At 42.7% G+C, this 127,726-nt stretch overlaps 5 protein-coding genes across 6 annotated transcripts; all 5 read right to left on the reverse strand.

Annotated features, from left to right (window-relative positions):
- Positions 1–605: 605 nt before the first annotated feature.
- Positions 606–13,446, reverse strand: LOC135874871 (leukocyte elastase inhibitor-like). Its single transcript, XM_065399816.1, has 7 exons — positions 13,387–13,446; positions 11,946–12,122; positions 6,081–6,218; positions 4,622–4,739; positions 3,828–3,970; positions 2,365–2,532; positions 606–1,124 (listed from the first exon to the last, which is right to left on the reverse strand). The coding sequence occupies exons 2-7, from the start codon at positions 12,111–12,113 to the stop codon at positions 723–725; spliced, it is 1,137 nt and encodes a 378-aa protein (XP_065255888.1). The 5' UTR covers positions 12,114–12,122; positions 13,387–13,446; the 3' UTR covers positions 606–722.
- A 5,614-nt stretch (positions 13,447–19,060) lies between these two features.
- Positions 19,061–40,137, reverse strand: LOC135875130 (serpin B6-like). The gene is made up of 7 exons (XM_065400117.1): positions 40,032–40,137; positions 30,030–30,207; positions 27,235–27,372; positions 25,804–25,921; positions 25,426–25,568; positions 21,171–21,338; positions 19,061–20,473 (listed from the first exon to the last, which is right to left on the reverse strand). Exons 2-7 carry the CDS (start codon positions 30,195–30,197, stop codon positions 20,069–20,071), a joined length of 1,140 nt encoding a protein of 379 aa, XP_065256189.1. The 5' UTR covers positions 30,198–30,207; positions 40,032–40,137; the 3' UTR covers positions 19,061–20,068.
- Positions 40,138–43,887: 3,750 nt separating this feature from the next.
- LOC135874080 (serpin B10-like) lies at positions 43,888–54,729 on the reverse strand. The gene is made up of 8 exons (XM_065398782.1): positions 54,682–54,729; positions 53,623–53,799; positions 52,051–52,137; positions 50,576–50,713; positions 49,273–49,390; positions 48,523–48,665; positions 45,601–45,768; positions 43,888–44,292 (listed from the first exon to the last, which is right to left on the reverse strand). The coding sequence occupies exons 2-8, from the start codon at positions 53,788–53,790 to the stop codon at positions 43,888–43,890; spliced, it is 1,227 nt and encodes a 408-aa protein (XP_065254854.1). The 5' UTR covers positions 53,791–53,799; positions 54,682–54,729.
- A 2,938-nt stretch (positions 54,730–57,667) lies between these two features.
- Positions 57,668–75,608, reverse strand: LOC135874079 (serpin B10-like). Of its 2 annotated transcripts, none has more exons than XM_065398781.1 (8): positions 75,551–75,608; positions 71,648–71,825; positions 68,469–68,585; positions 64,021–64,155; positions 63,494–63,611; positions 62,344–62,486; positions 60,264–60,431; positions 57,668–58,927 (listed from the first exon to the last, which is right to left on the reverse strand). In XM_065398781.1, the coding sequence occupies exons 2-8, from the start codon at positions 71,813–71,815 to the stop codon at positions 58,523–58,525; spliced, it is 1,254 nt and encodes a 417-aa protein (XP_065254853.1). In that variant the 5' UTR covers positions 71,816–71,825; positions 75,551–75,608; the 3' UTR covers positions 57,668–58,522. The 2 variants fall into 2 exon arrangements, with proteins under 2 accessions (XP_065254853.1, XP_065254852.1); XM_065398780.1 differs by lacking the exon at positions 75,551–75,608 and adding an exon at positions 74,408–74,475.
- Positions 75,609–94,401: 18,793 nt separating this feature from the next.
- Positions 94,402–103,422, reverse strand: LOC135874636 (serpin B4-like). The gene is made up of 7 exons (XM_065399522.1): positions 103,255–103,422; positions 100,903–101,022; positions 100,115–100,258; positions 98,421–98,538; positions 97,487–97,629; positions 95,834–95,989; positions 94,402–94,806 (listed from the first exon to the last, which is right to left on the reverse strand). The coding sequence occupies exons 1-7, from the start codon at positions 103,420–103,422 to the stop codon at positions 94,402–94,404; spliced, it is 1,254 nt and encodes a 417-aa protein (XP_065255594.1).
- Positions 103,423–127,726: the final 24,304 nt, after the last annotated feature.

A 127,726-nucleotide genomic window follows, 5' to 3' on the forward strand; every position in this document is an offset into this window, starting at 1 on the left:
CATTTCCGGAGGCCGATCAGAGCACAGTAATGCAACACCATGTTCACACTGACGCTGGGGCGCTTCAGCCAAGGCGGAGCAAGCGTTATGCTTCTCGTGGAGGTGGATTACTCAGGAGCGCTCCAGCTGCAGAGTCCTGGCGCTCTAAGTGCCTTGTCAGTGTGGACGGGTTGTGAGTTAGGACACCTAGGGCTGCTTTAATGCGCTCTAACTTGCAAGTGTAGCCAAGTCCTAAGAAAGGAAAAGCCTTGCAAACTTATCATGCTGAGGAAGCACATTGAATTACTGGATCAAAGTCAGCAGAGAGGGGAATTACACCAAAGGGAAGTCACTGCCAGTTCACAGTAATATGGCAAAACCCACACAAGAGGGCATTTATACATTAGGGAATTTTCTGACTCAAGTAACCGTCTCAAAGAATCCCCAAAAGTACTACGTTCAATTCTGGTCCACCTTTATTAAAAGATCAACCGTGTTGAGCAACCAGACTTTGTCAGCCCTGCAAGTCATTGCATAAGGCAGATTTTACTGTACACAAACAGATATCAGTGCTAAGGAATTGGCAAAGAAGCCCAGGAAGGATCTTAGGTATCAATTTCTGAGTAGTCATTTTATTGTGAAATGCAGAATTACAATGAAAATTTGTAAGAACTTAATTACAGGTTCCCACTGGTTTAAATGGAAATAGGATCAGGTCCTCAGCTGTAGCTCTGTCTTCTCTTTTATGGAGAAGCATACCTGCCAAAGAAAAGTATGCTTTGTGTTGGGTTGTGACGGATGAAGAAAAGGAAAGGGTGATCAGCATTGAAATCCTCTTCCATAAGCATGCAGAACATAGCAATGCCAGCAGTGGCCGCTGCAGCTTCTGTGCCTTCTTCATTCACTTCTATGAAAGACTTGTGTACAATTTTAGATAGAAAGAGGTCTCGTGCGCCTGACATTCCAGACAAGTCAGCCTTGCCACTGTCAAATATATCCTGCAGGCCCAGACCTGATAAATCTGATTTAAGGTCATAGCTGTCTTCCAGCTTAAATTTAGGCAGATGCACATGAACATCAATGGGATGCATATTTTGTGGCTGTGTCCATTCCTGGAGCTTTTCTAAGGTGATTTGCTTCTCTAGCTGGAATTACAAGCACAGAGATCATTAAACTGCCTAGAGAGAGTCTGAAATACCACCAGTGTAAAAGTATTTCTCTTCCAAAAACATTTAAAATGCAATATTGAAAACACGGTCTATAATGATACATGTATACAAAGTAAAGTAAATATAGACATAAAAGGCCAGATTCTGATCTTTGCTACCCTTGTATAAACCCACAGTAATTCTATTACATTCAATGGAGTTACTGCAAATTTACACCCCAGTAACCAAGATCAGAATCTGACCCAAAGCATCCAACTTTAAAATCACAGAGTTTTACTTTTTGCTGCTTTGTGCAAAGGAGTTAAAGAAATACTGTACTAGTAACTTAAAAAAAAATCCTATCACTTCATCTAGCTACTTGGAAGTGTAAGTCACTAAAACTCATAATGAAAATAATTAACAATCAACAAGGGAGCTGCCTTCTTGACACTTCAGTAAAGATCATCAGCTTCACCGTTTGAAAGCACAGAAAATACGACATCCAAAGCAGCTAAAAGATAAACTGCACCATTTAAAGGAAAATACAGGTTAACTATTATCTGTAACCTATTTTTATTTCACTTTGTCAACTACCTCGTGGCTCAGTTCTGAGGATTAATTAATTGGTTAAAGTTTCTGCAGCACTTTGACAAAGTGAAGGCTGCTGTAAGTAACACTGGCTGCCAATGGATTTCAAAGGGACTGAACTGACCATCAGCAGAGTGTAAGGAAACTTCTGCCCTACTTCAGGCAACCCTCCTCCCTCCCGCCCCATGCCACCAGCAGGGAGAGGACTAGCATAGCCTTCACTACACCCACCCAACTTGAGAAGATCCCCCTACTCAGAACTGACGCTCTTGTGGATAGTTAGACAGGCTCCACGGCCAGATTCCTCCAACAGTGACACACAAAGCAGATGCACCGCACCCTGGAAACTGGCCCAATATAATTTTATTTGATCAGTAAAACTCCTACTACACGTCTAAAATAAATAACAATGAAAGTACTTAAGGACTATCAGAGGATGGTGATAACTGGAAACAGCAGGATTTTCCCCTTTTGTTATTAATTCTTTACTGTTCTATTAGTAGGCTGAACTGGTGAAGGCATAATGTTGAAGGTTACAATTTGTGGGCTTTTGAAGGGGTGAGGGGCAGACTGAAAACAAGGTTCTATATTACAGAGCAATTGTGAAATGCCATCCAAGCAGAAACTGAGACGAGTTTGTATAAATCACCTGCTGGAGTCCAGTGGAGTTATCGTCAATGTCATCAGGTAACAGGATGATCATGCTAAGTTCTTTTCCATCATAGGGAAGCTCTAGCACACGACATTTCAGTTCAGAGATGTACCCAAAAGGATAGTTCTCTTTCTGATACATCATTTGCACTGTCTTTTTTTCATTCTGAATGGTTTACAAAAAATAAAGAAAATTTTATAAATTAAAGTTAAAAATCAGATTTCCTTACCTATGTTATTAACAATACCTTAGATTAAAATTGACTTTTAAAATCTATATTCCTTTTCACTGTATGGTTTACTTCCTCTGCCCACATGGCAATGAAAATACTCACAGGTCAGATTCACTAATGCTTGATTTATTAACAATTCTTTGAAGACCCGGTGCTATGTAAATGCTAAGTATTATTATGTTCAGTTTTGCTTTTGGTTTCTCTTGCCTAGCATAATGCTTCCTTCTTCCACTGTAGAAACTAGCCCAGATTCTTCATTCAATTGTAACTCCTCTATGGTCCTCCAATAGCAAGAGGGGCCACAAACTATATCAACGGCCTGTGAGAAATATCCCCAGTGTAAAAGCTATTCCCTGGCACTGTAGAACTAAGAGATTTCTCTGCATGGTCTATGGTTGCCAACCCTCCAGGACTGTCCTGGAATCTCCAGGACTGTCCTGGAATCTCCAGGAATTCATCTTTAATGAAAGATTATGTCAAGTGAGGAAACCTTCAGGAACATGTCCAAGCAAAATTAGCAACCCTAGCATGGTTCCTCCCACAGTCCCTGGCATAAGGGGCATATATGACAAGGAAAGAAGCCTTGGCCAAAGTACAGGGTGATTCAGTTATTCTCAGCTAGCATAACTGCTTCCAGGGAGGCATTACAAGCATAATTTAAAGCTACGCTAAATTGTATTTGGGGAAAACAGACAGAGTATTGGAGGGGGCCAATGTACCTACATGCCATATTTTCCTCCACTCTTCCATTCCTGCAGAAAATGGACGAGCAGTGAAACACAGAATCTAGCCCACTGACTTCAGGAAAATGTTTATGTCAGTGTTTCTCAAACTTTCATATTGGTGACCCCTTTCACATAGCAAACCTCTGAGTGCGACCCCCCTTATAAATTAAAAACACTTTTTTTATATTTAACACTATTATAAATGCTGGAGGCAAAGCGGAGTTTGGGGATGGAGGCTGATAGCTCGTGATCCCCCATGTAATAACTTTGTTGACCCCCTCAGGGGTCACGACCCCCAGTTTGAGACCCCTGGTTTATATCCAAACAAAAAACTGTTTGAATAAATAAATAAATAAAAAAGAACGTGAAAATGTTTCTATTCATATTTGGGTTGTAATTTTTAAAAAAATTATAAAAACAGTAATTTGGGGCCTAAATTACCTGAGAGCATCCCTTTATAGATATTCTACAAGCAAAAAGATAACAGCATGCATCCATATTACCTTATTTAACCGAAACTGCTTTTGTTTCGTATCTGCTTCTTTAAATTTCTCAGCCCAATTTCCTTTGAAATAAATAGCATTCACCAACACTAGTTTGGTCATATTATTAACTGTGCCCTCAGACAACAGGTTGGGGATTTTACCTTCAAAGAAATAAAAAATCATTACAACGTTATTTTACACTATACATATTTACATTTAAAAAAATCCATTGTCTTAATTCAAGAAAAGATTTCTGATTTTCCCCCCGATACAAATATAGTATATTTAAGCACCATTCTCTTGTACTGTACTACATTATGCTGCATATCATAATAATAGTCCATATATAATAATGTCACAAAAGTGTAAACCCTTACAGCCTCAATTTTCAGAAATGCTTCAATTTTTGGGTGCTTAACTCAAGACAACCTAAAGGGGCCTGATTTTCAGAAAGTGGTGAGCATATGCTATTAGCAATAGGGCTTCTTTAGGGTACCTGCCACTGGGCACCCAAAATTTAGGACTACATGATTTAGAAATCTATAATAAGACCAAGATTTTCAAAACCAGATGCCTAAACTTAGGCAACTATTTTGGCAATTGTTGGCCTTAATGTATGAAAATGCACATTTCTTTTTAATTATCTAGCTGCCATAAACACTATGCTCATGCATTTTCTGGTTTTACCAGCCATGTGATTGGATATCCCATAACAAGATGGAACAATTCTAATGGCAGCAGAAAATGAGGACATATCCCTATTGAGTAGCCACAAAACGATGCCCTTTATTTAGCTAACCAAAATCTCTTACCTTCAGTCTGCTCTGCTACCCACTGGTTAATTTGTTTCCTTGCTTCATCTGGAGCAAGTAGAAAATCAACCGTAGCTAAATCAGCTCCATATAATTTCTGAGTCTTAGTCAAGAAGTCCTAGAATACATAGTCAGAAGGAATAGCTTTCATTGCACATAGATAATATCTTTATAGCTATGTTTGGAAGGATTAGACATTTTTCAGTACATGTTGGTAAACATCTATTTCATCCTACATATACAAACTGATGAAAAGACATTTCCAGCAATAATAATTGAAATTTACAGAGAGGCACGGTAAGAAAAATGCTGCTTGCCAGAGTTTGATTTAAGGATCTTTGATTTGTATATTTTGACATATGATGTTGACAATTTGTGTTTTAACTGTTCTATAGCTTAACTTTTTGAATCTCTATTGTCATTAAATCATTACTGTCTGACCTGCCAATTGTTAGAACCCCCCCATGATTTCCCACAACTAGAAATTTAAATAGATAAATATAAAGGATAAAATGCTTAAAAATATTATCTGCCAAAATTATAAAATAATAAAAATAAAATTCTGCCAAGCCTATTTAGAGCCTAGTGAAACAACACTAACTTAGGTCAGCTAAAGAATCTGTCTATCTCAAGGGTTGGGGGAACTGATCTTGCATTTTATTATTTTTGTTTCTGACAGATACAGGTGAACAACACTAATATTTCAATGCTCCCATCATGCATGAATATGAACTGATTGCTTATTACTGATGTTTCAGTGTTAGACTTTTTAAATTGGGTGACGTTCACCCCCGTGCAACAGGCCCATACAAACCTAAGCACTACTGAACTCCCACTGAGATTCAAAGTGGGACATAAGTGGCCATCAGACCTCATGTAGACTCTCTGCACAGGGGTGAATTTCACCTATGGAAGGTAAGTTGGTTTTAAAGTACATCAGGTGGTGTACCACTGATATAACTAGCGGGTGGGATTTTCAAAAATACCTCAGTGACATAGCAGCACAAGTCCCATTGAAAATCAATGGCAGTTAGGCACCTAACTGCCATTTGTGCCCTTAAAAATCTCCCTCTCCTTCCCCCCATATTTACAGATTTATCAGTTTGAGAGCCAAAGGCACAAATGGATATCAGACTGCTACTTCCCAAAACAGGGTGCTAAATTTGTAGCCAAAAATGGTTTGTCTTGTGGGTCCTTCAAACGACCTCACATTTTTTACCTCATAAATATACAAATAAAGTTATTCTGCTTGGAATCAATCAATAATGGCAGTTATGCCATTTACTAAATTAATTCCAAATTGTATTACGGTTTTATCTAAATCCTGTTCCAGTGGGAGTTTTGCCACTGACTTCAAGAGGGGCAGGACCAGGCCCTAACAGAAATGTGAAGTAACTGATGATTGAGTTTTGAAAAATTCTACAGGAATTCTGTCACATGAGCTTCTGCATGAACTTACTGCTAAAAAATTGTAGGTCGTCTCTCCATAAAGCCGACTGGCAAGCTTCAACAGATAGGAAGCTCCACTTCTGTTTATGTCAGAGGTCAGGGTCTGAAATCTTGAATGAAGTTCTTCAACAACATCAAAATGAAGGGTCTGGATTAAAAGAAATGATCAATTAATACAGAATACTTGGTAGTAAGTGTTTGAACAATCAGGCCCTTGGAGTCAGGAGGAAAACAAACAAACAGTGTTTGCCTTCTGATTGATTGTAAGCTATTTGAAAACTTCAGCTAGTGCAAAATCTAGTGTTGACTTACTGGCAACACAAATGCATCACCTGTGCTCCGTCACTTGCATGGTCTACTAGTTTGGGCACAATTCAAGCTGTTTATTTTAATCTATAATGTTTGGCAGCTCTCCCCCTATGCGCCATCCAGCCATAAAGATCTGTTGGGACACTGATATTAGTCCCCAGATATTAAATCTGTATGCAAGGTGCTACCAATAAAGGGACCTTCAGTTCTCAAATTCACTTCTCCTTTTGGTTTTGCTCCCTCAGAGCATATTGCAAGCTTTGGTGTTCAATTTTGTTTTATTACTGTGGCTGGCCCCAATTCTAGTGAAATCAATGGGAGTACTCAGCAGGGATTAACACTATTGAATATAAGCAAGGGTTGAAGAACTGAGCTCTTTGTGTTCAGCCTTTATCAAATTCCGCCTGTAAACAAGCTGCAAACTGCATTAACTAGTGCTGTGAAGATTTCCTGTAGGTTAAATTCTGGTTTTAGAGATGGGAGATTACAAAATTAGTATTTATTCATTTTAAAATACAAAAAACAATTCTGGATGGCAGCATTGGTACTAATTTCATGTGGGATTTATTGCTTAAGAGGGATTCAGTTATTCATGGTTTTCTTGGAATGGCACATGCAGTTGTAAAAGAGTATGTTTGAATTTACTCTGCTGGGGGTAACAATATATTTGTTTAAGAATATTGTCTCCTTTGTATTGTTGGCTTTAGGAGGGGCTCTTTTATGTTATGTTATGTTAGGCAGCACTGAGTTATCCATTAGAACAATAAAACTCTTTCATCACCACCTGTCAGACCTGAACTTTGTACAGAAACTAACTCCCATTCTATCATCTAAATTAAACTAACAGCCCAACCCAGGTTGAACCTTCCAGACCTTATTTGAACATGTGAGTAAGGTGAGCTTGATCTGATTTAGTGTGATTTTCTTTTATTTTTAATAGATAATATAAATGCTGCCACATATTATTGATGGCTGATAATTTAAAAATTAAATATGTTACCGTAGTGTCTCTTTAAAGGCATATTTTCTCTCTGAGTGATTCTCAGAGACAAATTATTCAACAGGATATATGCATTATGGAGAGATCTACCTGAATCTAGATGAGCCGATGAGAGCGTACCAAGGACCTTCAATGCACATAGAACTATTTGGACAAAGCTAAACTAAACCAGAGACCACGCGTAGGACATGGTCTAGGGACCTGATCCAAAGCCCATCGAACTCTATGGAAAGATTCCTATTGACTTCAATGGGCTTTGCATCAGGCCTAGGTGTCCTGGGAAGTTTCAATCTGCTTTGTATAGGTGAAAAGATGCAGTATTAAGGCACTATGAAATGGGTCCATGACCCACAGAAACAAATATCCACATGCAACTTAAAGTCTTTGGTAGCTATAACCTTTCCCACAAGTTTCTCTGCACCCCCCGATGATGGTTAATGTATTTTCACAAATATTAGAAAGTACTTTGAATTAGAACATAAGAGTATGGTAGATTAGCATGTTGAAACTTGTCTGAGTGTGTTTTTTTTAGCCCCTTTTCATGCTATTTCTGCTCTGAATAGGTTCAACCTGGGTTGGGCTGTTAGTTTAATTTAGATGATAGAATGGGAGTTAGTTTCTGTACAAAGTTCAGGTCTGACAGGTGGTGATGAAAGAGTTTTATTGTTCTAATGGATAACTCAGTGCTGCCTAACATAACATAACATAAAAGAGCCCCTCCTAAAGCCAACAATACAAAGGAGACAATATTCTTAAACAAATATATTGTTACCCCCAGCAGAGTAAATTCAAACATACTCTTTTACAACTGCATGTGCCATTCCAAGAAAACCATGAATAACTGAATCCCTCTTAAGCAATAAATCCCACATGAAATTAGTACCAATGCTGCCATCCAGAATTGTTTTTTGTATTTTAAAATGAATAAATACTAATTTTGAAATCTCCCATCTCTAAAACCAGAATTTAACCTACAGGAAATCTTCACAGCACTAGTTAATGCAGTTTGCAGCTTGTTTACAGGCGGAATTTGATAAAGGCTGAACACAAAGAGCTCAGTTCTTCAACCCTTGCTTATATTCAATAGTGTTAATCCCTGCTGAGTACTCCCATTGATTTCACTAGAATTGGGGCCAGCCACAGTAATAAAACAAAATTGAACACCAAAGCTTTTTTTTATTAAAAAATGTGGCTAATGTAAAGTTATGTGGAAGTGGCTGATTAAAGCCCATTGAACTCAAAGGGAGTCTTTCCATTGACTTCTGTGGGCTCTGGATCAGGGCCATCAGGCGCAAAATATAGCAAATACAGTGAAAACACAAAATACAGTAAGTGTTTAAAGTTAAGCATGTGCTTAAAGCCTTCAAAACTTAAGCACTTAAATGGTGTGCTGAAAAGGAAATAATTTCCAATTGGGGCCTTATTTAGAACATTAGGCATCTATTTTTGAAAATATTAGTCTGCAGATCTGCTGAATCTTACTATTGTGGCTGATCTCATTCAGATCATCTTTGATATGAGACTGATAATGACTTGACTCTAAATGAGAAGGTGGGTGAGAATATCTTTTATTGGACCAACTTCTGTTGGTGAAAGAGAGAAGCTTTCGAGATACCTTTCCCAGACCTGAAGAGCTCTGTGTATTCAGTGTCACAGCCAAATACAAGATTAAACAGGTAGTTTACCATCCTAGCCACTATGGATGTAGAAGCTCTCTACACCAACATTCCACACAAAGATGGACTACAAGCCATCAGGAATAGCATCCCTGATACCATCACGGCAAACCTGGTGGCTGAACTTTGCGACTTTGTCCTCACCCACAACTATTTCAGATTTGGGGACAATTTATACCTTAAGTCAGAGGGACTGCTATGGGTACCCGCATGGCCCCTCAGTATGCCAACATTTTTATGGCTGACTTAAAATAGCACTTCCTCAGCTCTCGTCCCCTTACACCACATTGATGACATCTTCATCATCTGGACCCATAGGAAGGAGGCCCTTGAGGAATTCCACCAAGATTTCAACGATTTCCACCCTACCATCAACCTCAGCCTGGACCAGCCCACACAAAGGTCCACTTCCTAGATACTACAGTGCTAATAAGCGATGGTCACATAAACACCACCCTATACCGGAAACCTACTGACCGCTATACTTACCAACATGCCTCCAGCTTTCATCCAGACCACATCACACGATCCACTGTCTACAGCCAAGCTCTAAGATACAACCGCATTTGCTCCGATCCCTCAGACAGAGACAAACACCTACAGAATTTCTATCAAGTGTTCTTAAAACTGCAATACCCACCTGGTGAAGTGAAGAAACAGATTGACAGAGCCAGAAGGGTACCGAGAAGTCACCTACTACAAGACAGAGCCAACAAAGAAAGTAACAGAACGCCAGTAGCCGTCACCTACAGCCCCCAACTAAAACCTCTCCACCGCATCATCAAGGATCTACAACCTGATCCTGAAGGACGATCCCTCACTCTCACAGACCTTGGGAGACAGGCCAGTCCTCGCTTACAGACAGACCCCCAACCTGAAGCAAATACTCACCAGCAACTACACTCCACACAACAAAAACACCAACCCAGGAACCAAACCCTGCTACAAACCCCGGTGCCAACTCTGTCCACATATCTATTCAAGGGACACCATCATAGGACCTAACCACGTCAGCCACGCCATCCGGGGTTCCTTCACCTGCACATCTACCAATGTGATATATGCCATCATGTGCCAGCAATGCCCCTTTGCCATGTACATTGGCCAAACCAGACAGTCTCTACGCAAAAGAATAAATGGACACAAAACTGACATCGGGAATCATAACATTCAAAAACCAGTAGAACACTTCAATCTCTGTGATCACTCAATAACAGACCTAAAAGTGGCAATTCTTCAACAAAAAAACTTCAAAAACAGACTCCAAGGTGAAGCTGCAGAACTGGAGTTAATTTGCAAACTGGATACTATCCGATTAGGCCTGAATAAAGAATGGGAGAGTTTGGGTCATTACAAAACCTAAACTTAATTTCCGCAATACTAATTTCTCCCTACTGTTACTCACACTTTCTTGTCACCTGTCTGTAACGGGCCACTTTCTTACCACTTCAAAAGTTATTTTTCCTCCCTTGGTATCCTGCTGTTAATTGATTTATCTTGTTAGACTGACCTTACACTTGGTAAAGCAACCCCCATCCTTTCATGTATTTATACCTGCTCCTGTATTTTTCACTTCATGCATCTGATGAAGTGGGTTCTAGCCCACGAAAGCTTATGCCAAAATAAATTTGTTAGTCTCTAAAGTGCCACAAGGACTCCTCGTTTCCCCCCCACATATTCTAAGGGGCCTTTCAAGGTGAAGCGTTCCGTTAATACCCCTGTAGTCATAGAATAAAAAGGGGGGCTAGTGTGTTGCAGATTGTTGTAATAAACCATAAATCCAGTGTCTTTATTAAGATCATGATTTTTGGTGTCTGGCAAAGTTATGAATTTAAGCTCCCAGGCTTGTCTTTGGAAGGTGTTGTGCAGGTTTCGTTTGAAGATGGGGACTGAGAGGTCAGGATTTATGGTTTATTACAACAATATGCCACTAACTCCCCCCCCCCTTTTTTTTTTGTCCTATGACTCCAGGGGTATTAACAAGCCACTTCACCTTGAATGGTCCCTTGAAAGATGTGTTAACTACTTATGCTAAACAATCTGTTCCAGCTTGTATTTAACTGTCACATGCTGAGTACCTTTCCGAGACCAGAAGGAGAGCTCTGTATAGCTCGAAAGCTTGTCTCTCTTGTCAATACAAGTTGGTCCAATAAAAGATATTATCTCACCTACCTTGTCTTTCTAATATCTTGGGACCAACATGGATACAACAACACTGCAAACAACATTAACTGTGACTGGATTGAAATAAGATTCACATCTGTTTTGTGTGTCTTGTGGGAGATAACAATCCCGTCATTTTACAAAATTCGTGATCTCATGCAAAGACGTTGTCATCATGCATTATCATAGTTATGACACTTTATATTTAAGGAGGGGGAGGTGGGTTGAGTTTTTGTTTTTTAACATGGCAGCAGTATGCGTAACATTATGCATTACAAAAATCACAGATCTCTTTGCCAGAGTCGCACAGGGGCTTTGGGCAAAATCTGAAACAGAGGCTCTCCTCCCTTCCAAAAAAAAAATGATCAGGGGCTGGGGGGAGTGGAGAGTGTGCCCACCCTGCACTCACCCCACAGCGATGACTCCTGTCCTGTGGGACTGGGCCTTGCTCCCCTCTCCAGGCATTGTGACCTGGCATACTCGGTTGCAACACCACTCAGTTTGTGGGCCCTTTCAAACTGGGGGCCTGGGGCAGCCCTGATCTTAGCATCAAAAGGCATGAAAACAAATTAAAAAATAATTTGGTTCCAGAGGTTTTGATCAAATTAATTAGTGATTAAATTAAGTGGGAAACAATAGGAAGGGTCACTGAATTCTTATATTTTTTCTCTTAAAACTTATTTTCTATAACATTAAAAATCTAAACAAGAGAGAAATTTTCACTGACCTTCAACAGCTGTCTCTCTGTGTTACCTTTAGCCCCTAAAAGGACCATGGCCAGTGCAGCAGAAATACTGACTGGCGAGAAGAAGATATTTCCTGTTGGGTTGGTTTCATTCAACTTTCTAAACAAATCGAGAGCAAAATGGGTGTTTGCATTAGTCAGTTTCTCCATGGTTAAAAGCTGAAAAATAAAATAAGTGCAATCAAAGCTCCAGGTAGTGATTTTTCAAAAACTAAATGCCCTGTGTTACGCAAAGCAAAGGTGAAACTAATAAAAGAGCATTTGTACCATATGGAACTCAGGAATATTAACTTCAATTTACCTTCCTCACACATTAACAAATTCACATAAATAGATATAACAGCTAGTAGACTGCTTACCCCAAACATTCTGGTTACACCAACCTTACAGATGTTATATAATAACCTTCAGTAGCCTCTTATTTCTAAATTTGGAACAAACAAAGGTTAAGGAGCGTGCAAGAATGGACACTATAGTCCTCTTACTCCAAATTTACAAACCAGACAGTCAAGACAACTGGTGGGCGACCTCCTCCTTGTTTTCCCACCAGCGGATTTATTAATTGTAATACACTAAGGCATCCAGTGGCTGGTGAAAGGTACTTAAATCTCCATCTCATCTGAGACCTGTTTCTGTTGAGCAGACCACACCAAATTAAGGTCCCAGTCCTCCAAAGACTTACACATCTGCTTAACTTCATGCACTGTGAGAACTCATCGAATTTACTGGGACTACTCAGTGTGTTTCATGTTTAGCATGTGCCTAAATAGTTGCAGGATCAGAGCCCAAGAATGGATCATATATGTACATGAGAGCTGGAGTTTTGAAATCAAAAGTGAAACGCAGAATCATGCCACTGCCCCCGCCATTAGGTATTTGCGACAGCACAGACAGTCTCTCTGGCCTTAGGGGGTTTGTCCACACACTGAAGTTGTGATGTTTAGCTGGTGCCGCTTTAAGTGTTGACACTCTTACGTCATTTAAACCTGACTTGCACCGGTTTTGCTTCTGCCCGCGAGTGAAAATCGAGGAGGCAAATCATAACTAAGGAAGGAGGAACAGCTGCATCCAGGGCTTTCCCTGGAAGGCTGCTGAGAACTTGTCATAGGCAGGCTATTGCGAAGCAGCTTCTTCTCCCTGGGGGCGGGTGGGAGAGGCTCAGCTGGTACTGTGGGCTTTTCTCTCCTGCAGGGCTGCCTCCGTGTCCCCTCTGGGCATGCAGTGAGGGGGAAGGAAGAACAGGCCGAGGCGCTCGGGACCAGCCCAAGCTGCACATTTCTAATTCACTGTAGGGGGACAGATTGCAGGCTTCTGCTCTGTCTCCAGCACATGACGCAGGGTCCTCCCCTTAGCCCCATTTCTTGGCGCCAATGAGCGTCCCCTGCTCTCGGACTGGGACAAATTCACCGCTGCTGTTTCTTACCCTGCAGCCGGCTGGGGATTCACTGGTTCCAGGCAGTAGGAGAGACACGTGAACTAGTGACTCAGCCCTGCGAGCTTACCCAGGTCAGGGGTGGGGAGCGTGTGCGTGGGCTGGGCTAGGCCGGGGACGAGCCTTAGGGGAGGGAAACGTACAGACGCTGCTCGGGGGAGGACCGGGGCCGCCAGCCCCACACCAGCTGGGTGCGCTGTGACTGCAGGGGGAGGGGCCACCTCTGCAGGAGGGATTGAGGCAGCAGGGGTGGGGAGAATGGATCGGGAGGGGAGGATGAAGGAAAGGTGGGGAATGGAGGAGGGGATGAACTAGCTACGGCTGGTCAGAAATACTGACTGGCGAGAAGAAGATATTTCCTGTTGGGCTGGTTTCATTCAACTTTCTAAACAGATCGAGAGCAAAATGGGTGTTTGCATCACTCAGTTTCTCCATGGTTACAAGCTGAAAAATAAAATAAGTGCAATCAAGGCTCCACGTAAAAACTACGATTTTCTCTGTAGTATCTAACTGCAGTGTGTGTCTTGAATTTTGTTCTCAGCCTTGCACTGTAAATACAGAGCTACTCCACTAGTTTGTATTTACACTGTGTAACTAAGCAAAATTTGGCTCAATGTCTTTATTGAAGACTGAACAGTTTCCAAACCAAAAAATTGCTGTACTGTGACCACAGTTTCCTCTCTCTCCAGTTGGGTTTAGAAAAGGCTGAAATTGGTTGTTACAGTACTACTTTGTGTTGTTATAGCTCCTTCCAAGGATTTCAAAATGCTTTACAAATAAGTAAACTAACTTTGTAACACAGAGATTATTTACAAATAGGTGAATGGGGTCGGAAACCGGTTAAGTAATTTTCCCAAGGTCTATATGTCTCAGATCTGACTTCTAGCCCCATATATTTACTGCAGTAGCTTTAAATAATTCCCCCACAAGGGGTTTGGCAACACCTATAGATGTGAAACAATGATAATACAATGAGGACAGATTGAAATAGCCCCTTAAAACAAATTACAAAATCTTTCATCACAGAGGGAAGGACTTTAAAATTTCCCTAAAAAGAGTTTCAAAAGGGAGGAATGTGCATGAGAACAACCACGCTGGGTCCACCCAATGGTCCATCGATCCCAATATCTTGTCTCTTGCCAGTGGTGAGTACCAGAGCTTCAGGGGAGAGTGTACAGAACAGGGCAATTTTGGGGAAATCTGCTGCTGTCTTCCCCTCCCAGCTTCTATCAGTCGGAGGTTTATTACCTTCCTCAGATGAATGAGACTGACAAGATTTGCAGAAAAGATCTCTCAGCCCCTTATCCTGATATACCAAGCTTTTGTTTTCCTCTGAAAAGGCAGAGAGAGGAGCCCTTGCTTGTGGGTTTTTATGAACTCTGCAGGAAACAGTATGCAGGCTGGAAAAAGGTGTACAGATCTAGACTGCTGGTATTATCCACGCTTCAAAGGTGTGGACAATTTTTTCTGCCTCTGGTGAGGTAGCAGGCTCCTCCAGAAACACCTTTTCAACCACTACCTTTTCTTTATGTTGCTGTTCTCTACTATGACGTGATATGGGGTCCAGTAACTCAGTCTACTATTGTTAATTTTTCTCTTTTTTGCTCAGTGGTAAGACTGTGTCCATAGTTATGCTATAGTAAACATTGTTCAAGTTAATTTAGTTTGTTTATCTGGTAGTTACGACATTGGACAAGTTCATGGGGCTACATGACTGAAAGGCAGAAAGTACTGGGCCCCTGGAGCTACCTGCCTTTTTTCAGCCGCAGTGCTGCCTTTGCCTCTCTGAGTGCACAGAATCACACTGGGTACTGCTGGCCGTGACATCATCAGGTAAAGAAAATACACTGCTAAAGCAACAACAAATGTTATCCAGGCCTTCGTGAGTCTAGCCTTACAGGAGAGACACCACTGATGTTCAGGTGACCATTTATTAGGTAATATCCCACGTTTGACATGAAGATGACAAGAGCACACTTCCCCTCTCTGTTGCAATCACAACCTCCAATTTTTAAAGTAGTTAGAATAATGGAATTGGAGACAATAGCTGCGTGTTTGCTGAACAGCCAGATGGGAAGTCTTCCCTTCTCTTCCAGTTGGTGAGATGAGCTCCAGGGACTGTGTAGTCAGCACAGTTGTTGAAGGGTTCTTCTGATTGGCTGCAGTGATATTTTAGTCAGCCCAAAGTAGGAAAGCAGAAGGCAAGTAGTGAAGCAGCCCAGCTTACTTGTTGGGTATAGGACAGCTGTCCTCAGAAAGGTAACTAAACCACCAGCTGAGGAGGCTCTTTTTTTAAGTGCTTAACTATGGTTATACGGAAGACTAACCAAGGACAGTTTACATTAAAAACAAAAAAATGCTCCCATGGAATTAATAAGATGCGTGCTTACCAGCCAATCATTGTGCTTGCACAGCATAGCCCATTTCCCCTCCCTGCACAGATCTTAAGACTTTTTCTTTCTTGAGGTTGTACAGTGCCTACCAATGGGGCTCCCATTCTGCTTGGAACCATTGAGTGTTGTCACAGTATAAATGGTAACCATGAGTGCAGACCTCACTCTCATAAATACTTAACTACTGGTCCAAAACAAATGCTACAGCTTGCAGTAGTGTCAGTTCAGTACAGTGTGTTAATAGTGTAGTTTTTGATTTAAAAGACACAAATGATGGATAAATCTCTCCAAATATTATTACCTAAAGAGGACAATATTTCCTTTACTTACCAGAGAGAGGAAATTCTCGCAAGAGGCCCAAAGTCTGCAATATACAGCTCCTTGACCCCTATGGAGAAATGTTCTTACAGAAGTCTAAAAAATGCCAAAACTTCATGTAAGCTTCAGACCAACCTATTGGCAACAATATTTCAAACAAATCTGTAGAACTAAACAAGTTTGTAGGATTTTCTGCTTTAAGAGATAAGATTGATATTCTTTTGGGGATGGGGGAGAAATCTCACTGCCAGCTTTCCCTTTCATTCAAGAGGTGTCACAGAATTTCGTAAATATTGAGCCCGTTATGCAGCTTATTCTTTTGTTCCTGTCTTAAGCTGTGTGTGGTGAATGATGTGCTGTTAATAGCTGCAGCATTCTACCCCAGAGATGGGTATACTTCAGTGATGGATTAAGTGATTACTAGGCAGTAGTCCCCCTTAAACTTGTCAGTTTTGTGTTTTATAAAAGATTACCTCGATATTTCCTAATCTTTCCCTCACTTACTATGGGGAACACCTAGAAAGACTGAGGTGAAGTTGGTTATCTTAAAGGTACAATGAAGGCACAATTGGCAAGTCTATGGCATCACTTCACCTACCACAGAAATGCAGTCACCTCTGAGCTGGAACAGATTTTCAGTATTGTATACCAGCACTAGTTTACACCAGAGACTGAAGAACGGGTTAATGTAGGGGGCTGTTAGGTTGCAGAATGCCTTATCCTAAGTTGGGATTTGGTCAGGACATGATTGTAAACAGCCCTTGCTCTTATTTTCACTGCCTAAGAACTTAACACTGAAGCATCTGACTCTGGGATTTTAAAATCCTAAAACTATGGAAGTAAAACAAAGAGTGCTGTTGCTTCTGAAGTTGTTACATGGAGCAACTTCTTAAATGTGAAAGAATTATAGGCCAAAAATCGTTACTGAGGGAAGCATGAGCAACTCTTCTGATGTCAGTTGTAGTGGTCCTGCTTATGCTACCTATGATTTTGGCTCCGTGGTGACAATGAGACACTGTGTGTCTAGGATATAGGGCACTGGGAGTCAAGAGACCTGGGTGGTATTCCCAGCTCTCCCAGTGACCGGCTGTGACTTTGAACAAGTCACTTTACTCCCCCTTCCCACACTTTTTCTGTCTTGAGCATTTTGTCTCCCCATACTAGACAACTTTGCCTTTCATCTAGGAGGTGTCAGAGAACTTCATAAATATTAATTGAGCCTGTAATGTAGCTAACTCTTTTGCTCCGCACTTAAGATGTGTGTGGTAAATCATGTGCTGTTAATAGCTGCAGCATTCTACCTCAGAGGTGGGTATGTTTCAGTGATTCCTAGGCAGTGGTCCCCCTTAAATTTGTCAGCTTTGTCTTTTATAAAAGATTACCTCAGTATTCCCTAAACTTTCCCTTACTTAATATGGGGAACACCTAGAATGCACCAAAGACTGAGATGAAGTTAATTATCGTAAAAGGTACAATTAGCAAGTCTATGGCATTACTTTACCTACCACAGAAATGCAGTCACCTCTGAACTGAAGCAGATTTTCAGTATTGCATAGGAGCGTTAGTTTAGAACAGACTGAAAAACTGGTTAATGTAGGTTGCAGAATGCCTTAACCCACGTTGGGATTTGGTCAGGACACCACTGCAAACAGCCCTTGCTTTTATTTTCTCTTTTCACTGTCTCAGAACCTGACACTGAAGCATGTGACTCTGGGATTTTAAAATCCCAAAACTATGGAAGTAAAGCAGCACTAGCCCTCTGTTTAATTTAGTCATATGGAGCAACTTAAATTCTGAGCTAACGTTAATTTTTTAGCACAGAATTTCTACTGCATTTGAGTAATGGATGACAACAGTATAAATGACGCTAACTGAAAGAGTCTCCCATTTCTTTCCTGCCAAGTGAAAGAATTATGGGCCAAAAATCATTGCTGATGGAAGCACAAGCAACTCATCTGAAGTCAGTTGTGGTATTCCTGCCACCAATGATTTTTGGCTCCGTGATGACAATGAGGCAGCGTGGATCTAAGATACAGGGCACTGGACTGGAAGTTAGGAAATGTGGGTGCTACTCCCAGCTCTGCCAGTGACCTGCTGTGACTTTAGACGAGTCACTTTACTTCCCCTTTCTTCTGTTTTGACTATTTTGTCTCCCTGTATTAGACATTTGTACAAACACAATAGGCCCCAGTAATGGTTGGAGCTGTAGGCACTACTGAAATACATATAATGAAATGTTTTAATAGTGAACTGCCTCAGCTGGTGGGAGGGTTTCCCTCAATTTCGCCAGAGTTAAGGAACTGCTGTGGTGCATGTCCACTGTCAGCTCCCAGGGCAGCTTAGAATGTCCTAGCTCTGCCCACAGGGACTGTTCCTTTTCACCTCCTTTAAAGTCAAGTCAGTGTTTCTACTTCCTTACAGTTTTGTGGATAATGCTGGACTCTGTTCCAGTGCCTGTAGGGGCAACGACTTTGAAGGGTAAGAATTTGTAGTTGGCAGAGGGAATGAAAACCTTGCATACAATCCAGGACTGGTATCTTATTGCAATTTATAATACAGTGAAAGGTTATTTTCAACAACGAGGTTTTCATTGACACTCATTCCTTACCTACTCAGACTTCACCCTACCAGGTTATGAGGTGCTGTTGACAAACCTAATTGAACACTGAAACTGAGTTAGCTGCAACACTCAGAACAACACTAAATTCTATGTTCCAAGTTAACCACCGTATTGCCTCTATTTACGTATGTTCTTGGCAGCCAAGTATTATAAAGGAGGCAATAAATACTGGACTTGATTGGAGGTGGGAGCCCTGCTAGTGCAGTCTTAGAATGGCAGAGCCTGTCCCTGCTAGTTATCGATGGCAAAATTCACACAATGTTTGTTTCAATCACACTCCAGCTGAAGAACTACACAATTAAAACCAAACAAAACTTGACCACACAGCACTTCACATCAGTTCCTTTATTGTTGGTTCAAGGAGCAGAAACAGCAATACCAAAATCACTGGATAAAGCCACTATGGCTGGACAGTTTATAGCATTATCAGTCTAAGCAAAAACGATATACAAACTGCTGAGTTACATATTGCCTTCGTAGTTTGTTACATTAGGATACAAATATGAGAGCTCTCACATTTAAGTTTCTGTATGTGTCCTGGAAGCTTTTTATTCTAATCTTTGCTATAGATAGAAAGGTCTGTCCTATTTCACAAGTGTTAAAAATATTAGTGTAACCCAGGTTAACTAGTGATAAGACACATGCAGAGTGAAATTCTGACCCCACTGAAGTCAATAAGAAGTTTTACCACTGACTTCAGTGGAGTTGACTTCATTCCTTGTCTTGAATAAGTACTTGCTCAATTATTCCCCAATGACAGTTGTGTTAGCATCATTCATAAAAATCTGTTAGATGGCTGCACAGCTAGACATGGAAGGAACCAGTCTGGAAAATGAGACAGGGAGAAGGGAAATTTGCAAAAAGCATTTGGAGGTCAGTCAGAAGTCAGTCTTCTTTCGTTTTCCTCTCCCTACGAGATCTTACCACCTGCTACTAAGAAACTCCAGTATGAGAACCAAATTTCTAGGGGAATATGTACAGAGATGGAGAGATGCATTAAGCAAGTAGTTATAGCTAAAGATGGACTCAAGGAACCCTGCATTTATTAAGGTATACAGGATTCAAGGGGTGCTTTACATGTAACTATGGCAAATGCCATTTTAAGTCTTAACACTTGGAAAAGATATTAAATGATCCTGTTATTTAAAAAACTGTTGCTTAAATTTGAATAGAGGACTACAAAAAGCTGTTTCAGGCACAAGAGAGAAGGGTGTTTAGGGTTGCACCATGTAATGTACAGCATCTATACAAAGCTTGTTGCTTAGAGTGCAAAAAAAAAAAAAAATCCCAAGATAGTAAAATGGAAATAACTTTACTGTGTTAATGGCTGCATTTTTTCTTTTTAGGGGGAACAAAATCTGCCATAGAACAGAATGTTGCCAGTTTTGTTGTGCCGGATAAAGAAGAGGAAAGGATGGTCAGCAGTGAACCGTGGTACAATCATTGCACATCGCATATTGATCACTGCTGCAGTAGCAGCTGCTGCCTCCGTGCCTTCTTCGTTTACCTCCACAAAGGACTTGTGAACAACCTCAGACAGAACTAGGTCATTGCTGGCTGACATTCCAGATAAATCCACCTTGTTTCCGTCAAATGCATCAGCCATTCCCATGCTCTTCAGAACAGGCTTCAGATCATAAGCTTGCTCCAACTTAAATCTGGGTAAACACACCTCCACTTCACTATTGTCCATCATTTCTGGATTTATCCACTCTATAAATTTCTCATAGGTAAGTTCTCTTTCCAGCTAAAAGAAAAAAGGTCAAAATTAAAGAGGAAGAAAAGCCAGGAATTTATACTAATGAAACAATGCCCGCTGTGTGTGTTTACACAGTAGGGATTAGCATCCTCCCCTGGTCTGGAGTGAATGCTACTGCTGTAGTCAGAAGCAAACAATAAATGGCATTCAGATACATTCTTATATCAGTACAGTCAAAAGGCCCTCTAATTAGGATCGGAGTCCCACTGTGCAATATGCAAGTACCGTCGCAAGCCCATCTTTCATGGTGACAAGTTAATGCTATTGCATGTTGTCATTAGTAATGAAGTACTTTGCAGAGGTGACTACTGTGGGAGAGGCATTACTATTTTGCCATCCCTTGCCAACCCAGTAACAATACAGCACAGAAAGGAAATCAGTAGCTCTTGAATGGAGCTCTCCAGGATCGTCTTCAATCCCCGGTGACCCCTCCTCTGGTCAAGAAGTCTCTCCTTTCACAACTTAACATTTCTCTAGACATCAGAGAGAGCTGGGCTTACTTGACAGTGACACATGGTATTCCCATCTCTTGGGGGACAGATGTAACGCCTCCTCAGCTCTCCTACCCTGTGCTAATACTGGTGAGTTCAGAGCTTGGGACTTGAATTCACAGATCTAATTGAGATTTAGTCAAATGCTCTTCTCTGGCAGGATTTGAGTTTTTTATTCAGTACAAATGGCTTACCTGTTCCAGGCCAGTGGAATTATCTTGGATTTTATCAGGAAGCAGGATGATCATACTAGTCTCATTATCAACATAAGGGAGGTCAAGGATTTTGGTCTGAAAGTCTACTATGTAGCTCATGTTAAATTTAGCTTTCTTGAACATCATCTGCACTGGTTTGGTCTCATGCTTTAAAAAAAAAATATATATATCAATGTCAACAAGTACTACAGAGCCAGCATATTGGTACTAAACCAGAAGAACTGGGATTCAAATCACATGGGAAATCTGAAATTAGGCTGGACAGAGCACTAGAAAATATTGTAGGGAAGGGTCCTACCATTGCCCTTTGGGGTGACAGGGAATGAACCAAAATTCTATCAGGCTTTTCCCATTTGTAATGCCCAGTCCTTTGAGATTTATTCTGAGAAAACCACATGTATATTAGTTGCTTAGTGTGTAGCTTCCTATCAACAAAATTGTTAAAACACTGGACTTCTGTGCCAAAAGAGTTTCATACCTGGATTCAAGCCTGTTAATTTACCGACATATTTTAATCTTTGCTTCAAATGGACAGGGAACATCTTCAGCAAAAATATTTTGTTATTTTTAGGCTACCGGTCCCTGGAATATAATCTCAAAAGAAATGTCAAATATTTTAGTGATGTTATTAAAATAATTAAATCCTAAAATTATAAAGCCACTAATGGTTTGAAATGACCATTTTGAAATCCTACCTATCTCCTACCATTTTTCTTATGGAGCACAAGCTAGTGAGGCTTTTTCATTATTTTCTTATCATTCAAGATGAGTAACAAGATGAGTAAATAAGAATTAGCCTGAAACTTTAAGGCCATTAATCCAACTTTTCCAAAGCTTCAATCTAAAAGGTTAGTAGGCAGGAGATTTCAAACTTCTGAATGCTAAATGGCAAATATGGCCAGCACTGCTATTGCCTGTTAATACAGAAAAGGAAAGGTTGAGTGGACAGGGGCACAAAGCCAGATTTTCTTAAGGATTTTGCCGGGTCTTAAGAAAGGAGCAGGCAGCAAAAACAAATCGTGATCCCGTGAGTAGATTAAATAGAGTGGCTATTAGTAGAAAAAGAGAGTGGATATTAGTGTGCTGGAAAGGCTGTTGGGAGTGTTCACGGTTGATACCATAGAGGAGCCGAAAAGCTCAGGTAGCATCTGGATTTCTGCATGCTTATCTGAACTCCATTTCTGACAGTTCTTTATGACTAATCAGCTTAAGCAGGCTGAACACAAGAGTGATTTTTTCAGTTTGTTCTGGAAGCACTGAGATTATAAGGCATAGGAATGCCCACAAAAGTGAATTCCATAGCTGTGGGTCATCTGCCCTCTTCCACTCGAGTTTTTGTGACTGACAGTTCTGTCGCTCCTAATGAATTCCTTTGAATTCCCTGTCGTGAAGAAAATGCAGTCCTCTGGTAGCTTAGGCCAGTTTCATAGACAGCTTTGAAGATTAGGGTCAAAACCTTAATATGACCCTGTATTCAATGGGGAGTCAGCATAATACTGATTTCCCGCCCACCCCCAAAGAAAAGGGAAAACTAAACAACTTCCACAAGTTAGGGCTCTTTCTGGGAATGGCCTGGTATGAAAGATTGGCACCAACTCCCCAGTAGGTCTAAGGCAAGGCAATAGCATTCTATCAAATGCTTCAGAGAGATCTGAGGCTTGGTCTACACTCACCCCCCAAATCGAACTAAGGTACGCAACTTCAGCTACGTGAATAACGTAGCTGAAGTTCAAAGTACCTTAGTTCGATCTTACCTCGGTCCACACGCGGCAGGCAGGCTCCCCCGTCGACTCCGCGGTACTCCTCTCGTCTAGCTGGAGTACCGCAGTCGACGGCGAGCACTTCCTGGTTCGACTTATCGCGTCCAGACAAGACGCGGTAAGTCGAACCCAGAACTTCGATTGCCAGCTGCCGAACTAGCGGCTGGGTGTAGACATACCCTAAGAGTGTGAATGTATGTCTCTTATCCATGGACAAGAGCAGGTCATCCATCAACACTACTTGTACTGTCTGTTACCTATCAAGATCCGAAGCCCAGATTTGGGGAGGACCACTATACAGATGGTAAGTAGGTGTATCCACTTGCATTTTCATTACGTTATTCACAAATGGGAAGGAAGTTAGACCCCCAAGCAGTAATTAGTAAAGTCTGTGGTTTCCACTCATGGCTTCTGGAGTGCTGGCCTGACAACATGTGTTGGGCTGGCCGATAAAATTCTCTCTCTAAAAGATGACGTTAAGAGATAGTAGGGCTTCCAGGCACTCCTGAATGTCTTTCACCATCCAGGAAGGGATGGTACAAGTCACACAGGGTGGTTCACATTTCATTCAGTTTCTTGGTATGCAAATGGGCTGAGCTCTTCAGAGTCACTTTACCAGTCCCTGTTTGTGCTATTTGTAGACAGCCTCATGAGGATGGATGAGCTTCTCCAAAAAGAAGGGCTGACCTATCGCCACAATCAGACTGTATTACGCCTTGGGGTAGAGTGGATGCACTTTAAGATGAGGAGATTTGCACACTGATGTGAGTAGCTAAAAAAAGGAACCTGATCTATTTTGTATATCAATTTAATGGTGGAATCCATTTTAAAGCAAAAGTGATGTTTTGTTCAAAGCTTGCTGTAAACTGAAGCGTTCCATGTGTAAAAGCATCTGAATGCACACATGTTCCCTTCTGCCTGTAGACAATAAGGACCCAATTCTTCTCACTTCTTTTTTATACTATACTATTGTACCCAGTGATGAGCTGCCAGAATGTTAATTACCGGTTCCCTACCGGATCTTCGGCGGCACGTCCTTCATTTGCTCCTGGAGTGCCGCCGAAGACCCAGAGCCAGTGAACGACCCGCCGCCTAAGTGCCGCCGCTGATCCAGTAGGGAACCGGTTATTAAGCACCACCCGGGAGTACAAGCCCAAGACCCCCCACCCTAACTGCCCCCCGGGGCCCTACCCCCTACCCAACTCACCCCTCTCCCTGTCCCCTGACTGCCCCGATCCCATCCACCACCACCCTGACAGACCCCTGGAACTCCCACGCCTACCCAACCCCCGCCCCCCCCGTTCCCTGTCCCCTGACCGCCCCCCGAGAACCTCCGCCCCCTCCAATCGCTCCCTGCCCCTTATCCAACCCCTCCTCTCAGCCCCGGCCCGGCCCCCTTACCGTGCTGCTCAGGGCAGCGTGTATCGATGCCGCGCGGCCTGCTGGAGCTCACAGCCCCACCCCCTTACCATGCCACTCAAAGCGGCAGGAGCTGCAGAGCTGCCCAGGAGCGGTCCAGAGCGCTGGCGCCGGGCTCTGCGAGAGGGGGGAAGGCGGGGGAGGGGCCAGCCGGGAGCTCAGGCGGGCCGGAGTTTGCCCACCCCTTTAACAACCGGTTCTAAAACGGCTTTAAATTTAACAACTGGTTCGCGCGAACCGGTGCAAACCGGCTCCAGTTCACCACTGATTGTACCCCTTGGAATCCCAGTCATGGACCAGGACCACACTGCGCTAGCAAGACGACCGACCCTGCTCCGACGAGCTTACAGTCTAAGTATAGCTGTTTTAGCTCCAGTGACTGTAGTGGAGTTACTCCTGATTTACACTGTGAGGAGAATTAGCCATCGCCACATATTTTACAAATCCAACCTTACAAGACATGAGGTACTTGAGTATTATTAATGTTCCAATTTTATCACTGGATAAAAACTGAAGCAGAGGGAACCAGTTTCTGTAAGTAACCATAATTCTGTGGTAGTTCTGCACACAAAACTGCAGCATGTTAGAGGACAGGGAGGTTAAATGACTTCCAAGTTCTCTAACTTCAGCATGTTAGAGGACAGGGAGGTTAAATGACTTCCAAGTGTCGGACTCCATAAATTGGGACCTGTAAATTGTTGAACAATTTACAGGTCCCAATTTATGGAGTCCGACACTCGTTTATCCACATTCTTCCCTTCCATGTTAAAATTTTATGTTCACGGCTACCTCCCTCCAACACTGAAAAGATACAGTGAGAGGTGCAGCAGAAAGCAAAAGAAGGAAACAAGGGATACATCTAAGTTAATGTATTTAATTGAAAATGTAGTTTCAAATATGTTTACAATAAACTAACTAAAGGGGTTGTGTTGAGGGGATGGGATAGAATAGAGGGGTGAGGTAAAGTGTACTTAGGGCAATCCTGATTAAAAACATTTCTTGTTTTCTCTGGGTGAAAAGCAGTACAAAGTTAGTGTCATTTTCCTACTTCATACCTTGTTAATTTTAAATTCCCCTTTCACTGTGCGATCTTTGTTGAATTGGGTCGCCCAGTTGCCTTTGAAGTAGACGGCATTCACCAAGACTAGTCTGGTCATTGAACCAATAACACCCTGAGCCAACAGATTCTGGATTTTACCTTTAGGACACATTAAGGAAGAATAGTTTTTAGCTGATACACACCCATTTACCTAGTTGTGTTATTAACAACAGTATCCTCTACGGCTGCACAAGACAAGAACTACATCTTAATCAGAAGGATTCAGTTCTGTTTTTCCCCTCCCTCCCTTATTCTATCTTTCCTATGGCCATATGCTTTTTAAGCAGACTTTGGCTGTTTAGAAAAACACTGTGGAACTCTGCAAGCTACTTACCTTCAGTTTTTTCTTCTACCCAGGCATTTATATGTTTTCTGGAATCTTCTGCAGCTCTAGAGAAGTCAAGTTGTTCTAGCTCTGCATGGTAGAATTTCTGGCAGGAGTCTATAAATGTCTAGGACAAACAAAGGAGGATGTCTTAACAATATATTTTCCTGGCGTGCAGTTGTAGAAGACTCAGTCGTAGAATCTACCTCTTCTTCCTCCACCCCTTCAGAAAGAGTCAGTCTTAACACCAACTTGTCGTCACTTGTTTTCAAGCTGAGCATTTTATTTTTTATTTATTACATTCTTAGTCCAAGCAGCTGGCTTACTGACAGATCAAAAACACTGCATGGTGAAAGTGATGCAATCAATTTGCTTCGGTTTGAGAGTACAAGGCTTAGTAAATCGGTCTCTAGATAAAGTTTTTTGTAACCTTCCCAGAGTAACCCAAACATGATCTAGTTCAGAAGTGAAATCTCAAGGGGGTTATTTCTATATCTTTTTTCTATAGTATGTGTGGACCATAATAACCTGTTCTTCAGCCTTATAAAAGGCCTGCTGTGCAAATATCAATAGGTCAGTAATTATGTGGTTAGATCAAAATCATGCTGTATCTCCAGTTTGTATTTTGGAATCTTCTATTTTGTGGACGAAATGCCAAAGATGCCAAGTTTAAACATTTAATCACAGTGGTTAACTTTAATTGAGAAGAGGAGCTCTTGATCTGAGCCAATTTATGCTGGCAATCCCTTTTAGTAATAAAATTACTGTAGATTGGGGAGGGTAAGGTTGATTGCCGTACTGAAAATGTAAGTTTGTTTTTTAGAGTCTAGAACTCGAGAGACTTTCAGCTACCTCTTAATTTTTGGAGACGAAGGAAGGGTATCAGAAAGAGTAAGGTGAAAATCAGTGGTACGCTTTTTGGATACATTTTAAAAGGAAACTGTACACAATAGTATCTGTTACTCTCAGCTAACTCTTTGGAGAATTTCTAATGACTCTTCTGTCTTATTGAAAAAATAATCATGGGCTGGGTCCTTGAATGCATTGTCCAATTTAAGGGGGGGAACCCCTAAAAACATCACACAACAATGCCCATTCCCCTCCCTGTCCCTGCCATCCTAGCCAAGCATCTGAAAGAAATACTTAAAATCTTAGCTCCCGGCCAAAAATGCCTGAGTGATTAATGGAATGCTGAAGATTTGGGGTTTGATGGATCTTCCATTGACAGCACTCCGCTCCAGTTCTCTAGCGTTCAGAGTTAGGGACTGTCATACAATCAGCTGAGCACATGAATGGATTTTACAAGGAGACTGGCTTTGGTTAGTCAGATTCTGAACTACATAGTGCCTGTAGATTAAAGCCAACACCTTTATTTGCACTCAGAAATGGAAACGTAGCAAATGTGTTATAACACAAAAACAAACTGAATGTTTGACTTACTGCAAGAAATTTAAATGTCTTTTCCCCATAGAGCTGGTTGGCAATCTTAAGCACATAATTAGTGCCTGCTTTGTTAATTTCAGAAGTAAGTGACTGGTATCCATCGTGAATCTCTTCAGCTTTGTCCAATGAAAGCACCTATAGAAAGAGACAGGAATACACTCGGCATGACCCACATGTGCTGAAACATGTGCTTTGGGACAGGTTAGTACAATGCCTTTCAGCAGCTTAGAGATGAAAGCTGCAGCCTGAACACCCAAGGCAGCCCTAAAAGGGAAAGGATTTCCCATTACACAACACATTTGGAGCTCATTGTGCTGGTTAGAAGAGGGAAATTTCATGATAAAACATTTTACCATGGAAATAAACATAGCTGTTTTGAAGAGACACCTCACTCCGTTCTAGCTTTAGGGCACATAAAATGAACAGTTCTGGAGAGTTTAAAGGAAAACCATCAACTTGAAATCTACTCAGTTTCAAAACATGAATTTAAAGTAGCTTCTGGTCCTATAGTTGTCTCTATCTCCCCATGTCGATTTTTGTAGGTTTATCGTTACTTTCTTTTAATTTGTTTCATTGTGCGAAAGAGCCTGACAAACAGGGAAAATGTCTCTATGGAAGAAACAGTGAAAAACAAAGTGCTGTCAAATGCATAAGTATACAAACTGGGGGAAATATCCCTTATTTTCCCCTAATCTTAACTGTTACTTGCAACACTAAGAGGTTAAAAAAAAAATTCAGACAAGGTATGATTTATGTTGACGGTATCCCTTTCAACAGTCCTTTCCCCAAAGCTTCCAGCAATGTTTTGGAACTATGCCTTCAATTCAAGCACTACCATAGGATGCTGCTGCCTTTGCAACAGGGTCTCCATTTTGCCTTCCATAATGGATTTTTGTTGCATCATTTCATGTTTGCATTGTTCCATTTCCCATTCTTTTTCTTCTTCTTCACTAAGATGAAGCACCTGATAGTACAATAGTTAGCATAGGTTCTCTTGGGAATACATTCAAGAACAGATCTGGTTCTTATTTCAGCTTAAACCTTAGTGAAATGAAGAAATGTTATGGAATGACCTAGTGCTCCAGTACATTAGTCATTGCTTTAATATGAGCAAGATTTATTTAATAGAGATCAAGAATGGCTCTTCTAGTATGAAACACAATAGTGAAGTAAGACACCCTAAAAAGCCCTTTCTAAGGGAAAACTTTAGCTCTACAGTGCTTCAATGCATGTGGGCAGGCAAATGCCCAAAGTGACAAAAATAGCCCAAGACCCCAGAGGTGTCCCAAAAGGCCAAACAGCCAACAGGGGAGACTGGCAGCTTATCGAAGGCACTGTCCTCATAGGAACCAACAGGCCCAATTCAACCAAATGCAGTCGGAGATAACTCTGCGGGAGACCCATGGTAAGTCTCTGGGCTAAATTCACTGATGTCACATCTCATAGGTCAACATTTTGAAAATCAAGATCAAGCCAAACTTTGCTTTCATTTACATAGGTGTAAATCTGATACAATTCCATTGAAATCTAATAGTTACTCCAGTTTTACACCAATGCAGCAGCAGAATTTGTCTCAATGTTTAAATAAACATTGTAGTTTAAATAAATAACCCTAGTATCAAAGCTTAAAATTCATCCTCGGTTTGAGTTAAAGTGACACTAAAAAGATTGAATTTTTACAAAAATACTACCTCCCAAATGTTGGGTTTGCTTCCAAGTAATAACTGCTAAAAAATGCCATAATATGAATTCCATAACAATTGCAGAGCTGTTGTACTGGTTGATATTTTGAGCAAGAGATTTTACTGACACACAACAAGAGAATGTTCGCACCCACTAGTATATGTAATTTTTAGCAACGTCTGCTTGTATGGTAGTTAATCATTCTAAACAAAAGACATATACATCCCAATTGTAAAAGTCCTTACAGATTATAAGGAATCGGTTTCAACTCCACCCTAATTTTACTGTTGAAGCTGCAAATTTAGACAACTCTTCTCCTCCCCTAAGCCAAATATTGTACAAGGCTCTAGTGGACAGCTATAAATCTAGTTTTGAAATTTGTAATTCTCACCCCAGGAAACCAAGCAGACTACACTAAAAACCCACAAGCTAAGAGAACCTAAACGGGTATGTAACTGCAACACAGAAGTCCTTCTTTGCAGACAGATCTCAGGGCCTCAACTCCATCCTCATCTTCCCTGACTCCTGCCAATTTTGCCACTATTGATCACTCTCCTTTTCTAAATCTTGTTCTCCCTTCGCATTTGTGACTGTCTCCTGGGTCTCCTCTTAGGACTTTGCTTGACCTTTCAGTGGGACCTCAGGGCTCCATACTTGGCACCCAACTCTTCTTCCCTAGGCCCTCTTTCTCTCTAGAAGTTCTGAGTGCTCACTGGAACAGGAGTTGGCATTAAGAGTTTAATGAACTAGGCCTACATTTTCAAAAGTGACGTGATTTTTTTGGTTGCCCAACTTGACACCTTAAAGGGGGCCTGATTTTAAGAAAATGCTCCTGGCTATGTTATTAAGACATATTTAGGTGACTTGCATAATCTGATATTAATCCCAGTGAATGTAATTGAAGAAGTTCTTTTCTAACTCTTGAGGCGGCTAGACAGCTCTCTCTTTTTCAAGGCACCTCAGCTGTATGGTGCCAGCAAAATTCTACTCTCAGGCATACCTGGATAATAATGGGAGTTTTCCCATAGGTACAGAACATACAATAGAGATCTGTGGTTCAGCGTCTAGACCAAAGTTGTCTTAAGTGGTTCAAATTTATCCAGACATACCTTTGCCATCTGGGCTGCAGTGTTACCTTTTGCACCCAAAAAAACCATGGACAAAGCAGAGGAGATACTCAAAGGAGAAAAGAATAAGTTCTGTGTATTGGCATTTTCACTCAGCTTTTTGAATAGGTTGAGTGCAAAGGTGGTGTTTGCTTTACTGAGGTTATCCATGATTCAGAACCTGTAAGATAAAACACAAAGGAAAGATCACATGATACAGATTTAAAATATGAGTATTTAATGTGCCACATTCTCAGCTGGTATAAATTACCATAACTCCATTGAAGTCAGTGGAACTACACTGGTTTTACACCACCTCAGGATATTGCACAATGTCAAATAAGTTTAAGGACCATGTGTTCTCTCTCTGTCTCAAAATCTGAGTTTATATAAAAGCCTTCAGATAACAAGTGGGACAAACTTAGAGAATTGGAAAACTTTGCAATTTTTGTAAGATTCATGTTGATTTTCAATAACATTATACGCTGTTTCAGGAATTCAATACCTAGCTTACAGAACTGTCTAGCCACATGAATACAATTTATATTTCATATTTATACGGGTGATCCAAATTTATCAGCAGATGTTTAGTTTGTTTTATATTTAATGGTCATTATTGGAGGCATATTGTTTAAGTCACAGTTGTGCAATACTTAATGCCTCAAATTTACTTTAATCCAACCTGTAGTACATAATTATTTGAATTTATATTAGATTCTCTGGTGTAAAATATTCACTACATGTACTTTATGATCTGGGTTGGTAATTTTCTTAGTCAACTAAAAACTGATTTTGGGTGTAAAGTTCTATAAACACCTGCTTTATTCACTCATTAGTGGTAAATACACATATTACTTCCCGCTGCTTTCTAGCCCACTAGGATAGTGCTTGTCTTCTATTTCACAGCAGAGTTATGGAGAGTGGATCTTGTGGCTATATATTCTAAGAGGGGTGAACTGCCACTTCTGCAGAGATAGGGAGATTGAGGCAAAATGGGAAGAGAAACAGGAAAATATAATGGGCACAGTAGGAGGTTGTGATGGTGAGGGAAACACAGGTAAGACGAGAGCTCTTTATTGTAATCTTCTCTCTTTAAATGTTTCATCCCTTTTTTTTGTTTCAGTCATTTTTAACTTCCTTTCCTCTTCCATTCCTGACACCTCAATTAGAGGGCAATTGTTCAGCACTGGTTTTGTTTTATACTCTCAGCCCATCTATTCCTGTCTGTCTGTCAGTGACCAACAGGAAATTCTGCTTCCAGCATTTCTCATTTAACCAACTGGGAGACTGACCAAAATCATGACAAGAGGATTTTAAGAAGAGTATTATCCTTAATTCACATTGTAATATGACAGAACCTTTAGGATTAAAGAAAGTCTAATGAAGATGAGTAGTAAATATATGTGCCCATCCAAGAACACATACTAGTAATAAAACAAAGACTGTGTTGGCATCTGATGTCTGTTCTGTAGCTTATATGAAGTTAATTTGGTTGTCTTGGTCCAATAGCCAGTGAAAAGGAGTCTACATCGCAGTCTCTTTACTAATCTCCATAACATAATGGCTTTATTTTTTATGCTACTGCCCGGTAGTTCCTCATTGTAAATACACTTGTGCATAAAGAAATTACTGGAAAGCTCCCAATCTGGGCACCACATTTCAGGAAAGATGTGGACAAATTGGAGAGAGTCCAGAGAAGAGGAATAAAAGTGATTAAAGGTCTAGAAAACATGACCTATGAGGAAAGATTAAAAAATTTGAGTTTGTTTAGTCTGGAAAAAAGAAGACAGAGGGGACATGACAACAGTTTTCAAGTATGCAAAAGGTTGTTACAAGGAGGGAGAAAAATTGTTCTTCTTAAACTCTGAGTATAGGACAAGAAGCAATGGGCTTAAATTACAGCAAGGGAGATTTAGGTTGGACATTAGGAAAAACTTCTTAACTGTGAGGGTGGTTAAGCACTGGAATAAATTGCCTTGGGAGGTTGTGGAATCTCCACCATTGGAGATTTTTAAGAGCAGGTTAGACAATCACCTGTCAGGAATGGCCTAGATAATACTTAGTCCTACCATGAGTGCAGGGGACTGGACTAGATGACCTCTCCAGGTCCCTTCCAGTCCTATTATTCTATGATTCTATGAATTAGAGCTGATTGATATGTTTTGTATTTTCAGAACCTATAACCAGCAGGCAATACGAATTTAAATTAATTGTGTGGGGGATTTATTTGGTTATTGATATGGCAATACAGAGCTAAAAGAAACTAGAGAATCTATACAAAACTGTCAAGGTAACTTTGTAATAAAAATATTCTAAAACTATTCAGCTATTTAGGGGACTTCTCAAGTGCACAGTTACAGCACAGTAGCAAAGAAATCATTATTGTAGAAAGATGGACTGTTGACTACAGTGCTATTTTGGGATACAGGAGACCCAGTATCAATTCCCTCGTCTGCTACAGACTTCCTGTGGGGCCTTGGGCAAGACACACAGGCTAGGTCTACACTGCAGTGAAAGACGTGAGGTACAGATGTGGCTAGCGTGGGTCAGCTGACTTAGGGTTCCAAGGCTATAAACCTTCAGTGTTGAATTCAGGCTCAAGCTGAAGTCTAGCCACTGAGACCCTGTGAGGTGGGAGGGTCCTAGAGCCCAGACTCCATCCCATTGCCCCATTGAATCTTAAAAAAAAAAAAAAAAAGAGGGGAGAGGAATTACTGTTGGTCATTATGACATCCAGAGATTACAAATTGGTTCCTGTTGCAGTGTTACCAGAAACTCGAAGTCTGATTCAGTCCATGTTTGGTTACCCTAAGTACCACTGGAACATGACACTTGTGCACTGTAAAGCTTAGACTGAATTTAAAAAAGAATCCACAGAGAATTTTACACCACACACACAGGTAAACACTTGCGCTTCTGAGGTTGTTAGAAAATAAGTACAAATAGTCCACCTGGAGGAAGTGGGGGAGGGTTAAATGTTAACCTGAGGTTACAGATCCAGCCATCTACAACATGAGCAGTTGAGATGATAATAGTGAATTAAATACAGATAAGACTTTACAGCCATTTTATGATCTCAGCCAGTAACAAAAACTTCAAAAGTCTCAAATCTTTTATCCTAAGGCAGCAACTAACATTGGTATGTTTATTGCTACAAAACAATCCTACACCAAATTCATATTCCCGACTTACCATCCCTAACATAAATAGAGGGGGGAAAAAAAACACATCCTACTAACTTCTTGTTTCAACCTAAGGAAAATGCTTGCTGTCAGCTTTGCTGTTAACCGAGGCATTATTCAACATACCTGCCAAACTGTCAAGTATATTTGTCTGATATTGTACGTTACTGTAACTGACTCAAGACAGAGGCTTTGTCAAACTCAGGAAAGAGTGTAAAAGAACTGCATTTAAATCAGAAATAAGAGCAGCAGTCTCCATTGCCCTCCAGCACTCACAAAGAGAAAAACGTTTAGTTGGAGATTTTTTTTCTGTTTCACTGAGAATGATTAACTAAAATTTAAATTTGAGATTAAGCAGGATGGGTTTTCTACACTACATTATTTGATTGATCTTTAGATAATTGAGGTGTACTCTGAAAATTATCAGAGCTCAATCAATAAGAAGGGCATTTACTCTACAACACTGGATTAAGGATAATATTTAGTGCTGTTACTTTGTGGGGCTTACAAAAAATAAAAAAATATTGCCCTGCACAGAATACAGTTAAGTTTACTCAAGCAAGTCTTTGTAGTCATCTTACTGGAAAACACACTCCAACCACATTGTATGTTACAACTGCAGTAGCAAAAATCCTACTAGATACACACACAAACAAAAACAAATGCTAGCCAGTTGAACTATTGTAACACAGCAGATTTTCAATTTAATTCCATCTAAAAGTTTTATTGTTCCAGCAATCCAAGCAGAAGACTGGGAATCAGGAGCTCTATTCCTGGTTCTGACATGGACTTTCTCTGTGGTTTAAGACAAGTAACTCCACATCTTCCTCCTCTCAGCTGTCAGAAAGGGATAACCCAGTACTACCAGAATTTTGAAATTAAAAAAAAAAATGCTATTTAAAGATTATTTTTATGACAACGCTTTCAGTTTTGATTCCATCCAGTGAACACCTAAACAATTATTTTTAAAGTATTGGAAGAAAAATACCATCATGCCCTTGCGAATTTCCCAAGTTTCCACTTTCAGCCATACTTTGCAGTATGCTTACTGTAGTAGGCTACACTTAGATTATTTTTCTGCCATTGGTCTAATTGACTACATGTACTGACTGGGCCTTTACCAGAGACTAGAATTCAGGGGTTCACACAACAAAATTTTTGGTGGGCTCAGAGTGCGGCCACCACCTCTTGCTGGCGGTTGCACTGACACATTTTCCTAAAATACTTTATGTGCATATATATTTATTTTTCCTAAAGTGAATATAGACATCCAAATCATTGTAATTTACTTATGTAGGGTTTTGGGGGTTTTTTGTGCAGACTCAATAATAAAAATAATGCTGTGAAAAGTGATATTTGCATGTTTGTTAATATCACTTTTCGCAGCAAGCCCCAGGACAAATTAAGCCCTGGATGGAGGGGTTGGATGGGGACTCAGCAGGGGACAGGAGCGATGGGGGGATGGATGTGGGACCAGGAAGGCAGGAGGGCCCAGGGGCAATGGGGGGGGGGGGTTGGATGCAGAGACAAGTGAGGCAGCAGGGACCAGGGGTGATGGGGGTGGGTGGTGAGCCCCGCCACCAGACCTGGGGGTCGGTGGCCATGCAACTGGGGGTCAGTGCCCACGGCTGGAGCCCAGGGTCACGAGCTGCACAGCCAGAGCCAGGAGCTCCGGAGCCAGAACCTGCTGCCATTTGCCCGGAGCTGTGGCTCGGCGCCCAGGGCCAGCACCTGCTGGAGCCAGAGTTGGCACCCGCTGCTGCGTGGCCAGAGCTGGGGATTGGCACCCAGGGTCATCTCCCACCAGAGCCTAGGTCAGCACTCACGGCGGGAGCTGGGGGGCTGGCACCTGGGACCAGTGGCTGCTGCTTCAAGGCCGGAGCTAGGGGTCGGCGGCCAGGGCTTGGAGTCGGAGCCTGCCGCCATGAAGACAGGGGTCAGCGCCTGCCACCAGGGATCTGCACCCAGGGCTAGAGCTGCACCGCTAGAGCCCAGAGTTGACATCCAGTGATGCATGGCCAGGGCTAGGGGTTGCCAGCCAGGGCCAGCTCCTGTGATCAGCAGCCAGGGCTGGCGATCACTGACAAGGATTAACACCCAGGACCAGAGCCCGGCAGAGCCCAGGGTCGGTGCCTGCTGTCGCACAGCTGGGGTTAGGGGTTGGCATCGAGGGCTGGACCTAGGGGGTCGGCATCCAGGGCTCGCGCCCGGGGTCAGCAGCCAGGGCTGGGGGTCAGAACATGCAGCCAGGGGTTGGCGCCACATGGCCAGAGCCAGGGATCAGAGCCTGCCGTCACATGGCCAGGGGTTGGAGCCTGAAGCCCTTATGGGCCTGGCCACAGGCCGGGGCCATGTGGCTAGAGCTAGGGGTCAGCGCCCGAAACATCATGGCTGCAGCCAGGTGTTGGGCACAAAGCCCCATGGTTGAAGCCCTGGTCCACACAGCCAGGCTCCCTAAGTCCCACCACCCGAGCCTACCGCCCCACCACCCCAGGACTGAAGCCTGACCCCCACTGTGCCCCTGCCCCATAGGTCAAGAACTCACCTTGCTGCTACAGCGTTGTGCCCCACCTGTCTCCAGAGGCAGTGCAGGGTAGTGCATCCAGGAGCAACAGGAAGGGAGGGGATAATGCTTTGCTCCCCCATCACCACCCAGGTGGTCTGTGGCTGCACAAAAAGCCCCTGGTGGCCGCATTTGGAATGGCCTGCTCGCATCCCACTTGTCAAGAAAATTGAGAGGTGGGAGGGGAAGACAGATCTCTTCTATTTTATATTATACAAAGTAAGAGAGAATGGACAACCTTATTTTTGCTTTCCATATTTTTCAATATTAGATGGTGTGCTGGGGGAGGGAGAAGGCTTGACTAGTGCATTCCTATGCACTGGCTGTTCCCCAGTTGCCACAAGGCCCATCAATCCAAGACAGACAGGGCACAAATTAGGCAAGCCCCGTGGGATACTCTAACCCACGCGGAAGTGTCAGAGGATACAGATGAGGTGTAAGCCAATTTACCCCCTCCCTGTACTGGAATTGCATCTCCCGCTCTCATGTAGGAGTCATACATGTTTTATAGTTTTAATTCCTGCAGTATTTTTTTGCTTATTTGGTTTTTGCATCATGTACCTTTTGGGCACTATTAAAAGCACCTTGAACTTAAATCGCAAGTTGACTGAAATTAAATTTACTATGTTATAGAAAAACAACAGACTCAGTACTGGCACTTGTTCTTTGTCCTCCTCGACTCCAAACTAGGAGACAAAAAAGCAAATCACAGATCTGCTAGCTCCTAAACCCTCTGACCAAATATTGCAAGACCAATCTGTCTTGATCATGCTGTCTTATTACTGAAGACAGAAGTTTATCAAAACCCTAAAACAGATAATCACCGTACAAAGGGACACTCATTCTGGTTCCGAGATAGTGCTAACTTGGAAATAGCAGGAATACAGTTTGACTCTGTTTGATTTAGAATATTAATTGACCATCTGGTTTGAGGGCAATCTTACCATGTAACTGAATCATGTACCCTTTTTCATTTTACAATAATCCTATTAGGAAAAGAACACTCTTCTCTCTCTCCCTTAGAGGAAAGCATCTCTCTGTGGTATACAGGTCTACGTATATCACAGTCCATACTATTAGGCCTAGCCAATCAGATTCCTTTCATGACCATGATGATGGAGCTGTTTTTTTAGTTTCCCTAACACAGTGGAGTCTGTATGTGTGCTGGTACAAACTGCTACATGTCAGAGGGAATAAACTTCTGCGATCTCATACAATGGCATTTCTCGTATTTCCCCTTTGCTCTGCGCTGTGTAGGATAACTCCCTGCATTACAATGTGAGTTTCCATGCCAAAACAGACAATTCTTTTGGAATTTAGAAAAATTTCTAGATCTATGGTCAACACAGTCCAAGTAAGAAACAATCCTGCAATCCTGACAGCTGCCACAAGCTTTACAGTCTTGCAAATTTGCAGCGTATTTCTCCTCTAGTTACTGAAGTTGAAATAGGGAAAAAAGTAAAGAGTGGGGGGGGGGGGAAATCAACTGTATTTGATAACTGCTAACCTGCATATACATGAGAATAAGAGCTACCTTTTTTAGAATTGATATTGCATTTAAAAACTATCAGAGATATTAAGAGGCTATAATGCTAATAGAGCACTTCATTTCATATAGTTCATCACAGTGCATCCAACGCCTGTGTCAGGTAGCGGTGCGTATCAGGTTGTCCATCCGTTTAAATACTGTATTTAACGTATACCTAGTCAAGAAATCCAGTTGAATCAAACAAAAAGTTATGGAGTGGGAATGGGAAATGAGATGTGAGGGATCTGTTTATCAAAGGGCTTGCTCCCCTTCCAAACTGCATTACGTTCAAGCTTCTTGTTCTTGACTTCAAGGCCCTGCATAACTTTCTTTGGCTGTTCATTCCAACAATACCCCGTGCCTAAACTGCCCCGTTCCCTCCACTCTACCAATGCTAACAAACATCAAGTTTGTATAGGACTCAGATTTTAAGGATCACAATGGTCTCGCATAACCCTAAGAGTTTCACTTTCCTTATGAGCATGTGAAGATACTTTATACATGCTCACTAGGACAACATCAACCCCATAACTTGTGGTTGAACTACAGCATCTCTTAATTTAAAAATGTGAAGTGACTGAGTAGCCATCAAGTCTTTTGGTAAATTATTCCAATGATTATCCTCCCTGTTAAAAATTTGCACTTTACCCTCCATTTGATTTTGTCAAGCTTCACCTTCCAGCTATAGGATCTCGTTATGCCTGTCTGCTAGCTATAGGATCTCGTTATGCCTCTGTCTGCTAGATTAAAGAACCTCTACTACCAAATATCTTCTCTCCATGTTGGCTCTTCTCCCATGCATGAAACACCTTCTTGAGCTAGTCTGCAAAGCAACTTCAATCCCCATATTTAAATCCTTCCTTAAGGCCCACTCCAAATGTGACATCTACAAGCCAACCAACTGATTAGTTTTTGTCAAATGAATGTCAAAAATCTCTTCTCTACTCTCTGAATACTGTGAATAGTTTTGAGTTTTAAAAATTCATCTAATAAAAAATTGTGTATGCATATCTATATCTATTTCCCCTTGTGTGGGAGTGTAATGGGAGCCAAAGCAAAAGCAGTATTTAACAAGTTGTAATGTTTGTGCAGATATACAGTTATCTTAAAAACTAAGGCCACAATCTTACAGCAAGTCTGCATGTCTGGACCTCTGCAGCCTGGTAGGACTCCATCCACCAGTGAGTGGGCCTTTATGCAGGGTTTGTTTGAGGATGGGGCCTAAAGTGTGTACCCAGAAGTGGCTACCCCACCCCCCAAGCCCTCAAAAAGAAAAGGCTTGTTTTACACTGAAATAATACATAAGGCTATCTGGTGACCACAATGTCACATACCTTCAGAAATACAGTTAGCGCTATCCGAAAAAGAAAGTGAGGAACCCAGAATGAGCATAATACAAGCAATGAGTAAGAAAAAATTAATCCCAACATTTCAATTAAAACGTAATTCAGGTGCACAGTCTAACCTTCCAATGAGTTTGTACTGTCTGTTTTATAGACTTATTAGAGAGACAAGGTGGGGAAGGCAATAGCTTTTATTCGAGCAATGTCTGTTGGTCAGACAGACAAGTTTTCAAACTTCTTCAGGTCTCGGAAAGGTATTGAAGAGCTCTGTATAGCTGGAAAGCTTGTCTCTCTCACCAACAAAAGTTGGTCTAATAAAAGCTATTACCTCACCCACCTCGTCTCTCTTATATCATGGGACTAATAGGGCTACATTATATACTTATTGAAATACCAGCCAAAACAACATGTGGGCCTTGCAGCAAATTGTAAAATCTTCAGGCTCAGTTGTGTCATCGGTAGTGCAGATTTATGCCACTATACAGACCTTATGAAAATAATCGTGGTATATTCATTGCAAGCTTTATTGCCTTCTTCAATCCAGCGATCTAGGGCAGTCATTTAGAGACAAGTGCCCTGTTTTAGTGGCTCAGTAAATGGCAGTGCCAGGCACCTCCCATCGCCGGAGCCTCTCCCACAAGAGTCAGCAGCCAAGGCCGGACCCCTGTATGCGCAACGGATTTAATAAATCCCAAGTACCAGCAACCTGTGCTGCGTGTACCACACCCACCAGCTCTGTCCTACCCCACCGGCAAGGGAACCAGGGGAGGGTCCTTGGCTGACACTGCAAAACCCAGGGCAAGGTGCACAGCATCACAGGGTTCCTCCTCCACCTGGTCTTACTGGGAGGAGGAAACCACAGGCTGAACCACCTTCTCAAGGCAGGGAAAGGACCTGAGACACCTATTGTGAGTTGTGGATTCAAGGTTCAGGTGTCTGGTCTCTTAGGAGCCTGACTCCTCCCCTGTCCCCCCCAGACAGACCTGCCCCCCACTCCCGCCCATCCCAGCAGGAGCACAGGGTGCCGCACCCCCGGGCTTGCGGTGTTTCCATCACACACCGGGTTTACAGTTCGGTTCCTGGCTCTCAGCGCCCGGAGCAGCGTCACTGCAAGAGACACAAACTCACCGGACACCAGCGAGACCCCCCCGCCCTCGGCTGCTTGAACCAACCGTGGGGCCGATGCCCGGGGCGGACTCCGGCTCCCAGCGTCTCCTCCCGCCCGCCAGAACCGAGCGGCCCTGAGCCCCAGGCTGGAAACTAAACCAAGTCGCAGCCCCGCTCCCCGCCCCCGGCTCGGGGGTTCTACCGCGCCCGAGGCAGCGAGCGCGGCAGGACCCGCCCCACACGCAGGCGGCCCCGGACAGAGGGCGCCAGGCCGGGACTGACCCAGGGGCGGTGCTGCGGGACCGGTGCGGAATCGGGCGGCGGCTGCTGCGGGGAGCCGGGCGCGCAGGTCGCTGAAGCGGCTCCGGTGGCGCTGGGCAAAGGGGAGGCGGCCTCGGGCTTGTGTTAGCGCCGCTGAGCCCCGGGATCCCGCCCTCCTAGAGCCCGGAAGCGCCGGGAGCCACCACGGGGCGTTTCATCCCTCAGCCTCCGCCCGTCCCTAATTTCCTGCACTAGCTGCTGAGGGTGAGGTAGGGGCTGGCTTGCAGGACCGATGTTTATCCGGCAGAGTTACTTGCAATCGCGTTGCCCGAGGCTGTCCTACTACCGAGCGTGTGCACATGCTCATTGCTCGTGCTGAGAGAGAACCTTGGTGCCCTTTCTCTGCCTTTTGCCTAATAAGTTTCAACGCGGCCCCACTTTCCAAGCTCCCACTAGCGCTGCCGCTGCTGGAGGAGAGGGGTGAACAGAGATCTGGATGGAGGAGAGACGTGCTGGAACGATTCAGGCGGGGAGGGGGGCTTGATAGGGACCTCTAGGCTGTGCTGTAAATTCGGTGACCCCCCCCCCCAGTCACTTTTTCCCCCTACCAGAACAAAAGATCTAATGCATAATAATAATACTTAATTAATAATTTATTACGCCTTAAAACCGAAGGACAGTGATGCGGGTGGAAAAGAAAATCTATTTTCGTTTGTATAGACAGGAGCGGAAAGGGGAATGTACTGTCAGGTGGGTTTGGCTGCAAATGTATATTGTGTAAACTGTACATAGAGAACAACAAGGCGACCGGTGGCACCTTAAAGAGTAACAGATTTATTTGGGCATAAGCTTTCGTGGGTAAAAAACCTCACTTCTAAAACTTTACTTCTTCAGCTGAGGCTTTTTACCCACGAAAGCTTATGCCCAAATAAATCTGTTACTCTTTAAGGTGCCACCGGACGCCTTGTTGTTTTTGTGGATACAGACTAACATGGCGACCCCCGATACTTGTACATAGAGAGTATTTTTCACTTGCAAGGGAGGAGCACAACTGGTTCATTATGATATTTTATGTGGATGTGTACACTCGTCTAGAAAAGTAAGATTTATTAATTTTTGTTTTGGTATAATCAGTTTTACAGTATTTCTTTCAGGTAGCATACGCCCTGCTGGCTTAGACAAATAGTTCTGGTCAGCATCTGTGACTCTAGTACAGGTGTACTGTGAAAACAGACTTGTTAAGCAGCTGAACAAATAAAACTCAGGTCCAGTGGTTTCACAAGCAGTTGTCGCAAAACAAACAAATTTCAGCATTTAATCTGGGCCAAAGTAAGTCCTGCAGTAATAGAATTCAAATTCACTGGCTTCAGTGTACATGCCATGGTTGAATTTGGTTTGTTGTCTGAATCTGTATTTATATATATGTATTTGGGTACATATAGAAAAAAAGTAAGTATTTCTCTTTGTATTAGTGAGCTAGTTACGTTCAGGGAAGTTTGCACACACTGCCTTCTTTGCTGGTTTGAGTTGTTCTGTTAGGGTTAAATTTCATACATGCTGCTCCCTGCAGATTCATAGAAGCAAGTTACTAAGGCCCTGTCTAGACTGGGAAAAGGAGATGTGTTTACCAAATGGATTAGCTAACATTTTAAATAACATGATTTTAAACACCATTTTGCAGCCTAATGCAGACAAAGAAAATGGTATTTTTAAAAATCTCAGCTGAGCGTAATCAGTGCTTAATTTGTGCCAGATTTTTCCAGGGCTGAGCCCTGGCACCTCTAGGCTTGGCAGTTCACAGCTCCGGCACCTCTGGGCTTGCTGAATCTGTTATGTATGTAAAAAAAATAAAATTGTTGAGCCCTGGCACCTATTTCATTACAAATTAAGCCCTGGGCATAATCAACCCTAGTTAAATGACGATCATTTTGGAATGGTAACAATGAAAACATACTGTAAATATTAAGAGTGCTTAGACTATCATAGCATAACAAAACAGTACTGACAACTCCCCTGCCCCGCAACCCCCCCACTATCTATAATCAACTAAATCACCAATTTGAATTATAGAAACATAATCACAGTGTTTTTTTATTGCTTTAAGTGCAAGTCACACACTTAGAGTTATGGAGTAAAATATCAGCTAAAAGCACATTGGAATTTGGGTAAATAACAGGAATATCTTTGCTAAACTGCATTCTTGAAATGAAGGTCTATTTTTCTACTTTATTAGTGATACAGGTATCTAGGAATGGGTGCAAATTACAACCAGTAATTACATTAACAACACATGACTGTTGTTTGAATGCTGCAGGTTTTAGATTATATGTCCATGAGCATTATAGTCAGACAGGAGGCATGCTGGTGAAAGTTTTCATATCAGTTGTGCCCATCAGAATTGTTAGACAATCTAATTTACAAATATTTTAAAAAGGTCAGGCACAGGAACAAACATTAGTATGAGCAACATGACACACCTGCATAGCTCTCTAGAAACAGCAGCAGGTCATGAAATGGACAAAGATAACAAGTTCACTGGCTGGGGAGGCTAGGCCAGTTCACTGACTCTGTGCCAATATTGTCAGAGAGCATTGGCAGAATGTTTAGTGCCTCATCCAGAGTCCTTCCTCTGACATAATAAAAACTGAATTGGGCCCTTAGGGAGGTAAAGGATGGTCTTAGTAAATATAAATGTTTAGTTTAAAGAGCCTCTAGGGAGCACTGAATTTCACATGCTTTTGCCTTAGATTTTATGAAATTACAATAATTTCCAAAATGTTAATTTTCAAAGTGAAAATTTAGACTAAAGATATGTAATGTTTTTGTACACTTCCAAGTTTATTACACGTCAGACAATAAAATCTCTAACAAACTCGTTACGGTCTATGTGATAACACTTCAGTCAGCCAAATCACACTCCTAATGAAATCAATGGGTGGAGGATTTGGCCTAATGTTGATTTTCCTATGCTTCTATGAGCAGTGTTGTTACTGATTGAACAACTCTTTTAGCACTTATGAATGTACAATGTATGTCCAGCAGACTGACTCCTAAATGATCGAGCATCTGTCATTTAGACAGAATGGCATAGTTCCAAATAGAATGCTGTGGTCAGTATGTGATGAGGTTAAATTTCTATTTTAACACTCTGAAAGAACAAAAGAAAATATATTTTGGGTGGGAAAAACTTCATAAATAAACTCAAGGCAAATATTATGAAATTCAGAGTTAATGCTGAATCGCTATCATTAACTGGCATTGTTATGCCTGGGATTTGCAAAGAGGACTTAATGTGTTTTCTGTTACCCTTTGTATACAGACCTGCAATACCTGTGAAGAAGAGACTTAATTATTAAGCACTTGACTGTGACTGGGTCTAATGTGTCCATGGGCGACAGTAGCAGAGATTAAGAGCTCCCTCCTCCCCCAAATCATTCTGCATGACTGCTTTAGACCTGCCCCCATCTTGTCTGCAGGTATGGTGGTGCGGTCATGGCATGAACGCTGAGGTGTATTCTCCTGTCCTGTGAACAAATGAGTGGGGAGAGACAGAGGCTACAGAGCCATGACTCTGGCCCCCATAATACTAGCCAGGAGAGCAGGCTCAGTGCAGTGGGTAGTATGCTGCACTCTGTAAGGGGCTGCAGTAGATTATTGTCTGCTCAGTACAGCAGAGGAGCACAGGAGAAAATGTGCCTCAGTGTGTGTCTCTGAGGCACAATTACTTCTGAGGCTACTCCTGACGGAGGCAGCTTATGCTCAGGGCTCTAACTAAAAGCAAGAACTAGACCTAAGCTTTGAATTTCAGGCTTCAATTTGTATTTCCGAGTTGCATGGTGAGCAAATGATGTTATTTGGTAGCAGAGAGTAATACATTCTAGGGGGAGCAGAATCTGCCAAAGAAGAGGATGCTGTTGGTTTTGTTGTGTCTGATAAAGAAGAGGAAAGGGTGATCTGCCTTAAATCTTATGGGATTTAAAGATGATCTCACTACTACAACGACTGCACTGGCAGCTGCAGCCTCAGTGCCCTCTTCATTGACCTCAACAAAGGACTTGTGAAAAACTTGTGACAAAAACAGATCATTATTCTCAGACATCCCTTTGAAGTCAGCTTGGCTCTGAATGAAGGCATCTTTCATCCCCATACTGCTCAAAGTGGACTTGAGGTTATAGCTCTCTTCCAGCTTGATCCTGGGCAGAAACAACTCCACTTCAGTTGTCTTCATCATTTCTGGGCTGGTCCACCTCGATAACTTCTCATAGGTCAATTCCCTCTCTAGCTACAGTGAGTTAAGAAAGAAAGGGAATTAGACAATTAAAAAGCAAAAACAAAATCATGAGTAAATGAAAAAAGCTCATCATAAAGGCACGAAACACATACATTGCTACCACCCCGGCTATTGCCATCATAATAGGATGTGCTACATGCAAATAGGGTTTGATCTTGCAAGGTTCTAAGTGATGTATGCTCCCATTTATCTAAATGGGATGTGACCTTGAATGCAGGATTGGGTCCATAGAGGAGTTCCTTGTTTTTTCTATTTAAACGTACATGGGAATGTTCCCCTCTTATGCACATATAGAGCTCCTGTTAATGTTAATAGAACATCTACATGTGCATGCAAGGAAGACTTGTCCCATCACAACTATATATGATTGGTGTGCATGGGGTCTTGCAGACAAGTAAGAGGATATGGTCCTTGACCTGATGTGCTTGCAAACGGAGCTTCTGATTTTTCATGTTGTTGAGCTCTCCGGTTCCCATTGAGTTGAGGCACTCAGCACCTACTGTGAGGAGCTTAGTCCCTTGCAAGGTGGGTTACTAATTATTTATTTCACTAGATAAAGAGAGCCCAGAAAACAGGGGGAAAGGGAGTAAAGCTCTTGGAAGAGCATTAATTGCAAGGGGCCAGAGAGTCAGATTGTGGTCCACTTTGTGCTACCCAGGCAACAGAAACAGGACAAAAGAACTGGCTTCAACAACCAGTTTGGAATTCTTGTTTAGGGGAATCACCACATAATGTATAGCAAGTACTACACTTCCCATTCAATGCAGCTATCCCAACAGAATGCTGGAGATCCTGCATATCACACTAGAGAATCAAGTATTCCCTAAATACATGTATGACTTTATGGAATCCACAAGACATGCACATGTCGAAACCAATTATCCCCCTGCTACAAGCCGCCTACTTCCTCACCCTACTTCCTTATGGTTTGTTACTCTCTCATTGCATCACATCTGAAACTAGGCTGTTAGCTATTCTGGGACACAGTCCTGGTTTATTTGTTCTGGAAAATTCCTTGTGCTCTTTTGGGCTTCATCTAGATAATAATACATCATGCCAATGATACCCCTTAACGTTGTACCTTAGGTGGTGTCGTCGTCAGAACTGCTAAGTTTCACTTCCCAGTTCTTATCCTGATCACAAAAAGGCACTTGTATGCCATACATTTGTCTACAGCCGTATACATTAATGTACAGGATGTTGCTAAACTCATTCTGAACATTATCCCGTAGCTGTCTCACACTGAAGAAATATTAAATTCCACTTTCGTGGAACAGCAATATGGTATAATGGTTTTACCTGTTCCAGACCAGTAGATTTATCCTCAATGTCATCTGGTAATAGAATGAGCATGCTGAGGTCATTATTAACGTATGGAAGCTCAGCAATTTTGACCTTCATTGTTTCCAAGTAGCATATTGGAAATGTATCTTTTAGAAACATCATCTGCACCGGTTTAGTCTTGGTCTGTGAAATTATATATCTCCATAAGAAAATAAATATTACTTCTTTCTTTGAAACATATGGGTTATCAGTAAATATGTATGACTTGCTTCAGATGAAATAAGAATAAAAGTTTGAATACAGTTTTATGAACCAAAGTTGATTGCATGGTTTAACAGGGTTCCTTTCATGAGACAATATTAATTGTCCTGTTGTTTGTCTCAAAGCATTGTTTTCCATGACCTGGACTCATCTTCCACTGTTCCCCAGTACATGCATAATAACTCACAGAAGGTGGGACAGAGGAGCCAGAAAATTCTGCAAGGATCACCTCATTGAGTTTCCTGACATTTCTTCCTATTACAGGGAAGACCTTTGAGGAGACAGAGTGGGGGGAGGTGCACAGCTCCCAACACTGAAAATTCTGGGGAACCTCTAAGTACAAGGAGAAAGGTCACTGCATGCAGGGGCTGCTTTGGTATCTTCACCACCATGGCAAAACAGAACAATGCTGCCTTTGGCTGACTCTCTGGTGGCTTAGCAGTAGCAGCTGTAGAGTGGATTCTGTACATATTAATGATGCCTCATGGATAATAAATACAAAAACTCAGTGTTTGTAAAGTTTCATGGATTCAGGAAGGTCACTTAGTTTCAGTTATGGAGCAGTGCTGTGCAAAGGATGTGTGTGTGCTATATTTAGCTGCATGAGAAGTAATTTTGGTTTGCAGGAGTTTCATGAAGTCCTTTACAACTTCACTTCCTATGTGTTTGCAACTCCTGAGTTCCATAGACTATCGGTACCTACATAGGGAACAGAAACTGATAATATAGGGCTCTTCAATCTAGCAGATAAAGGTAGAACAAGAACCAATGGCTGGAAGTTGAAGCTAAACAAATTCAGACTAGAAATTAAGGCACAAATATTTAACAGCGAGAGTAATTAACCATGGGAACAACTTCCCAGGGTTGTGCTGGATTCTCCATCACTGGAAATTTAAAAAAATCAAGATTGGCTATTTTTCTAAAAGATATGCAGTAGTTCAAGCACAGTTATTGGACTTGAAGCAGGAATTTAGTACAGAGAAGTCCTGTGGCCTGTGTTAGGCAAGAGGTCAGATTAGACTATCACAACGGTGCTTTGTAGCCTTAATCTAAGTCTCAATGACTTTAAATGAGTGTTAGGCTCCTAAATCACTTGAAAATGGGATTTAGGCTCCTAAATCCCTTAGGTGCCTTTGAAAATGTTACTATAGTCTATAGCAGGGGTTCTCAAACTGGGGGTCGGGACCTGTAGTGAGGCCGTGTGGCTCCCCACCTGCCCGGAGAGGGACGAGCCCACCCGGAGGCCGGGGTGGGCGGAGCTAGGGCGCTCTGAGCCCGCCCCTCAGAGGGTCAGGCGGCGACCCGGAAGTATAAACGCTCGCACTCAGAGCTCACTAGAGGCTAGCTGCCGGGGAGGCCAGATGCCTCTAGCCTAGCCCGCGACTGGGAAACCCTCATGGCCCAAGGTGCCCGCCAGGACTCGCCGGACCTGCCCTGCACCCGCGACCAGGAGGAGTTGCCGGACCTGCCCTGCGCTCACTACCCAGAGGAGTTGCTGGACCTGCCCTGCACCCGCGACCAGGAAGAGTTGCCGGACCTGCCCTGCGCTCACTACCTGGAGGAGTTGCCGGACTTGCCCTGTGCTCGCTACCCGGAGGAGCTGCTGGGCCTGCTGCTCGCCCACTACCCCGAGGAACCCATAGTGCTGGACCCCCCCCGGAGGACACCACCGTGACTGAGGTACCACAAGAGGGGGAGTCAGGAAGTAGCCCGGGGGCAGCCAACCCTAGTCTGGCTGCAGCACTGCCAGAGCCCATGTCAGTGTGTTGCGGCCAGGATCCCACGGACACCGCAGCGGGTCTTCTGCTGCTGCTAGGGCCCCGGGCTGGGACGCAGTGGAGTGGAAGGGCCTGCGTCCCCCCTGCCACCCAACCCGTGGGTGGCAGTCTCCCCCTCTCCCAGGCCTTTTGGAGGCTTGGGCCTACTGTTGCTCAGCCCTGCCGGAGGGCCTGAGCTCCTGACTCATTATTGCCCCGCCCTGACCTAGCGCCTGGGCTTGCTACTGTTTATATTGCTACTGCTATAGCATTATTGCTCAGCCCCTGCCTGAGGGCCTGAGTCATTGTTGCCCCACCCTGACCTAGGGCCCTGGCATAACTGTACTTATTTCTGCCTCCGCAGGGGCCGCCAGGAAAGACTCCCGCGGCCGGACTAATTCCCCAAACCTCAGCTGTGTGTAGTGAGCCGGTGTGGCTCCCTGCCACCCCGGAGAGGGACGAGCCCTGGCCAGCCCCTCTACAGGACCCCTCGGGGGGTCATGAGCGGTCAACCTCCACCCCGAACCCCACTTGCCTCCGCTTTATTAGGGAGGTCGCACTCAGAGGCTTACAATGTGAAAGGGGTCACCAGTAAAAAAAAAGTTTGAGACCTACTGGTCTATAGAGTGCACAGCCTTCACATTAACAGGGTATTCACATGTAGTCAGGGTATTCACTAATGTTTCTAATAACATAGGGCCCATCAGTCTCCTCTTGAAGCTAAAACCCATTTTTCAAATCTTTGCTTAAACTATGTAGTAGTTTTACTAACTAAATATTAAAATTGTCAGTTATTTACTTTAGGCCGTGCGTTGAGCTACCAATAGTTTTATGATGGAATATGAACTGTGGGTGAAAGATTTTCATGCTATATGGAGGTTTCTTACTGTTCAACAGCATGAACATTAGTGAAACATACCTTGCTCAATCTGAAGGGATTCTCAGATGTGTTTTCATTCAGAAATCTCTTTTCCCATTTTCCTTTGAAGTAAATGGCATTAACCAGGACCAGTGCGGTGTTGGGATCAACAGAACCTCTAGGCAGCAGATTCTGGATTTTCCCTTTCAGAAGGAGAAGAATGGTGTTTTTATTCCAGTGCAGTACAGCAAGTGGCTATTTCTAATTTTGCTTTCTCTTTAATTATCCATTGAGAATGTATGTGCCTCAGAACCCCTAATCCCTGAGTGAGTTTCTAAATTCTGCCAAATCAGAATGGTAGCATTTTATACCCATTTCATCCTCCTTTTGCACAGGAGTAAATAACAACACAAGGGGCTAGGCTGTGAAGAATCAGGCTCATGAAAAAGGGAGTCCATGGTCATAAATCCTGCTCCTATAGTTCCAGCAGTGACGGTGGCCCATGAGACCAGAGGCCTTGCAGGAGCTATTGATTCTTTAGAATCAGGAAATCAGGTTCTAAAGGCTGCTCCCTTCTTTCTTTGAAGTCCTTGGGAAGTCAATGGGAGTCTTTCCATTGAATTCAAAATATTCTGAATCAGACACTTGAAGCTGTTCAACTGTCCACCTCTCCATCCTCAATTTTCACATTAGCTCCACTAGTGCCTGACTACAGGAGGAACACATGTAAAAATGCAGCCCCCTACCCAAAAGGAATTAGCAACTATAGTGGGAGAAGAGCAAAGCTCGGATTGTTTGTTCTTAGCTTACCCTCAGTTTGGCTTTCAACCCAGGAATTGATTTCTTTTCTGACTTGTTCTGCAGCTTTTCTAAAGTTAACTGCTTGGGGCTCTGCCTGGTAATAGTTTTTAACAAATTCTACGTATCCCTGAAAGGTAGGAGAGAAAATTTGCTATTAAAATAAATTCAAAATGGCATCACTTAAAAACATTCAGATTGCTGTACAACATAACTACTACAATACTAAAGAGAGTACAATTCAACTTAAGCTAGTTAAAATTTAAAAGTAAGATCTATGGTACAGTATATTTAATAATTAGAGCTGATTAAATCTCTATTTCAATTCCACTGGAAATTCCCTTTCATCCCAAATCAGAACAAAACGTTAAAATTTTGAAATTTTCTGTGAAATGATAATTCTGAAAACATTCTTTTAGGAAATATCAAAATGATCTAATCATAAGGATAACTGGACACTGTGTGTCTAGTTCTGGAGCCCACAATTCAAGAAGGATGTTGATAAACTGGAGAGGGTTCAGAGAAGAGTCATGAGAAAGGTTAAAGGAACAGAAAATGTAGTTGTAGACTAAAGGAGCTCAATCTACTTATCTTAACAAAGAGAAGGTTAAGAGATGACTTGATTACATTCTATAAGTACTTACATAGGGAATAAACAAATAACAGTGAGCTCTTCAGACTAGCAGAGAAAGGTATAACACAATCTAGTGGCTGGAAGTTGAAGCTAGACAAATTCAGACTGGAAATAAGATGTACATTTTTTTTACTGTGAGAATAATTAACCACTGGAACAATTTACCAAGGTTTATGGTGGATTCTCCATCACCAACAATTTAAAAATCAGGACTGGATGTTTTTCTAAAAGATCTGATCTAGGAATTATTTTGGGGATGTTCTCTGGAGGTCAGACTAAATGATGACTGTGGTCCCTTCTGGCCTTAGAATGCATGAAAATTTTCCATTTGAACAAGGTTGAAGTGCTTTGTTTCAACTTTATTGTTTCAACTGTATATAATATGAACTATAAGTAATGATATAAATGTATACTATCTAATATAAAAGTTAAACAGATAATGTCAAAACAAAGCACTTTGACTTTATCAAAATGAAGAGTTTTGATAATTTTTCATCAGAAATTTAAACAAAATCTATATGTTCCCACAAAACATTTCAGTTTTATCACATCAACATTTCCCATTGGCAAATTGTTCCTTTGGAAATTTTTCAATCTGCTCTATTAATAATCTTGAATCATTGAGTGTCATAAATATCTTTCAAAACTTTCTCTTCAGCTTTGTAAAAGTATTCAACTTACACTATGGAATTGGAAGGTCTGTTCCTCATACAGTCTGTTGGCAGTTTTAAGCAAATAAGAAGTTTGGGGTTTGTTGATTAAAGAGATTAATGCCTGGAACTCAGAATGAATGTCTTCAGCTTTGCAGTCCTCAGATTCCTTTAAAAGAGACACAATGAACTTGGAAATCACATTTTCTTTATGAAAATTTTGTAACTCCTAAGATTACTACACTCGACAGAAATTACTGGGGGGGGGGGCGGCAGATTCCTCTGTTTTTTCTGTTTATTGACTCTGCATTTGACTGAATTGTCTGTAATCAGATTGTTTCCACTGGATAGTGAGCAGGTCAGTGTCTCCCTTGTTGCAAAGACTTTTACAAACATCATCGGGTGAGTACTTAGAGCTACAGCTTAGGTGGGACTTAAAGTTTGAGCTCCACTCCTGCGCCATGAAGACTGTGATATTCAACACAGGGTCATACAGCTCTGGTGGAAATCACATCTCTGATGGAGCACACCTCTGTTGGGGATGAGGGATAGCTTTCCCTCTGCACTAGAAGCAGCAACGGGGTGCCATTACTGAGGGATTATAAAAGAGGAGCAAGTTAGGGGACTTAGAAGGTGAGAGATAGAGGCCTCTGTTTCTCTTAAAAAGCAGAAGACCTTGTCTAACAAACTATCCTTAGTTCAGCAGCCAGAGATTCCCTGCTGAGAACTACAGCTGGTTCACCTGCAGAAAATGCTGGCACAGAGGCTTTTGAGACCTCTTCAGGAAGAACATCCACCCCTATCCTGACCCACTCCCAAAATGATGAGAGGAAAGGGGCTTGTCCTTAGAGCTGTCCGAAGAACAGAACACTTCAGGCAGCTCCCCCCTCCGGTCTAATGAACCAAGGCAGATTCATCAGAATGCATCTGCTGGGGAAATAGGGGTACCGTCTCTCCCCCCCCCCATCTTGCCACCACCACATGCACCTGGCCATTCTCCTACCTTCCCACAGACACTTTCCAAATCTTCCCTAGACTCAATATATTGTCATATACCCCACTCCCACCTTAACTTCCACATCACGCTTTCCCTCTTTATATCGACACATCATACCCTTCACAATTGCACATATGCCTGTAGGATATGTCTGTAGCTATCCAGTCTCTGAAGTCAGAGTTCAGGTTTTGCATTGGTGTGGGTGTGTGTGGTCCATCTGTACATATGTGAGGTGGAAGGGAGTTCCCTGGGGAGGTGCAGAGTCAGTGGCGTATTAACGTTGCTGTTCAGGAGTGTGAATCAAGGTGCCTTTCCTGCCTTTGAAGGTTTGAGTGAGTGGGTTTTGCACTTAAGCAATCTTAATTGGTTATTAACTACGATTTTTCAGGGTGAGGGGAGCAATATAGATGTAGGCTGAAAACAACCAATAGCCTGATCCAAACTAGTGCCGCTGTTGAACTTTCCTATTCCCAGAAAGACAGCGGATTTATTTTTGTTCTAAAGAATACCATCTTCCTTTTCTTTGGCCTCCCACGAGAAGTTCTTGTCACCTGCAAACAGCCTCCAGTTCCCGTAGTTTTCTTAAAATGAAGCACCTGCAAGCCGAGTTTGTAAAAATAGTAAATATATTTGAAGACCGCTATCTAAGACAAATGTACACACAAATTGATTACTAGTGACCTAATTGTCAAAACCTCAAATTTATTATAATTAGTCAGCAAAGATGGTTGCTACTTAGCCTGCTAAGGACACCATATCTATGATTTTCAATGATGATTTGAATGTAACTGAGACCCAGGTCATAATCACACAGTCACATTGCTGGCTTAATAACAGATCATCATTATGAATCAGGTGGAAATTAACTCTGACATATAGTCAGACCATGTGAAATTCATGATGGCTTCAGCCATTTATTATTGTACTCTGTTTATTATTGGGCATCATTAATGTGCTAGATGCTGTACAATATAAAAAGGTTCAGTGCTTCCCCCAAGGGTTAAAAGCTATATTAAAAAGACAATGCAGTTTAGTTGCATAATACACGGAATGGCCATATGAAGGTGTAATCACAGAGCCATCAAATAGTAATGATCAGATATATTTATGCTCAAAGCAGAGGTAGTAGCAGCAACAAAACACAATTCAAGGTATGATCCCTGCAAATTACAATGGTTATGCAACTTTATCATTTTTATTAGCAAAATTCAGGCAAATGTAAATAGACTGAAATAGGACTAAACTGAAAAGGTTTCAATTGTGCGTGTAAGCCGACTGTCATGGAAGAGCTATGGACGAACCAAGCCACGTTTTCAGTATTGGCATTTATTTATGTACAGAACGCTGATATTCACATCTTAGAAAAATGTTTAAAATAATGTTAAATTGAGTTTTAAGGGAAAGCTAAAATGGAAGGTCAGGTTCTAAACTATTGGGGCGGCTCCTATCTGGCAAACCAGCAGCACCACTCTGGGAAGTATGGGAGCAAGTGAGATGCAGGGGCTAGTAAAGGTGTTGAGAAATGATGGGGTCCTCAGTGTGAGTAGGGGACTTTTCCCTCTCAGTGGGTTACCTGTTGGATTCAGAGAACCTCAATCCAAAGAGAATTCTGGAAAACTGAGGTAAATAAAGGAGATCTCTGCCTAGGGAAGTTAAGGAGACACATGGAGAAGTTACTAGGAGCCACTCAGCTGCCCAGGATCAGTGTGCTCCGACCAAGCCCCCTTTCACCTCAGGAAAGCCCCCAAGCCAATAGGGCCAGGAGCTGCCACCTGGAACTCCCCTTTACAGGGAGTTGCCCCAGTAGTTTAGAACTTGACCTTCAATTTTAGCTTTCCCTTTGAACAGAACACTGGATCTGGCCCAGAGTACCTGAACAGTGTAGGGTACAGAGAGTTACTGGGAAACTCTGAAATTAGTTAAAATTGCAGTGAATTTGTTATTCCCTATAGTCTACCCAGCATTTCCATTCCTTCAAAGATATTGTGTTTAATACTGTAGTATCAGGTTGTTGTAGCGTGTGTAGGAACCATTTGTCATCTCGAGATATATACAGTACATAGTCAAATTTCACAACCTACCTCAGCCATCTGCGTTGCAGTGTTACCTTTTGCCCCCACATAAGTCATGGCCAGAGCAGATGAAATACTCCAAGGGGAAAAGAAAATGTTTTTGCCTTTAAAAGATTCATTCAGCTTTTTGAAAAGGTCGAGAGTAAAGCTACCGTTTGATGCTGAGAGAGAGTCCATTGCTGAAACCTAAGACAAATATATGAAGACAGAGTGTAACAGGTTGACTTTACTGGAGTCAAGATTTTTCCTTTGGTCTCCAGCTTGTGTTGTTTTCTCTGTATCATAAACTAACTTTCCTCAGAAACTGGAAAATGTATTGAAGTGACAATGATTCCAGACTCCCTTAGACTATCTGCCCTATAGTTTCTGCTGTAAATCGATCCCTAGGTACTTGTACAACACACAAATCATATCATGCACACTCTTTACTGTTATATAAAGATTTCAATATGACTTAGGCACCTAACCTGCTTTGGTGCTTTTGAAAATACCAGTAGGCACCTTTCTGCATCTTTAGGTGCCTAAATACCGTTGATAATCTGGGCCTCAGTCCTTGCCCTTTTGGGGTTCCATGGCTGTCAACAAAGCATTATGGAGTATCCAAACACATTCTAAGTCATGGATTCTTTTGTTATGAGAAGACTAACAAGAGGATGACAGAATAAAAATCTTTTCCTTCCCCCTCAGGGGAACAACAATTTAGTGCTTGACCCATTATTTTGCTGTGTTGTACCATCTCACAGCAAGAACTACCACCTGAATAGATTTATCCTTACTTATCTAATCTAAGATTTTAAGGAACAGGTTTGACATCTACTCAAGAAAATTCTTCCTTTGATTCCTTTGCCCCATATCAGCATCTTTTCTTAAACTCTGTAAGTATATAATACTTGCACTCTGTTTTCTAAGAATTGAAATCTAAATTAAACTTACAATGAAAATGTGCAATCCCTGTTTTACTGCATAACATTTAATTTATCATTTAATCTGCCCTGTCAGGCATGGTTTAAGTAGTTAAAAAGAAGTTTCAAAGAAAGTTAATTATGTCTATACGAATATTTACATTACCTCAGATTCCTGTGAGAGAGAAGGAATTACTTGCGTTGTCGGCTGCGTTTTGGGTCTGTTTGTTAGGCAATAAACACATTTAGAAATATAAAACAGTTGTGCTTCCTTCTGGCCTATATCCTCCACTCTTACTGCCCTATGTGTTTCGCCACCTACGTTTACCCCTCCTCCCCACCAGTTTCCAGAACTTTCTGTTGTAAAGTTTGCCCCGATTGTTGACATACACTATATTGGTTTGGCAATAAATATGTTTAGAAATAAAATGAGATTGCAGCTCACTCTCCTTCTAGCCTACATTCTCCATTCCTAGTCCCCAATATGTTTCCCCACCTAAACCTACTCTTACTCCTCACCACTTTTCAGAAATTTTTGTTGTAAAGTTTGACCTGATTATTGATCCATTGTATGTGTTTTAAACAGCAATCTTAGAGATTTAGAAGATGAATACAATGATCTTATAAGAGCTGCTATTTTAGGCATAGGATAAGCAAAAATACCACAGAGTGGCCTAATGTAAGAATGTCTGGTGATGTTGTCCATTGTGACTCTCTTTTTGGTAGTGGTGAGACTTTTGTTTAAAATAAGTGCAGTTAGCGTTTAACTTACACCAAACAACACAAATGTCTGTCTTTGTGCTGGTTGGGTGTTCTGTGTGGCCTGATTCTCCACTGCATTATTTCAGTTTTAAACCAGTGTAACTCTATAGATTTCAATTGAGGCATATCAGTGTAAAACTGGAGTAATGCAGGGGTCAATTAGACTTTGTGACTCCACCATCCTCATTTAAAACCATTAGGAATATAGATACCGCCATGCCACCACCAAATCAGACTAACAGTCTAACTGGCCTGGTATTCGGCCTCCAACAGTGACCAATACCAGATGTTTAAGTGGAGGATGTAAGACTCCGAAAATGGGCTTGTCAAAGAATGCATGGAATGAGCGCGAAGTTTCTCTCTAATTCAAGGCAGTTGTGGGTGCTGTGTGTACTGAAGGATGAGGGCTAGTATCCCTTTTTAATTTAAAGGCTGGACTAAAGAACATCCCTGGATGCACAAACTGATCCACGCTCAGTGCAGTGGATGCTAAAATGTTGAAACATTTCCTTAAAAACTTCAAAGGCTTTTTTGTTTGTTTGTTTCATGCTGAGACCCAGCATGAAAATTAATAGCTCAGGTGCAGCCAAGAGTTTCCTCTCTCCAAGATAGTAGAAAAGGAATTCTGAAATGCACAGGTACCCTCACCTTGCCTTGTTTTTGAAAATCTAAGGCTGTTAGCTGTATGAAGGAGCGCTTTTCTAGAAAGTGTGTCTGTGTAGACATATACCATAATAGGGACTTCTTTGGGGTTTTAGCACACAGCTTTATCTTGTTATCTTCAACAGGACAGTATTTAGATGGAATGTGTTCGTGCAGTCATAGTGAGTATAATAAAATAAATAAACCTTTATGTAATCTTATTTCATGTTTGTTCTTTTCCTATTCAGGAAGCAGCACCAAAAAGAAAGGTATGTGCTGCATCCTAGCAACGTGGACTTCCAAAGTGCTTGCAGGCAGGTGGGAATATTTTCAATGGAGCTGGAGGTTCACTAGTTTACCCAGCTTATTTAATCTCTGCCCTGAATTCAAAGAGTTAGGAGCAGTCCCAGAAAAGGTAGGAAATTACTCAAAAAACTCTGTGCTTCTAATATTTTATTCCACTGTAACTGATTGCTGAATTTGAATAAAGAGCTCCAACCAGGGCCAGCTCCAGGCACCAGCGAACCAAGCTGGTGCTTGGGGCGGCCAATGAAAAGGGGCGGCACCTCCAGGTCTTCGGCGGCAATTCAGTGGCGGGTCCCTCAGTACCTCTCAGAGGGAAGGACCGGCCGCCCAATTGCCGCCAAAGAATGAAGCGGCGCGGTAGAGCTGCCGCGGCTTTATTTATTTATTTATTTATTTATTTATTGCTTCACCGCTTCGGGCAGCAAAAAAGCTGGAGCCGGCCGTGGCTCCAACACCAAAATGTGTGAAGATATGGGTTCTGCATAAACATACTGCATGATAGTTACAGATAAATATTTAGGGCCTGATTCTCCATTGCCCTAGTTTACACCAGTGTGACCATCGATTTCAGTGAGGTTACTCCGTCATAAAACTAGAAGAAGGCAGTGGAGAACTAGTCCCTAGTACAGGTGAGGGCAAACTTTTTGGCCCAAGGGCCAAATCTGGTAATAGAAATTGTATGGCGGGGTTGGGATGCGGGAGAAGTTGAGGGTTCTGGTTGGGGATGCGGGCTCCGGGGTGGGCCAGAAATGAGTTCAGGGTGCAGGATGGGGCTCCAGGCTGGGCAGGGGGAGTAGGGTGTGTGGCAGGGGCTGAGGGCTCCGGCTGGGGGTGCAGGCTCTGGGGTGGGGTTGGGGATGAGAGGTTTGGAGTGAAGGAGCGTGCTCCAGGCTGGGATTGAGGGGTTTGGAGGGTGGGAGGGGGATCAGGGCTGGGGCAGGGCGTTGGGGCGCAAGAAGAGGCTCAGGGGTGCAGACTCTGGGCAGCACTTACCTCAAGCAGCTCCCGGAAGCAGCGGCCATGTCCCCACTCTGGCTCCCACACGGAGCCGCGGCCAGGCAGCTCTGCGCGCTGCCCCATCCGCAGGCGCCGCCCCTGCAGCTCCCATTGGCCACAGTTCACAGCCAATGGGAGCTGCGGGGGCGGCACTTGGGGCAGGGGCAGCATGCAGAGCGGAGCCCCCTGGCTGCCCTTACACGTAGGAACTGGAGCGGGGCCATGCCACTGCTTCCAGGAGCAGCCTGGAGTGGCCCCTGACCCTGCTCCCCGGCTGGAGCGCCGGAGTGGGGAAAGCCCCAGACCCTGTGCCACAGCAGGAGCTCGAGGGCTGGCTTAAAATGGCTGGTGCTCCGAATCTGGCCCGTGGGCTGTAGTTTACCCACCTCTGCCCTAGTATGATGCTGGCTGAAAGTAAAATTATTACAAAGCAGATGGTTGTAAGAAAAATGCATTTTATTTCTTATAGATCACACAGTTGTTTCTTGTACAACATTTGCCCATTGGCATGTTATCTGCAGAGGAAACAGAACACTTGCAAGCAGTCTGCAAACAAGAAAAAATGCCAGTAGAAATGTAAAGATTGCAAAACATTTACATTCAAATGGTTTTATATTGCTAGCCATGCCTATCTTAAGTCAGTATAATTCATGAGACTGTGGGCAACATCCTCATCTGGTATAATTGGCCTAGCTCCATTGACTTCAGTGGGGGTGGTCCAGTCTGCACCTACTGAAGATCTGGCCCTGCTTGTGTACTCTTTGTATGCCTGCACAGGTAATTGTGTTATTCCTGAGATGCATTTCTCTATATCAAACTTGTTCTGCTTTATAACATAAGAACATAAGAATGGCCCTACTAGGTCAGACCAAAGATCCATCTAGCCCAGTATCCTGTCTTCTGACAGTGGCCAGTGCCAGGTGCCCCAGAGGGAGTGAACAGACCAGGTAATCATCAAGTGATCCATCCCCTGTCGCTCATTCCCAGCTTCTGGCAAACTGTATAGTTGAACAGTACTAAGACTGCAATTTACAGTCATTTAGAAAGCAACCAATGCATTTTTATTGTGCTTTTGAGAGTTGTAGCCCAATATTATCATTATCAAGTCCTCTAATCACATGAATAGAAGAGAAAAATTCTTAGTAATTTGCATTATTTGTTGTTCCCAAAGCTACAAAGATTGACCAATAATACAGGAAAGTGAAGTAAAATTACCCAAGCTATTTAGACACTTGAGGCAATGTCTTTGTGGCACAGTCCTGCTGCTGCAAGATCCTGTTTAGCAACAGAAATCTGAATGGTTATGGGGAGCAGAATCTGCCAAAGAAGAGAATGGTCTTAGTTTTATTGTGCCTGATGAAGAAGAGGAAAGGGTGATCTGCTGCAAACTGAATGGCAGAAATGAGACTTCGTGATGTCATAGAAGCTGCACTGGCAGCTGCAGCCTCCGTGCCTTCTTCACTGATCTCCACAAAGCACTTGTGAAAAACATTTGACAAAACCAGATTATTTTTCTCAGACATCCCTCTGAAATCAGCTCGGTCCTGACTGAAGGCATCTCGCATCCCCATGCTGCTCAAAGTAGATTTGAGGTCGTAACTCTCTTCCATTTTGATCCTGGGCAGATACACGTCCACATCCGTTTTCTCCATCATTTCTGAGCTGGTCCATCTGGATAATGTCTCATATGTCAAGTCTCTTTCTAGCTACAGTTAGTTAAAAAAGAGAGAACCAGAAATTACACAGTGAAAATGAAACTTCCTTAACGTTGATGTCCTTCACAATCCTGAATGGAGAAACTATAGAGATGGTTTACAAATATAGTGAAGATCACTGAAAAGCTTCTGGCTAGTTTACAGGTGTCTTCTGAACTGTAAAGCAGTGTGTTTTCTTACAGCAGGTTAGTGCAGTAACTGGAAGTTCGAACAGACTGTAAAGCCGGAAGGGATGATCACGATCATCTAGTCTGACGTCCTGCACATCACAGGCCACAGAATCATACCCACCCTCTCCTGCAATAGGCCTATAACCTCTGGCTGAGTTACTGACGTCTTCAAACCTTGATTTAAAGATTTAAAGCTACAGAGAATCCACCATTTACTCTAGTTCAAACCAGCAAGTGACACATGCCCCACGCTGCAGAGGAAGGTGAAACCCCCCCTGGGTCTTTGCCAAGCTGACCTGGAGGAAAATTCCTTCCTGACCCCACATAGTGAATACTTTCAGTGTTGAATATTTGTAGTGTAATAGCAGGAGAGTCCTGTTTTATGTAATAGTAACCCAGTTAATTTATTGTTGTATCTGTTGAGCCTCTGGCATTCTAGCTTATCCGCATGCAACCTACCAGAAAAGTATGATTGTTAATTAATTACACATATACTTAAGTCACTATTTGTTAGTTGAGTTGTTCTAAGTTATATTTTTCCTTATTTAAAATATTATTGTATGAAAATACATTTGGAAATCCGGCCACCTAGTATTTTTTCAAGAGGGGAGCTGGAAAGGAACAATGAAGATGATGGCATTTCCATCATCCCTTCTTGGAACTGATCCAGCGGAGCTTCTCCCCTTGCAAAACTCCAATTAAAGTTAGTGGGAGTCTTGCCGGAGAAAGGGCACTGCTGGCTCTGGTGTCCTTACAGATTAGTGCTGGGAAACCTTCAAAGATGTAGATATTTGTTTAGTATGAAGTGTTCCCCTCTATCCTGGCTTTTTGTCATGGGTTCTAGTAGTCTCTAGTTTTGTTGGGCTAAAAGAACTGCCTTGGAGGATTTTGGGGCTGCTTCTTCTAGGACTGGATGACAGCAAGAAGTGCAAAAAAGTGTCGGGTCTATGAAAATCTTGTCATAGGTCAAAAAAGGCTCAGGTTCTCTGAGTGTTAGACAATGTTTTGGGTCTGTTCTTATTTTTTCCTGAGCCAGATCTTTTCACCCGTTCTGAATACAAGAATGGAGTGTCACCTACTATCAAACAGCAGCCATATAAACATGTAGGACATAAAAACAATTGAATTCCCCGTATTAATATGATTGATTTCTTTACCATTTCTAGGCCAGTGGTGTCATCGCTGATGTCATCTGGTAGCAGTATGAGCATGCTCAGGTCATTATTGACATATGGGAGCTCAATAATGTGGGTGTGCACTGTTTTTATGTAGGTCCAATTAAATTTCTCTCTCTGGAACATCATCTGCACTGGCTTAGTTGTCTTCTGCAACAAGGCAAAGGAGGACAAATGCCACTTTTAAAGGATCAGGTGAAAACAATATAGTTAAATATTAACATTAATTTTTCTTGCCTGTGTTACTTGTAATGAGTTAGGTTACTAAAAAGTGATACTTCATAGAACCAATTTATTTGTCATTATTTATGCTTATATTTCAACCTCTCAGTTTTGATACTGAGATTATGTCTGCACAGCAGTTTAAGCCCGGGTTTGAGCCCGGGCTCAAGGCAACCCCCCTTTGCGTCCACACTCCAAATGTGCTAACCTAGGGTTCAGACCTAGGGTCACAGGATCCTGCAGGGCTGGAGGGCCCCAGCCAGTGTTAAGCTGGGACCTAGGGTCTGAGCCCTAGTGGTTTCCTGTGTGCACGCAGCCTTCGCTTGACTCGGGACCCAGAAGTCCTCCGGCTATATCCCAGAGTTCCCAGCGCAGAGAAGCAGGCAGCCAAAGCAGTGGCTGGAAGTGCCATTATTGCCTGGCTGAGCCCGTTCCCACTTCCTGCTCCAGCTACTCCTTGCTGCTGCGTGGAGCTTGCCCGGAGCAGGGAGCAAATCTGACAGGCAGGAGCTGGCTCCTAGTCGCTGGGATATTGGGGGTCATCCCTCCCCATCAGTGCTTGGTCCCAATCTGCTCTCTGTCCCTTGCTACCAGGCCCCCCTCCCCCCCGGTCTCCCTGGAGCTGCGTCTGCAGGGGCGCAGTGAGCACTGTGAGGGTGGTGAGTGGGAGCTAGCCCCAAAACTTTCCCGCAGCCCCCTGGGGATCCCTGATCCCTGCCTCCCGGGATACAGTGGGTGCAGGCATAAGGGAGCCCACAGGGTGCTGGAGCACACTGCACCCTGGCCATGGGGATGCACTTCACCACTCCACAGCCAGCAGCAGCCAGGCTGGGGTGTGTGTTTTTCTTCAGGTACCTTCATTTTATGTCAAACTTCAAACAAACAGACAAGAATAAATAAAAACCCAACCAAAGAAAAACACCTTCATTGAGCTTCTCATTTTAAAAATTAAGAATTGAAAAGTTTCATTTCAATAGTTTGACAGCCCTGGAGACCGATGTCCTACTTCTCTTCACTACAGGTGCACTTGGGTATTTTCCTGCCAATGTAACTCGGCCTAGAGCTGGAGAGCCCAATTCTGAGATTAGAAAAAAGCCTTCTCGAACTGCAGTCATTCTACTGAGACTGCCACCAAAGGAGCTCATTATGCGGTTTATGTATCCTGTGCGCCTTGTGGGCATCTAAGTCCCATCAGTAGCACCCTCACAGTGAGGAAACAGGGTGGGCAATAGGCTGGAGTGTCAACATTGCAGGGTAGGGGGTACTAGGCACTTAGGATATGTTTACTTTGACTCTGGTCTGTGCACTGCAGTGTGGATGCCAGAGCCCTAGGTTCAAGCACTGGTCAGAAAATCTTAACCTAGTGTTAACATGCAATATAGACGCTCAAGCCCAGGGTTCCCTGACACAGGTCAGCTGACTTGAGTCCCACTAACCCGAGACTGACATTGCTGTGTAAACACAGCCTGAAAACAGACCTGAACCCTAAGTTTCACTTCTGTGTATTGTCAGTTCCTCTGTTGGTTGCACTGAGTGCGCTGTGTAGGGTGACCAGACAGCAAATGTGAAAAATCAGGACATGGGGTGGGGGGTAATAGGAGCCTATATAAGAAAAATATAGGGACTGTCCCTATAAAATCGGGACATTTGGTCACCCTAGTGCTGTTTGAATTGCAGATACTGCAGGGGAATTCTTATGATTTAATTAAAACAACTCTGACACCGTGAGGATTTAGAGACTGGCAGGCTTTTGAAAATGGAGGGACTGAGGTCTCTCCCTAGCTTTTCTATCTGTTCCAGCCCACCAGCATTTACGACATTTCATGGCTTAGTCACATACCTTGTTCATTCTGAAAGGTTGTTCCTTTGTAAATCCATCCTTAAATTTCTTTGCCCAGTTTCCTTTGAAGTAGAGGGCATTGACTAGCACCAGTTTGGTGAGTGAATCAACAGAGTTGACAGGCAATAGTGCCTGGATTTTACCTTTAGGAAATAGTGAGACAGTCATATATTTGTGCAGCTTTTCTGCTTGGAGTAAATTTAGGAATTGAGTTTTGGAATATGTGCTATTGAGACCATACTTGTAGGGCAGCTTCCTGTCTTAAGAGACTATTGTGAAATATCCTCAAACATTGGGCTGGGCTCTGTGGTCCCCTTCAGTGACTTTGCCCTACTCAGGCTTCCTCTTGCTAGTAATAACCCCGATTGATAGTCTTAATCTACATTCCTCCCATGGACAGAGAAAGAAGACTGAAGAAAAAAAGGAAGAGGTGGGGATGTGTCAAAATAAAAAAAAATCCAGTGTGGCCTCCAAGAGAGGAAACTAATTTTGCGTGAGGCTTATAGATACTACTGTGGTGAGTATGGCCTACACGTGATAAAAGTACAGTATAAAGATATAAGAGGCTCATAGTTTATCCCTCGGGCTGCAGAATCTCACCCTGGTGCTGAAACATCTTCACCCCTTTCTATTTTTGGAGGAGAAAAGGCCTACAAACCCCTCTGAGGAGTTTCAGCAGAATGTACCCTTTCTGTCATACTGTTTCATGACACTATTTATAACAGAAAATGAACCCCCCGAACACATTGCATGGAATCCCATCAAAATGAAACACATTTTGCTATGTAGGTATTTGTATCAGGCCCAAACACTGTGGTATCTTATTGCCTTCAAACACATAAAGGTTAAATTGTTTTCGTAAATATTTGTGCAAATGGAAAGCAATAGTCATCAGTGTTTTTCCTTGTGGTGCGAGTAGTGTTATAACTGAAAGGGAATGTCATTTTGGATTTGGTGTTTCTGAACTTTCATATGTAGTTATCTGCCTGCCTCCAAATGGGGCAGTGAGGCAGCAGCCTTTTGTGTTTCAGTTCAAATGCAGAATGTAGCAGAATAAATCAATGTTTTCTCTCTCCCCTCATAAACAATTTAGGGTAGGAAAATACATGATGTCTCTTTGTAAATGGTAAAAGAACAGTCCTGAGCTCACCTTCAGTTTGGTGTTCAACACTGGAATTGATTTCTCTTCTGACTTCTTCTGCTGCTCCCATGAAATCAACAGCTCGTGGCTCTGTGTGGTAATATTTTTTAATCGATTGTAAATATTCCTTCAAGGCAAGAGAGAGAAAAGTCTTACATATTATTTAGCAATATATCTGTGCCAACTACTGCCAAATAGAAAAGAGTTCATGTTCTGACACAGTTTACTAGGAGCATAAAGCTCTGTCTTCAGAGAAGCAAAATATTTTTAGTTATATATGTTATCAATCATTTACTCATCTATGAATGTTCATGTTTAGATACAGTCCAGTCAGGAAAAGCAAATAAAAAGAATACCTGTAATCTTGATATGAGTATCTACAAAGTCAGTGAGAAATAAATCTTAAAGGATAATAAACCATTTTGCAGATGTAATTAAAATATTTGCATTTAGGTCTTGTATGGTTTGTTGTCATAGACCAATCATAAAGATGAATTGTATCCCCATTACACAGATAGATGAACCGCTTCACTTACTTTATTGAAAAGTGATGATTTTTCTCCATATAACTGGTTGACACTTTTAAGCAAGTAATTTTTAGTGGGTTGGTTAATTTCAGAGCTAAGTGCCTGAAACCCTGCATGGATGTTGCTTGAGTTCTCCAGATTGGCCTTGAAAGAAGGAAGAAATATTCTGGTTATTTATCTGCGATTCTAGGAAAATGATTCTGAACTTCTAATATCATATATTGCACATAGCTCCACTGGTGACAGTTGCATGTAATATCCTGTACAGTTACTCAAGTAATTTTTTGTGAACTGTGTGTTGATATGAATGAGGGGCACTAAACCTATCAATAAAATCTCCAGACAGTGGACACACCATAAACACTGTGTGAGCAAGAGGGAGCTCTGTAATACACTGAAATATAAAGTTATCTAGAGAGATTATTAAAAAACAAAGCATACGCACAGAGACAGTAATAGTACAGTTTCTGCACAATGCCTGGAGACTTAGCTATATGATGCCCATTAGCATTTATGAAAGTCATATAACCAAAAATTCCCATATATCACATTGAAAGTTTGCCCCAAATGTGTAGAACTAGTGATTCCAATATTGGCTGATAGTATTAGTTTGAAAACTGTTTGTATTGTTGCACATGAAGCAGGTAAAATTATGATGTCAACTTATTTAAGGAAGTTAAGCAGGAAGTCAGTAATTTTGGGCACAGGGCAAGGTGCTTATTATCTATGGGAGTTAAGAATATATGAAGATAAGAATAGCCACACTGGATCAGAGCAATGATCCATCTAGCCCAGGATCCTGTCTTCTGACAGTGGCCAGTGCTAGATGCTTCAGAAGGAATTAACAGAATGTATCGAGTGATCCATCCCCTGTCAGTCCCAGCTTCTGGCAGTCAGAGGTTTAGGGAAACCCAGAGCATGGGGTCATGTCCCTTACCATCTTGGCTAATAGCCATTGATGGACCTATCCTCTGTCCTCCATGAACTTATCTAATTCTTTTTTGAACCCAGTTATATTTTTGGCTTTCACAACATCCCCTGGCAACAAGTTCCACAGGTTGACTGTGTGCTGTATAAAGAAGTACTTCCTTATGTTTGTTTTAAACCTGCTGTGTATTAATCTCATTGGGTAACTCCTGGTTCTTGGGATCTGTGAATGGGTAAATAACATTTCCTTATTCACTTTCTCCACACCATTCATGATTTTAAGGGCCTCTATCATATCCCCCCTCCCTCCCCAGCCATCTCTTTTCCCAGATGAACGGTCTCTGTCTTTTTAATCTCCCCTTTTATAGAAGCTGTTCCATACCCTTAAGCATTTTTGTTGCCATTCTCTGTGGCATTATCTCTGGCATTATGTAATTTCCTCTTATTATCTATCCCATTCCCATTGGTTTCTAACATTGTTTTTTTCACTGTCTCTACACACTGAGCAGATGTTTTCAGAGAACTAGCCACAATGACACCAAGATCCCTTGGAATGATAACAGCTAATTTAGACACCATCATTTTCTATGTACACCTGGGATTAGTTTTCTGATGTGCATTACTTTGCATTTCTCAACATTGAATTTCATCTGCCATTTTCTTGCTCAGTCACCCAGTTTTGTGAGATCCTTTGCAGTCAGCTTTGAACTCTATTATCTTGAATAATTTTGTATTGTCTGCAAACTTACTCTCCACACACACACACACACACACACACACACACACACACACACACACACACACACACACACACACACACACACACACACACCGGATAATTTATAAATATGTTGAATAGCACTGGTCCCAGTACAGATCCTCAGGTGACCCGCTATTTACCTCTCTCCACTGTGAAAACTGACAGTTTATTCCTACCCTTCGTTTCCTGTCTTTTTAACCAGTTACTGTTTTATGAGAGAACCTTCCCTCTTATCCCATGGCTGCTTACTTTGCATAAGAGCCTTTGCTGAGCAACCTTGTCAAAGGCTTTCGGAGAGCCCAAGAATACTATATCCATTGGATCACCCTTATCCACATGTTGTTGACCCCCTCAAAGAATTCTAATAGGTTGGTGAGGCATGATATCCCTTTACAAAAGCTGTGTTGACTCTTCCAACATATTGTGTCTGATCATTCTGTTTTTTATTATAATTTCAACCAATTGGCCTGGTATTGAAGTTAGGTTTACCGGTCTGTAATTGCCAGGATCACCTCTGGAGTCTTTATTAAAAATGCTGTTGAGGGAAAAGTACAGGAAATACAATCCATTAAACTTACTATAGAAAATAAATTAGAGAAATAAAGATTGTATCAGTGTTCAAAAACTGCAGGGTGTCTCAGAATTTGGGATCATAGTACATTCATATCCTACAAGCATATGACAGTGAAGGATGTATGAAACAATTTGAAATTTCTAAACACACAGGAAGTTCCCTCAGCCCCACTTGCAGCACTTCCATAATCTCAAAATTATGATATCCTGTTGCAAACGGTATGAGCTCTGATTGCTAACAGAGAGGGAGCAGTTAGAGCTAGACACTGGGCTTTATGCCAGTCTGTATGGTGAGCTCCTACTGGCAGAAAGTAAACCCCTTCTCCACTAGTGGGGTCTTTGGCTTGTCAGCAGAGCCCCAAAGGTGGGTGGTGTTGGCTAGGAAGAGTTTGGCTGTCAAATGCGCTGGTTAATTAACACTCTTGACCATCATCCACTGTCAGGTCTTTTGTATAGCCAGCCACACTTTAAAGGTGCTGAACTGTAGGGTAGGGAGTTAGTGAAAAGACCATCTCTCCTCCACCATTGGGAAATCCTACCAGAGATGCAGCAGTGGCGGAGAGGATTGTGATTTGCTCTCCCTTGCACCAAAAATGATGAATCAAGCACTCTCTATCTAACACTATAATGACTGATAAAGGACTTTTCAGGGTGCCATAGAAATATTCTCTAACATGATTTTTTATGCCCATTTACATCCAGCACAATAATTTGATCTATATCAGAACATTTCAGCACAGCAGTGTATTTCTTTAGCATTGTCATGGGGAAAATCCCTCCCTCTCAAAATCTCACATGCATGTCTCTTGTATGAGCCAATAATATCTTAATTTCACCCAGCACTGCATTTACATATGTGAGAGCAGCCTTGATGCTGTTGTAAGCAGGGATCATGTCTTTAAGAGTGCAGAGCACACTTTAATATTCAATAGCTAGAAATTTAACAATAACAAAAAAGGGAAAACCCACAAATTTAAAAAAGAGAAAGGCAAAGAACCACAGAGAATGGTCACAACTCTGCGGAGTCCCTCAAATGAGGAAATACAAGTCACACCTTTTGCAATTTACATAAAAGGGAAGGATGTCTCTCTTGTTGTATCAGGGACAATATTATAGGAGGAAACCTCTCAGAATACCATACTCATTCATTGTGTACATTTAACAGGAGAAAGGCAAACCAAAGTGAATTCAAACATGGAAGGAAAGGCAGTCTAAAAAAGACTATATTAAGTTATAAAAGTTATATGCCTATAACTTGGACACCTTAGACATTTGTTTTGGTGATGTCATAACTATAAAGGGAAGGGTAACAGCTCTCCTGTGTACAGTACTATAAAATCCCTCCTGGCCAGAGACTCCAAAATCCTTTTACCTGTAAAGGGTTAAGAAGCTCGGGTAACCTGGCTGACACCTGACCCAAAGGACCAATAAGGGGACAAGATACTTTCAAATCTTGGGGGGGGGAAAGGCTTTTGTTTGTGCTCTTTGTTTAAGGGGTCGTTCGCTCTTGGGACTAAGAGGGACCAGACATCAATCCAGGTTCTCCCCATCTTTCTAAACAAGTCTCTCATATTTCAAACTTGTAAGTAAAAAGCCAGGCAAAGCGTCTTAGTATTACTTTGTTTTCTCAACTTGTAAATGTACCTTTTACCAGAGTGTTTATCTTTGTTTGCTGTACTTTGAACCTGAGACTAGAGGGGGGTCCTCTGAGCTCTTTAAGTTTGATTACCCTGTAAAGTTATTTTCCATACTGATTTTACAGAGATGATTTTTACCTTTTTCTTTAATTAAAAGCCTTCTTTTTAAGAACCTGATTGATTTCTCCTTGTTTTTAGATCCAAGGGAGTTGGATCTGTATTCACCAGGAGTTGGTGAAAGGAAGGAGGGGGGAAGGGTCAATTTCTCCTTGTTTTAAGATCCAAGGGGTTTGGATCTGTATTCACCAGGAGTTGGTGAAAGGAAGGAGGGGGGAAGGGTCAATTTCTCCTTGTTTTAAGATCCAAGGGGTTTGGATCTGTATTCACCAGGGAATTGGTGAAAGGTTTCTCAAAGCTTCCCAGGGAAGGGAATTAGCTTGTGGGAATGGTGGCAGCGGACCAGATCTAAGCTGGTAGTTAAGCTTAGAAGTCCTCATGCAGGCCCCCACACTTGTACCCTAAAGTTCAAAGTGGGGATACAGCCTTGACAGGTGAACTACCTTTTTAACACTGATACACGGATTTGATAGAAGCTCCTCCATTTTGGAATAGGCTCGTCGTGGTTTTATGGTTGTGATGTCAACTCCAGCTCCTCCAACTTTGTTAAAGTGAAGCACCTACAATGAGAATTGCAAACAGAATAGATGCAGTGAGAGATAGATCACTTGATATGTAAGATCTTATGGTTAAAGCAGAAGACTTGGGGTCAGGAGACCTGGATCTCGGTTCTGTTCTTGCCTCTGCCCCAACTTGCTGTGTGGTCTTAGGCTAGTCACTTAGGGTACGGCTAGACAGCACTTAAACACCTGTGGCTGGTGGGGTCAGCTCACTCGGGCTTGCACAGTTTGGGCTTCAGGACTGTAAAATTGCAGTGTAGACATTGGGGCTTGGGCTGGAGCCTGAGCTCTGGGAGGGTCCCTGTGAGGGGGAAGGATCCCAGAGCGCGGGCTCCAGTCCGAGCTTGAAGGGGTCTTTTATTCCAGTTTCTGCCTGACTGAATAGTGAGTGGAACACTACCTTTTGCCCTCCTATTAGCATCTTGTAAACACACATAGCTACCAATTTTCTAGAATCGAGAAGTATAGCTGCACCATCCAAAATATGTAACAACAAGCTAGCATGTATGTGGGTCAGTAAAGCGCTATGCAGCATTGGGGGCGGGGGGGTTAAGCCTTAGAGCCAGGAGCGGATGGTTTAAGGGGAATGAGATATGTTTGGTGAAAGGGGTCGTTGGCCTCAGGGGCAGAGGAGGTGAGGGGTGTCCATGTCTGAGCTACGTGGAGTCTGGGGGAGGTCCTTGCCCCTTGTAGGAGGGAGAGTTGGGAAGGCAGGCCTCTCAGAGGGGGAGGGAGAGGGCAGAACTTTAAGCACAGTGAGAGGGCAGTGCACCTCAAAGACCGCAGCTGGCATACCCGTCTCTCTCTATGATCCCAGCCACAGTCCTCTTGTAATAATTGGGCCTCCCAAATTATCCTAATTGTGAGCTCAACAGTGAAAAGTGAGTGAGAGCTTGTAAAGTGTCACAATAACCTATAATAATAGATGTTGATAGGAAAAGTTGCAAAAGGGAGACAGACTGAATTACTCCCAACAAAAAGGCCCATGTCTGCAACTCAAGGACTGTGTTAAGATCTTGCCTCGAAAACAAGAAAAGCGGGGGACTGGAAATCACTGGACCAAAACTGGTGTGTCAGATATTAGGCTAACTGGCAAACAAAATAATGAGGGATGGGGCATAGACAACTCATGCCTGATGATACTGTGGGTGGGGCACACAATGTAAAGGGGGGGGCACATGACCACTCCATGTGTCGCCTCTGGGAAGAAGTTCAAGCCCCACCTCCCTGGGCCAGAGCAGCCAATCCTGCCAGCTCCTGGGAGTCTGGGGACACAGGAACGGGTAGCACGAGCTGGAGTCCTGTCCTCCCCGCATTACGTTTCCAGCTCATTTGGCCCCTGTCCCCGGCAGCTGGGCCCAGGCAGGGATCGGAGTTGGGGGGGCTGCTGCCACCGCCTCCCCAGCCGGGTTCTCAGGCAGACAGTGATCCTGAGTGGAGTCAGCTGGCATGAGAAGTGGCTCCATTCCCTCAGCTCCCTGCCTGGCCCGGGCAATTGGGGGAGGGGCCCAGTGAGCTGGAAGTGCCCAGGGAGAGGTACAGCAAGAGAAGGACAGAGCCGCCCTCCCTTGGTGGCAGGCCGAACAGAGCAAGCCCTGCATGGGCAGCTCGGCACTCGCCAAAATCGGGGAAGGGGGGGGAGGGGCAGCACTTGCCTCTGCATGCCCCCGCCCCTCGCTACGCTTCGCCTATGGGATGGGGTAGTCCACCCTTCAGTCCCTCTTGGGGTTCTTAAAAGAAAAGAGCCTTTGGGACTGGGAGGGGAAGGCAGATGGATGTGATTGGTGACTGACAGAAAGACAAGAGAAGGGGAAAAAGTGAATGTCACCATCACAGCTGCCACCCCTCTGTCTCCTGGGACCCAGGATCTAGCATGACACCATTGTGCCTTTTTCTTCCTAATCCCGAGAGATGTCCTGACCAGACTGGGCCAAGAAAGGGGACCCAAGTGACCTCACCACCTGCTCCAGCTGAATCCCAAACACCACCTAAGACGTAAGACTGCCTCTTTCTCACCCCCCCCCTTCCCACTCACACTCTTTTTGTGTCCTTTTCCTTCTCCACCTTATTTCTGTTCTGGCCAGTCAGGACTGTATGTTTTGCAACACTGCTGTAAGACTGAGGCCAGAAAGGCAGCTAAAAGCAATGCCCAAAACAGCCTGATACTTGTACAAGTCTCCAAGTGGCTGACAAGGTCATGTGCTGTGCCTGTGTTTCTCCAGCAGTGAGGTTTCAAGTGAGAGTCAAAGCCAGAGACAGAAGCTGCATTTTCTATCTTTGATGTTCTTTTCTTTCCCCTTTTGTTTGTCTTGTTTTGTCTTCTAGGAAAGAGGATTATACTTTAACAAGAACGGCAACAATGACAGCTCCAGCCCATCTCAGCAAACTTCTTCTCTTTTCCCCAGACAGACAGTTAGGGCATGTCTACACCGCTGTGATCACTCTCTTGTCAATTCAGGCACTTCACCGGAATGAGAAGATTAAGGGAATTTGACCAGAGAACAGATCCTGTTGACCCAGCGCGGTGTAGACACCGCTGTAAGTCAAACCTAAGGTACCTCAATTCCAGCTACATTATTCACATATCTGGAGTTGCGTAACTTAGGTCAACTTACCCCCCGTAGTGTAGACAACGCCTTGGTGTCATCTTTAACACCATCTAAAAGGCTGTCAGACTAGGGGAGGTTCTGTCTTCAGCTAAAGGGAAAGAGAACAAGGGATGCTGTTAAAATAAAAGCCTTTTTAAATATATTAACTATTGTTTCTTCTTTTCTGTATCTTTAATAAAAGGTTTAAAGGATTTTTAGTGGTGTGTTTGCCCTGGTACCAGGCTGGCTGTGGTCTCTGTATACCAACCTCCAAACCTTGTTTTAAATTGTTTGATGTTGGACAGCGACAGAATCATGTTACCAAATTTGACTCTTTCGGCCTCTATATATTCCATCTAAATTAATACAGCAGTCCCTCACCCACATCAGTAAGCACCAGCTGTTGTACAACGCATGTTACTCAATAGTAGTGGCATTTCTCAAAAGCTGACATTCTCTGTAGTCCCAACTTACCTTTGCCATCTGATCTGCAGTGTTACCTTTGGCTCCAAGGTACACAGTGGCCAGGGTAGTTGAAATACTCCAAGGGGAAAACAAGATATTTGTGTTGGTTTGTGTCTTACACTCATGTTTGAAAAGGTCGAGGGCAAAACCAGTATTTGCCACACTCAGAGTTTCCATTATTTGAAACCTGGAAAGTGAGAGAAAAGAAAATTCATCTCCAGCTGGCAGCTCATTGCGTAATACTGGTGATTGCTGCCCAACCCTATTGCCTACTGAAGAAATTAAAGTGATTTGAAAGTTTCTGAGGTGCAGCTACCCTGAGAGCTAAGCTTTTCAGTGCAGGCAGCTAAATAGTCATTTGGACCTTAGTATGTGCTACGTGTCTGTGTTAAAACACATTTCCCTCACTTTAGTTATTTCATAGAGACCCTTCTACAGTATGTGTTAAGCCTTTTCTTTTCAAAAGGCCTCTGATAGAGGATATTGATTTTATTTATAGATGTGACCCAAAGATACCTTGTGGCAATGAGTTCTGCTGGCTTTTTCCGCATTGTGTATAGTATTTTGTTTTGAACTGAAGGAAGCTCTGGAAGTTGAAGGAACACATTTTAGCCTCTCAGGAGTCTATGGGCTGATCACTTCAACCATCTGCTATCTGTTATTCATGGTATATGATTGGCCAGCTAAGTTGCATGTAATTTTCTATTCCTTGATTACATAGTGTATAGTGAAATAGGTAGATGCACACAGAACAGCTCCTTTTTTTATAACAGAAGGAAGAAGGAGAACTTAATGAAACTGAATGGTAATAAATGTAAAGTAATAAAGGAAAAATCTTTACACAATGCACAAATTTACCCATGGAGTTCATTACCACAGGTACCATTGAGTCATCAAGAACTTAGTAGGATTCAAGAGAGAATTAGGTGGTTATATGGCTAATGAGAACATTAAATAGCTACTTTAGCTACGATAAAAATATTATAAAGGTTAACCCCTCATGGGTCATTGCATATGCCTGCAACTAACTGGGTTAGGAAGAAGCTTCCTCTTTTGCAAGTTATTCCATAGTTGGCCACCGTGGGACTTCTTGCGCCTTCCTCTGCAGCATCTGGTATTAGCCACGGCTACAGACAGGATATTAGACTAAATGAACCCCTGATACAATTGTTTGTGGCAATTCCAATGTTCCTGTTTGTGCAAACAAAAACCCTTTGACTTGGATGTTTGTAAAGAGTGAATAAATCAGAAACAAACATGGTCAAATTGATCAGGGCTGGCTCTGGCTTTTTTGCCGCCCCAGGCAAAAAAGCCTCCGGGGGGAGGGCACCGGGGGAAGGGCGGCCGGAGCCCTGGGAGGAGGGCGGCGAGCCCCGTCCGGGGCTCCGCTCTCCCCCCGGCGGCCAGAGCGCAGGGGGCAGGGCGGCGAGAGCGCCGGGGGGAGGGCGGCGAGCCCGGCCGTGTCCCCGCTCTCCCCGGCGGCCGGAGCGCCGCGCCGCCCCCCTCCAGGTGCCGCCCCAAGCACAAGCTTGGTGGGCTGGTGCCTGGAGCCGGCCCTGAAATTGATCAACCATTCAGAATGTTTCTGAACACTTTGCTATATTCAGTGAGCTAGACTGCCAACTACTATATGTCAAATACCATGTATTCCTTTCTTGTCTTTCAAAAATCTCCTGAAATCCTATCCCTTCTGAGAAACATTCTGGCTGTAACAATCTGTAGTCACTCTGACTTATTCAGTATTTTATTTTTCTGCATGGTACTCATGCATACTATTAGATTTCCAGCTCTTCAGGGCAAGGATTCCTTTTGGTGTGTGTGTGGGGAGGAGGTAGATTACAAATATATACACGATTATTATTTATTATTGGTATTACTTTTTGCAGCCCCAGATATGGAGCAGGGACCCCATTGAGCTAGCTACAGCACAAATGCTGAACAAGACAGTCTATGCCCCAGACAGTTTACAATCTAGGTAAGTACTATTTTGATGTAAATAATAACACTAGAATACAGTAACTTTAATATATACACAGGTCCATACTCTGCCCCAATTAACACATCACTCAGTGGAGTTGCATAAAATATAAGTAGGCTTGGAAAGATTAGATTTTTATCAGTAAACATTGATTTCACCGTACACACAAACTGATGAAAAAAATATTTCCATCGATCCTAATCAAAATTACACGTACTCAAAGTAAGAAAAATGCTGCTTGGGAACACATTAGTGATTTATACTTTTGAATTAGGCTTGGTACAAATGAACTACAAAATGAATAGTAAAAATAGGTATGGCTTGTTGATTTAAGAATATTTACTTTGTATATTTTGATGTTGACAGTTTGTGTATTTAACAGTTTAGAAAGCTTTAACATTTGAGTCTCAACATCTACTGTCATGAAAAAATTGTCTGACACACACACCCCAATTTCACTCAACAGTGACAATTTAAATCCATGTAAATCTAAAAAATACTGAAAAATAGACATTGATATCATCCAGCAAAATTTAAAAAAAAACAACCTAATTCTGCCAAGTCTAAATGTAAATCACAACAGAATTTGACCTTCTTGTTTATTTTTCTGTAAGAGATTAAATTAAAGTTAACTCTCTCTTCTAGACAGTGTCTGCTGTCTTGTTAAAATATGTTCCTTATTACATTGCTTCCATCCAAAGTCCCTCCACGTATACTTTCTATGCATTTACCAACACCACAGTATATCCATGAGAATGAAAATGTGGAACCTATAGAAGTAATTACAATACCTTGTTTTGCTCAAGGATGAAGTCTTGCACTCAGTGTCTTTCTTGGGTTTGCTACAATTCACACACATGGTAGGCTGAATATATAGTGTTTCTTTCACCCCTCCCACAGAAAGATGTCCAATGACTCAGAATGTTGCAGTTTAGTTTTGCCGAAAGGGAATATCTCTATGGAAGCACTGAACCATCCCATAAGAGCTGGACGTAAAGGGATGATGGGAATGATCTCATGTACAGGACTGGCTGCCACATTGTTACTACAGGCATTTCATGGGAACAGGCTAGTAATGACTTGAACCAGCACTACTTGAAACTACTTTTGCTTTGTAATGTGTCGATTTCCACATAATGCAGTATCTGATCGCTTTCTCCCATGAGGTCATCAGTTAATGACCTTCCATGGAGGGAGATGGAGAAAGGCCTTGTGCCCTTTTTACTGCTCCATAATGTGTGAAAAATACATGGGAGGGTGCTTGTCACGGGGTTCAGGGGAATATATATATATTATAAATATTTCAGGTCTTGTCTACTTATTGCAGGAGTAGAACTAATGAAATTATAACATCCTAAGAGAGACAAGGGACAGAGGGTTGCTGAACAAGCAGGGATTTTTCATCTGACTCCCCCCCTGTGATTTAAATAGAACAGTTCTCTCTGAGACCAGGGACCTTGCTGGCTAACCCTGTGAGTTGTGCTAATTTGCTTCATCGCTTTAGAAGTCCATGCAACTTTAACTAACAACAAGATGGTGACATCCTTCCCCAAGCTCATTCCAGAGAAAGTGTGAGGCCATGTCACACTGCGCCACTGCAGAGCGTCTGGTAAAGACGCTCTATGCTGCTGGGGGAGAGCTCTCCCGTCGGCATAAAAAGACCCCACCCACATGAGCAGCAGAAGCTGTGTCAGTGGGAGAAGCTCTCCCACTTCATAATGCTGTGCCCATAAGTGCTTATACTGGTGTAACTTACGTTGCTTAGGGGTGGAATATTCACACTCCTGAGCAACATAAGTTTTGCCGACATAGGCTATGTCTACACTGCAGCCTATGTTAAAGCAACAGCCACTCTTTACCAATAGCTGTTATTAGCTAAAGTGGGTGAATAGTATCTCACTTATAATTCTGTAGATGCAGCAATATTCACTTACCAGGAACTGAATCAATGTAGGTAATTCTGCTGTATTTAGGATTTCAAGCTTTGGTCTCCAGATTGTTTCTGTTTCTGTCTTCCACAGAATTAGCATAGCATAGGAGTGGGCTCTGTTAGCCTCTGGTGCTGCAGAACTGGTTGCACTTTGGAAAGTTATAATTATAACCTGTTTTGTTTGTCATTTTTAAGAGACTTAATTTGGCTTGAGTTATCTTGGTAAGCCTTCCCCATTCACTGGGTGAATGACAGATGTACTGGGCCAGTTTCATCCCTTAGTGTAATCAGTGGTGTTACATCGAGGATGTTACATCTTGGGAAATGGTTGTGGTGTACTGTACACACATGTGCAGTACAAGATTAAATTAAAGACTTTTGTGGTTATTCAATATAATTTCTAAGTAGCCCAATATTTTTAAAGCTGTCTTCTCTTAAATCCTATTCTCCTGTGACTTTTAATCTACGAGAAGTGCATATATTGTACACAAAATTATACTCAAAAGGACAATATACATTAGATCAGTGTGATGGGATGAGAGATAACAATAAAAAAACATCCTCAAGTTCTTCCATTTACTGAGGTTCTCCAAGGAAAACACAAAAGCGAGTAGGAAGCGGTGCTGGTGATCTGGTAATTGTGGAACGCTTCCCTCTAAACTAATGCTAAATTAAGGCACCAGCATGTTGTTAGAAGACGCTGTGTTGGGGGAGGTGCTGTCTTTCTGAAGGGATGTAAATGTGAGGGATTGTCCGCTGTGGTCATTCAAGCTTCCACTGCACTCTGTGCAGGACTAATATTGATCATTTCAGCGACCTGGCAAATTTCCACTTGTGTAATGGCATTCTGCCTACGTCTCTTCCTCCTGCAATTAATTCAGTCTTTTTCTTCACTTATTTTTCTACACTGTTCAGTGTTTCTCTCTCTAATTAAAGAAATACAAGTTTCTTTCCAAAATTGAGGCAACAATGCATCTTCTATTATAAGTATTCTTCTCTTGCTCCCTCCCAAGTCTTGTTCAACTTTTTCAGACTGCTCAGGGCTGAAACTTTCCATGGCTGGTTTCTGCCAACAAGTGACTTGGTTTTGGAAATTTTTGCCAAAATCTGTACGGTTGTTCATGACTCCTATTTGTTTACAAACACATTTATTCCAGTGAGAAATCTTGTTCATGCAGAACTCTCAGAGTAAAATTATTTGGTTCAAATTTGATGTTTTGTAGATCTCTGTTAGATCTAAAGAACAAACCATGTTAGAAGGAAATGGATGTTGAGTAGTCTTGAAGTATCAAAAGTTTCTTCATGCCGGTGAAGCATGATTTCTTTGCTCAGTGAAAATCTTCAAAACTGGCAATATTTATATGCAGGGGACTCTTCTGTTCGGTTTTTCTGCTCACTCAAAAGCACAATCTAAATTTACTTATAAACACTTTTCGGGAGGGTGCAATTCATATATAAACTGTACTACTTTGCTAGCTATACACACCTTTAGATCTTGTATTCACCAAAATGCAGTCCCAGCGATGATGCAGACATGAGCAAGCAGTCTTGAAATTTTCCAGTTGACTTGTAATGCTAAAAGTATGAGGGGGAGCCTGAATTTCTCTGTAACACAGCATAGTAACACTGAAACACACTGTGGTTAATGATAGATTTACAGGTAATATTCATGAACAGAAACTTCACTGAGATTCTTTTGATGTCACAGGGTGTGACTTTATGCCAGCTGCCTTGCTGATGAATCAGAAAATTCTCTGTTTCATGTTACATTATTTTAACTGGCTCTAAGATCTTTCTTCTATCCCCTTTTTTTCTGGAGGAGAACACCAAACAGAAACCAGTTACAACAATGTAGCTTGGTATCAATGCACTGATGTGCTGAGAAGGGCTCTCTGGGGGTCTCTTGTTAAAAATGTTTCTTTTTTCTTTTTTAAACACTTCTGAAAACCAATTGATTTTGCCTTTTTGAATGAACCAAATTGCATCAAATGGCTGATATATTCCAGATTTCAGAGAGAAAGAATACCTCCCATCCCTGGCTTCTCTACGTTGGCTTTACCCTCCGCCCTGCTCCTTCAAATTGGGCCCCCTCCTTCACTGTGCTATAGTTTCACTATATCTTTCTAGGACAGAGTGTAAACAATTCCAGCACACATTATTTAATGTGTTCTTACCAAGTGGCCTCATTCTCTGTTAATGGTTATTAGAAAGCACTGCTGTTTTATATGGGGAGAAATAAATTAACAGCTTAGAGGCTGATATAGCAGCAGAGTACAGGGCAGGTGCAGGCCTTCTTGAGAGGTGGATTCTTGCCCTGTGCCACACTGACAATGTTGTGTTCGGTACAGCTGCTCCAGCGGGGGCTGGGCATTCTTAATGCATAGCCTTCAAATGTAGAACTTACTCCCCTTTCTCTCTCCTCTTTCCCTCCACCTCCCTCCATTCTTTGTTAAAAATAACCCAAATCTGTTTACACTTCTGAACACTATCTTCATAGAAATGTACAGTGATGAAACACACTTATTTTCCCTTTTCCACACCTGACAAATATTCAAAGGAGCTTGTGACGGGTTCCCCCTCCTTTCGGGGTGACACCTGGGACTGGGGTACCACTGAGCCCACCTGACCCACCAGCCTGGGCTCCCCCTCACACTGTGCTGCTGTCATAAGTTGGCAAGCTCTCCAAGCTTGCTCTTTCACCAGCATACACACAGATAGGAACACACCCAGCTGCAGCTTCACACTCAGATGCTGAGATCAGCTCCGCATGGTAAGGCTCAGTTAAGGCACCTCCCAGTTGCTAAGGCACACCCTCCCCTCTGGAGTATAAACCCAAAATTATACTGTCTTGTGCTGCACAGGGAACTGATAAGCTCATAAAATTTGCCCCCTCCCTCAATGTGGAGAGAGACATCCAACAACTTTCTGCCCCAAGATATAATTTCCACACTTTGGTTTTAGACAAAACAAAAACAAGTTTATTAACCACCAAAGATAGATTTTAAGTGATTATAAGTGATAGCAAACAGATCAAAGAAGATTACCATAGTAAGTAAACAAACAAAACTGCAAACTGATCTTAACACACTAGATAGGTAGGATATGAATTAGAAAATTCTCACCCTGAGTGATAAGCAGGCTGGCAGATTCTTAAGGCATAACCTGCCGTGGCTTTCCCAGGTTTTCATACACAGGCTAAAAATCCCTCTAGCCTGGGACCATCACTTCCCACGGTTCAGTCCTTGCCCCTCAGGTGTTTCCAGGTGTGCTGTTGTAGGGAGAGTGAGGTACCCCTTTTATATCTTGTTCCCAATTGCTGAAAAGCTCTTTTGCTGTGACCTGGATCAAACAGTTGCCATTGTGCAGTGCTATCTCTGAGAGGTTTCTGTTTTACACAGTTCCTGGGGTAACTCCGGGGGCATTTCCTCAATAAGCCATTAACATTGTTTGGCCTTTTTACTGTTGAACCTGAAAGACTGCTTGTGGGTGTTTTCAACCTCACAACATGTTTCAGTAACACATACATAGCCAAACTTCATAACTTCATATACAACAATAGCACATACAATCCAATGAGATATAACTGGCTAGCAGATCAAGACGTTTAGAATGATACCTCACAAGGCATACTTTGTACAAAACATATCCTAATTACATGACAGTGGTGAATATTGGGGTGCCAGGGTGTCACAGAGCTTAACTTCCCTTTTGGACTATCGAAGAGGAGTGAGTTAGGGTGCCAGAATCTGGCCCAGAGGGCCCAATCGTCTATTAAGGGCCCAATTTTGCAAACACTTGTGCATGCGAGTAACTATATTCATGTAAGTAATGTTATCTGTAAGAGCAGGAAAGAACTAGCCCTGAATTTTGAGTTACCCTCACACAGAAATTTGAAAGTAGAAACCCTCTCAGATTGAAAATAGCCGAATATATTTGCTTAACTTTAGAAAAATGACAAGAAAAATCACCTTTTGACAGAGACTAAGCATGGAAAACTGCAGCCCAATATCTGACTGGTTCAGAAAGATGTTTGTAGAAAAAGCAGATAGACAACTGGTGAATTTGCCTGCATTTCTAGCCAAGATAATTGTGGTGGGAGGCAGGTTTTCTTGCTTCCTATATTTTGATTCTCCCACAAACCACCTCTTACAGCTCTAATGGCAATAATGCCTCCCTAAACATTTTGGTCTTTGAACTCCACACTGGAGTCTACTGTGAATGCCAGTAAATTCAAACCACTGCCTGAAAAATGGAAAAGCAGATTCCTAGATAGTTGGCACTGGCATAGGAATATAGGTCAAATAATGCTTTGTTATTTGCTTCATGCTACACATTCCTAGTTTGTTTCAAAGATGTGTTCCCCCTTCCACCCTACACACTTTGCTATTGTGTGTCTCGTGCCTGTGCTCCCTTCCCTCCATCATGATATTTTTAAAAATAAAGACTCCGATACATTAAGCTAAAGTAACGTGGACTGAAGGACTCACCATATTTGTGAAGTGAGCAGACACATCTTGATTGGGCACCACATCTGATTAGTCCCACAAACACCACCTCCCAAAAAAGCCTGTCCTAACCTGATTTCAAGTTCTTAGTTTTATGAACTATTCAGCTGATTATTGAATAGGAGCAAGAGATCCAACCAGAGGAAGAAATCAGTAGAAACAGTCAGGATCATCTACAGTCAGTGCACTTCTGATGATGATGACCAAATAACCCATGGATGCAAGGGAAGAGGATGGTATCCAGGGCCAGTTTGCTGAGGGCTCCAACATGGAAATTAGATTTCAGGAAGAACATTAAGAACTCCCCAAATGTCATGCTTAACTGACTGGGTGAGTTTAAAAATATAAAAGTACCCTATTGACTCCAAGTTAGACAAAGTATTAAAAGAGTTGATGTGACTGAGCAAAGAATTAGCCATGTAGAAGCTCAAGAGACGTGTAAAGAAATGGCTGATGTCAGGAGAGGTGGATGTGAGGATAAAACGGGGGTTCCGGACAACAGGAGATAGAATCTGAAAATAACTAACATACAGAGGTAAGTGTTGAATTGGGAAGAGCTTGCAGAACCCATTGTGCTGAACCAAAAGAAAATGAGCCACCCAGAGCTCCAATCACAAGATTCCTGGTATTTCAGAGAAAATAGCTTGTCCAGCAAGAACCTAGAAAAATGGAAAAACTGCAATAACAATGACACACAAGTCTTTGAATATTCTCAACTCAATCTGGAAACATGCCATAAAAAGAAGAAAATGGAGAGAACACCAAGTCATTTTTAAGAATGGTCTTGACACTGCCGTGTGGTACCACCCTAACTCACTCCAAGTAATACCTTTCTTATAGAGTAAGGCCCCAGTCCTGCAAACACTTGAACACATGCTTAACTTCATGCAGGTGAGTAGTCCCATTGAATTTAATTGGACTGTTCATGTGTGTAAAATTAAAGACATATATAAGTGTTTCCAGGATCAGAGAATTTACAGGGCCAGAATCTGTCCCAAATCTAAAACTTTTTCAAAGGTGTGAATATTTGAGAATATGCGATAGAAAATGCACATTGACAATTTGTCAGTTGTTGTTCAGATAAAGATGGACACAGTGTAAATGCTTGTTCAGCTAGTGAAGACTACAAACCAATCCTTACAATAAAATCCTCTTTCTAGTCATGTCTGTGTGTCATGTCAATGAAATCAGGGTGGGGAGGTTGTTTCTACATTTATTTACTTTTTTGCTGAGGTGTATTTCTCAAATGAAGCCTGTTTTTACTGCTTAGAATAGGGGCATGCAAACTTTTTGGCCTGAGGGCCGCATCAGGTTTTGGAAATTGTATGGAGGGCTGGTTAGGGGAGCGGGGCGTGGCCCGGCACCCACCCCCTATACACCCCCTCCGCTTCTGGCCCCCTGATGCCCCCCCCCGGACTCCTGCCCCATCCAAACCCCCCTGTTCCCTGCTGGCCCCCCTGGGATCCCTGCCCCAGCCACCCCCCCTGCTCCCTGTCCCCTGACCCCCCCCCAGAACACCCACCCCTGACTGCCCTGCGCCGCCCCATCCAACCCCTCCTCTCCTTCCTGACGCCCCCCCTACCCCATCCAACCACCCCTTCTCTCTGACAGCCCCCGGAACCTCTGCCCCTGACTGCCCCCCGTCGCCCCATCCAACCCCTCCTCCTTCCTGACTGCCCCCCCAGGACCCCTGCCCCCATTCAACCCCCCTGTTCCGCATCCTCTGACCGCCCTGACCCCTATCCACACTCCCACACCCTGACCACCACCCCGAACTCCCCTGCTCTCTATCCAACCCCCTCCCAACCCCCTCCCTGCCCCCTTACCGCACTGCTTGGAGCACCGGTGGCTGGCGGCGCTACAGCCAGGAGCCAGCCACACACCGCGCAGCACAGAGAACTGGTCAGGCTGGGCTCTGCAGCTGCATTGCCCCAGGAGCTCGCCGCCCAGAGCATTGTGCTGGCGGCGGGGCAAGCTGAGGCTGCAGGTGAGGGTGAACATCGGGGGAGGGGCTGGGGGCTAGCCTCCCGGGCCAGGAGCTCAGGGGCCAGGCAGGAGGGTCCCACAGGCCGGATGTGGCCCGTGGGCCATAGTTTGCCCACCTCTGGCTTAGAACAACTACAAAAGTCTAAAATGATGCAGTTTAGAGCATCATTGGTAGAAAAAATTGGTTCATTCCTGTTGAGAGTTTAAGTTGAAATTCGCTACTACCATTATCAGGTCCACACAGATTACTGTGGGGACAGTAACACCTTTTTATCTTTAAATGTATTGTGGTCACTTGCACTGTTTTCTATTCCTGATTCTACAATTGACCAAGATACAGGAAAGTGAAGAAAAAGTACCCAAAATGTGAGACACTCAAGAAAATGTGGTACATTCCTGCTTCTGCAAGATCCTATTAGGTAACAGCATGTTACACTTCTTAAGGGGCACAGAGTCTGCTTAAGCAGGGGTTCTCAACCTTTTTCTCTCTGAGGCCCCCCTCAACATGCTAAAAAAATACCAGGGCCCAGCAGGGTCGCGGGGGGGGGGGGGAGGGCAGGGCTCGGGGCAGGGGCTTTGGGCGTAGTTTGACTTCTGTTGGGGGGGGGGGGGGACAGGAGCCAGCAGGGTTCGAGCCACCTCTGCATGGCAGGGTCCAGGGAGGGAGTGCCACCTCCACCCCCTGACTCACCTCAGCAGGTCGTCCAGCCTGTCTCAGTTGTGGGGGTGGGGACGTGCAACCCAAAATTATAACTCAAAGGTTGGAGGCTTAGCTCAAAAAGTCAGGGTGCAGGGAGGGGGGTGGCTAGGGGCTGTGTGCACACAGAGGGTGGCTGTGGGTCTGTAGGGAGGGGGGTGGCTAGGGGCTGTGTGCAGGCAGGGGTATCTCAGGGTATAGGGAGGGGGTACTAGGGACTGTGTGTGAGCAGGGGGATAGTTCAGTGTGTAGGGAGAGGGTATTAGTCGCTGTGTGCAGGCAGGGGGTAGCTCAGGGTACAGGGAGGGGGTGGCTAGGGACTGTGTGTGGGCGGGGGGGTAGCTCAGGGTGTAGGGAGAGGGGTACTAGGGGGCTGTGTGCAGGCAGAGGGGTAGCTCAGGGTACAGGGAGAGGGGTATTAGGGGCTGTGTGCTGGGAGGGCTCTGTTCCCGGAGGGGCCTGCGGGCGAGCCACGGAGCCGGGTCTCCCCACCCAGGGGGCTCTTACCGGCTGCCTCCGCGGGAGCAACGGGGACTGGGAGCTGAGGAGCAGCTTCAATCTGGGGCACCAGCAAGAGAGGAGGGAACGCTGCTGCTGCTAATGGCTCCATAGCACCAGCCAGAGCAGCAGCTGCCCCGCACTGCCCGGCTCCAGCTTCTGCCTCCAACCTGGCCAGCGAGTGGGGAGAGAGGAAATGGGCGGGGAGCTGCCCGCGAGACTGCCGTGATCTTGCCATGCAGTTTGGGGGGGGGGGGGGCAATGCCTTCTATGTCCCCAGTGCTGCTCATGGGCTCAGGGCTTCTGCTCCACAAGGAGCACCAGGGCTCGGGGCTCCAGGATTCAGCCCTGCGGGGGGCGCTGGGGATCGGGGCTTCAGCCGCAGGGCTCCGCGGCCCCCTTGAAAGGGCTCGTGGACTCCCAGGAGGCCGCGGACCCCCGGTTGAGATCCGCTGTGCTAAAGAACAGGATGCTCTTGGTCTTGTTATGCCTCATAAAAAAGAGAAATAAGTGATCTGCTACAAATTGAGTGATGGTACCAGAACAATATGGCACCATAGAAGAGCTAACAATGGTGCCTTGTAAAATCAGCTAAGTGTGGATTGAAAGCATCTTTCATTCACATACAACTCAGAATGGATGGAAGTAATACTTCTCTTCCAACTTGATCGCTGGCAGATACACTCTGCTATAGCTTTTGCCATCAGTTTTCTGCTGGTCCACTTGGAAAACCTCTCATAAGCCAATTCTCTTTCTGGCTTCAGAGAATTAGTAAATCAAAGACTGAAAATATAACCTGTTGGCCCTGTCTACATGAAATGTTGTTTGCCTTAATGCGAACATTCTCTATAATCCCCAAAAGAGAGACTTCAGTGCTGTTTGAAAATACACTAAAGATCACTGGAAAACTCCTTGCCAGTTTTATTTACCTGTCCCTATATTTTAGAAGGCATTGTGTTCCCTTTAACTACACAATGTGTGAAATTTTGAATAATCGATGGCTTTATTTTTTTAACATAAGAAATAAGAACAGTTCTAAATACAAGCCGTTTGCATCAGTAAAATCTCAAGAATATATTGTGTGACTGATAAGCCATATACGTAGCCTTCCTCGCAAACTCTTAGAAATCATATTGTACACTGAAACTGAGATCTGGTACTTGGATAGCTGTAGACATATAAATGTAGGATAACACACATTATCTGGGCAATCTACTCCCATGGACAGATTGAACACAATTTTCACCAACATTGTGTCCAAGCCCAGAGCTAGAGCAGAATTCCACAGCTAGCCCCTATCTTTGCAATGGACCAATCCTAATTCAAACTCCAAATTTGAGGGTGTTTGAAAGGTGGTCTAGTAGAGCTTGGGCTGAATAGAAGATGATAAAGTGGCCTACCCTAGAGAACATGGATTTGGAGAGGAAAAGGACTTTTTGTTGATTTTTAGCACCTGTTCAGAGACTGACCTCCAGTGGCTGACTTGGTTTATCACAGATGTGACTTTTCCAGATATTTGCGGCTGAGTATGAGTGCTAAATATGGGAGCTTTCATATCTACCTGTAACAACTTGCTAAGAAACACAGTGTTTGCTGTTTATTTGTATTGCAGTCAGGGCGGGTGCAAGGATGTTTCGCGTCCTAGGCGAAACTTCCACCTTGCACTCCCCCCTCCCCGAGCCCTGTGGCAGCTCTCCGCCCCCCCCCGCCCTAAGGCTCCCCCCCGCAGCAGCTCCCCCCTCCGCCCTGAGGCGCCCCTCCCCGCGGCAGCTCCCCCTGGCCCGGTGAGCCGTGCGGCAGCTCCCCGCCCCAGCTCACCTCTGCTCCGCCTCCTCCCCGAGCATGCCATCGCCGCTCCACTTCTCCCGCCTCCCAGGCTTGCGGCGCCAATCAGCTGTTTGGCGCCACAAGCCTGGGAGGGAGAGAAGCAGAGCGGGGCAGCGTGCTCAGGGGAGGAGGCGGAGCAGAGGTGAGCTGGGGCGGGGAGTTCCCCTGCGTGCCGCCCCGCCCCCTTACTTACTGTAGGCAGCCTTCCCCGCACCCACCTCCCCCAGCTCCCTCAACCTAAATGCCGACGAAGACCGGGGCGGCTGAAGATCCGGCCGCCGCGGTCGCCGCCGAAGGACCCAAAATGCCGCCCCCCCAAATGCTAGCACCCTAGGCGACTGCCTAGGTCACCTAGTGGGTTGCACCGTCCCTGATTGCAGTAGTGCCCAGACAGCACATCTTGACTGGGACAGGTGCTATCAAACACAGTCCTTTTAATCCCATTGAAAATATTTAGGCAGTGAAGTCAGTAAATTTTAAATTTAAATAGTGGAACTAGTTATTCAACAGGTTGCACAAGTCATTTCCTAAAATTCGTACAAGATATGAAATGTCTCAGCACTAGTCTCCTTAATTTAGGGTGATGAGAGTTTTTCAGACTCTAAACTCACTCAAAAATTGGAAATGTAAAGTTAGAATAGAAAATGTTGAGGTTCAAGTCCTTTTTGGCCTGGCAAAATGTTGATTTTGGGCTGCTTCATTTTTGTTTTATTTCCCTGGTAGTCCCAGAATTGGGGGCACAAATTCCTTTCAAGCACAAACTGTTATAGTATGGGTAGCCTGCTTTTCAGTTTAGATTTCCTTGCCAAAAATTTTGACGGGGCAAACATCCGTCTGAGGCTGAGATGGCCCATCAATTATTCCCTTAATAGTAATTCTTGGAAGCAATAATGTGTCTTTCACTCATCCAGGCTCAGTTATGTGCTCTTATTCTTGGGTTGGATGTTTTCGTGGATTTTTTGCATCTATAATCTTTCCTCTCAGAGTTTGACCTGTCTGTTGCTGTTTTGGCTCTGTTTCCATCTTTATAGAGATGGTAGTTAGAATTTGAATCAGATTGCTGGAGCCTGATAGGTTATTTAATACAAACATATTAAATCTGTACACCTGGCATGGTATTTCTGAAATAAGATGAGGGATATAATGATTAATTCAGGGAAGTCCTCTGGCCCATGCTATACAGGGGGTCAGACTAGATGATCACAGTGATCCCTTCTGGCCTTATAATCTATGAATCTCTGATTATACCGTACCCAGTTAAACTGATAAGGAGTTCTAAATATTAGCTGACACCTCTGTTATCCCAGAATTTATCACCACTCCATATAAATAATTAACCATACTTACAATTTACCCATTCACTCAAAAACGGTAGGTTACAAATCTGGATCCCCTAGATTACTCAGAACATCCTGTCTTTTTCTGTCCCCTAGGCCCTGATCCTGCTATGAGCATCACAGGGACATAAAACATAGCCCATGCAGGCTATGGCCATGCAGGGCCGCAGATTACAAGCGTTTGGGGGCAGGGATTCCCTTTTTTACTGTATCAGTAACCAACAAATAAGCAACTTGCACTGATAAATAATTCAAAACAGGACATAATTTCTTAATTAAACAAATATACCAACATCCCAGGCAGGTCTCCGCTACCTTCAGCAGCAATGTTAATAGAATCACAGGTTGTTGTTTTTTCTTACTCTAATAATAAATACAGGAAATGGTAAATTCAAACCAAAGGTTTGAAGAAGATTTGCATAGCATTGCAGGGGGAGATGTAGATTATTTTTCTCCCCTACTTCAGTCCTACTCATCTCCCTCAGTACCACCAGTGGTGTGGAAATGGAGTTCACCTGTGGCTGTGGCTCACTCCTCTCCCACAGTCAGTCCAAACAAGAGCCCTGCTTTCTCTGGCTGCAGCACATTAGCAGAGGAGAGAACTTAGCTCCAAGTTAGGGAAGTGTTCACATATTCAATAGAGCAAGGAATCCTCCATGATCTGTGCTTTGTTCTCTGTTCTGGCCACAGAGGGTCATAGAAATGTAGGACTGGAAGGGACCTGGGTAGGCCATCTAGTCCAGTCCCCGGCACTGAGGCAGGATTAAGTCTCATCTAGAGCATCCCTGACAGGTGTCTGTCTAACCTGTTCTTAAAAATCCCCAATGACAGGGATTCCACAACCTCCCGAGGTAATTTGCTCCAGTGCTTAGCTGCCCTTACAGTTAGGAAGTTTTTTCTAATGTCTAAACTGAAATCTCCCTTGCTGCAATTTAAGCCCATTAGTTGTTCTCCTGTCCTCAGTGGTTAAGGAAAACAATTTATCACTCTTCTCTTTATTGCAATCTTTGATATACTTTAAGACTGTGATCATATCCTCCCACAATATTTTCTTCTCTATACTGAAAAAAATAAGGTTTGCTTAATCTTTTCTCGTAGGTCATGTGTTCTAGACCAGTGGTTCTCAACCAGGGGAATATCAACTCATCTAAATATTTGCCTAGTTTTAGAAGGAGCTACATAAAAAGCACTAACAAAGTCAGTACAAACTAAAATTTCATACAGACGACTTGTATATACTGAAATGTAAGTACAATATTTATATTCCAATTAGGGCTGTTGATTAATCGCAGTTAACTCACACGATTAACTCAATTTTTTTTCGTGATTAAAAAATTAATTGTGACTAATCACACTGTTAAACAATAGAATGCCAACTGAAATTTATTAAATATTTTGATGTTTTTTACATTTTCAAATATATTTATTTCTATTACAACACAGAATACAAAGTGTACACTGCTCAGTTTATATTATTTTTATTACAAATATTTGCACTGTAAAAATGATAAACAAAAGAAATAGTATTTTGCAATTCACCTCATACAAGTACCATAGAGCAATCTTTTTATCGTGAAAGTGTAACTTACAAATGTAGATTTTTTTTGGTTACATAACTGCTCTCAAAAACAAAACAATGTAAAACTTCAGAGCCTAAAGTCCACTCAATCCTACTTCTTGTTCAGCCAATTGCTAAGCCAAACAAGTTTGTTTACATTTATAGGAGATAATGCTGCCTGCTTCTTATTTACAATGTCACCTGAAAGTGAGAACAGGTGTTCACGTGGCACTTTTGTAGCCGGCGTTGCAAGGCATTTACGTGCCAGATATGCTAAACATTTGTATGCCCCTTCATGCTTTGGCCACCATTCCAGAGCACATGCTTCTATGCTGATGATACTCATTAAAAAAATGCATTAATTAAATTTTTGACTGAATTCCTTGGGGAAGAATTGTATGTCTCCTGCTCTGTTTTTCCCGCATTCTGCCATATATTTCATGTTATAGCAATGTCTCGGATGATGACCCAGTTTGTTTTAAGAACACTTTCACTGCAGATTTGACAAAATGCAAAGAAGGTACCAATGTGCGATTTCTAAAGATGCTGTAGTTATGTTACTCAACCCAAGGTTTAAGAATCTGAAGTTCCTTCCAAAATCTGAGAGGGATGAGGTGAGGAGCATGCTTTCAGAAGTCTTAAAAGAGCAACACTCACTCGATGGCCCTAATTCCAATTGATTTATTTTATGATTACATGGTAAAAATGAGAAAGTAAGCAATTAATAGTGAGCTGTGACTTTTGTATTTTTATGTCTGATTTTGTAAGCAAGTAGTTTTTAAGTGAGGTGAAACTTGGGGGTATGCAAGACAAATCAGACTCCTGAAAGTGGTACAGTAGTCTGGAAAAGTTGAGAGTCACTGTTCTAGACCTTTAACCATTTTTGTTTCTGTGCCCTGGACTTTCTCCTATTTGTTTACCTCTTTCCCAAAGTGTGGGGTCCAGAACTGGACACAGTGTTCCAGTGGCGGCCTTATCAGTTCTGAGAGAGTGGAAGAATTATTTCCCGTATCTTGCTTACAACACTCCTGCTAATACATCTCAGAATGAATTCTCTTTTTTGCCACAGTATTACATTACATTGTTGACTCATATTTAGCTTGTGATCCACTATAGCCCCCAGAGCCTTTTCTGCAGTACTGTCAGGAATCAGGGCCTCCAGCAGAGCTAGTCTCCAGGCAGCCTCACCGCTATAGCTGGTCTGCGGCAGGCTGTGGGACTAGCCACACACCCTGACTGACTACAGAAGGCAGTAGGCTGGCACTTAAGCCAGCAGCAGCAGCAGCAGCAGCTTGCTGGTTTCTCAATCACCACTGTGCCTGCTCCTGTGTTACCTTGTTCTTGCTGCTCCTGCCTTGCACCCAGCCTTGCCTCAGCCCTGCCCCTGCCTTGAATCCTTCCTTGGTTGCTACCCTGCTCGCTCCAGTTCCTGACCTCAGGAGCAGCGCTAGAGTGGTGGAGATATATCTGTAGTTTCTAGTGCAGGTACAGCGTCTGTGTTCTAGTCAATCCGGCTGGAATCGAACTGGTCATTGATCTACTAGTGTAGCTGCAAATATGGCAGTTGAATGGCTGGCAGCTTTCTGGTGGTCTGAGTCCCACCGTGCTGCATGTTTCCTCTGTTTCTGCTTTGTTCACCTATTAATCACACACTCCTATTATCTCTCAATAGACTGACCATTGCCACCATGTTTCACATATCATATGGGGGGTAATAAGATGAGAAGAACTATGTGTGATGGGATCTATACCCAGGGTGAAACTTGGAAGCTGTTGGAACCGCTGTGCCCCCTAACTATTTAGCTGGGTTGGACTCCAACACTTGCTCTGCTGGTGACACACAGCCAGCCCCTCCAGGCCCTGTTATCACCCAACACGACAGCAGGTGGCGCCACACACCCAACTGAGTTACCTGAGGCTTTGCCTAAACCACTCCTGGGCCAACAATGGAGGCCTCAGCCAATTTCCCAGCTCCCCAGCCTTATACCCCCACTGGAGTATAAACCCAGAATTGAGCCGTCTTGCACTGCAGAGTAGTCTGTACGGTGCAAGCTCATTAAATTAGTCTGCTTCCCCCTCGATGTGGGGAAGATACGCACCCACCTGTGTTAACAGAACTAAGATTCGCTAACACATCACTCAAAAACACACAGTGATTATAAGTGAGAACAAACAGATCAAAGCAGGTTACCTAAGAAATCAAACAAAATGCAATCTAAACCGTCTATACTAGATAGGATTTGAATCAGCAATATCTCACCCTGACTGATGATACAAGCAGGCTTACAGATTCTTGAGGCACAGGCCGCGTCTGCTTTGTAGCCTGGGTTTCCCACTCCCCTATTCAAAGTACTTTGTCTTCCAGCGTTTCTTTTAGGTGTTGACTTGTGGGGGAGTGAAGACCAAAAGATGACACTCCCCATCTTATATAGTTTCTCCATATGGCAGGAACCCCTTTGTTTCAAGCCAGCTTCCCAGCCCAGTTTGTGGTCTGGTCACATGCCCTTGCATGCCTTGCTGAGTTATAGCAGGCATTATTTATAGGCTGGGTGAAGGGTCCCCAGGTGAGGACAAGCCCTTTCCATGGTCCATTGTCTTTGTTGATGAACCATTAGCACCGTCTAGCTTCTTCATCGTTGTACCTGAAAGGCTAATTGTGGGTGTTTCCAACTTCACAACATCTTTCAGTAACACACACACAGCAAAACTTCATAACTTTTTATAGAAGGACAGCACATCCTTCCAACAGGATATTAATGTTCAACAGATCAAGATGTTTAGAATGATACCTTACAAAGCATACTTCGTACAAAACATATCATAATTACATCAGCATGATAAATATGGGGTGCTTTGGGGTGCAGAATGTCACAGAATGTTTCTAAAACTAAACTAGTCTTTTTTAAGAGAACTGTTTACAGAGATGTGTGATGTGGTGTTTACCACACACAGGTGATGAAATGGTTAATTTGGGCCTGAGAGATCAATACACACAGGTGGTGGCACTAGGAGGGTAGGCCTGGCCTGTTAAAGATGAGTCCCAGACAGGGAAGGATGTGGGTGGTTTCCGTAAAGGGAGGAAGCCCAGAGTAGAAAAGGACTGAAGGGAGAAAGCCTACAGGTTTCTTCCCCTTTCTCTGGGTAGTAGAGCACAGAGGAAGCTCAGGAGGGCATTTACACCCTGGTCCTGATGGAAGAGGGAAAAGGGGTGTAGGGGAATCTTGAAGTGGGCCTGAGAGAAGACCACCCCCATAAGCAGAAAGCCTTGTGAGGGACTGGAGTTGAGGATCCAAAGAGGGCAAGACTTAAGGAGGGTAGTCCCCAAAAGTCAGCACTCTGCAGAAGAATGGAGAGCTTGGGGGGATTAGGGGGTGTGAACACAGGATGGTTTAAAAGTTCAAGCCTGGAAAAGGGCCTGCCGCTACTTTCCCTGAAATCTGTGTTTTGCTTTCGAGTTGGGTTAATAGACTCCAGGGAGAAGCCTTGGGGCTGCAAGTCTGATAGAAGAGTAGAGTGGAAGAGGAGTCTGGGAGGGGAGGAAGATGGCAGATCGATGACCAGTACGGTATAGGGCACTGTCCATGTGGCACACTGAAACTCTGGAAGGAGAGGGACTCTAAAGTGACCTGGCAGGAAGGCCAAGTCATGAGAAGAGATACCACCCAGGGCCATAGAAGCTGTTGGCAAGGGGTGCTAGATGGTGAGCTGCTACACCACACCCAGCCACAAGTGGTGCACGTGTCATGACTTCAACTGCAGCTAACTTTCCAGCCATGTGCACAGACTGGCTTCCTGGTGCCCGCTCCAAACTCTTCCTTCCCAGTTCCTAGGGGGTTGCTACAAGCCCTAATTTAGAGGCAGAAGGCTGTTTTCTTGTTTCTCACCTCATATGTACAGAGTAGTTTGTAGATTTCAACTTCTTTCTTTTGCACATTTTTTCAGGGGACATAAATTATGCTAAAAATTGGTCTTGGTATATTATATTGGTTTATTAAAGAAACAATGTTTTAAGACTACCCAGTTAGGATTAGGAAGCGGGAGTATAAAACTGGAAAATGAACCTGAGTAGCATTGCCAAAATATCAATATTTATTATTAGTACTCACTTGTCCCTTAAAAATGATTAGAAGAATGTGTATGTTATATCTGTGATTGAGGAGAGCATCCGTATTCAGGCAGCACTTAAATACATGCTAAGCACATGCTTGAGTCCCATTGCAATCAGTGGGACATAAGTACATGCCCAAGTGCTGTCTGGAACAGGGGGTCTATATACTGTCTATCACCATGTGACCATTTATAGTAGTGTTCTACTCTTGCTGCTTCATTCTTATCACATGCACACAGGTATGTCTTCAACTTCCGTTCGGCTTATTTCCCTGCCACTACTGAAAATGATAAAATATGTAGTGATTTACTGAATCCTTGACTTGACAGCTGTATAGATACATTGCAATTGCGCAAATTAAAAGGTCAAAAGCAAAATACATCTATAATACTTCCCCAAAGAAAAGCCATAAAATTACAATCTCGAGAACTCTGCAGAAAGACAGTTATTTTCCCCAGTTGCCCTTTTGGAAGACAATTGGTTAATTACAATTTAGATTTTTCTGACAAGTCTACAAAATTTTTTAATTTCGTGTTAAACTCTAAATAACTGACAGGATATTGCTACATGAAATTTGGAAGATCCCAAGTTTCCTGTCACAATAGTCTCACAGCTCATGGCAAACAATTGGACTTAGTCAAATTATAACCAATTAAATGATTTTAAAAACTGCTAATGCAACTGTGACGCTCCCCAGGGGTACCCTGGGTTCTGAGGCACCTCACCACCACCTGCCCTTAGCGTGAAGCAGCCTTGTCTGTGCCTGCTGTGGATCAGCTCCCTGAAACCAACAGCCTCTGGCTATATAAGCACTACCCTCCAGAATCCCTCAGGCCTTGTTCTCTCTGCACAAGTAGTGATGGACACACATCAACCCTTGAGTCCTCAGAGCGTTCCCTGCAGTGTCTGGTCCCTGATCCACTGAACACTCACAGAATTACTGGGCCTGCCGTTCCCAAAGAAACACTACACACCAGTTTGTAAGATTCAACTCAGGATCATTCCTTTACTTCACACCACAGCACTTAGATATGTTTATAGTGAAAACAAGAATACATTTATTATCAAAGACTAGAGATTCAAGTAATAGTGAGCAAGAATATTGGAATCAAATGGTTACATATAAAGCAAAATAACGCTCTTTCTATAGACTAGCTAAACTTAACTAACAGGTTGACCTGCTGATAAAGAAACTTATCTCACCCAAAGTTCTCTCCAGTGTTTTCAGCCCAGCCTGGCTGAGATCCCACCTTCCTGAAGCAAATCTGCTGTCCATTCGCTTCCTAGCTGAGGGATACCTGGGTGTCTTCTTTGCCCCCCAAATATAGTAGAACAAACCGTTGAGGTCCACCTGAAGATAAGGTTCTCCCTCCCTGCTGTAGGAGTTTGTATCAGTGTACAGTGTTAACTTTATATTCAAGTGCTAAAGGGTTAGACTTTGTTTTCCAACTCTCCCTTCTCCTCCTGCTCCACATCATGTTGAGCAGTGCCTTCCTCCATGGTAGTCCTACTCACTTCAGCAGGATTACTTATGAAGTAAACACAACTCTCTGTGAGTACAGGTGTACTTTAAATGAATCATTAAACAAAATTCTGTATTAATATGCCTAATAAGGAATCTATTCATCAAAAAACATTTCCTGAATATATTTTTGTCTGTATTGTTACAGACATACTTGCTGACAGATATTTTGAAATTAATTACCAAAATAATTGAAACTGGCATGATTATTTTGTGTTATTTTCACAAATAAAAAAGAAGAATTTTGTGGAATTTTAAAATATTGTGCACAGAGTTTTTAATTTTTTGGCACAGAATTCCTCCAGAAGTAGTAAAGGTGGCAGAAGGGCAATAACAATAACTGTGAAAACAATGAGCCTGATTATTCACCTGTTACATTGCAACAACTCTGGGCCAGGTTCTCCACTGCAAGAGTTTGGGCAATGCTTGTGTTGATACCCATTCAGTTCAGGATGATTAATAAAATTCATAGTTCTTTATTTCACTACTAGTTATCAAAGCTTTGGTTCAAGGAGATTCCTAGTGATTTGCGACTTAACAGAGGTGCCCTTCCTCAGGTGCTGAGAAAGTGGGAGATTCTTTAAGTAGGAACCAGAAGCAACTTTGCGGGGGAGGGAAACAGCAGACAAGATAGGACTGTAGTGCTAGTGTTACAGTCCTGCTATGAGTATAGTGTGCATTTTCATCCATAACTATGGAGTCACTATCTAGATACAGTGCAAGGAAAAGAGAAAATGAAGAGAATAACATTTCTGTTGTATTTTCTGTACTATAATTCTGTGGCCCAGGATCTCGCGGGTTAATTAGAGATTTTCCTTTAAGGAGAAGAGACTCTACCATAGAAGAGAATGCATTTGGTTTTTTGGTGTCTGATAAAGAAGAGGAAAGGGTGATCAGCCACAAACTGTACAGGTATTCTTAGTGAGATTGTATGTATGCCAATTCCAGTTGCAGCTGCTGCCACAGTGCCCTCTTCATTGACCTCTATATAAGCCTTATGGACAGCCTCACTCACAAACAGGCCACCTTCTTTTGCCATTCCAGATAAATCTGATGCTCCTGGGTGAAACACATCGGTCATTCCTAAAGCCTCTAAATATTGTTTAAGTTGAGCACTTGTCTTGACTTTGAACCGAGGAAGAGCCACATCCACTTCATCTTCTTTCAAATGGTCGGGGCTAATCCAAGTTGTTAATTTCTCATAGGTAAGTTCCTTTTCCAGCTGCAGGTATAAAGATACATGGGAATCAGAATCTTGTGGTTATGCATCAAAATCAACAAGACACGCAACTATGTGAGAAATTGGAAAAAATATTTTTTCATTCACACTGTGGTAGCCACATCAGGCATGATTCTTACAATACTACTGGGATCAGTAGCATGACGTACACTAAGAGTATGTCTACAAAGGAATAAAACCCCACAGCTGGCCCGTGTCAGCTGACTTGGGCTGTATGGCTGAAAAATTGCTGTGTGGACATTTGGACACAGGCTGGAGCCCAACCTCTGGGACCCTCCACCATCACAGGGTCCGAGAGCTCGGGCTCCAGCCTAAGCCTGAACGTGTACACCGCAATTTTTAGCCCCTCAGCTGCAGGGCTTTTATCTCCATGTAGCTGTACCCTAAAGATTTCCAAATAAGTGTTTGTCCAGTGTTGGTTATAGAATCTTGTTTTCTTTTTTTTAATGTAAATATAATGACCACAATGGTGGTTCACCAGTGGGAGTCAACGGTGGAACTTCTAACTTCAGTGCTCAGACCTCTACCATTAAAGCTAAAGGACTTGATGCTGCACCAGTGACGTCAGTGGGTGTTTTGCAACCGAATTGTATGGGAGAAGGGTTAGGGAGCTGGATCAGATGTTAAGTCTGTCAGCAATATGCGGCAGACAGCCTTTGTGGATCTGCCGATGTGTTACCTATATTCTTTGCGTTTATTATTTATTCATTTTTAGACTAGTCTGTGTGGGTATTAACTGTTTAGAAAGGTTGATAATACAAAAATATAGCAATTAGCTATTAATTACATTGTCACTGTGCCCTATTTGGAGAATAAAATGGCTGGCTAATTGTTTGTTTTCTGAAAATTCAATAGACCTAGGAACAACATAAGCAGCCTGCCTTCAGATTTACTATTCAACATGCTGCATACTCTGCAACAAAGAAGAGGAAAGTAATTTTGTCCTATACTGTCTGTCCATGTTCATATTCTGGTTATAAGATTACTATCTCATCATAGGTAACTTTACCTGTGTTAGACCCATGTTGTCTTTTGGCAGCAGTATATACATACTCAGGTCACCACCCTTGTATGGGAGTTCAAGCACCTGACTGTGATGCTCCTCTATTATCGCTATTTTATACTCGCCCTTATGGTACATCATCTGCACAGGTTTGCTTGTAGTCTGAAAGCAGTGACAAGTAGTAACAAGTGAGAGACATACAATATATCCTCCAGCATTAAAACATTTTTCCTTGTATTGCATCTTCACTTGGACCCAAATGCTGCAGTAGTTGTTCATGGCCAGATAATCACCTTCTGAAGAAAGGTATAAAGTTCTCTTGAACCTCTTCGAACATCTCACAACAGTTTCATCTCTATCTTGGACTCAAGGGAAAGGGGTCAGTGAAGTACTGGGGGAGGGGAGACTGGGAAACCCCATAAAGCCCATTCCCATGATCCAGAATTCCACCATGCTACTTTTCCACTGCCCCTTTAAAGCTAAGATACCATTTATTATCTCCCTGTGCCGGCACACCCACCTCACAAAGAATAGAAGATTTAGAAGAAGAGGTAATGCTATTTCTTTGGACCAACACTTTCAGAAGTTGCCATTGATATTGTGTGCCTCACAGTTTGGTTGTCCAACTTGAGAACCATGCTAAGGATATTAAAACTACAGGCTTTTCATCTTTTCTTTAATTTATATTTCCATTTAAAAGCATGTTCTCAGGTCAAATTGACCCAGAAATTTACAAAACCTAAGAGCAATAGACATTTACAAAACAATTTCATGGAAACAGGTTCCACTAGGAACAATTTTCCTTTAGCTAAACAAATGTTTCCCTGCAGTGTTGCCAACCTATTTTTGCTACATTATGCTAATGTGTGACCAACAGAAGGTGAAACTGAACTGAAGCAATACGAAGCTGGCTACTCTACATTCATTGCCCACACAACATGGGGAGGGCGGGGGAGTAGCACAGGGACAATGTACCTAAATGTCACAGAAAAAAACCCACTTTCAGTATTCAACCTTAATGAGGAGGGAGATCAATCTGGTGACAGAATGTGGAAACTGAACACAGACTAAATGGATCTCTTGGGGGCAGTCATTGTAAATGTGGCAGCAGAACAACTCATTGTAGGTCTGAATACAAGCAATCCAGTTAAGGGTCTATGAAGAAAATGATTAGAGGCCAGACTGTGGACTGCTCCAAATTAGGAGTGTAGTGGGGGAAGGTACAAGAAGCATCCTTATGCTAGGCCTCTGCTCAGGGGCCAGCCGGTCTTTGCTCACATGAGTGCAAAAGGGTAGTGAACCTAACTGCACACGCAACCCCAAAGGGGAAGGGGAGAAAACGGGGCTTTGCCCTGAGCACTTCCACTCCTGATAGAAGAGCTGACAGGCCACAGAGAACGGCAGATGCTTCAGCTTCTTGTACACTGACTTCCCCTGTGCCCCAGGTGGCTTTGTGAGGCATTGTACCTGTATCAGGCATGATGCACTCTCCTAGCAGAAGCTTTGGGAAACAGCTCCCTCTTCACCCCCAGAGCTGGTCCCTAGGCCATAAAGGAGCCCTAGATTCAAGAGGCCATATCTCATGTTAGCTCCCCATTGTCTGCCAACCATGTAAAACAATAGGAGCAATGAAGTGATATGTGTATTTCTGTAATTTACCTTGTTAATCTGAAAAGGTCTTTCTTTGGTGTTTTCTTTCTTAAATTCCTTTCCCCATTGCCCTTTGAAGTAGACCGCATTCACGAGGACTAATTTAGTATCTTCAGAAAGAGCGTGTGGGCCAAAGAAGTCCTTGATTTTACCTTAAAAAAATGGAGGCAAATTATTTTGTTTTGGCAGTTCAATAACTCTAGTTCCATTTATCCGTTGTAATAACATAGATGTACAGTGCATATATGTAACTGTGTATAAGAATATAAACATGATACTAGACACACATGAAAGATGTTAGACTGACAGGCCTAAGAGCCTGAAGTCCTCTATCTATTCACAGAACAAGTACAACACAAGCAGCGTCTTTGTAGCTTCCCCACACTGACACACTGATGTGCCTCAAGTGAACAACGGAGAACAGATGTCATCTCCCAAAATGGCCATTTTGTTCTTTTTCTGCTGACTAGTCTTGGATCCAGGTCAAATTTTAAGTAGGGCGCTGTCATTTACCTTATCTGTAGAGGAGCTCATAAATCAAGGTACTTTTTGAAGGTCCTCTCTCCTTGCCCAATACCTCTTGCATCTGATTGGATAATTCCTTAAACTCAATGCAATCAGACTCACAGGTGGTCTCATCCAGCACCCACTGAAGTTGTCAGAAGAATTCCTGTTGATTTCAATGGGTGTTGTACTAGGTCCAGAGTCTGCTGGCTACTCTGTTCTCCTCAAATATGTTTTCTCTGTGGGAATTAATGATCCATCTTCAGGTCACTCAGGTGGTCAAATTGCTGAGAGCTGCTACTGCAGCTCCATACTGGGCGTGCTCCAATTATGACAAAATAGTGTTCTCCTGCAGGTTTTTAAGCACCTTGTACACTTTACCTCATTGTTTTTTTATTAAATATCAAGAAATAGCAGCCAATGGCTGACTTGTCCTTACCCTTGGTAAAGGTTTCAATCCACAAATTTATCTGCTTTCTGGTTTCCTCTGCAGCATTCCGAAAATCAACTGGTTTCAATTCAGCCTGGTATAACTTTTGTATGCAGGATAGGTATTGCTGTACAATAAGAGAGAATGTCAGAACAATACATCAGAAAACAGGTCTCTTTTTAGGATGTCTCCTGAATAAAATAAAATGTCCCTGTTTTTTAGTTCTGCAACACTGCAAGAAATATACAAAATATTCAAAAGTGTGTTTGTACATGCTCAAGACGAGACATTGTGAGGACTAGCAGAATGAACTGGACCAGTTGGGTAGAGTGTAGGGATACAGGTCCACATAGGTTTGGACAGTTTACATAAAACAGTCAAACACTGAACCTCTTTGAAGTTCTGCCAGCTGATTGACTCTGCCACAGACCCATTGTATGACCTTGAGAAAGTCATTTAATCTTTGTGTCTCAGTTCCCCATCTGTGAAATAAGGATAGTGATAATGCTTTTCTCCTACCCCTGTGTCTGTCCTCTCTATTTATATTGTAAGTTTTGGGGCAGGGACTGTCTTTTACTACGTTTCTATAGAATTATAGCACAAGAGGGCCCTGACCCTGGTTCTACTACTGTACAAATAATAATGACTACTCACCAGATTTAAGGAGTTTTGCTGTGGTGAGGCTGGTATTTGCTTTTGCATGTGATCTTGTTATGTAAGGCTGATTTACTCTCTGGTTTTCAGATGCAATAAACACATATATCCCCCTGGCAACCTAGCTACTTTAGCAGGCATTTACAGAACATCAGGTTCTGGTTACACAATGGAAGGTGGACCTAGGTCGCTCTTGAATAACCAGAATGTCTGGTTGTCACAAGTCCGTCCTCTCGTGGTCCTTAAATGACTGCTTATGCTCTAAAGGACTGGGGGACCATTGTCACATACGCCACTTTCTTCTCCCATTCAGTGGAAAGATTTGATAGATGCTGCTTCCTCTTGCAGCAACCAATCCGTAAGTCTCTCAAGTTTACCTTCCATCCTGGGTGGACTGCAGAACAGGAGAAACTGGTGGAATAGGACCCACTACAGGTCTTTCTGTTAGTTCTACAGGTAGAACCCTGAATTTATCCTGGAACTAGAAACCTATATATATTGTCTCGCCACTTCTGTCCCAGTCTAACCTAGTGTGTCCGTGACTATATTTATATGTAATTCACGAATGTTTTGAAGCACTGTCCTGTAATGTTTCTTTTTCCCACCAGCCAAAATAACTAAGGATGACTGCAATGATACTTCCACATGAAATTTCAAACTAGAAGCGAATTTTGAAAGCTGATTTGAGAAAAGTTTTTGTGCCTATGAAATTTCACACAAATGAAATGGTGAGGCCTTGTAAATAATGTGAAATGAATTGGTAAAAAATGCAGCATGAAACCCCAGAACATAGTTAGCAATTTTATTGAATTTGCATGAGCCAGAATAATTCTAGCTCACTTTCCCATATGGATTTATTTTAAGATGATTGGCTGTTCTGCCCTACTATTCAGTACCTCCAGGGGATCAACTCCACCCTTGTTTAAGTGGACACAACTCCCATCCAAGTCAACAGGAAATGGGACCTCAACTGAACTAAGCCCATGTTGTTCATCTCTATCTGTCCTACAATGTCACAGGCCATTAATGTGAACCCCAGTGCAACTCACCTGAAGAAAATTGAATGTCTTTTCTCCATACAGTCTGTTGGCATTAGCCAGCTCGTAAGAAGTGGTAGGTTTGTTGATTGCTGAGAAGATGTCATGAAACTGGGAATGAATCCCTCCAGGTATATCACACTGATCATCAGGAACCTTCAAATAACACAAAGTTGCTGTAGTTTGTTTCTGACTGAAAAAGGCTGAGAGTAACAGAGGCACTGTTTTTTTTTTTAAATAATTGTTCTCCTATGAAACCATTTGGATTCAATAACTTAACTACCTTTGCCTTCTCTGACTTGTCCTTGTTCCTGATAGTCTGGAGATCTATGGAGCAAAAGCTCTATTATAAGGACTAAGGAATCCGTGGCTCTTTTGGGATGTTCCACTTGTTACTTATGGAGCACTACACATGCGAATTTGTTGAACAATGAAAAATGTTCAGGGTAATACAGTTGCAAATGCTTTCTGTATGTCAGATTTAAACATGCACATGTGCTCATGATCATGGTAGGAGCCCACTGAAATAGCAAGATGCAAAGTGAACTGATCACTTTGTGAATGCAGTTGCAATTATGGCATCCACAAATCAAGCGTATAATTGTACAGCATTTTCAATAAAAAAAATCCTAAACCTTACTCTTTGCTATCTTGTATACATTTTTATCCTTCTCCCTACTGTCACCTACCATCATAGCATTTCCCACCCTATTTTTATGTTATAAATCTAATCTGCCAATTTTGAGTTTAGGTTCAAATTCTCCAAAGTTTGTCCAACTTCAACATTTGTTCTAAGATACCGGCAGTTGGGGATGAAGAGGTCGTCTGCAACTGCTCTCTGAATTCTCATCACTTGTTGCTTCCGAAGACCTTCCTGTTCCTGGATTTTCATTTTCTCTAAGTTCAGCAAAGCGAAGAACCTGAGGTGGAAATGTAAGATTGCAACAATCATACACTATATTGATTTACTTATGACAATATATAAAACTGAACTTGTCACGAGAAAATTCAGTTGTCTGTCTTACCTACTGTCCTTTCTACTGGAGATGGACATCATGATGTCAAAGGCAGGTATTCTCAACTTTTATCACTGGATGCCCCAGTGCATCCATTGACATCAAAATCAGCAAGCCATTTGGTGAATACTACTTAAAATCACCAGAAAGGTGAGCTATATTTCTATGATTGTAGAACTCACTTCCTATTTCTGCCCATAATATTCAGTTTTTACACCTTTTTATACTATGTTGCAATAGGGCAATAAATTCAGTAGTGTTCTGCAGGCATGCAGTGATCTGCAATAGTGGATCCTATCACAGGATTAGGACTTGGATAAAAGCTTATTATTTACAAAACCTAAATTTAAGGAACAATCTCAAAACCAATGGAAATGCTTTCAGAGTTTGCTAGGTTTAATTCCAACAAATGCAGTGTTTGTTTGTCAAATGCAGAGTTAGCTCCCACCCATATTTAAGTGGACAGGAGTTTTGCCGATGACTTCTGTGGCAATAGAACTGGAACCTGTTTTTTTTTTTTTTTTTTTTATTTCATTCCTCTCATGTGCATATCCCTTTACAGTTGCTAACTGTATTGGGTCCCATGTCTAGCCTTCACAGCAAAATATCTATCTGGAAGTTCTAATAATGACAGTTGTATTCAAAGACTGATAACACATGATTCTTGATTAGTACTAACTCCTGTGCAACCCAAGCCTGAAAAATTCAAACCCATTTCCAGTGAAAAAAGTTGACTCACACAGGTTCATGGGATCCAAAAATAGGTTAATACTTTTGCCAAACTAGATATTCAAATAATATTTTTATAACTACGACCAAACTTGTAACACTTCAGCATTAGTAAATCTGATGCTCAGCACGTTCACAGTAAGCAACTAAAAAGGACCCTGCATCTGAGATATACACATCTCTGAAATAACCATGTAGGCTACATCTCTCTCTTTTGATATAATGCACAAGACAGAAATGTCACCAGGCGGTATGAATAAAATGAAGATGAGGGGCTGGAAATTGCAAATATTGAGGAAATGTTTCTCTGGGTTTTATCTGAGATGACCTCTTCTGCTGGGGCTGAGCTATTGGCCAAGAGGCTCAAACATCCTTCTAGGCCAGGGGTCGGCAACATTTGGCACGCGGCTCACCAGGGTAAGCACCCTGGCGGGCTGGGCCAGTTTATTTACCTGCTGACGCGGCAGGTTCGGCCGATCGCGGCCCCCACTGGCCGCGGTTTGCTGTCCTGGGCCAATGGGGGCAGCGGGAAGCTGCGGCCAGCACATCCCTCGCCCGCGCCGCTTCTCGCCGCCCCTATTGGCCCGGGACGGCGAACCGCAGCCAGTGGGGGCCACGATCGGCCGAACCTGCCGCGTCAGCAGGTAAATAAACTGGCCCGGCCCACCAGGGTGCTTACCCTGGCGAGCCGCGTGCCAAACGTTGCCGACCCCTGCTCTAGGCCAAAATAGACCAACCTCGGCAGAGGGTAAGTGAAGCAGCAACATAGGCCAGTGGTTCTCAAACTTTTGTACTGGTGACCCCTTTCACATAGCAAGCCTCTGAGTGCGACCCCCCTTTATACATTAAAAACACTTTTTAATATATTTAACACCATTATAAATGCTGGATGCAAAGTGGGGTTTGGAGTGCAGGCTGACAGCTCACAACCCCCCATACAATAACCTCGCGACCCCCTGAGGGGTCCCGACCCCCAGTTTGAGAACCCCTGACATAGGCCATCGTCTCACAAACAATAACACACCCAAGTACCATTATGAACTACTCATGTATGTAATGACACACATGTATGGAATGGTTGCAAGATCAGGGCTTGAGGCGGGAAATCTCTTGTTCTTGGGCTGAAAATGTTATTTCCAGTTCACAATTATGTTCTCAGCCTGCAGCTTCTGCCAGGCACCTTTTCAACCCCATAAAGTTAAATTCCATTCAATATAGAATTGCCTTTCAGACCGTAACTAGGGCAATTGCTGCTTGTGCAGGCTTTATTACCCCTGGAAAAGGAAACTGCTCTGAGTTAGCAGAAAAGAAAAGGCTTGAGGAGCTCAGGTGACATTGCACGAGGGAATGGTCTGCCATTGTTGAACAAAAATGAAGGTATAAAACAACTGACTTATTGACACCTACCTTTTGTATCTGGGTGGCAGTATTACCTCTGGCCCCAAGAAGGACCATGCCCAGGGCAGCTGAGATACTCAAAGGAGAATAGATGATATTGTCAGATGGATGATCTTTGTTCAATAGTTTGAAAAAGTCAAGGGCAAATTTGGTAGTTGCTTCACTGATGGAGCTCATTGTGAAAATGAAAAGCTGCAGAGGAAAAACATAAACCAAATCAACAGAAAGAACAGGAGTACTTGTGGCACCTTAGAGACTAACAAATTTATTTGAGCATAAGCTTTCGTGGGCTACAGCCCACTTCATCGGATGCATGCAGTGGAAAATACAGGAGGAAGATATATATATACACAGAGAACATGAAACAATGGGTGTTACCATACACACTATAACGAGAGTGATTAGTTAAGGTGAGCTATTATCAGCAGGAGAGAAAAAAAAATGTTTATCGTGGTAATGAAAATGGCCCATTTCCAGCAGTTGACAAGAAGATGTGAGGAACTGTGGGGCGGCGGGGGGGGGGGGGGGGGAGGGAGGAAATAAGCATGGGGAAATAGTTTGACTTTGTGTAATGGCCCATCCACTCCCAGTCTTTATTGAGGCCTAATTTAATGGTGTCCAATTTGCAAATTAATTCCAATTCAGCAGTCTCTCGTTGGAGTCTGTTTTTGAAATTTTGTTGTAATATTGCGACTTTTAGGTCTGTAATCGAGTGGCCAGGGAGATTGAAGTGTTCTCCAACTGGTTTTTGAATGTTATAATTCTTGACATCTGATTTGTGTCCATTTATTCTTTTACGTAGAGACTGTCCGGTTTGGCCAATGTACATGGCCAAATCAACAGAGTTCAACAGTCTCTTTTCTCAACCTCTTACTGCATCAGAAGGTTTCAGTGGCTTTCTTGCTAGTTATACACACGTGTCTGGCCTCAGGGTTGAAATGGGCATAAGTTTTGGGAAGATTGTGATACAGACATTTAAAAAAAGAATTCCCATTAAGGAAACTGCCTCATCTCCAATTCTCCACTCAGGAAATTGAGACTATCCTTTTTCTTCCACTTCTGTGGCTAATGTACAACGCTACAATGAGTAAAATCTTCTACCAACACAGTTTCTTAGAGCAATGAAACACACTGATGCATCTCCCCATCTGACTTCAGGGGACTTACTCATGATTTACAGCAGTATGAGTTCAAAATCAGGCTTTCTGAGAGGGATTACTGGATGCTCCAATTTCTGTTTGTATGTGATCAGGGCCACATTAGGCTCTCTTTTGCACCCAGATATAGCTAGAGCAACTTCGGAGGAGTTAATCCAGATATACACAGGTGTAAATGAGAGCCTAATTTGACCCCTGGTGTCTAGGTAACAACAACAGACAATGGGTAGAGAATTATCTGATTAATATGTGATAAGGTATTAATGAATCAGCTTATTCTATTATAAAAGAAATATACACTGTGTAAGATGTGTGAACATCTATTTATTGCAATACATTTTCCAATTGGGGTTGACTGATAGGAACATAATACTCTAATCTGTCTCCATTAACTCTGAAAAGAGATACCCTTGATTTCTTCCCAGGGAGGTATTCCAAGACTTTCACAAATAGATAAAAAGACCTGTGTGAAGTTTTCCTGACACATAGTTTATCTGCTAAAAAATGTAATCTTGGTCAATCTGAAACTATTCACAAATTTGACACAAATTTACCAAAGAGTTTGGGCCAAAAAAACATTTCAGGTTAGATTTGTTAAGTGGCTAGTGCTGTGCTCCTTGTTCCCCCCCCCCCCATCTTTAGCCCAGTATATAGGTGGTGGCGATGTTCTGTTTAACTTCTGCCCAAAGGTTAGGGCATACACCTGGGATGTAGGAGACTGAGGTTCAGTTACCCCCTCTGCCTGATTTGGAACAGTGAGTTGAATTTGAATCTCTCACTGCTCAGGAGAATGCTGTGAGGCCTAGGCTATCGGGTAGTCTGCAGTGAGTCTCTCCCACTGAAGCTTTTCCACTTAATATAAATTAGTAATTGGATGTGGGTCTCCCTCATCTTAGGTGAGATTCTTCACTATGCAAGTGGGTGATCTAGTGGCTTTCCCCTTCCAAATTCTAATCCACTGTTGTCTCTCTGAAATTGTGTTATACAACATCACCTTTAATTTTGTAAGCAAGTCGTGAGAAATAATTTTTCCACTCTACTCAGCACTGATAAGGCCCCAACAGTTCTGGGCACCACAATTGGGAAAGATGTGAACAAATTGGAGAAAGTCCAGAGAAGATCAAAACAAAAATATTAAAAGTCTAGAAAACATGGCTTATGAGGAAAGATTGAAAAAGTTGGGTTGTTTAGTCTGGAGAAGAGAAGACTGAGGGGGGTATGATCACAGTCTTCAAGTACGTAAAGGGTTATTATAACAAGAAAAGTGATAAATTGTTCTTAGCCACTGAGGACAGGACAAGAAGTAATGGATTTAAATCGCAGCAAGGGATATTTAGATCTGACATTAGGAAAAACTTCCTAATTGCAAGGGAGACAAGATGGGTGAGGTATCCTCTATTATTGGACCAACTTCTGTTGGTGAGCGAGACAGGCTTTTAAGACACACAGAGCTCTTCTTCACGTCTGGGAAAGGTTCTCCCAGGGTCACAGCAAAATGCAAGGAGGAACAGATCATGAACTGACCACCCATCATTGGAAGGTTTTAAGAACAGGTTAGACAAACACCTGTCAGGGATGGTCTAGATAATACTTAGTCCTGCCTCAGGGCAGGAGACTGGACTAGATGACCTGTTCAGATCCCTTCCAGTCCTCCATTCCTATGATTCTGTGATTTTCTTACTTAAATATTTCATTTCCAACTCAGACTCTTTTCAAAAATATGCACAGATTTACTGACATCTGAGGCTGAGAAGAGAAGTTTGTGTGTTATTGTTAATGCAAAATGCTTTGTTATGGAAAAAGTAAGAAAATTACTGAGAATTTCTTTTCCTAATCATCAACAGCTGGCAAATTACACATTTCACAAGAGTTGATGATTATCTGTAGCAATGTGATAGGCTTTGGAAAGTGGTGACACCTGCAACATTGTATGTAAATTCTGCAAGCCAAATTTTGCTCTTACACTGATATAAATGCATCGTAATTTACCTTAAACCAACAGGATCTGTGGGGATCAGGCCTTCTGAAAAGCAGGTTGTTTATTTAGGTACCTAAATCTGGGTTTAAATGATAACTTTTAGGCACCCACATCTGAAAATTTTGCCAAAGTGACTTGCCCACAGTCACACAGGCAGGAATAGACTCCTGAGCCCCAGCCTTGCAACTTTAATACACAATCCTCTGGGGATGTAAAATTCTGGACAGCTGGACTAATCTGTACAATCCTAAAATGGATTGAGTATGAGAAAGGACTTACAAAACTTCCCTTCACCAATTATAACAGTAACAAAATGTTAAACTTAAATGGAAGAAATGCTTACCTGGCCATCAGAGATGAAGTTTGAAGCTTGCTAGATTATGGTGGGGTATCTTGCAAGGTTTTGGGATATAAAGCATTTGCAACACCCACTGGCATTATCATATATCCAAAATTATTATTTATTATGTCCAAATGGTTGCTTAAAGGTAACTTTCATAACTAATTAGAATGCAAACCCTAGAATAACTTTTGTCATTCAGAAAATGTAATTACCATTCTTGTATAATCTGTGTGGACTCCAGGAAAGATAAGACACTAGGAGTCAGAGTCTACCCCCCTTTGCTGTATATTTGCACTGATCCTCCAACACAGACCTGCCCTAAATATGGTGGATTCAGCCCCCTTGGGAATCCTTCTCCACAGAGGGATCCTCTACTGCCATAGAGCCACTGTAGCCAAAAGTAATGAACAGAGTGTGGGTAGTGAAAAGGAACATGCATAATTTTATTCATATAAGAAACTCCATTGAATTCACATTTTTTTGATTACTGGATTAGTAGTTCTTGATTTTTGTTTTTGGGGGACAAAGAAGGACCCTTCCTCAATGTACTGGTTAACTATTGTTTTCTTCTTCAGTCCTCCGCACTTCCTTACTACCCTGATATCTGTTATAGGAAGCACAGGGCTTCCAAAGACCCATAGATTTCTGAATGACATGTGTTTGATTGACCACATATATATTGTGTCTCACCTGGTAATTGTAACTGGATTTATTAATTATTTTTTTAAACCCAGCTATAGTCTTCTGTCCTCCATATTTATAGCTGTAAAACAGTATCTCTTTTAGCCAACTGCAATTTAGTTGTGGTTTCCTGCTGACTTTGGTTTGCAGGAACCTGTGTATTTCCCAGCTTAATGTTCTCCTCTGCTAATGATTTGCCAAATGGACATACAACATTTTTCATTTCCTATAAACATGTTGTGCATCAATATGGAATTTAGTACTATCATGAAAAAAAAATCGTTAATTTGTCTTTATTCAGAACTTGTACTGTCTAAATTCCCATTGGAGTTGGTGAAAGTTTTGGCCAGATTAAGGACTAAGAAAATACTAGGGGTCAGATTCTGATATGTGGACTGAAATTGAGTAATGCCTTCCTCTTTTAGTAGTCCAATTGATTTCAAAGACCCTTACGGATGTTGAATAGGACTTTCTCCTGGAGTAGTCCTGTTCATTTCAATGGGACTACTCAAGCAGTGAGTTGCTACTCACTGTCAGAATCTGATACCCTCAGGGATTTGGGGTGAAATCCTGGCTCATTTGACAACAACCACACAACTCCAGTTGAATTCAGTAGGTCCAGGATTTTACCTTAGTCTCCAGCTTGTGTTGTTTTCTCTGTATAAGGGCAAACTAACTTTCCTCAGCAACTGGAAAATATATCTAGTTGACAATAATTCCAGACTCCCTTAGCATATCTGACCTATAGTCTCTGCTGTAAATCGATCCTTAGGTACTTGTATGACACGCAAATCATGCATGGTCTTTATTATTATTTAAAGATTGATTTCAATAGGACTTAGGCACCTAACCTGCTTAGATGCTTTAGAAAATCCCAGTACACACCAATATACATCTTTAGTTGCCTAAATACCTTTGATCATCTGGCTCTAAGGCCTTGGCCTCTTAGGTTTCCCTGACTGTCAACATGGTTCATTATGGAGTATCCAAACACATACTAAGTCATGGATTCTTTTGTCATGAGAAGTCAAACAAGAAGGTGGCAAACTAAAAATATCTTTTTTCTTCCCCCTCAGGGGAACAACAATTTAGTCCTTGGCCCACGAATTTTCTGTGTTGTGCCATCTCAGAGAAAGAACTACCACCTGCAGAGATTTATCCTTATTTATCCAATTCAAGATTTTAAGGAACAAGATTATCATCTACTCAAGAAAATTCTTCCTTTGATTCATCTGGCCCCATATCAGTATCTTTTCTTAAAACGCTGCAAGTTTATAATTCTTACACTCTGTTTTCTAAAAACAGAAATCTAAACTAAACTCATGATGAAAATGTTCAAGCCCTGTTTTACTGCCTGACATGGATGTTATCATTTAATCTGCCCAGGGTTTCACTAATTCAGAATAAGTTTCAAAGAAAACTAATTGTGTCTACACAAATATCTACATTACCTTAGAGTCCTGTGAGAGAGAAGGAATTACTTGTGTCCTCGGCCAAGTTCTGGGTCTGTTTGTTAGGCAATTGATATGTTTAGATATATAGAACAGTTGCACTTCCTTCCAGCCTACATCATCCACTCTTACAGGTCTATATGTTTCACCACTTATGCTTACACCTCCTCCCCACCAATTTCCAGAACTTTCTGTTGTAATGTTTGCCTTGATTGTTGACATACCATATATTTGTTTGGCAATAAATAAGTTTAGAAATAAAATGAGATTGCACCTCCATTTCCTTCTAGCCTTAATTCTCCACCCCTAGTGCCCAATATGTTTCCGCACCTAAGCCTTCTCTTCCTCCCAACCACTTTCCAGAAATTATTGTTGTAAAGTTTGACCTGATTATTGATCCATTGTATGTATTTTAAACAGCAATCTTAGAGATTTAGAAGATGAATACAATGATCTTATAAGATATGGTATTTTAGACATAGGATGAGCAAAAATATCACCAAGTGGCCAACTGTAAGAATGGCTGGTGATGTTGTCCATTGCGACTCTCTTTTGTTTAAAATAAGTACAGCTACTATTTAACTTACACCAAACAACACAAATATCTGTCTTTCTGCTGGATTGGTGTTCTGTGTGGCCTGATTCTCCACTGCATTATTCCAGTCTTAAACCAGTGTAACTCCATAGATTTCAGATGAGACATACCAGTGTAAAACTGGAGTAATGCAGGGATCAATTAGGCCTTGTGACTCCACCATCCTAATTTAAAACCATTAGGAATATGGATACTGCCATGCCAGATTAGACAAACAATCAAACTGAGCCTGGTGTTCGGTCTCCAGCAGTGACCAATACCAGATGTTTAAGTGGAGGACGTAAGACTCCCAAAATGGGGTTGTCAAAGAATGCATGGAATGAGCGCTAAAATATTCCCATGTTGGACGTTTCTCTCTAATTCAAGGCAGCTGTGTGTACTGAAGGATGAGGGCTAGTATCCCTTTTTAATGTAAAGGCTGGGCTATCCCTTGATACACAAACTGATCCGCACTCAGTGCACTGGATGCTGAAGTGTAGAAACATTTTTTTTAAATCAAAGGGTTTTTTGTTTGTTTATTTCATGCTGAGACACAGCATGAAAATTAATAGCTTATGTGCAGCCAAGAGTTGCCTCTCTCTAAGATAGCAGAAAAGGAATTCTGAAATAAACAGGCACCTTTATTCTGCATAGGTTGGTCTTGTATTTTGAAAATCCAAGGCTGTTAGCTGTATGAAGGAGCCCTTTTCTTGAAAGTGTGTCTGTACAGATGTATACCATAAAAGGGACTTCTTTGGGGTCATATTTTAGCACACAGCTTTATCATGTTATATTCAACAGGACAGTATTTAGATGGAATGTGTTCATGCAGTCATAGTGAGTATAATAAAATAAATAAACCCTTATGTAATGTTATTTCATGTTTGTTCTTTTCCCATTCAGGAAGTAGAACCAAGAAGAAAGGTGTGTGCTGCGTCCTAGAAACATGGACTTCCAAAGTGCTTGCAGGCAGGCCGAAATATTTTCAATATACCTGGAGGTTCACTAGTGTACCCAGTTTATTTAATCTCTGCCCTGAATTCAAAGAGTTAGGAGCATCCCCAGAAAAGGTAGGAAACCACTCCAAAAGCTCTGTGCTTCTAATATTTTATTCCACTGTAACTGATTGCTGGGAATTTGCACAAACAGCTCTAACACCAAATTTTATGAAGATATGGGTTCTGCATAAACATACTGCACAATAGTTACAAATAAATATTTAGGGCCTGATTCTCCATTGCCCTAGTTTACACCAGTGTGACTCCATTGATTTCAGTGAGGTTACTCAGTCATAAAACTAGAAGATGGCAGTGGAGAATTAGTCCCTACTTTGATGCTAGCTGAAAGTAAAGTTATTACAAAGTAGATGGTTGTAAGGAAATGCATTTTATTTCTTATATTTTACACAGTTGTTTCTTGTACAGCACTTGCCCATTGGTATGTTACCTACAGAGGAAACAGAACATAAAAACATAAGAACGCCATACTGGGTCAGACCAAAGGTCCATCTAGCCCAGTACCCTGTCTTCAGACAGTGGCCAATGCCAGGTGCCCCAGGGGGAATGAAGAGAAAAGGTAATCATCAAGTTATCCATCCCGTCGCCCATTCCAAGCTTGTGGCAAACAGAGGCTAGGGACACCATTCCTGCCCATCCTGGCTAATAGCCACTGATGGACCTATCCTCCATGAATTTATATCTAGTTCTTTTTTGAACCCTGTTATATTCTTGGTCTTCACAACATCCTCTGGCAAAGAGTTCCACTGGTTGACTGTGCATTGTGTGAAGAAATACTATCTTTTGTTTGTTTTAAAGCTGCTGCCTATTAATTTCATTTGGTGACCCCTAGTTCTTGTGTTATGAGAAGGAGTAAATATCACTTCCTTATTTACTTTCTCCACACCAGTTATGAGTTTATAGACTCTATCATATCCCTCCTTAGTCATCCCTTTTCCAAGCTGAAAAGTCCCAGTCATTAATCTCTTCTCATACGGAAGTCATTCCATACCCCTAATCATTTTTGTTACCCTTTTCTGAACCTTTTCCAATTCCGATATATCTTTTTTGAGATGGGGTGATCACATCTGCATGCAGTATTCAAGATGTGGGTATACCATGGGTTTATATAGAAGCAACATGATATTTTCTGTTCTATTATCTATCCCTTTGTTAATGATTCCCAAAATTCTGTTAGCTTTTTTTTTGATTCCCGCTGCACATTGAGTGGATGTTTTCAGAGAACTATCCACAGTGACTCCAAGATCTCTTTCTTGAGTTGTAACAGCTAATTTAGACCCCATTATTTTATATGTATAGTTGGGATTATGTTTTCCAATGTGCATTACTTTGCATTTAGCAACATTGAATTTCATCTGCCATTTTGTTGCCCAGTCACCCAGTTTTGAGAGGTTATTTTGTAGCTCTTCACCTGCAAATTTTGACACCTCACTTTACCCCTTTTTCCAGAACACTTGCAAGCAGTCTGCAAACAAGAAAAAATGCCAGTAGAAATGTAAAGATTACAAAACATTTACATTCAAATGGTTTTATTGCATTGCTAGCCATGCCTATGTTAAGTCAATATAACTTATGAAACTGTGCACCATATCCTCATCTAGTATAAATGGCCAAGCTCCATTGACTTCAATGGGGGTGTTCCAATCTGCACCTACTGAAGATCTGGCCCTGCTTGTGTACTCTTTGTATGTCTGCACAGGTAATTGTTTTATTCCTGAGATGTATTTCTCTATATCAAACTTATTCTTTTGCTTTGTGGTTGTACTAAGAAAAAGTGCAATTTGCAACCATTGGAAAAAGCAAGCAGTACATTTTTATTGTGCTTTTGAGGGCCATAGCCAAATATTATCATTATCAGGTCCTCTAACCATATGAACAGAAGAGCAAACTTCTTAGTAATTTGCATTATTTGTTGTTCCCCAACCTAAAAAGACTGGCCAATAATACAGGAAAGTGAAGTAAAATTACCCAAGTTATTTAGACACTTGAGGCAATATCTTTGTGGTACAGTCCTCCTGCTGCAAAATCAGGTTTAGAACAGAAATCTGAGTGGTTTTGGGGAGAAGACTCTGCCAAAGAGGAGGATGGTCTAAGTTTTATTGTGCCTGATGAAGAAGAGGAAAGGGTGATCTGCTGCAAACTGAATGGCAGAAATGAGACTTTGTGCTGTCATAGAAGCCAACTGGCAGCTGCAGCCTGAGTGACTACTTCTTCTGGCTAGTTTACAGGTGTCTTCTCAACTGTAAAGCAGCGTGTTTTCTTACAGTAGGTTAGTTCAGTAACTGGAAGATTTCAGTGTTTAAAGCCAGAAGGGATTATCATGATCATCTAATATGATGTCCTGTACATTGGAGGCCTCAAAATCATACCCACTTGCTCCTGCAATAGGCCATAACCTCTGGCTGAGTTATTGAAATCCTCAAATCTTGTTTTAAAGAATTCAAGTTACAGAGAATCCACTGTTTACTCTTGTTCAAACTAGCAAGTGACACATGCCCCACGCTGCAAAGGAAGGTGAAACCCCCCTGGGTCTCTGCCATGCTGACCTGGAGGAAAATTCCTTCCTGACCCCACATAGTGAATACTGTCAGTGTTGAATACTTGTAGTGTAATAGCAGCAGAGGCCTGTTGTACATGATAGTAACCATATTGTATGTCTTGAGTTTTTGGCATTCTAGCATATCTTGGAACTGATCCAGCAGAGCTTCCGTCCCAGCAGAACTCCAGTTAAAGTTAATGGGAGTCCTGACTGAGTAAGGGCTGCAGGCTCATTACATTGGTGCTGCAGACTCTGGTGTCCTTTCAGATTAGTGCTGGGGAAACCTTCAAAGATGTAGATAATTTAGTATGAAGTGTTCCCCTCTATCCTGGCTTTTTGTCAAGGGTTCTAGTAGTCTCTAGTTTTGCTTGGGCTGAAAGAACTGCCTTTCTTGGAGGATTTTGGGGCTTCTGCGTGTAGGACTGGATGACAGCAAGAACTGAAAAAAAAGTGTTGGGTCTACGAAAATCTTGCCATAGGTCAAAAAAGGCTCAGGTTCTCTGAGTGTTAGACAATGTTTTGGTTCTTATTTTTTCCTGAGCCAGATCTTTTCACCTGTTCCTAATACAAGAATGTAGCATCACTTACCATCAGACAGCAGCCATTTAAACATCTAGGACATAAAAACAATTGAATTCCCCGTAGTAATATGATTAATTTCTTTACCATTTCTAGGCCAGTGGTGTCATTGCTGATGTCCTCTGGTAGCAGTATGAGCATGCTGAGGTCATTATTGACATATGGGAGCTCAACAATATGTGTGTGCACTGTTTGTATGTAGGTCCAATTAAATTTGCCTCTCTGGAACATCATGTGCACTGGCTTAGTTGTATTCTGCAACAAGGCAAAGGAGGACAAATGCCACTTTTAAAGGATCAGGTGAAAACAATATGGTTAAGAATGAAAGTTAAATTTTCTTGCCTGTGCTGCTTATAACTAGTTAGGGTTGCTAAAAAGTGATACTTCATAGAACCAATTTATTTTTCACTATTTATTCTGATATTTCAATGTCTCAGCTTTGACACTGAGGTTATGTCTACACAACAATTTAAGCCCAGGATCCATGTTAAGCTGGGACCTAGGGTCGGAGCCCTGTTGGTTTCCTGTGTGCTTGACTCGGGTCCCAGAAGTCCTCTGGATGTATCCCAGAGTTCCCGGCAGCTGAGGAGCAGGCAGCCAAGGCAGCTGCCAGAAGTGCCATTACTGCCTGGCTGAGCCAGTTCCCACTTCCTGCTCCAGCTACTCCTTGCTGCTGCGTGGAGCTTGCCTGGAGCAGGGAGCAAAGCTGACGGGCAATAGCTGGCTCACAGTCACTGAGAAGTTGGGGGTCATCCCTCCTCAGCTGTGCTGAGCCAAGTGCTCTGCTGCTCCCCCTTCTTGCAGGGCAGTGCTTGGTCCCAATCTGCTCTCTGTCCCTTGCCCCCGGACCCCGCCCCTGGTCTCCCTGGAGCTGCGTCTGCAGGGGCGCAGTGAGCACTGTGAGGGTGGTGAGTGGGAGCTAGCCCCAAAACTTTCCCGCAGCCCCCTCGGGATCCCTGATCACTGCCTCTCGGGGTACAGTGGGTTCAGGAATAAGGGAGCCCACAGGGTGCTGGAGCACACTGCACCCCGGCCATGGGGATGCACTTTGCCACTCCACAGCTGGCAGCAGCCAGGCTGGGATATGTGCTTTTCTTCTGGTACCTTCATTTTATGTCAAACTTCAAAATTGGCCAAAAAACCCCAAAGAAACAAAAACACCCTCATTGAGCATCTCATTTTAAATATTAAGAATTGAAAAGTTTAATTTTAAATGTTTGACAGCCCTGGAGACTGACGTCCTAATTCTCCCAAGAACAGGTGGACATGGGCATTTTCCTGCCACTGTGACTTGGCCTAGAGCTGGAGAGCCCAATTTTCAGATTAGATGGTAGTTCAGTATAAAGCCTTCTCAAACTGCAGTCAGGGCCAGCTCTAGGTTTTTTGCTGCCCCAAGCTCCAAGAGCGCAACTGGAATTGTGCCGCCCCAAGCAGTCATTCTACTGAGACAGCCACCAAAGGAGCTCATTATGCGGTTTATGTACTCCTGTGCGCCTTGTGGGCACCTGAGTCCCATCAGTAGCACCCTCACAGTGAGGAAACAGGGTGGGCAATAGGCTGGAGTGTCAACATTGCAGGGTAGGGGGTACTAGGCACCTTAGGATATGTTTACTTTGACTCTGGTCTGTGCACTGCAGTGTGGATGCCAGAGCATTAGGTTCGAAAACCAGTTAGAAAATTCTTAACCTAGTGTTAAAATGCAATGTAGATGTTCAAGCCCAGGGTTCCCTGACACCGGTCAGCTGACCTGAGTCCCACTAACCGTAAGCTGACATTGTTGTGTAGACACAGCCTGAGAACAGACTAGAAACCTAAGTTTCATGTTTGTGTATTGTCAGTTCCTCTGTTGGTTGCACTGAGTGCGATGTTTGAATTGCAGATACTGCAGGGGAATGCTTCTGATTTAATTAAAAAAACTCTGACACCGTGAGGATTTAGAGACTGGCAGGCTTTTGAAAATGGAGGGACTGAGGTCTCTCCCCTGTTTTTCTCCCTGTTTCAGCCCACCAGCATTTATGACATTTCATGGCTTAGTCTCAGACCTTGTTCATTCTGAAAGGTTGTTCCTTTGTAAATCCATCCTCACATTTCTTTGCCAAGTTTCCTTTGAAGTAGAGGGCATTGACTAGGCCCAGCTTGGTGAGTGAATCAATGGAGTTGACAGGTAATAGCACCTGAATTTTACCTTTGGGAAATAGTGAGTCAGTCATATATTTGTGCAGCTTTCTGCTTGGAGTAAATGTCAGAATTGCGTTTTGGAGAATATAGATAAGAAAAATGTACTATCTGAGACCATACTTGTAAGGCAGCTTCCTGTCTTAAGAGATGAAATACCTTCAAACATATTGGGCTGGACTCTGTGGTCCCCCTACTCAGACTGCCTCTCACTAGTAATAACCCCGATAGATAGTCTTAATCCCCATTCCTCCCCTGGACAGAGAAAGAAGACCGAAGAAAAAAGGAAGAGGTGGGGATTTTTCAAAATAAAAAAAATCCAATGTGGCCTCCAAGCATAGCTGACGCATAGTGGGGGGCATGCAGGGTCAAGTGCCCCCCAACCCCGATTTCGGTACTTGCTGAGCTGTCCTTGCCTGGCTTGCTGTGTTCGGCCAGCCGCCAGGGGAGGGTGGCTTTGTCCTTCTCCTGCTGCACCTCTCCCCAGGCACATGCTCCCTGCTGGCTCCAGCCTCCCCAGAACTAATGGGATTGGCTACCCTGGCCCAGGGAGATAGGGATGGAAGTTCCTCCCAGAGGCAACATGTGAGGGGGTCACATGCCCCCCATTTACATATGTCCTCACCCCAGTATCATCAGGCATGAGTTGTCTATGCCCCATCCCCTCATTATTTTGTTTGCCAGTTAGCCTAATATCTGACACACCAGTTTTGGTCCACTGATTTCCAGTTCCCCGCTTTTCTTGTTTTCGAGGCATGATCTTAACACAGTCCTTGAGTTGCAGACATGGGCCTTTTTGTTGGGAGTAATTCAGTCTGTCTCCCTTTTGCAACTTTTCCTATCAACATCTATTGTTATAGGTTATTGTGACGCTTTACAAGCTCTCACAGTTGAGCTCACAATTAGGATAATTTGGGAGGACCAATTATTACAAGAGGACTGTGGCTGGGATCATAGAGAGAGACAGGTATGCCAGCTGCAGTCTTTGAGGTGCACTGCCCTGTCGCTGTGCTTAAAGTTCTGCCCTCTCCCTCCCCCTCTGAGAGGCCTGCCTTCCCAACTCTCCCTCCTACAAGGGGCAAGGACCTCCCCCAGACTCCAGTAGCTCAGACATGGACACTCCCCACCTCCTCTGCCCCTGAGGGCAACGGCCCTTTTCATCAAACCCACCTCATTTCCCCTCAACTATATTTTCCTGGCTCTAAGGCTTAACTCCCCCCCCCCCAGCCCCCAATGCTGCATAGCGCTTTACTGACCCACACACATGCTAGCTTGATGTTACATATTTTGGATGGTGCAGCTATACTTCTCTTTTCTAGAAAATTGGTAGCTATGTGTGTTTACAAGATGCTAATGGGAGGGCCAGAGGCAGAGTTCCACACACCATTAAGTCAGGCAGAAACTCCATGTAGGTTTAGGAAGGGAAAACTCACATTAGGAACTTGCCACCTCAGAAATTAAGCTGTAATCTTTGACGTAGGAGCAGGAATTTATAAATTCACTAGGTTCTTTGCCCAAAGCTATTTCCCACTAATCGACTCTGCCTCCAAACCTTTGATCATAATCTACCTGGCAACACACTGCCATCTAGTTCCCCCGAGCGACAGTTCATTCCAGTAAGAAACAGAACAGAAGGCAAAAACAGATGACTCCCTTGCAGCATTATCAGTCTCGTCAATTTTGTTAATGATTTCTAATCACTTTGTATTATGATGATTATTTTCCACTCAAAGAAGTCCTTCAATCCCATTTCAGCTGCCTTTGTTTGCATTCATCTGACAGAAGACATGCAATAATGAAAAGCAAGGGTTAATCCTGACACCGGGGTCTGTCCCTGGGCTACGTAGGTCATGCTAAATGAATACCACATTGTGTTGTGTTAATACTATATGTTTTACCATACATGTTTTAGAAAATTTTACCAAGTTCTATTGGCGTCATTTTTCATATGCCTCTGCCTGTAAAGTCAAATTGGCATAGCACCAATAGATCAATCGTGCAGGTCTGGAAGGAAGAGAAAAATGATAACTAATGAACATCAGAAACCTTTATCAGTAATTATACTGTTAGATAGAGTGTGCTTGATTAATCAAGGGAGCAAACAAGGGAGATCAAATCACAACCCCCTGTGCCAATAGGGACTGTTGCATCTCTTATAGGATTCCCCCATGGTGGAGGAGAGCTGGTCTTTTCACTAACCCCCTACTCTAGGCACCAGCCACTTTAAAGTGTGGCTGGTTATACCAAAGCCCGAACAGTGGATGCTGCTTAAAGGTTTTGATGAATCACCGCATCCTCCAGCTAACCCATCCCTGGCCAGCACGACCCACTTTTTGGGCTGTGCTGAAAAGCCAAACACGCACTGGTGGAGAAGGGCTTAACTTTCTGCCAGTAGAGTTCACCACACTGATTGGCATAAATCCCAGTGTCTAGATCTAGCTGCTGCCTCCCTGTTAGAAGTCAGAGCTCATACCATATGCAACGGTATATCTGCGTTTTGAGATTATGGAAGGGCTGCAAGTGGGGCTGAGGGAACTTTCTGAGTGTTTAGAAATTTCAGCTTGTTTCATACATCCTTCACTGTCATATGCTTGTAGGATATGAATATACCATGATCCCAAATTCTGAGGAACCCTGCAGTTTTTAAACTTTGATATAATATTAATTTCTTTAATTTATTTAATATAGTAAATTTAATGGATTATATTTCCTGTACTTTCCCCTCAACACCATTGTTAAAAAGATTCCAGAGGTGATCCTGGCAATTACAGACCGGTAAACCTAACTTCAGTACCAGGTCAATTGGTTGAAATTATACTAAAGAACGGAATTATCAGATACACTATGTTGGAAGAGTCAACACAGCTTTTGTAAAGAGAAATCATGCCTCACCAATCTATTAGAATTCTTTGAGGGGAGTCAACAACATGTGGATAAGAGTGATCCAGTAGATATAGTGTACCTGGACTCTCAGAAAGCCTTTGACAAGGTCCCTCGGTGAAGGCTCTTAAGCAAAGTAAGCATCCATAGAATAAGAGAGAAAGTTCTCTCATAAAAGAGTAACTGATTAAAAAGACAAGAAACAAAGGGTAGGAATAAACGGTCAGTTTTCACAGGAAAGAGAGGTAAATAGAGGGGTCACCTGAGGATCTGTACTGAGGCCAGCGTTGTTCAGCAAATTCATAAATGATCTGGGGGGAAAAAGGGTAAACAATGAGGTGGCAAAGTTTGCAGATTATACAAAATTACTCAAGGTAATTAAGTTCAAAGCTGACTGCAAAGAATTACAAAGGGATCTCACAAAACTGGGTGACTGGGCAAGAAAATGGCAGATGAAATTCATTGTTGATAAGTGCAAAGTAATGCACATCAAAAAACAAATCCCAAGTGTACATACAAAATGATGGTTTCTAAATTAGCTGTTACCCTCAAGAAAGGGATGTTGGTATCATTGTGGATAGTTCTCTGAAAACATCTGCTCAGTGCGTAGAGGCAGTAAAAAAAGCTAACAATATTAGGAACCATTAGGAAATGGATAGATAATAAGACAGAAAATATCATAATGCCAGAAATAATAATGCCACAGAGAAGACCAACAAAAATGCTTAAGCATATGGAACAGCTTCTATAACAGAAGAGATTAAAAAGGCAGGGACAGTTCAGCTTAGAAAAGAGATAACTGAGGGGGGGTATAATAGGGGCCCTTAAAATCATGAATGGTGTGGAGAAAGTGAATAAGGAAATGTTATTTTCCCCTTTACATAACACAAGAACCAGGGGTTACCCAATGAAATTAATAGGCAGCAGGTATAAAACAAACATAAGGAAGTACTTCTTTATACAGCACACAGTCAACCTGTGGAACTTGTTGCCAGGAGATGCTGTGAAGGCCGAAAATATAACTGGGTTCAAAAAAGAATTAGATAAGTTCATGGAGGACAGAGGATAGGTCCATCAATGGCTATTAGCCAAGATGGTAAGAGACATGACCCTATGCTCTGGGTTTCCCTAAGCCTATGACTGCCAGAAGCTGGGACTGGATGACAGGGGATGGATCACTCGATACATTCTGTTGATTCCTTCTGAAGCATCTGGCACTGGCCACTGTCAGAAGACAGGATACTGGGCTAGATGGATTATTGCTCTGAACCAGTGTGGCTATTCTTATATTCATATATTCTTAACTCTCATAGGTAATAAGCACCTTGCAAAACTGTGCCCAAAATTACTGACTCCCTGTTTAACTTCCTTTAAATAACTCAGTTCACGTCATGTTGTGTTAATTTTACCTGCTTCATGTGCAACAATACAAACAGTTTTCAAACTAACACTATCAGCCAATATTGGAATCACTAGTTCTACACATTTGGGGCAAACTTTCAATGTGATATATGGGAATTTTTGGTTATGTGACTTTCATAAATGCTAATGGGCATCATATAGCTAAGTCTCCAGGCATTGTACAGACACTGTACTATCACTATCTCTGTGCATATGCTTTGTTTTTTAATAATCTCTCTAGATAACTTTATATTTCAGTCCTTTATATTTCAGCTCTCTTTTGCTCACACAGTGTCTATGGTGTGTCCACTGTCTGGAGATTTCATTCATATCAACACACAGTCCACAAAAATTACTTGAGTAACTGTACAGGATATTACATGCAACTGTCACCAGTGGAGCTATGTGCAATATATGATATTAGAAGTTCTGAATCACTTAACCTAGAAATCGCAGATAAATAACCAGAATATTTCTTCCTTCTTTCAAGGCCAATCTGGAGAACTCAAGCAACATCCATGCAGGGTTTCAGGCACTTAGCTCTGAAATTAACCAACCCACTAACAATTACCTGCTTAAAAGTGTCAACCAGTTATATGGAGAAAAATCATCACCTTTCAATAAAGTAAGTGAAGCAGTTCATCTATCTGTGTAATGGGGATACAATTCATCTTTATGATTGGTCTATGACAATAAAACATACAAGACATAAATGCAAATATTTTAATTACATCTGCAAAATAGTTTATTATCCTTTAAGATTTATTTCCCACTGACTCTTTGTAGATACTCATATCAAGATTACAGGTATTCTTTTCATTTGCTTTTCCGGACTGGACTATATCTAAACATGAACAATCATAGATGAGTAAATTATTGATAACATACATAACTAAAAATATTTTGCTTCTCTGAAGATATAGCTTTATGATCCTAGTAAACTGTGGAATAACATGAACTCTCTTTTCTATTTGGCAGTAGTTGGCACAGATATATTGCCAAATAATATGTAAGACTTGTCTCTCTCGTGCCTTGAAGGAATATTTACAATTGATCAAAAAATATTACCACACAGAGCCATGAGCTGTTGATTTCATGGCAGCAGCAGCAGAAGTCAGAAGAGAGATCAATTCCAGTGTTGAATGCCAGACTGAAGGTGATCTCAGGACTGTTCTTTTACCATTCACAGAGAGACATCGTGTATTTTCCCACCCTAAATTATTTATGAGGGGAGAGAAAAAACGTTGATTCATTCTGCTACATTCTGAATTTGAACTGAAACACAAAACTGCTGCTGCCTCACTGCCCCAGTTGGAGGCAGGCAGATAACTACATTTGAAAGTTCAGTAACACCAAATTAAAAATGACATCCCCTTTCAGTTATAACACTACTCGCACCACAGGGAAACACTGATGACTATTGCTTTCCATTTGCACAAATATTTATGAAAACAATTTAACCTTTATGTGTTTGAAGGCAATAAGATACCACAGTGTTGGGCCTGATACAAATACCTACATAGCAAAATGTGTTTCATTTTGATGGGATTCCATGCAGTATGTTCGGGGGGTTCATTTTCGGTTATAAATAGTGTCATGAAACAGTCTGACAGAAAGGGTACATTCTGCTGAAACTCCTCAGAGGGGTTTGTAGGCCTTTTCTCCTCCAGAACTAGAAAGGGGTAAAGAGGTTTCAGCACCAGGGTGAGGTTCTGCAGCTAGTGTGATAAACTCTGAGGCCTGGTCTACACTACAGAGTTAGGTCGATGGAAGCTGCCTTAAGTCGACCTGTTAATGTATGCGTCTACACCACTGGGTCCTTTATGCCGACCTCAGTCGCCTCTAATGTTGACTTCAGTCTTCTTTCTCTGTCCATGGGAGGAATGTAGATTAAGACTATCAATCGGGGTTATTACTACCGAGAGGCAGCCTGAGTAGGGCAAAGTCACTGAAGGGGACTGCAGAGTCCAGCCCAATATATTTGAGGATATTTCATCTCTTAAGACAGGAAGCTGCCTTACAAGTATGTTATCAAACAGTACATTTTTCTTGAAGATATTCTCCAAAACTCGAATCTGGTATTTACTCCAAGCATAAAAGCTGCACAATGATCTGACTATCTCACTATTTCCTAAAGGTAAAATTCAGGTTCTATTGCCTGTCAACTCTGTTGATTCACTCACCAATCTCGTGCTAGTCAGTGCCCTCTACTTCAAAGGAAACGGGGCAAAGAAATTTAAGGATGGATTTACAAAGGAACAACCTTTCAGAATGAACAAGATATGTGACTAGGCCATGAAATGTCCTATATGCTAGTGGGCTGGAACAGACAGAAAATCTGTTCCTTACAATCTTAAATTAGATAAGTAAGAATAAATATCTGCAGGTGATAGGTCTTGCTGTGAGATGGTACAACACAGCAAATAAGTGGGCCAAACACTAAATTGTGGTTCCCCTGAGGGGGGAACAACAAGATTTTTATTTTGTCACTCTCTTGTTAGTCTTCTCATAACAAAAGAATCCATTTGTTTAGGCATTCCATAATGAACCCTGTTGACAACAACAGAACCTGAAGAGTCCAAGGCCTGGGGGCCAGACTATCCAAGATATTTAGGCACCTAAAGATGCAGAGAGGTGCATACCTAAGCAGGATAGGTGCTCGGGGTGTAGAACGTAGGCTAGAAGGAAAGTGAGCTGCAATCTGATTTTATTTCTAAACTTTATTGCCAAACAAATACACAGTATGTCAACAATCTAGGCAAACTTCACAATAGAAAGTTCTGGAAACTGGTGGGGAGGAGGGGTAAACATAGGTGATGAAATATATTGGACGGTAAGAGTGGAGGATGTAGGCCAGAAGGAAGCACAGTTGTTTTATATTTCTAAATGTGTTTATTGCCTAAAAACCAGACCCAGAACCCAGCCGATGAGGCAAGTAATTTCTTGTCTCTCACAAGAATTTGAGGTAACGTAAATATTGGTATTAAACATATTTAGGTTTCTTTGAAAATTCTTCTGAAGTAGTTACAGGGAGATTAAATAACATCCGTGTCATGCAGTAAAATAGGGACTACACATTTTCATCATGTTTAGTATAGATTTCAGTTTTTAGAAAACAGAGTACAAGTTGCAGGGTTTAAGAAAAGATGCTGATATGGGACAAGATTAATCAATCTATGCTTTGACCATATGTTTATCTGATCATTACCATTTGATGGCTCTGTGATTACATCTTCATATGGCCATTCGGTGTATTATGCAACTAAACTGCATTGTCTTTTTAATATAGGTTGTAAACCCTTGGGGCAGCACTGTGCCTTTATATATTGTACAGCATCTAGCACATCAGTGATGCCCAATAATAAACAGAGTATAATAATAAATGGCTGAAGCCATCATGAATTTCACATGGTCTGACTATATGTCTAACTTAATTTTCATCTGATTCATAATGTTGATCTGTTATTAAGCCAGCTGTGTGGTTATGACCTGGGTCTCAGTTACATTCAAATCCTCATTGAAAATCATAGATATGATGTCCCTAGGAGGCTAAGTAGCAACCATCTTTGCTGACTAATTATAATAAATTGGAGGTTTTGACAATTAGGTCACTAGACATCAATTTGTGTGTACATTTGTCTTAGATAGCGGTCTTCAAATATATTTACTATCTTTACAAACTCGGCTTGCAGGTGCTTCATTTTAAGAAAACTACAGGAACCGGAGGCTGTTTGCAGGTGACAAGAACTTCTCGTGGGAGGTCAAAGAAAAGGAAGATGGTATTCTTTAGAACCAAAATATCAGAGAAACAAATCTGCTGTTCTTCTGGGAATAGGAAAGTTCAACAGTGGCACTAGTTTGAATCATGCTATTAGTTGGTAGTTTTCAGCCTACATCTATATTGCTCCCCGCCCTCCAAAAATTGTAGTTAATAACCAATTAAAGTTGCTAAAGTGCAAAATACACTCACTCAAACCTTCAAAGGCAGGAAAGGCACCTTGATTCACACTCCTGAACAACAACACAACACGCCACTGACTCTGCACCTCCCCAGGCAGGGCCGGCTCCAGGCACCAGCAAACCAAGCAGGTACTTGGGGCGGCACATTTTCAGGGGCGGCATTCCAACCAGCATCTTTTTTTTTTTTGGCGGCAAAAGCCTAGAGCCGGCCCTGGCAGCAGCAGTGCGTCCTGCACCGGGGGCGCCCTGGGGCCGCTGCAGTTCGCGTCGGGGAGCAGCGCACGCACCTTATGGCCGGACGGGCTCCGAGCAGGGGACACTCAGGCTGGGGGCCGCCCCTCGGGGCACAGGGAGCCACCTGCAGGTGCCGCAGGGCGGCCGCCCCCCCCAGTGCCGCAGCCGGGGCTGGGCGAAGCGGCCCGAGCTGCCCAGGGGCTGCGGCAGGGCGGCCAGGAGCAGCAGCAGCAGCGGGGCCATAGAGGGTGGGGTGCTGCCGTGCGGGGCCCACGTCCCACTCTCCGGGGCTCCGCTCCCTCTGGGGTAGCCCTGCCCCAGCTCCTCAGCCCCCTGCCGGGGCAGTCCCCGGCTCTGTCCTTCCTGGGTCCCAGCTGGCCTGGAGGCGGGAGCCCCCGCTGGAGCGACCCTGGGCTGAGGTGCGGCCCGGGAGCCCCGCTGTTTACCCCGATCCTGCCAGCGCTGGACCAGCTGGAGGCGAGGGGGGAGCGGGCGGAGTCAGCGCTGGTGGGGGGAAGCCCAGCACTGGGGCGGCAGGTGGTGCAGGTAGGTTAGGGTAGGGTGGGGTGGGGGGGAGAGCCTAGAGTTGGGGTGGCAGGGGATGCGGGTGGGGTGGGGGGGAGAGCCCAGAGTTGGGGCAGCATGGGGTGCGGGTGGGGTGGGGGGGAGAGCCCAGAGTTGGAGCAGCAGGGGGTGCGGGTGGGGTGGGGGGGAGAGCCCAGAGTTGGGGTGGCAGGGGGTGTGGGTGGGGGGGAGAGCTGAGGGCTGGGGTGGGGGGCAGCCAAAAATTTTTTTGCTTGGGGTGGCAAAAAACCCAGAGCCGGCCCTGTCCCCAGGGATCTCCCTTCCACCTCACACATGTACAGATGGACAACACACACACACACACAATTCCTCTAACTCACATTGTAATGCAAAACCTGAACTCTGACCTCAGAGACTGGATAGCTACAGACATATCCTACAGCCATATGTGCAGTTGTGAAGGGTATGATGTGTTGACATAGAGGGAAAGCATGATGTGAAAGTTATGGTGGGAGTGGGGTATGTGACACTATATTGAATATAGGGAAGTATTTGGAAGGTGCTTGTGGGAAGGTAGGAGAATGGCCAGGTGCATGTGGTGCTGGAGAGATGGGCTGGGGTGGTGGTGACGATACCCCTATTTCCCCACCAAACCAGCAGATGCAGTCTGATAAATCTGCTTTGGTTCATTAGACCAGAGGGGGGATCTGCCTAGGGTGGTCTGCTCCTCAGACAGCTCTAAGGACAAGCCCCTTTCCTCTCAGCATTTTGGGAGTGGTTCAGGGATAGGGGTGGATGTTCTCCCTGAAGATATCTCAAAAGTTCTTGTGCCAGCATTTCCTGTAGGTGAACCAGCTGTCAATCCTCAGCAGGGAATCCCTGGCTGCTGAACTAAGGATGGCTTGTTAGACAAGGTCTGCTGCTTTTTAAGAGAAACAGAGGCCTCTATCTCTCACCTTCTAAGTCCCCTAACTTGCTCTTCTTATATAATCCCTCAGTAATGACACCAAATCCCTCAGAGCATCAAATATTCCTTGCAAGCACATGTAGATGTTCTATTAACATTAACAGGAGCTCTATTTGTACATAAGAGGGGAACATTCCCATGTACATTTAAATAGAAAAAACAAGGAACTGCTCTACGGACCGAATCCTGCATGTAAGGTCACCTCCCATTTAGATAAATGGGAGCATACATCACTTAGAACCTTGCAGGATCAAACCCTATTTGCACATAGCACATCCTATAATGATGGCAATATCTGTGGGTGGTAGCAATGTATGTGTTTCATGCCTTTATGATGAGCTTTTTTCATTTACTCATGATTTTGTTTTTGCTCTTTAATTGTCTATTTCCCTCTCTTTTTTAACTCAGTATAGCTAGAGAGGGAATTGACCTATGTGAAATTATCTAAGTGGACCAGCTCAGAAATGATGAAAACGTCTGAAGTGGAGTTGTTTCTGCCCAGGATCAAGCTGGAAGAGAGCTATAACATCAAATCCATTTGGAGCAGTATGGGGATGTGAGATGTCTTCAGTCAGAACCAAGCTGAGTTCACAGTGATGTCTGAGAATAAGTCCTTTGTTGAGGTCAATGAAGAGGGCACAGAGGCTACAGCTACCAGTGCAGTCATGTAGTAGTGAGAGCATCTGTACATTCTGTAAGATTTAAGGCAGATCACTCTTTTCTCTTCTTCATCAGGCACAACAAAACCAACAGCATCCTCTTCTTAGGCAGATTCTGCTCCCCCTAGAATATATTACTCTCTGCTACCAAATAACATCATTTGTTCACCATGCAACTGGGAAATACAAATTGAAGCCTGAAATTCAAAGCTTAGGTCTAGTTCTTGCTTTTAGTTAGAGCCCTGAGCATAAGCTGCCTCTGTCAGGAGTCGCCTCAGAAGTTATTGTGCCTCAGAGACACACACTGAGGCACAATTTCTCCTGTGCTCCTCTGTTGCACTGAGGGACAGTAATCTACTGCAGCCCCTTACAGAGTGCAGCATACTACCCACTGCACTGAGCCTGCTCTCCTGGCTAGTGTTATGGGGGCCAGAGTCATGGCTCTGTAGCCTCTGTCCCTCCCCACCTATTTCTTCATAGGACAGGAGAATGCACCTCAGCGTTCAGGCCATGACCTTATCCCCGTGCCTGCAGACAAGATGTGGGCAGGTCTAAATCAGTCATGCAGAATGATTTGGGGGAGCAGGGCTCTTAATCTCTCCTACTGTTGTCTATGGCCACCTTAGACCCAGTCATAGAATCATAGGACTGGAAGGGATGTCAAGAGGTCATCTAGTCCAGTCCCCTGCACTCATGGCAAGACTAAGTATTATGTAGACCATTCCTGAAGTCACAGTAAAGTGCTTAATAATTAGCTCTCTTATTCACAGGTGTTGCAGATCTGTATACAAAGGGTAATTGAAAACACAGTAAGTCCTGTTTGCAAATCCCAGGCACAACAAGGCCAGTTAATGATAGAGTCAGTATTAGCTCTGAATTTCATATTTGCCTTGAGATGTATTTTTATAAAGTTTTTCCCACCCAAAATATATATTTTCTTTTGTTCTTTCAGTGTTAAAATACAAATTTAACCTCATCACATACTGTCCACAGCATTCCATTTGGAACCATGACATTCTGTCTAAATGACAGATGCTGGACCATTTAGCAGTCAGTCTGCTGGACCTACATTGTACATTCATAAGCACTAAAAGAGTTAATAAATCAATAATAACTGCTCATAGAAGCAGAGGAAAATTGACATTTGGCCAAATCCTTCTCCCACTGACTTCACTGTGAGTGTGATCCAGCTGACTGAAATGTTATCACATAGACTGTAACGAGTTTGTTAGAGATCTTACTGTCTGATATGTAATAAACTTGGAAGTGTACAAAAACAATAACTATCTTTCATAAAATCAAAGGCAAAAGCATGTGAAATTCAATCCTCACCAGAAGCTCTCTAAAGTAAACATTTATATT

This window comes from Emys orbicularis, chromosome 2, assembly GCF_028017835.1.
Source record: "Emys orbicularis isolate rEmyOrb1 chromosome 2, rEmyOrb1.hap1, whole genome shotgun sequence".
NCBI lineage: Eukaryota > Metazoa > Chordata > Testudines > Emydidae > Emys > Emys orbicularis.

Coding starts and splice junctions, on each gene's coding strand:
- LOC135874871 (XM_065399816.1), bottom strand. CDS start 12,113: ATGGAGAAACTGACTAATGCAAACACCCATTTTGCTCTCGATTTGTTT. Junction 4,740..6,080: donor CGACCTACAATTTTTTAGCA/GTAAGTTCATGC, acceptor TATGTATTCTAG/GACTTCTTGACTAAGACTCA. Junction 1,125..2,364: donor ACTCCACTGGACTCCAGCAG/GTGATTTATACA, acceptor TTGTAATTCCAG/CTAGAGAAGCAAATCACCTT.
- LOC135875130 (XM_065400117.1), bottom strand. CDS start 30,197: ATGGATAACCTCAGTAAAGCAAACACCACCTTTGCACTCAACCTATTC. Junction 25,569..25,803: donor GGTAGAAGAAAAAACTGAAG/GTAAGTAGCTTG, acceptor TGTGTCCTAAAG/GTAAAATCCAGAATCTGTTG. Junction 21,339..25,425: donor GGGAATTTAAAATTAACAAG/GTATGAAGTAGG, acceptor TTTTTTTTAAAG/CATGAGACCAAACCAGTGCA.
- LOC135874080 (XM_065398782.1), bottom strand. CDS start 53,790: ATGGACTCTCTCTCAGCATCAAACGGTAGCTTTACTCTCGACCTTTTC. Junction 52,138..53,622: donor CTGCAACGCAGATGGCTGAG/GTAGGTTGTGAA, acceptor CTCGGCTTGCAG/GTGCTTCATTTTAAGAAAAC. Junction 48,666..49,272: donor GGTTGAAAGCCAAACTGAGG/GTAAGCTAAGAA, acceptor TCCTTCTGAAAG/GGAAAATCCAGAATCTGCTG.
- LOC135874079 (XM_065398780.1), bottom strand. CDS start 74,475: ATGTGTGTGAATTGTAGCAAACCCAAGAAAGACACTGAGTGCAAGACT. Junction 64,156..68,468: donor CGTGTATCAGTGTTAAAAAG/GTAGTTCACCTG, acceptor CCTTCTTTCAAG/GCCAATCTGGAGAACTCAAG. Junction 60,432..62,343: donor AACCTTTCAGAATGAACAAG/GTATGTGACTAA, acceptor GCCTTGTTGCAG/AAGACAACTAAGCCAGTGCA.
- LOC135874636 (XM_065399522.1), bottom strand. CDS start 103,422: ATGAGCTCCATCAGTGAAGCAACTACCAAATTTGCCCTTGACTTTTTC. Junction 100,259..100,902: donor CTCTTCATCCCCAACTGCCG/GTATCTTAGAAC, acceptor TGTTATTTGAAG/GTTCCTGATGATCAGTGTGA. Junction 94,807..95,833: donor ACAACATGGGTCTAACACAG/GTAAAGTTACCT, acceptor TTATACCTGCAG/CTGGAAAAGGAACTTACCTA.